Source organism: Macaca nemestrina, unplaced genomic scaffold (assembly GCF_043159975.1).
Source record: "Macaca nemestrina isolate mMacNem1 unplaced genomic scaffold, mMacNem.hap1 Scaffold_83, whole genome shotgun sequence".
Classification (NCBI taxonomy): Eukaryota; Metazoa; Chordata; class Mammalia; order Primates; family Cercopithecidae; genus Macaca; species Macaca nemestrina.
Window position 1 is genome coordinate 166359 of NW_027257874.1, and position 144179 is coordinate 310537.

General features: G+C 47.4%; 1 protein-coding gene and 1 long non-coding RNA gene across 3 annotated transcripts; one reads left to right on the forward strand and one right to left on the reverse strand.

The window, feature by feature from the left end:
* The first annotated feature begins 17432 nt into the window (after positions 1-17432).
* On the forward strand, positions 17433-31239 carry LOC139361651 (uncharacterized). Its single transcript, XR_011619229.1, has 5 exons — positions 17433-21475; positions 22625-24749; positions 25799-25924; positions 26185-26541; positions 30174-31239. It is a non-coding gene; the product is annotated as an uncharacterized lncRNA (long non-coding RNA).
* Positions 31240-32433: 1194 nt separating this feature from the next.
* LOC139361650 (disco-interacting protein 2 homolog C-like) lies at positions 32434-67819 on the reverse strand. Of its 2 annotated transcripts, XM_071090382.1 has the most exons (5): positions 66795-67819; positions 52114-52323; positions 49494-49628; positions 39225-39283; positions 37931-37947 (listed from the first exon to the last, which is right to left on the reverse strand). In XM_071090382.1, the coding sequence occupies exons 1-4, from the start codon at positions 66865-66867 to the stop codon at positions 39225-39227; spliced, it is 477 nt and encodes a 158-aa protein (XP_070946483.1). In that variant the 5' UTR covers positions 66868-67819; the 3' UTR covers positions 37931-37947. The 2 variants fall into 2 exon arrangements, with proteins under 2 accessions (XP_070946482.1, XP_070946483.1); XM_071090381.1 differs by having other exon boundaries at positions 32434-39283.
* Between the last annotated feature and the right edge of the window lie 76360 nt (positions 67820-144179).

The following is a 144179-nucleotide window of genomic DNA, read 5'->3' on the forward strand; positions in this document are numbered from 1 at the left end:
TGCCGAGGTACAGAGGCCTTTGTACAGGGGCCTTTGTGAGCTGAGTTAAAAATCGAAATTGAGAGAGTGCAATGCATTCTTAGTTTTTAAAATAAAATGCTAATAGAGAACGTTTTGTTTGTAAGAATGTAAAATGTTACATCTTTGTTTAGAATTTAAGAATAATAATTTGCTTCTGAGATCTTTGTGACTGAGATTTGAAATCTTAAGTATGGTTTTTTCTTCCATGTTTTATACATATGCACGTATACACATATATGTAAGGTATATAAAAGGAAAATAAGCGTGTCTGTATTCACATTTATATACACTTCCATAATGTGTATACTTCCAGTCACACTTAGGTCTAAGAGACTATGACTTGACTTGATAACCATGAGAGGGTAATCGCGCCTCCCGCGTTCCAGGCCTCACACAGACCGTGCCAGGTTTTGGAAGCAGGAGTTTGTCTGCAGCCACTTCGGGAAGCATGTGGTTGCCAGGATTGCCTAGAGCTCCAGGCTGTCTCCAGTTCCAGCCTCCCTGGGGTAGAAGCTGCCCTACCAGGGGCCTGGACATGGACGTTAGGGCCTGGAGCCAGGGACCGCTCCTGAAGCGGGGGGCTCCCCTCACGGCTGGGCATGAGAACCGAGGATAGGAGGCGGAACCAGCCTAGGGCCAGTGCACGGCTTCCCTGAAGTGCTTGCGGGAAGCCCCAGCTGCATTTTGCTGACCCCATAGACAGCACCTCACTCTGTGAGATCCCCCTGGCCCACCTGTCAGGTTCCTAAAATGATGAAGGTTTCCAAAGCTGTGAATTTTTAGGTCTAGGCTAAAAAGTCCTGGGACAGACTCACAGGGTTCTTTATGTAGAAATGATGAGTGTGCTGGTGACTCAGAGCAGGCACTGTACCCTCACTCCAGGGTCCTTCGTGCCAGGTGGAAACGAGCGTGTGGGTCACCCAGAGTCCCTGCATCCTCACTCCAGTCACTGCTCTTTGGTTTCTTAATTAAAAGCCTAAAAGCCTTGATAATGAAAATGTATTCTCCCCAGAGAGTCGAGTTTCCGGTTATGGAGGCTCACCTGTAAATGCCGTGCCAGGTCAAATATGCTGAGATCTGGGCCAGGTCCTGCTTCCTGCCCACGGCCAAAGCAGGTACTTCATTTGGGATGTGACCCAGGGGGATATCTGAGAGGCCTGCCGGTCCCCGAGGGATGAATCCGCTGGCCTTCACACTCTGCTCCGGCCTCCATCAGCTCCTTTCTACCTGCAAACGGCCTGCTTTGACGTTGCCATCATTGGAGATATGTTAGGGACTCAGTATGGGTTGACACCCATAGGACCAGCAGATGGTGGAAAGGTGGGAACCAGGGCTGGGAGGGTGGTGACCACGGCCAAACTGAGAACAGTGGTGGGCTGGGAGGTCCATCTTCTGTCTAAAGTGTTTTTCAAACTAAAAAACATAGTGTCTCAGGAGCATGAGAGGGCAGGCCACAGACGGGGAGAACGCATCTGTAAAAGACTCATCTGAGAAAGGCTGTTATCCAAACCGTGCAAGGAACTCTCAAAACTCAACAAGAAAATGAACAACCTGATTAAAAATGGACCAAAGACCTGGACAGATACCCCAACAAAGAAGATACACAGATGGCAAATCTACACGTGGAAACATGGCCCGCGTCTTATGTCATAGGGCGAGGCGTTACTGTGCACCCATCGGCCTGGCCAAAACCCGAACTCCGACACCGCCGCGTGCTGGTGGGTGTGTAGGCATCAGGACCCTCACTCATCACTGGAGGAAGTGGGGCAGCTGCTGTAGGAGGCAGCGTGGCGGTTTTCCGTGGAACTAAGCTCTCCGACCACAGGAGCAATCACAGTCCTGGACGTTTACTCGGAGGAGCTGAAAGTTACTTCCATGCGGAAATGTGCACACAGACGTTGACAGCAGCTTTATAATTGCCAAAACTAGAAAGCAACCAAGATGCCCTTCAGCAGGTGAATGGATAAACTGTGGTATGTCAGATACTGGGATATTATTCAGCGCTAAAAAGAACTGGACCCCTAAGCCATGAAGACAAGGAAGGATCTTAAGCGCATGTTGCTAAGTGAGACTCCAATCTGGAAAGGCTGCCTGCTGTCTGAGTCCAACCACAGCACAGTCTGGAAAAGGCAAAGCTGTGGAGACAGTCAAACAATCAGTGGCTGCCAGGGGTTGGGGAAGGGAGAAATGAATGGTAGGAGCATAGGGGATATGGAAGGTGGGAAACAACTCCAGGTGGGGCTTTCATGGGGGATCCATGCCGTTCCACGTCTGTGAAACCCACAGAGTGAGCAGCAGCAGGCCGAGTCCTCGTGTGAGCTGTGGACTGTGGGTGGTGGTTCCGTGTTGATGCGGGTCTGTCGTCATACAGACATGCTGGTCTCATGAGGGCAGGAGAATGATGGAGGCTGTGCCTGTGCTGGGAAAGGAGATAGGTGAGGACTCTCTGTACTTTCCTCTTGATTTTGCTATGAACCAAAAACTGCTTTTAAAAACGTCTATTGAAAAGACAAAAGAGTGCTGGCCAGACAACATCTGTGTGAGGGTGTGGCCTGTGTTCTACATTCAGAATTTCCGTTAGAATACACACATCTAAATTTTTCAAAGTTAAACCTTTGCATTAAGTAACTCACTACAAAGTTACAGTATCAGCTTGAGAGCTGCCAGGATGGCCAGGATCCTGTATCCTGACAGGCTTCTCTCCTTACAGGTGCAGTTGACGTCCATGGCCACATCCCAGTAAGCGGCAGGGCTGGAATCAGGAGTCAGGCTTTGCGGGACAGAGAGGAAGTGAGATCTGCAAGCACGTGGCTGAGGGCCGGCAGGGGGGAGCCCATGGCAGGGGGCCGGCAGGGATGACTTTTTGATCAGTTTTCCTTATCGCTGAGGCCTTCCTAGACTTGGGGAGTTGGAGTCCCCACTCTCGGGTGCCTCAGAAACCAAAGGCTGCTCGTAATCCTCAAGTTCCAGATGCCTCAGGGGAGGTACCTGGGTTGTTGGGTACAGTTCCGTTATTTGCTGCTTGGTGGGATTTGCCCGCAGGATTTCTGGTTGTTTTTAAGAGCTGATGTTTGAGCTGCTTAAAATCACATATGGATGTCGATTTACCTATAAAAGTTAAGAATAGAATTTTAGTTCAAAGAGTTGTGAAAATGCTCAAGGTCATGTACTAATGTATACATTACATTTGTGGAAATATCTAAAAGTCCAGGATTTATATTAAACAATTCTCTTGATTTTTGTAATATCTACCTGTCATTTTTCCATTTGATTAATAGATGTCAGAGGGCTTAAATTTTGAGTGCCTGAATTCACTGAAATTAAAACTTCTTACATCAAATGTAATTGAACTGAATGTAGCCAACAGTGCATGCTTTTATAAGTACTGATTAAAATATATATAAAAACACATATCCATGAACATGCAGGTGTGGGCAACATATTAAACCATGGAAGTAGAATTAGTATTCTTTGTTTTCTGAGAAGACAAATTTTTAAAAAGCCAAGGGGTCTTATAACTTTCTAGTTTCCAACTTATTTGCCCTAAAGTGGAAGATTGACAGCAGCAGAAGAGGAGATCCTGGGCCAGTGCAGGCTCTGGGAGCAGCGGGGTGAGTGCTGGAAGGAGCTGGCTGGAGGCAGAGCCAGGGAGGTGCTCAGACAGGCCAGGACGGCCTCAGGGCACGCGGCTCAGTGAGTGAGAAAAGGTTCACATTTCTTGGAGAGCCCTTGACTCTGCCCACGGAAAACCCAAACTCCTTCCAACGGGGATGTGCATCTCCTGTAAAAGTTGTTACTCCCAGAAAGAAAGCCAGTGGATGTAGAAATTTTACGTATGCAGAAATTATTTCAAATTTGTTTCTAACCTTATCCTTCTCTTCCCCCATCTTAATGTGTGGTGACTTTCTGCAGGTGACGCACACATCTTAGGAGAGCGCTGTATTTCAGTTGTTGTTGGCTCTGTTGTGACTTTGTGGTGTCCGATGTTCTGGTTCTGAGGTTCTGCCCAGAACGGGGCTCCTCCCTGCTGAGCGTTGCTTGTTGAAGGCCCGTGTGGAAACTTTCCCTGTAAGCTCGTTGCTCGCAGCAGTCTTGGTTCAGAAATCTTTGGACCTCCTGAGACTCCACACAACCTTCTAAACTTTCTAGCGTGACCTTTTCATTTTACTGTTCCCCATTAACTCAGATGTTTTCCAGAATGTAAGTAATCTGCTGAATGCAGGGTGGGAAGTGCCCTCCGTTGGCTCTGGGGAGAAGCATGGCTGTTTCTCCGGGTGGAGCTTCCCGCCCACCATGGTGTGCTCCAAGACGCAGCAGGGTTCTTTGGCAGAAGTAACCGTCGAAGGCCCGTGTCTCCGTGGCAGGGTGGCTGTGGGTATGCGGCCTCGCGGCCATACCGGCCCCTCCCCATCAATGGCACCACGGAGAGGCGCAGGGGGAGGCCTGGGATCTGTCTCCAGAGTCACAGCTGTGCTTCCGAGACTGCGTCGTCGGTGTGTAACTAAACATGCAGAGAAAATGTTGGAGATAAGCAGGAGACGGTGTCTGTCCCTAATGAGCTCAGGCGTGCCCTTGAGAGGGTCAGATTTCTGTGCGGCTGATCTGGACTCAGCCTGGCTGTGGCAGTGCAGGTGACTGCTAGGCTTTGGCAAGGCTGCACCCACTGTCCGTCTGAAATGGCCCCCTTCCCTGGCTCGCGGTGCCAACTGGGCCCCCAGGTCTGATTTCCCGCTAGGACGGAGGCCCTGTGTATGTGTCGGGGGAGGGGAGAGGTGGGGGTCCTACTTTATTGCCGTATCCAATGCCACGCGGGGTCAGCACTCAGGAAACACGTGCTGTGTGGGTCAGCGATTGAGTTCAGAAACCTGGAAAATTCAGCAGTGTAGGCTTTGGGCATGACCCGTCCAGCCTTGGGGCTCTTTCTTTCTCTGAATTTCCTTCCATGGCATCCTCCTCATCCCAGGGGCCCCTGTTCCCATATGGCTGTTGGCAGCTTCACAGGTTCCTCTGCCTCCCCTCCCGGGCCCTGGTGTGGCTGGGGCAGCTAGTAGCTGTGCAGACCCCACAGCCAGTAGACCGTTGGTGCCAACGCCTTGGGCCTGGTTTACTTGAGTCAAGGACTGCGGTACATGGCTGAGCCCACCCTAAATGCCTGGATCGGAAGGCCTTGTGTTGCAGAGGGGTGGGGGTTGGATATTGAAGGACAACCTGCAAAGCAGAAGGGGAAATGGCTGTGCTGGATGGGCAGCTAGAGGAGTCTGTGCAGAGCCTGGGACCCATTGCAGACACAGAGCTGACATGGGCAATGCAGTGACACGGCCACCGTGGAAGTGGGCAAAGTTACAGGCTTCAGACCGATATGGAGGGGCTGGTCTAAAACGATCCTTATTTTCCTTTAATCCTAGCAATTGCTGGCTTACAGGGTGGGGGAGTGAGATCTGTGGTGGCCGCGAGGAGAGACAGGGATTTTAATTAAACCCCTCTTTCTGGGAGAGGGGAGTAGCTGTTTCTGTAGGGCGGTAAGCATCGTCATCTCAGGCAGCTCAGGCTGCTGTAACGAAACACCATTGACTGAGTGGCTTATGAAAAACAGGAATTTGTTTCTCACAGTTCTAGCGGCTGGAAGGCAGGATCAGGGTGCCGCACGGGTGGATTCTGGTGTGGGCTCCTTCCTGGTTGGCACACACCTTCTCTCTGGCCCTGACACAATGGGAGGGTGAGGGATTTGCTGGGCCCCTTTCTGAGGCACATATCCCGTTCAAGGGTCTCCAGCCTCGGGAACTCATCACCTCCCAAAGACCACCTGACAGCATCACATTGAGGCTGAGGATTTCAACCTGTGTTTTGAGGGGCAGGCAGGCAGTTCGTAACCTTCACCCTCTTTGTGTATTTCTGACTCAACATTGAGTCTGCGTTCGGCTCTCCAGGGGACAGAGCCTGTGTGGACACTGAGCAAGGTCAGAGCTGCAAGCATGTACACATCGGGGGCAAGGGAGCTGCCAGGGGTGTGAGAACGGGGTTTCAGCGTCAATCGGAGCTGCTTTCCTGGCAAATGTACTCATAAGCTATCCTGGCAACATTTGCTTTTCATGAAGAGTCGATGACGTAGTGGGGGCAGCAGGCGGTGTTGCCAGAAGCTTGGAACTGATGAGCAGCAGAGAAGGGGCAGAGGCCATGACCTTGGGGTGGTCAGCAGTGCCAGGTGTCTGCCCTCCAGGCCTCACGTCTGTGACTGTGCAGAGACCGAGCCGACCGGGGCTTGCCGGCCGGTGTGGCTCTCATGCAGGTGATTATCGCGGTGTTCTTTCTATGTAATGTTTCCTCAACCCTATGCCCACCCCACCAATTTCTGTGCCTAGCAGAAATCATGCTGCGTTTCCTTGATGAAGCCTTGAGTTTCCTGTGGAGATGTAGGAATAGCATGATTTGGCTCACGTCAAAATACTTTGCAGTGAAGCTGCACGGAAGAGGATTCTAGGCTTCCATTTGACGTTTTCAACAATGCCTGAGTGTTACAGGACCGTCTTGCTTGTTAAAAAGCACCAGATGAAAAAGGCTACTGGTTAATAAAGGAGACTTTTTACATTAGCACAGAGAGGGTGGCTTGAGATAAATTCAGCGTAACGTAGGTGTGTTTGTAAGCCATCAAAAGGACCATCTCTCTGCTGGCGACACGTTTTCCGGTATTGGTTTTGTTCTGTAAAAGGATGACTGGCATTCGGTAGAGTCATTCCAGAAGTCACCTGGAAGGCGTCCACGTGGTGCCTTGTTTTCTCCTGACATTCTGGGCACCACGAGGGATTATTCCTGTCTTCAGCACTAGCAGGAGACTTTTCCTGAACACCTGCTCCTCTTTGGCGTTGTGGGTGTGAAGGGGTCAGAGTGACCCTGTCTTCATGGAGTTTTCAGACACCATGGGGATAGTGTGGCTCGAGTGTCGGGCTCGGGTGGGAGGGAGACTTTCCCCAGAAAACAGCTGCTGATTCCAGGACGGCCCTCGAGCCCTCCTCCCTCTGTTCCTCTGCGTCATGTCTGAATTAAGGCTGTTCTATCGTAGCGGGGGTTTCATGTTAACTGGAAGTGTGCTTTTTTACTGGGCAGTAAGTAAATTAATGGTACATTTGCCAAGGACAGCGAGGTTTGATTTGATGAATCCAGTGGGGGAAAGGAGAAGGGGCTTGGCTGTGTGGGGATGTATGTGATGGGAGCAGAATGGAGTAGCCATGCAGGCTGTTGGGATGGAGGGGCCACGCCCGCATTTCCATGGGATCCGTCGCTGTTTGTGCCACTAGACCTGAACCTCTGTCTCTACTTCTAACACCCGCATAGTGAGGAAGCCCCTGATGGGCCTGGGTTGTTACTTCCCATGGCCATTGCTGGGAAATGCCCCGGACGCCTCTCCTGGCTGGTGACGGCCCTGGGCCTGGACACTGGCTTTGTCCTGAGTTGTTTCTTCTTGTGGCTATCGCTGGGAAGTGCTCCGGACACCTCTCCTGGCTGGTGATGGCCCCAGGCCTGGACACTGGGTTCGTCCTGAGCTCTGAGAGGGGCTTTGGCTCCACGTGCAGCAGGCATCTGTGCATCCCTTTGGATGTGAGATGTTGGCGCTCGGCTTGGAGGCCAGCGCAATCTGGGTGTGGTCAGGATCCAGTTCATCCTTTGGAGAGAGAGCACCTGCCCGGGGACCCCTCCGAGGTACATAGTCATGCAGTGCCCTCACAGGATGCCCGGTCCTCCGAGAACTTCCCGCCATTCCCCTGGACTCTCAGGTATGGGAGTCAAGTTTGGTGTGTGTGTCACAGGCGGGGGTACTGAGGACACCACGTGCCTGCTCGTGCGAAGACCTGAAGTGCTGCGTGAGCTCGTTCCCAAGGGGCCGTTGGCATCTGGGGGCCTGTGGGTGTCTTTCCACTGGCAGGAAATAATGGGTGGCCCATGTTACCTTTTGTGTCTTTTTTTTTTTTCTTTGCCGAAAAGCCCTAATGCCAACGTCGCTGTCCTGCTATTGGAACCGCCCACCTCAGGCTCAGTGGCCCTCCTGTTTCTGGGCTGCTGCAGTGTTGTGTTGGGGTAACTGTGTTAACTTCGTTTGAATTTTCTTCCTGTTCTTTTGGAATAAGTGTTGATAGTTTGTGCTGCTTGTTCACCCCAGAGGCGAGGATGTCCTTTAGGCCTGGAGGAGCACAGCCCCTAGAGGGAGGTGCCGGGCCTCTACCTCTCATGTCATCCGCAGCCCTCTCCACATGTCTGCTCTTCCCTCTTCGTGCCCATGGCTGGGGTCACGGGCCGCTCGCTCTGCTGTTTGAGATCCTCGGAAAAGGTGTTTGCCCTGAAGGGAGATTGGGGGTGTGCGGCTGATTTTAAGTAGGAGGAAATGATCGTAACAGAATGAGCAATGCCTAGCACTTAGTCTCAGGCTTGAGAAATTGTGTTTTAGAAGCAAGGTATCCCCAACTCCGGTTTCCTTCAAATTAAATCTTTTAAAGAGTCCACAAATATAAATAGTTAAAGCCTAAAACTATGCAACAGAGGGCCTAGAGCCGAAGCCACTGCCAACTCTGACTCCAAGACACCTCAGAAACTTGGTCCTCCTCCTCCTCAGAGAACCCCCCCTTCTGCTCCTCCTTCCACACTGCTCCTTCCACACTGCTCCCTCCACACTGCTCCCTCCACACTGCTCCCTCCACACTGCTCACTCCACACTCCTCCCTCCACACTCCTCCCTCCACACTCCTCCCTCCACATTCCTCTTCCGCCCCTCCCCTTCTTCCTTCCTTCCTCCCCTTCTTCCTTCCTTCCTCCCCTTCTTCCTTCCTTCCTCCCTTTCCTCCTCCCTCCTCTTCCTTCTCCCTCCTCTTCCTCATCTTCCCCCTCTTCCTCATCTTCCCCCTCTTCCCCCTCTTCCCCCTCCTCCACCTCCTCCCCCTCCCTGTCCTTGGGCAACCTCCATGGAACTCTGGTTCAAAGTCACTGGTCTGTGGGGCCGCCCATTTGATAGACGAGTACGCTGGGGACCAGACACAAGTGACTGACTCAGACCAGCTCGCATGTCGTCTCCTGCCTCCTGTAACACCGGGTTGTCCCTAATGGAAGAGAGTCAATGATGCTGCTTCACTGGTCTCCAGGGAAAACAGGTTGATAACAGGTTATAAACATGGGAACGTTTTGGAAAAAGCGTCGTTCACTTGTCAGCTCCATCTCTCCTGCCCGGAAGATGTAGGGGAAACCTGCCTTCAGCCCACCCTCATCCCATAACAGGACAGAGGACAAAGGGGCAGAGACCCAGGTCCTGTCGGTGCCCTCAGGAAACCCCCCATTTCCTCCTCATGGTGGAAGTGGAAACCATCCCACTGGACTAGATTTTCCCGGGAAGCCCCTTCACCCCGAAAGCAAGGAATCTGGTTTGAGCACACACCATTCTCGGTGCCATGACTTTCTGCTGCTGAACCCTGCATACGTGGCCCATTGATCTTGCTAGTCCAGTGTTACTGGGTCCTGGGAGTTTCTGTGGGCTGATGGCAGGTGTTTACCATTGTGTTCAGAGGGGAGAACAGAACTTTATTTGTCGAAATCAGATGATAACCATTGCCATGTGATTCCTTGGGTTGGTTTGGGTGGGGGGTGCTCAATGCTTTTCCTGAGGGCTAAGTTCTAGTTTGAGACCGTCTGTCTTTGTCGCCCAAGCTGGAGTGCAGTGGTGCGATCTTGGCTCACTGCAACCTCTGCCTCCTGGCTTCAAGCAGTTCTCCCTGCCTCAGCCTCCCAAGTAGCTGGGATTATAGGTGTGTGCCACCACGCTTGGCTAATTACAAAAATGTTTAATATGGCCTGGGTTTTGCCATATTGGTCAGGCTGGTCTCGAACTCCTTGCCTTAAATGATCGGCCCACCTTGCCCTCCTAAAATACTGGGATTACAGGCTTCAGCCACTGTGCCCGGCCTGATCCTGACATCTTTTAAAGCTGCCTTCATGTACCAAAAGCCAGTCTATGTTTGAAAATCAGTCTTGAAGAGCCTAGGAGGAGAGGGATAAGCTTCAACTAGGTAAATAACTGTGCATATGTTAAAAATATGGGCCAAAATCTACCCCAAATGTTAACTCTTCTGCTTTGCGTATTATATCCATTTATAGTTATTTCAGTACTAAGATTTTTAAAGACTCTTTTGATAATTATGGAGAAATTACTATTAAAACTCAGCTGCATTTGTAACACTTCAAAGAACTAATTGGATGACATTTTTCCCAGAGGCATTTTGGATTGTTACATAATTAATGTTTATCTCTTTGCCAGAAATCTTTTTTTTCTTTTCCAGAACAGATACATGAAAAGAAACTTACCTTTGCATTAAGTGTTATTTCACTGTGTGACAATCAATTTTTGAACGTGAGAACAAGATCATCATGTATTTTTGGGATAAATCTTGCTTAATAGTGATAATGCTAAGTGTTAAAATTATGCAACAATTTGTTTCTTTGAAAATTACTATTTGCCTTCTCCCCAGGTGGGAGCTGATGAGAACATGGATGTAAAAATTAAATTGTATTTAGCTTGTATAAAATAAGTTTTAAAAAAAGCTTTTTTTTTTGTTTTGTTTTGTGCTACTACTGAAGTTGCTTCGTTGTGGAAATGAGGTTATTGCAGGCACCTAGAATTTTATCTCCTTCACTTGTACAATGGGAAGAAATTCTCCAACAAGCACAGGAATCTGACTTTCTGATATTGAGACTCCTAGGCGTCAAGCCCCGTGGAAAGGTTGGTGGTTACGTGAGCGTTGGCGTTGATGTGGGCACCCTCCAAGTTGGGTGCAGGGAGCAGGGAAGGGCAGAACAGGCCCCTCAGAAGCCATGAGAAAATCAAGTGTTGGCAGCAGCGGTGAGGGTTGATGTCAGGGGCCAGGAGGAGGTGGTGAAGGGAGCATGTGCCTCAAGGCAGCCCTGGAACCCGCGGTCCCTGCAGTGAGGTCTGATCTGCAGGGGACGTGGACGGCCACGTGGCGAGGCCCACGGACAGCCTGGACTTGGCTGCCTCAGAACTCTGGTGGACGTTGCAAACGGCCCCACAGGGTTGCAGTGCACATTCCTCGGACAGAGAGAAGACGCTTGGAACTGTTTTCGGCACGAAGCCAGCGCCCTGTGAACAGTGGCCACTGCTGTCGTGACTGAGTGCCGTCCAACTGGAGGCATTTGCTCTGCTCAGTTCACTTAATTGGGCTTAAGTGAACTTAATGGGGTTGCCCTGCCTTTAACAAGCTTGATGCATTGAACGAGGACTCAGTCAGTAAAGTACTCTGTAAATATGTTCTCCTGGCTAGAGTGAGCAAAGCCCAGGGAGAGAGTGGTTCCTCAGTATTAGACAGGTGTTTGTGGTGGGGCCAGCTGTGCGGCTGCCAGAGCGAATGTGACTAGGAAGCCTCTGTCCCCCCGGAGGTGGCCAGCGTAACTGTTACACGTGCCGTAGGTAGAAAGTGGGCACTGCTGGGAAACTTGCTCATGTTGCTGTTTTCTGATTGGAAATTCAAGGTTTCTGAGCATCCTACATCGAATTTGTACATTGCTGAGACTGTACACCTTTCAACACTTGTTTTTTCCTGCTTTTCGGATCCATACAACCTGGCATTTGGCCGTGGCTTCCAGGACAGGCTGGATGCAGAGTGAAGTCCTCTCCTCACTGTCAATCTTTGCAGATGTCTTTCTTGAGAGTCTCAGTTAGGTTTTTACTTAACTAGACTTTTAAAGTTGCCATGCACATAACTCTACCAGTTACAATCGTGAGCTAACGTGGGTTTTTGGTTTTACTTTGATGAATGTTTAACATTTGCATGCTGGATGTGGGGGTGGAGGTCATTTATCTGCTTTTCATTTCCTTCTTGGTTATACTTAGTGACTTTTCAGGTAAGGTGTGGAAAGCCTGGTACAGGGTGAATTGCAGGCTGCAGTGTGGCGCGGTGGACGAGAGGCGCGGGCTGCAGTGTGCACAGTGGATGAGAGTGAAGCTATTTCCATCATCGAGGGAAACACACAAGAAACAATTTAAAAAACTGATCATCTAGCTTGAATGAGGTCCAACAAATTCAGTTTGCAAAGTTTAACTTCCAAGTTAACTTAGTAACTTTTCCCCTAAGTCATTAATTTAGTAGCTTATGTTTATTGCCTAAAGCAAGTCATAAATTCTAAAATGAATGACTAAACATGTAATAATTTAGGCATACAGCACCTGAAGGGAAAACTGCCAGTATGCTAAAATATTGGATACAGATGCTCAAAAAATATAATGTAACATTCTTACAATGCATGTGCTTTTAGCATGTAACTTGGTGAGTAGTTTTGAGCTATATTTGTAGGAATGTGTATCTTGAATACCTTAGGACACCACTGGAGATGTGTGCTTGAGAGGTATAAATACTCAATGTTCTTCTCCCTTCCCTTAAATAAAAAACATTAGCTCCCTTCATTTTTATTTTTATTTTTTGAAGTGGACTCTCGCTCTTGTTGCCCAGGCTGGAGTGCAGTGACGCAATCTCGGCCCGCTGCAACTTCCGCCTCCGGGGTTGAAATGATTCTCCTGCCTCAGCCTCCCCAGTAGTTGGGATTACAGGTACCCACCACCATGCCCCGCTAATTTTTGTATTTTTATTAGAGATGGGGTTTTGCCATAGTGTCCAGGCTGGTCTCAAACTCCTGACCTCAGGTGATCTGCCCACCTCGACCTCCCAAATTGCTGGGATTACAGGCGTGAGCCACTGCGCCTGGCCAGCTCCCTTCTATAATGATTTATACAGTTGTTTTTGCTTTTTGTATTTTTGAGACGGTGTCTCACTCTGTCGCCCAAGCTGGAGTGCAGTGATGCAAATCTTGGCTGACTGCAGCCTTCACCTCCTGGGCTCAGGTGATCCTCCCACCTCAGCTTCCTGAGTTGCTGTGACTAGACACACGTCACCACGCCCAGCTTTATTATTATTATTATTATTATTTTTATTTTTGGTATTTTTAAAGAGACAGGGTTTTGCCATGTTTTCCAGGCTGGTCTCGAGCTCCTGGGCTCAAGCAATCTCCTGGCCTCAACCTCCGAAACTGCTGGGATTACAGGCGTGAGCACCACATTTGGCCCATTTTTTTTTTTTCTTCCAGGATTAGGAGTCGACTTTCAGAAAATCCTTCAACCTTGCAAGCTTAATTTTCCATAAAAGTATTCCTCTAGGATAAAAACAAGACACAAAGAAGTACGTGTGGACTGCAGTTAAAAATTTTCAACACAACTTAGCTTAGGAAAGTTGACATTTACAAAGAGCAGGAGGCCCGTTCAGTGCCTTCTGGGCACTGGGAATGGCGGTCTGTGGGCGACCCTAACATGTGCGGCGTCCTGAGACGTGATCGTGGTGTTCACGCTTTTACCGAGGGCTTCCCGGGAGTACCAGAGGCTGTTCTTCTGCGGTCGGCCAGCCAGGCAGCAGCTGCTGGAGAAGGAACAAATAGCAAAAGACAGATGTACACGGTGTTATTGTGGCAGAGAGGTTAAAACCAGGGTCACTTTGTTCTTACAGTTTTAAAAAACTAATAATGAAGTCCTTAAATATGTTCAGGATTTCAAAGCAGTTGTTGGTGTGTCTGTGTCTCTAGCTCCCGTTCGGGTGCTTCCTGAGAAGAGAGCTCAGAGACGCCACCTTTCCTTGATGAGGTGACAGTGTCTGGAGAGGTGTGAACCCTGTGGTAGGGGGGGTGAGTGACCTGGGGGGAGGCTGGGTCAGCGTGGGGATCCACCTCCACTCCACGTTCCTGTAGGGAATCCACAGTTCTAAGTCTTTATGATAGGGGTAAAATGAACCTGGAAGAGGTGTTATTTTTTAAGAAGTAAGTGCCATGCTCTTTTTTCCTCATACTTTTCCGTGTTTAAGCAGCATTGAAGGATAAGGCACTAGTAGCATGTTGTTTTGGAAACAATGTTGTTGGTTATTTTACATTGAATATGGTACTAAGGTTGCCTGGTAACAGAAGTTTTTCTTTAACAACATGGGACTCTGTTGAATCTGTTGCCCCATTGGCTGAGCCGTCTGAAATCAGTGCAGTAGCAGCTGAAGAGGCCTCTTCCCCTTGGAGGAAGCCGCTGGATTGGCAGGAGGCACCGCCCTTGATTGAGGGAGTGAGGCTGGTTTGCACGGACCCCACGTGGCCCCTGCGGCTCTCTCCTGCCCCCTGCTGGTTGGCCAAGCAGCTTCGCGACAGTGTGCTCAGTGTGAATGTTCACTGGGACAGGCCAAGGCTTTTGTTCCAGAAACACTGACTTCAGAAATGGCCGGCCGTGTGTGTTGAGTATGGCAAGAAAGACTTAAGTGTGGCTTAAACCTCTTGAACAAAGCAAGTTGATGTTTCAAATGCATCTCGAAGGCTAATGACTTTGCTATGGTCAATATTCAGGAGAAAAGAGGGTTTGATGAAATAGAAAGACAGGAGTGGCAAGGGACGTGCTTGTGCCCCGTATGGCTAAGCGATGTCCTGGCCGTTCCACACCACGGCCTCTGAGCAGCCAGCCTGCAGATAGTGGCTCAATTTAGATATCCCTGATCTCTGCAGAGCTTTGATCAGGTAGCCCAGGAGCAGATAGACACAAACGCTGACTGGAAACCCTGGCACACGGAGGCACTGGAAACAGCAAGCTGCTATTAACATCATAGTGAGAGGCAATCGCCTGATCTCTTAGAGGTTCAGCTTCTTTTGCTTCTAGACGTTCATCTGCGTTACAATACAGTTTTGCTCAGTTTATCCCCATTACTCCGCTGTCTTCGCTGTTAAAGTCTCAGCCAGCACTTAGCTCTGACACTCCAGGAATTTGACTGTGCGGCTGACCAGGGCTACCTGGCATGGCTGTAAAGCAGGCGAGAGCTTTCCGGAAGGCAGTGACGAGAACCCGAGGCAGGAAAGAGCATTGCTGGTCCACATACGGCAGTGCACCTGCAGCAGAGCATGTACGTGCACGTTCAGGCTAAACCGGTGTAGGAGAGAAGAAAACCACCTATGATTAGTCACTTAAAATGCCACACACCCAACCCTTGAGACCCTAGCACATAGAGCAGTAGTGGTATTGGAGACTTCAGGTGTGCTGAAGTCTGATTTTCTCACTTAACTTTTCCAGCAGCGTTTTCCTCATCTCTAAGCTGGGGCTAACAACTGCCCTGCATAGATTTGTGCATGGAACCGTGCGTGTAAATTGGAGTAGCCCCCAGGACCTAGGAAGGACTCGTGGTCAGTGTCGGTGGTCATGCGTGCTGTACGGGTCCCCCAGGAGGACCATTGCTACAGATAACTCCCTCCGTTCAATGTCACTGAATGTAAAAGGTGGGAGCTTGGCTTCTGATGTGTCTGGTTTGCTGCAGGCCGCGCTGCACCCCGTGGTTTCTGAGCCCTGGGCTGAAGTACGCCCTGCTGCATCGCCTGTGCCGCTTTTGCTGTGCAACGAGAGCTCCTGCCCCGGGAAACTTCCTCGCGCCTGACGAGCACCACAGGCTGCAGCAAGACCTGTCGGAAGCGTGGGCTGGGAGGAGCCCGCCGTGGCCCTGTCCTCTCCAGGCTAGGAGCGACTTTGTGGGGTTTGTCGGCCCTTCTCTCAGGTGTCCTGTATCTCATGGATTAGCTGGCGAGCCCTGTCAGATGCCTCTCTCCTGTCTGGTGGCGCACTCTCTAAAACGCTGCCTGCCACCCGGATCTCCTGGCGCAGAGTGAGGCCACATCTGCAGACCTTACCGCACAGAGTCCGAAGGCATTCGGCAAGAAGGGGAGTGGGCTGCATGTGAGTTCTCACTGGAGAAACCGGTTCTGCTCCCTACTCTGCTTTTGGGGTGCCAGATGTTCAGACCTGCTGTGTCTATCGGGCGCCATGGCAGGGTGGTGGGAGTGGGGGCGGGGAGAAGCGCGGATGGATCCAGGAAAGGACTTAGTTGAATGCCAGCTGTCCACATATTTGTTGCTGGTCTTGGGCAAGCTCCATAGTTTCTCTGGGCTTCCGTTTGATTGTGAGACTAGGACGCCGCCCGAGTCTGAAGATGTCGGTGTGTGCGGGAATGCCTGGCGCAGTCACCATGGGTTTTCCTTCAGCCTCCTCCGTGCCCCTCCCTGGGTCAATCAGTATCCATGCGTGCCACAAGTAAATTACAGTCCCTCCGAAAAACCAGTTGACCCGAGTTTTATGGTCAAGCATGGTGAGTGTCCTTGCCAGGAAATGCCACTAGATGTCTCGGGCCTGCTCCTCTATGTCCACAGCAATCCCCGGAACAGGCTGGTTCAGGACGTGGGAGGTGGGAGTTGGTGTTGCACCTAGGACAGGCTGAAGTCAAAGGCTCATTTCCTCTGTGAGGGGTGATCAGGATGACACATCAAGAGGAGCCCCATGGCTGACCCTGGAGGTGGACGGTCGGGTCGGATTGGCCGCCTTCCAGCAGGTATTTCGAGTGATGCCTTCCCTGGGTCACGCAGCCCTGATCTGTAGGGCACAACTTCCCAGCTCCAGCCAATCTGGTCTTGCCGTCTCCTTCCAAGAAGGTAGGTGTGGCGCAGTTGCCTTTAAGCGGCTCCTTCTGGACGCCGCAGGGCGGCAGCAAGCAAGCATGGGCTCCTTTTTTATTAGGTTGACCAAAATACGCGGGGCCAGCTTTGCACGATCCCATTCAGCATCACACGTGTGCATCGGCCACTCACCTGTCCATCTGCCACAGACAGGCTTGGACAGGACCATTGAGTGGCCTTTACGGCAAAGAGCCTAAAGGGCTCACAGGAAACCTGGACCCAGCGCAATGGTAACAGCGCAGCAATACCTGTCATTGATCAAGGGGTATTCTGGGCCGGTCGCGGTGTTAAGTGATCGAGTTCGGTTAGCACTCTTAGAATTAACCCTCTTTTGCCTATCAGGAAATAGAGGATGGAGGGCATTAACGCCAGGGAGCAGGGAGTAAGGGGACACACAGAGGGGCTGAGGGGCTGGGTGCTCTGAGCCCACGGATCCGCCCCCAGGCCCCGGCTGCACGGGCACCAGGGCTGCTGCTCTGGAGGGGGTGAGGAGCTCTGGGGAAAAGATGGAGCCTGACGTGGGTAAGATTTGGATATTTTCAGAAGAGATTTTCAGCCTGGAATGAGGGTGTAAGTGACTGAATCGGAGTGATGAGCCAGATAGCCCGGCTGCGGGAGCTCCCCTGTGAGGTGAGGGAGGAAGGTCTTGGGGGCGCCTGGCTGAGCAGAGGCGCTGGGTCGCCAGGAGCCGCCGCGGGTTTGGAAAGGGGGAGAAACGCAGCGCCCTGCACTGCAAGGGCACCGAGACGTGGTTGTGGTTCTTCCTGACTGTGACAGGCACAAATGGTGCTGATGGTGGAATGCACGGAGTCTGCCTTCAGAGAACTCCTTGTGTCTTTTAAAACCTGGGCCTCTCATTTAAACTTGGTGGCCTCAGGTGAATGATCAGAAACAGTTTCTGTTGAGGTTGCAGAGATTGTGCGTGGCGTCTGCTTGTGCACAGCCTCTGACTGTGTATAGTCTCTGATTGTGGCCTCTGGCCTCTTTGTGGCCTCTGATTGTGTGGGTCTCTGTGTGTGGTCTCTGTGTGTGGTCTCAGTGCAGCCTCTGATTGTGTGTGGTCTCTGATTGTGCGCGACCTCTGATTGTGAACGGCCTCTGATTGTGGGTTGTGTGTTTCCCGGGATTAAGTAGATGAGCCTCGTGCTGGGGCAGATGTACCTTGTGTTGGGCATGTGGAGGAGGAAGAAGTTTAACCCATCCCCTCTTTGAGAATGGCAGGGCAGTAACAAAGGTGGTTGATTTATACATGGCCATCCTCGTGAGGTGAGGACCTGAAAGGTTTACTGCTTTCCTGGAAAACTGCTCTGGGCATCACCATCACTGATCATGGACAGCAGCTCAGAAGCCCGTTTAAGGTGCAGGGAGGGACTGGCGCTGGTCCTGTCTGTGCCCAGGCTGCTGGTCACACCGACGGCCAGGGGATGGCTGCCTTTGCACGAAGTTGGGGTCAGAGTTAATTTGGGCAGTGTCGGCTTTGATTTAGGTCAAGATTGGTCAGTCGTCCTAAAATACTAGCCATGAAAGCTTTCATAGATTGTAGTTCTTTGGGAGGTTTCTATGCGGTTTTTAAAGCATAGGGCCCATGGCCAGTGTTGAATTACATTTTGTTCAGTGTAACTGACAGGACACTGGACCTTGAGTCCCAGGCCTGCCACCGGGTTCAGGGAGCTTCAGAGAGGGAGATGTTTGTGCTCAAGTTTTCACCGATGGGATGGGACATGGGCATGGGGCTGGAATGCTCTAACCTTCAATCTTCAGTCATCGGTATCACCTGTGCACACGCATATCGTTTTCAAAGATGGACAAGCTTTTGGGAAATATCTGAAGACTTTTCCAGTTTTGAAAGAAGCCGGGATGACACTGGAAACGTCAGGTGTCTTGGCTGCTGATCAGGTCTATCACTACGCACATGGTCCCTAACCTGGCACACCTCTGATCCCACACAGTGGGTGACCAGGTCCGTAACCTCAAAAGCTTCTGATTGGGCGCAGGTGGTGACTAGGTCTGTAACCTTGCCTGGCTCTGATTGGACACAGCAGGTAACCAGGTCCCTAACCCTCGCACACCTCTGATCATGCACAGCGGGTGACGAGGTCCATAACCTCACACTTCTGTGCACAGCAGGTGACCAGGTCCCTAATCTCAAAAGCTTCTGATTGGGTGCAGCTGGTGACTAGGTCTGTAACCTCGCGTGGCTCTGATTGTGCAGAGCTGGTGACCAGGTCACTAACCACACACACCTCTATTCGTACACAGCGGGTGACCGGGTCCATCACCTCACACCTCTGATTGTGCATAGTGGGTGACCAGGTCTGGAACCTTGCATACCTCTGATCGTGCACAACGGATGACCAGGTCCATGACCTGACGCCTCTCTGCACAGTTGGTGACCAGGTCCGTAACCTCACACCTCTGATCGTGCACAGCTGGTGGGCACAGGACCCACTTCAGTGAGGGGCTGACTTCCCAGGTGTGAAGGGGGAATGCTGTGTGGCTCGCTAAGCTCCTCCATGCTTTGGGGTCTCCAGGCTGTGGGCAGCAAGTAGGAGGTTGTCCCAGGAGGCTGCTGTGTGTTGGGGATGGGAGGCAGCTGCAGGGTGGAAGTAGGATGATGTTGTAGGGGGCCACTGTGGGGGGGTGGCACGGGAGGCAACTGCAAGTTGGAAGTAGGATGTTGTCCCAGGAGGCTGCTGTGTGTGGGGGAGGGAGGAGGCAACTGCAGGGTGGTGTGGTGGTCCCCGTGCCACTGATTTCAGGTTAAAATAGAATGTGGACCTCTTTTTACAATAGTTAATTACTCCGCTAGTTTGTGTTGCTGTCTCTTGCTGTGCAGTCCACAGTCTGACAACTCTGTGGTCCCCATGTTTCCCTCCTGCTCGTGTTACCCAATCCTGTGGGTCAGATGTGAGGAAACCACTCTCCACTCCTCATCTGGAGTGGTCTCGAGCTGGGTGTGCTGGTCTCCTTGTGGGCTAAAGTGTTCTTCTGTTACTGTTTTCTCTGTTTTTTGACTAAATTTAGCAGACTTGTGTATGGTGCAAACATTTTTAAGAATGTCTTTTGCCTTTATGGAAAAAACGCCTGCATTGCTTTAAAATGAACCTTTCCTGTGTCTCTATCCTTCCTCAGATTGCTCTGTGTTAGAAACTCGGTGGTGTGTGTGCTTCATGGCCTCATTCCATCAAGCACTGTAACCTCTGATGGCAAAAGTGACTGCACTCAAGGCAAAAAACTTTGCAAATGTTGAAAAGAATGAGCAAAAACAATATATTGTTCTCTTGTCATCCTGAAATGGCTACTCTTAATATTTTGATGTAGTTCTTTCCATTCTTTTTAAGTAAAGTTGCTTCTAACACAAGCACTTTGATTATATTGATCAAATTATATTCAGGAAATAAGGAGAAAGTAAAAAGAATATCCAGTTTGGGGCAAAAAGGAAGACGACATGGAAAGAGGCTGTAAAACTCCCTGCAACTTGAAAAGCTGGGTTGTGGTGGATGTGGTTTTGTTTTTACTGTGAGAGACCACAGGATTCTTCTTGGCACTGAAGGGCAATAAGATAATACCCTGTGTGTGTTCTGGTGGCTGTATAAACCGAGCCACATGTCCTCTTTCGAAGCAGAGAAAGCATGAGGTTTGAGGTAGTGGTTTGGTAACTTTTGGAAAGTCTGTTTGTAGGACTGCACTGCAGAGATTAGGTCAGTCTGAATTAGATTCGAATGATCTGTTCAGGCCTTGGGAGCTTTCTGCACAGGGTGTACGCCTGTTCTGGATGTGGTGTAGAAGGAACAGGACTGGGAGGGTTTCTTGCTTCTCAGTCATAGAAATGCCTGCAATTATCACTGTTTGTTGTGTTTCGGGAAGCTATTTCAGGAGGGAAGTGTCCGTTCCAAGGCTGCTGGTTGGCCTTTCATCACCCTGGGGGTCTTGGTGTGGGTCACTGGAGCCGTGACTGCTCACGAGTGCAGCTCTGTCTCTCTCGCTGCCGCGCCGGTAGACAGCTAGTCACCAACACAGTGTGTGTCCCAGTGGCCTTTGAGAAGAATTCTCTACATCATTTTTATACAAGGTCCTTTTTCCTTTCAATGTCAACATCGTGTCTTCTAGCCAAGCGATATGTTCTTGCAGAAACAGGAAGTGTGGCCCAAGTGAGAAATGAGGGAATTGATCCATAACTGCTATCAGTTTTTATAGAGTTGAGCCATTGTAATTTATACACAAACATGTTAAATCTGTAGAAGTGAGTCACGGTGCCAGACCCTCACAAATGCCGAATGTCTACGTGGGACCTCTCTTCTATCGGGTCCACATCACAAGAAGAAAAGTCGCTCAAATGCAGGACGGAGTGGACGTGAATCTCTGAAAACTCCATGAATCAGAGTGACTGCTTTCCCAATTGCTGGTCTCCCCATTTGAGGTTGTGAGATTCCCGTTCTGAAGCTCCTTCAATTTCCCAGCATCCATTTCACGCCTTCATGGAGATAACAGACTCACACTGATACCTTGTTCTCAGATTTTCTAATTAGAAAAAGCACATATTTCACAAGAATTGTCCAACTAACTCACTCCTTAGCCTGGGGTAAGCCACATACCTCTTTTCTCTTTAAAATACTCACGTTTCAGAACTCTTGGTAAATTATTTAAGAATAGGAAGGTACCATGACTTTGGCCACAAGCAGTATTATGTATAATGTGCAAGTGAGTGCCTTGAGAGCCATGGTTGCTAAAAACAAATTTTCTCAGAAGAGAAAAATGTAAGCAGTTCTTTACATGATCGTTAATTTTGTTTTGCCTAAATAACATCTTGTCGTTGTACAGGGATACAGGACGTTGCTGAGTGTTGACGGGGGCGAGTGGGTCCCGCTGCCCCATTGTGTGATCCTGAATATCGACAGGGGTGAGTGGGTCCTGCTGCCCCACTGTGTGTGACAAGCCCTTTGTTTCTGGCCCGGAAATGTGCCGGCTCCGTCAGTGCATTGGGCTGGTGTTGGCTCCCTTTGTTAGTTTGCATGCGAGGCAAAATCTCACACCTTTCACTCTTATTGACATACAGATGCCAAAGCTTTGAACAAATTCTTACTAAATCAAACCCAGAAATATGTAAAAGGGATAAGAATACCATGAACACTTAGAGTTTGTTCTCATGATCTGTAGTTTTGCATTGCACATTTGGCTCATCATTCAAAAATCAATGTAATTCACCACATTAACAAAAAATAAAGCAGAAAACCCATTTATTTTATCCTCTCGGTAGACACTGGAAAACATCTGTTGAAATTTAATAGTCCTTATACGAATTTCCTTTCACATCAGGAACAGAAGGGAACTTTCTCCGTTTGATAAAGGCCACTCTTGAGAAACAAGAGCTGAACCCCCTCCTCGGTGGTGGCAGCCGGGAAGCTCTGCCCACAGTCAGGGGTGTCGGGAGCATGGCCATTCTCCGTGCTTCAGGTTCGCATGGTGCGCACGGGGTCCCTCGTCTGTGAAGTGGTCAGGAGAACTAAGAGGCATAAAGACTTGGAAGCAGGGAGATGCTTGATGTACAGAAGATACAGGGCCTTATTTAGAACATTTTAGGAAATGTACAACCAACCAGAAATGATGTGAATTTTGCAAGCATGCAAGATGGACTCTTCGCAACAGATGTATACAGATGCCCAGTGGCCCATGAGAGGTGCTCACCCAGGGAGTCATTGGGTAAGTACAACTTAAACCCACGAGGTTCCCCTTCACAAGAGTGGAGAAGGGAGGACAGTAGCAGGTGTTGGTGAAGATATGACAGACTGGATCTCAGACAGAAGGAGACTTAAAACGGCACAGCCACTTCAGCAAACTGTGGCAGTTTCTTTAAAATGTGTACACTTACCATATGGCCCAGCAGGTATGCTGTAGACGTTCACCAAGGAGAGCAGAAAATGTGTGTCCTTGTAAAAGAATGCACATTATCTCCAGAGTAAATTGTCATAGCCAAGAACGGGAAACAACATAAATCTCTCTCATCTGGAGAAACATGAGCAAATTCTGATATATTCATACATTGTCCTAGTTCCCATCAGGAAAAACGTACAAAATGCTGAAACCAAAACAGACAACGGGGATGAGTTCCAGGAGCCTTGAACTGAGCAGAGAGTGAACACCACGCCGTGGAGTCCATGTGACAATGGAGAATCTATGCGAGTCTCGGGTGACGGAAGAGCGCCAAGAACACTCCTCGAGAATGAACAGTGGCTGTCTCTTGAGGGCTGGGATTGACTGGGAGGGGACTTGTGGGAACTTTGATGCAAAAGATTTGATTAGGGTAATAGATTTCCATTTATCGAAATGCGCCAAGTGTACTCAAGATCTGAACATTTCACTGTGTATACTTTGTACTCCCTACCTTCCAAAAAAACAATGAAAAAATAATTACAAATGAGCACTGAACTCGATAGATTTTTCACCGTGGTATTAGATAGCAATTCTGAAAGCATTTCTTTATCTCCAGGCTTAAGCAAATAAGCTTAATAAATCAGTGAATATATTGAGTGCTGCAGGTGCCAGGTTTCTTTCTTGGTAAGAGGTAGAAATAAGAAAAGGCCAAAGCCTGGAATGGATCACGTGGGATTAGGTTGCAGCAGGGGGTGCAAGTATAAGCTGGTGGCTCCCGACAGATGTAGACAGGGACAGAAGTGCCTGTGGATGGGTGTGGGTGCACATGCGTGTACATGCGTGTGTGTGTTCTACTTGCCGGCAATGCCCAGCAGCACCCGGTGCCCACTCTTAGCTTCTAAACGCCGTTCTTCACTAGAAGGAGTCCTGGCCTAAGGGCTGGGGAATCCGGTGTCAAATCTGGGACCAGTTGAGCAACAGAACAAACCATTGTAACTATGAATCATAACCCACGAAGCCAGACTCCATGAGTACATATGGACATATGTAAATCAATGCTGAAAGATAAAATAATTATTTTTCAGTGAATATGGAAGATCTAATGATTTAGAAGGAATGACAGGAAATCTGTGGCTGCTAAAACTAGTAGTGAAGAATTCATGGAAAACAGAATATGCACATAGTGTCAGGGTGTCTCCTCCCAAATCTTAATTTCAACGCGAGAAGTAGCATCTTTGCTTTGGAGGCACTTAGGCACCACCTTCACTGAGTTGCCGATGTTAACATTGTCACACAGGACAGACTTCTGCGGTGTCCCGGCTAAAATGCATACTCCTGAGTCTAGTCCGGAAGATACCAAAATAAAGGACAAGCTGTAAAATAACTGACCTGTATTCTTTCACATTTCCAATTTCAAGAAACACAAAACCTGAGAAACTTGGATGCTGGACGGGTAAAAATCACATGACAAATCAATTCATGATCCTGGATTGGATCGTAAAAGAGGAAGACAAAGTAAGAAAATTATGGAGACAGTTGACAGCATTTGAAAGTGAACTTTGTATATGACAGTTAAATTTCCGGATCTTGAGGAAAGTGAATGTGAGAGCATATCCTTGTGTTTAGGAAATACATTGAAACATTTAGGTATGGAGGGACATAGTATCTGAAATTTATTTTCATTTGACTTAGAAAATTCATGGGGGAGGGGGGAAAGCAGTGATGTAAGATAGGAGCAGTTGGGCCTAAGTTGAGCCTGGTAAGTTATGTGGGAATTCACTACGCTGGTCTTGCAGATTTTCTGTGTCTTTGAAATTACATCCAAAAAGTTTAAAACGGAGAATATGCAAAACAAAAAGCGATTTGTGCAAGTGAGTGGACTGTCACCTCACTGATCCCTTCAGTTTTCGGCCATGAGCCAAGTCAGTCACATAGTGGTTTTTGACCTGGGAATTAGAAATAGTGGCCAGATGACCAGGCTCTTTATCTAGTTAGGGAGAGAAGTGTGCACAAAGGCTGACCAAGACCAAGCAGTGTGATGAGTTGCTCGTGGGCATGATGCTGAGGGTCTGGGTCCTGTCTCAGGTGGCAGCTTGGGGGGTTTAAGCCAGAAAGCCACGTCCGATTCCCTTTCAGTGGGATCATTCTCGCAGCTTCAGAGAAAACTGCCCCAACCCGTCTTCACTCACGCTGGCCATTTTTGGTGGTGGTGGTTTTATTCTGCTAACACCGTTCTCACTGACAGTTTAGGGCCTTTGAGCGGATTTTTGCCTGTGTCTCGAAGATTCTCGTCTTGACAGCTGGTATGTTTCATTCCTGTTGTTCTGATTCTGTGTTAAGAGGGTTCTTCCCTGGCTTCACAGTTTGGAGTTGCTGCTGCATCTGTCTCTGCTTTAATTCTCTAGTCCATCTATCCACTTGTCTCATCCCTTAACAAGTGGCCTGCGTGAGATGCCATGAGACTGTCTGCCTTATCACCGCTGCGACCCCAACCCGTAGGGACTTACAGAGAAGGCATTCAGTGAATGTGTGGAATTAATGTAATGGGTTAATAGCCACAAAAATGTCTTAATGGTTGTTTTAGTCCATTTCCATGCTGCTGATAAAGACATACCCGAAACTGGGAAGAAAAAGATTTAGTTGGCGTTGCAGTTCCGCATGGCTGGGGAGGCCTGAGAATCATGGTGGGAGGCGAAAGGCACTTCTTACATGTCAGCAGCAAGAGAAAACGAGGTAGAAGCAAAAGCGGAAACCCCGATAAGCCATCAGATCTCATGAGACTTATTCACTATCACGAGAATAGCACAGGAAAGACGGGACCCAGTGATTCAGTTACCTCTCCCTAAGTCCCTCCCACGACACATGGGGATTCTGGGATGTAGAATTCAAGTTGAGATTTGGGTGGGGACACAGCCAAACCATATCCATAGCCAACACAGTCCTGGCCCATGGCCGGTGTTGAGCTGAGCTGCGACCGTGGCTGTGTGAGTTGGGGTGCGAGGCGTGCACACGCCTCTCAGCGGTACAGTGAAAAGATTTGGAGGCTCAAACGTGTGACCTACAAAGAATCTCCAAAGATCAAGGTTCATTCACCCTAAAAAGAAAAATCTCAGTGCAGTTTACACCCAGTGTTTGCTTGCGGATATGGATTCTAAAGTATTAAAATGAAAAAAGTCTGTGAATAAATTTTAATGTCTTTACTGGAACTGTAAACACTGATTTTCTTTCCTCACCCACCCATCTGTTGGTGAGTTTCAGAAGGTGGATGAACCGTGCTGCGGGGACAGAGAGGAGGGTGCAGCTTGGCCTCTGGGACCTCAGCTGAGCACTGACTGAGCTCTCTGCGTTTCAGACGTCCACACGGAAGCTGTCCAGGCGGCTCTGGCCAGACACAAAGAGCAGAAGATGGCGGTGCCTATGCCTTCCAAACGCAGGTCCCTGGTCGTGCAGACCTCCATGGACGCATACACCCCTCCAGGTAAGGGACACGCTCCCCGACGCTGCCTCCTGAACATGCTGGGCACCTCAGAATTGACCACTAGCCCAGTAGTCGGGTTTCTGCCTTCAAAGTCATGGTGCAGAAATGCAGATTTTGTGAACCAGAAGTCCGAAAACAGTGTATGAAAAGTAACATTATGTATCTGTATAAATACACATTTTTAAGTTTTCATCAAGATTCATACATACGATACATACCAGTAAAATCTCACACAGTTTTATTCATTTAATTCCTTGTAGGGAAAAGGGAAGAGTTCGTAACCCTCCGGGTGGAATTGGACTTTTCTTCTGATTAGGCTGGTGCATGCGTGTTCTCAAATCTTCAGATAAGTGTGCTGTATTGTTGGATTGTTTTAGAACAAGCGAATTGGACAGTTTAGGCAGCTACCCGAATCAGGTCATAAACTTTGCCTGCAAGGTGCCAGCTAGTATTTTAGTTCCTGCAGGCCATAAGGTCTCTCACAACCACTCAACTCTGCCCTCTGCCATGGGCGATAGCAAATGCGTATGGCTGTGTACCCAGAAAACTTTATTTACAAGAACAACGGACCAGATTTGGTGCACGGACCTGCCAACCCCTGATCTAAATTACTGAAGGTAATAGCCAATTTATATTTCTGCTATATAATACTGCTTTTCTTTAATCTTGAATTTTACATAGCTACCCTAATTCTCCATTTTCTCTGCCCAAATAATTATAAACTACATTACATGATCTTCACACCCAAGTAAAGCAGAAAGTTTAGTTATCCAGATACTTGTTAGACACGGATTGAACCTATGCTATTTGGTGTTTAGTTTCTATGATTTTGATTCCAACATTATTCATGCCGTTGTTGCAAGCTTGTCTTCTCAAAGGACCTGAATCGCCTTACATCCCACGTTGAAGCTACATATACAACATTTGGGGGAGTATTTTTACTTCTGAAGTTTAGCTTAGTCTTGGCAAGCAGTGAGACAGAAGAACGTGCCTCAGATTGGAGCTGAGGTCAAGTGTACGTCCACATGACTGCAAGCAGCTCCTGAGTTTCACCTTTACATACCTTTACAAACGAAAGTACTGGAATTTAAAGGACAGAACTTAGAGTGCATCACTTTGGGTTTTCGTTGCTTTTTGTTTTGAGACAAGGTCTTGCTCTGTCACCAAGGTTGGAATTCAGCATCATGATGGCAGCTCTTGGCTCACTGCAGCTGTGACCACCTGGGCTCATGCGGTCCTTCCACTTCAACCTCAGGCAGCTGGGACCCCAGGTGCTCGCCACCACACCCAACTAATTTTTAAGTGTTTGTAGAGACAGGGTGTTCCTATGTTGTTTTTGTTTTTCATTGACACATGACGTGTTCTTCATGTAAAGAACGCAGTGCCAGCCAGGCAAGGGAGTGAATGCCGTGCTAGCAAGTTGTTGACAAGGGAGCCCTTTCTGCCAACGTGCTCCCTTGGGCTCCTCCCTTTCCTTATTTTAATATTAAGCCACAGCACATAATGAAGGGCTGGGCACGATAGCTCATGCCTATAACTCCAGTAATTTGGGAACCCAGGGCAGGTGTATGGCTTGAGCCCAAGGGTTCAAGGTCAGCCTGGACAACATGGCAAAATGTACAGAAATGCCTTTTGTACATCTTGTCTTCACCAAAAGTACAAAAAATTAGCTGAGCCTGGTGGTGTGCACCTGTAGTCCCAGCTACTTGGGAGGCTGAGGTGGGAGAATCACTTGAGCCCAGGAGACAGAGGTTGCTGTCAGCTGAGATGGCACCACTGCACTCCAGCTGGGGCAACAGAACAAGACCCCCATCTCGATAATAAATACAGACTCTTTAGAAATGATTAGGCCAGGCATGGTGGCTCATGCCTCTAACCTCAGCAGTTTGGGAAGCCAAGGCAGGCAGATTGCTTGAGTTCCCAGCATTTGAGACTAGCCTGGGCAACATTCCAAAGCCCATCCCTACAAAACATACAGAAATCAGCCAGGAATGGTGGTGTGTGCCTGTGGTCCCAGCTGCTTGGGAGGCTGGGATGGGAGAATCACCTGGGCTGGGGGAGGTTGAGGCTGCAGGGAGCCATGATCGTGCCACTGCACTCCAGCCTGGGCAACAGAGCTAGACCCTATCTCAAAAAATAAAATGCTTAATCCTGTTTCTTTAGTTTATAATTTGCAAAAACTTATGGAAAAAAATTGCATTTGTATGTGTTCTTTGTGTAACTAACAACATGGACGTAAAAGGATAACCCACTTGAAATATTTTAAACCAAATTTTTGGCATTAACCAGTATGTAAGGCAACAGGCATTTTTCTTGACCACTTGTTATAAGAGAAATGACTTTGAAATGAAAGAAGCATTGCGGTTATTTGCTTATTTCTCGTATTGAATCTAACCGCTGAGAAATGTTACTGGGTCATGCATGATGGATAACTTAATTGTCTGCAAAATATAAAAGAATATTTGAAATGTTATTATTGTGAAATGTTTGGATTTATTTGACTAACATTTTTATATAAACCATAAAGCATCCTTTGTAAATTTTCATCAGGAGTCCTCTTGGTATCACATGGGGCAGTTTTGTAAAATCATAAATGTCAATATCATAAAATTTTTTTACTCCCAGCCTATTTTGTGCTTAGCGATAGTTTGCATGTTTATTACCGTAGTTACTAGGTCCAAATCTTAGCTGCATTTTCTTACCTAGTTTTCTTGGTTGCTGGTAACAGTGTTTAGATCTTACTCAGTTTCATTGCCCTTCAGAGAATGTTCTTGAAGTTTATCTTCTATGAAATGACTGGCTGCTGACCTGGCTCGTAGTTTCTGGAGAAACTCTCATTAGGATTGTGGCAACACTAATATTCTATGGCTGAAACTTTCCTTTAGTTTTCACATGTAAAGATATAGGAATAATTTGCCAAAACTTGTTCTAGCCATGATGAGGGAACAGGGACTGAAGTCACACATCTGCCACAAACAACTGTAAAGCTGCACAAAACGAATGAGGTGGCTGTTTTTAGTCTGTGACCACAGCTGTGCCAGCCAGAACCTGAGGGCAAGGGCAGGAGAATGAATGAGACGCACCCACAGTACACTTGTCCTCTGGAGTTCACCTGCAGATCGTGGCACCGAGAGCTCAGGTGTGGGCGGAGCATGGCCCTCCTACCAGGTCCAGGAGGGGGAGATTGGAGTGGGTGCAGGATTGGAGCTCTCCACAGATTCACACCAACAGCGAATCCAACCAAGCCTGCCCATGTCACGATGACCCAGCAGTGCCTGTGCTAGCTGCTAAAACAGGAGCTGCAAAGCTTCAGAGGAAGGTTAGGGATCCTGAGTGTGCTCAACAAGTTACCCACAATGTGTAATATTCAGCAAATCATCACTGCATACACAGAGAAACAGGAGGTAGAATCTGTGGTCAAGAAAAAGGCAGTAAAATAGCGCACACACATGCAGGGTGGTCTCTGTCACTCACCACATGCGGCAGCTGAGCACATGAAGTGCGCCCGGTCTGAAGTGGATTTGCTGCGTGAAAGACATGCTAGTTACTATAGAAAATACTGTATTTGTGTATATATGTATATTTTATATATATATATATATATATATATATATATTTTTTTTTTTTTTTTGAGACAGAGTCTTGCTCTGTCGCCCAGGCTGGAGTGCAGTGGCGTGATCTTGGCTCACTGCAAACTCCGCCTCCCGCGTTCATGTTATTCTCCTGCCTCAGCTTCCCAAGTAGCTGGGATTACATGCACCCGCCACAACGCCTGGCTAACTTTTTGTATTTTTAGTAGAGATGGGGTTTCACCGTGTTACCCAGGATGGTCTCGATCTCCTGATCTCGTGATCCACCCGCCTCGGCCTCCCAAAGTGCTGGGATTACAGACTTGAGCCACCGCATCTGGCCTATTTGTATTTCTTATTGAAAGTATAGTATGAGCATTTTGAGTTAAAAATATACTAGTTTATATATTTATATGAGGCTACAAGGAAGGTTTCAAGTTCTATAACAGGACTCTCAATTCTGTTGGAAAGTGCCAGTCTAGATGTCTGATACAGCAGAAAACTGAGTTTTTAAATCTATAATTATAAATATTTAGGGAATCAAAGTACAACGTGTCAGAGAATGAAAACGTTTTAATTCTTGAGCCAGAGGAAGGGCAAACACTTTTCACTATAATGGAGTTGGGGAATTTCAGGTTCCGTACATGATAATCTTGAGAATTGTCACTCCTTCCTCACAGGTAAAAATCTGAGCAACCTGAAAAATCAGCAGTTCTTAAACCTGCAAGAGAAGTGAGGTTACCGGCAAGCCACTGTCTGTAGATTGGCTGGACAGGTAAAGCAGATGAATCACCATACACTGGAGCACAATGCTCCAAGGAACCAAAGCTGGGATTGGAAAGCCTGAACTGGAATTGACAAATTGCTGCAGTGAGCTGTGGCCACGTCTGAGAGTTAAAACCTCCAGGAGGCCTGTGCCTATGGGTCTCATGCTTTTTGTGAATTGTATCATCAGAAGCTCAACCAGGTTCTCGAAGTGTAAATATGAGAGAAAAATCCCCTCATACATACTACAGGGGAAAGAGAATAAGAATCATTTTTCAATATGTGGGTGCACTCTTCACTAGGTCTACCTTCCAGAGAAGCTAGTTAAGTGGAGACTCACCTGGTGGGATTTTATCAGAGCCTTCTGACCTGGGGGAAAGGGAAATACTCAACTCCAACCTCCAGAACTGAAAAGCAAAAAAGAACAGAGTATCCAAGCACTATGGGACTTCCACAGAGGCATAAAATATGCATAACGGTAATACAAGGGGGAAGAAAGAGGAACAGAAGAACTATTTGTAACAGTAATAGCTGAATTTCCTCAGATTAATGCCAGACACCAAACCAGAGATCCAGGAAGCTCAAACACCTAGATTCTCTTAAATATTGTAATATGTAATATTTAAAATAGTTATAATTACAATGTAATAATACATTTGTGATATTAAATATTACAATTACTTAAAATGCAAACTAGAAACAAATTGTTTCTAAAAACCAAGAAGTGTGGATTCTATAAAGCTGATTTCTTTTATTCTATTCTTAATTCTAAGCCTTTCAAAGAATAAAGTACTCTCACATTAATAAACGACAGGCGAAACAAATACAAATGAGGCCGCCCTCTGTGACACGGAAGGCCCTATGACCTATTCCACCTCTTCTAACACCAAGTGTGCGGTTTCTCTCACCCTCTCTGGACACCAACTGTGTATTCTACAACTGAATTCAGGTCTGAAATTAGGGCAGACCGCACAGGTCAAGGTCTCAGACCCATGAGACAGCCCCCACTTCACTAATGGCAAGTTTCAGGTCTCCCTTGTTTCTGACCGACCACCTAAAAATCAGGCTTGCCATGTCCTCCTACTTAAGGTCAATAACTTGCCAGACTGGCTCATGGCACCCAGGGCAACACCTTTACCTACTGTCACCAGTTCACTATGAAGGACCTGTGAACAGCCAGATGAAGAGGTGCATTGCTCCAGGCCTGGGGGGCGGGGGCGGGTTGCAAGTGCAAGTGCTTCTGTCCCTGGGGAGTGGGAATACTGCCCTCCCAGAATGTCAAGGTTTTCCCCAACCTGCAAGCTCTCCAACCCCCACCATTTAGGGTTTTCTAGAGGGGTCACTATAGACATGGTTGATGACATCTTTGGCTATTGGGGATTGACTCAGCTCCAGCCCTCTCCCTCCAGGTGAGAGATTGGGTTGGAGACTGACAGATCCAGCCCTCTAGTCTGAACCCCAGACCCACCCTGAGGCTGCCTAAGGGTCCCCCGCTCGCAGGCCTGTCCTGAGTAAACAAAGGCACTCTGACACTCTGAAGATTCCAAGGGTCTTAGACCCTCTGTGCCCAGAACCAGCTGAAGACCAAATAGCTACGTCTCCTTGGATGGTACAATCACAAGCTCTCATCAGCTGACGGTCCGGGACAGGTGTGCTGAGAGAGCTTTGCTGTGGCCCTGTTGCTGGGAATCTTTGTTTTCAATCCTTGCTGGGGCAACAGACGCTTTCTGGTCATTCCCCAAGCTGGCTGAATTTACAGTCTTTTCCGTTTGATTCCGCTGTTCTGGCCCAGTTCTTCTGAAGCCTCTTTCAACATCGTTGCCTCCCCTGGGTGCTGAGATCCTGTGGCCCTCACCCAGCAGGAGACATGGATGCCGGGATCCGGCTACCCTACTTCCAGTTGGATTGTGAAGAAGCCGGCCCTAAGCCTGCCCTTCCTAGGTCTCTTTCATGCCAGAAATGAGACGTTTTATTTGTATTTCATTTTAGGTCGATACGATGACACACACATTGGAGTTGGCCAGTTCACTGGCCAGGCACCTGACTCTTCTGGATAAGAAACAGGCCCCACACTGCCAGGACACAGAAGGGCAGCCTCGGTCCCCACGGGGTCTTGACAGAAAACCACAGCTCCCGCAACTGCAGGAATTCTACAGATTTTCACTTGGAAGAAAATGCCACCCAGGAGTACCCACCCCGATTACTTTTCTCAAAAGTGGTTTTGCAAAGGCTCAGAAGAAAAGTCAGGACACAGGGCGCCAGCCAGCCCCACCTTCCCAAAATCACTGGCCCCGGGGCCACCCACCTGCAATCAAACTGTTAGAGATGGGCTTTTCTTCTCAGCTGTTACCAGAGCAAATATACCTGGAGAAGCATGCATTCGAGTAGGGTGCCTCTCTCCAGAGGTCCTGGAGAGTGAGGCTTCAGCAAGTCACTGGCCAGGGACCCCGGGAACTTCACAGTTGGGGGGCTGGAGGGTAGAGGGGGCAGAACCCTAACGGTGGGTGAGTTGAAAATGGAAGAGCATTCTTCACCTCAGAGTCTCCTGGGGCCTTTCCCTTCAGGAACTGAAGGGGTGAGGAGGGCTGTGCAGTCTCAGACAGGTGATACCTGGGCTTTGAGAGCCGACGCATCTGTCCCCAGAGCTGGGCAGCCGCCTGCCCAACCCACCCTGTAATAACTGGAGTCCTTTGTCCCCACCCAGCGCCAGTCTGGGGGTCTGGTGCACACTGTACTTGATCGACCCATCCCATACATGAAGTGCTGATGTCACTTTCGTACTTCAACTGCCCCCCCCAAAGTATACCTTCCGGACACTGGAAAAAAGACAGCCCTTGATGTAGCCCCAAGTCCTCTGCTCTCCATGAAGCTCCTGAGGGCGACTGCAGCATGGCGAGCAGGGAGCCCCGGGCTTCTTGATAAAAGTGTAAAATGAAGCTCTGTCTGAAAGGACCCCCATCTGTTAGATTTGGAAAACATCTAAAGGCCGTTTGCTTTTCACAATGACTAGACTCTTAGGAATGTATTCTAAGGAAAGGCAGAAGATATGGAGAAACAAATTCAAGAATATTCTTTGCAGCAATAGCCAGGGAGGAAGGGAGGGAGGGAGAAAGAAAGAAAGAGAGGAAAAGGGGAACAGAGAAACAGGCAGACGAGACAGACAAGAGAAACAGAGACAGAGAGCGCATCTAGCTCGTTTTCAACTTCACCTCCTGGGAGAATCTAGCAGGATAATAGAATCCTCAGCACACTCTTGTACTGGGGCAGCAAAGTTTCCCAAACTACAAGGTAACAAATGCTAAGACTGGAGAAGCTGTGCACGTTCTTTTCCAGCTCCTTTTTGCAGCATCAGCAGAATGGGGCAGGTTGCTGCGTTCATTCTAAAAATCAAAACTGCAAAGGAACCAGCTGCAGAGATGGGGGTGGGAAGGCAGATGTTCTCTTGCTGACTGAGCTCACGCCCCGGAGAGCGCCAGCGCCTAACGCCCCCTCCACAGGTTCCACGGAGGACACAGGAGAGAGTGCGGCCATGTGAAGAGCAGCCTCACATTTCTAAGGCTCCCTCTCTCTATGAGCTGTATCCCATGAGTCCTGCTCGCTCCCCTCGGTCCCGATGCCCTAGCCGTCAGCATCTCTGCCAATCTTCATGAAAGAGCCTGTTGCACCGCAGTCCAGCAGGGCCACAATATTCAGAATGAAAATTGTAATGATCACTCTTCTGACTGCAAAATCCCAAGAGTCAGAGAACTTCTCTCACTAAAGGAAAGGGGCAGGGCGGGGCGGGGCGGGGCGGGGCGAGCTGGACAGAGAGAAGCTGCCCTGGCTGTTGGGTGCTGAAAACTGTGACACCGCCTGGCACCAGCGATGAGGGACTCACGCTCGACCCCAGAGGCGGCTCGTCCACGAATAACAAGGGGCCACCGTGGGTCTCCCTCAAGCTTCCAGCTGTCGGGAAATCTTATCTAATCACCCACCTTGCCATGCTACCTGCTCACCTGCATTCTGTAGAAGTAGTAACGCATCATTCACGTCCCAGCAGGCCAAGTGCGCAGGAAAATGAGGCCAACAAGTAGAAAACCATGACCGTAGAAGGCAATGGCACGTGAACTGAGCTTTCTGGGTTGTGTGTCCTTGTGGTGATAAACACAGTCCTAACTGAGCTGAACACCAGAATGAAAACGAACCGTCCTCCGTGCTGAAGGCGGAAGAGGTGTGCTTGGCTATCCGCAGTGCCTGCCTGTTTGGGCGGTGATTACTGCAGGTCACACGTGCTGTACAGGAGGAGGGCAGTGAACTCTGGAGCCAGGCTGGCCGGGTGCAAGTCCCAGCTCCATGGCCAGCTCTGTGATCTGGGACAATTCACCTATGTCCTCTGCCTCTCGGTTTCCTCCTCTGTAAAAGGGGGGTAATAGTCGCATCTATCTGAAAGGGCTTTGTGAGAATTAAACGACCTTGTAAATGTAAGGGGCTGAGAACAGTATCTGTTCTTGGTGAGCAGAAGGATGACCAGGAGGTGACCAGCAAAATACCCCTTTCGAAGCCTCAATACTGTTCCGTAGTGAGCAAAGACACAGCTCCTCTACGGACGAAGCCATTAATAGTCGATCCTGGCAGGCAGAGTGCAGATTCCTTCGAATCAGAAATTTGAACTCTGGCCAACGACTGCTGTACTGCTTGAGTAAATCTTAGGATTTGTTAATGGTAAAGTAGTCTACAAAAACAAACAGTCTGAAGGAGTTTGAGAGGGTGTGGGCTCAGCTGCAACCTCTCCTCCCAAGGCTGTTGGTCAACAACATCTCCAGCCCTGTGGAAAGACAGCGGCAGTGAAGAAAATGTCGGACAAACATTTGGTGTGTTTGTACACTTCTGCCAGAAATCCTAAATGCTTTGCATGTTTCAGCTAATAATTCATTAAAATGGATTATGCTGACCATTTTATAACCTACTTCACTGCTCTCCTGTCTAAATCCATCCCTTTGTGACACATTTTTTACACTTGGCTCATTTTTTCAATTGTGTTTGCTGTCTTACCCCCATGTAAAGGATAAACGTGCATGTTTATGTTGATTTGACTGAGACAGCTAATGCTACATATGTCTCTGTTCCTTGAAAGTTGACTTGTGATGGTGTCATTTAAGTCTCTTCTTTTTCCCCTTGAGTCAGCAAAATATTCCATGTTCCTTTGAGCAAAACTTGCTCACTAGTGTTATGGAGGGTATAAAAGCAAATGGAATAAGTTTCCTGCCTTCAGGAGGATTGAAATCTCAAAGTCGGTATGACAGCATGGATGGGAGTCAGCTCAGTTTGCAGCTTTTAAAACATGTTGGAATCTTTCCTGACATGGAAGTAAAAATAGCAATCTTGACAAAATTGTGATGACTACAGACGTGTACCTAACCTCTTATTTACCGCCTCCCGATAGAAGATATTGTAACTCATCCCATTTGAGAGCAGGTGGTGATCACCCCATCCTGTGAGATTCAAGTATAATAATTATCTGGAATCCCCCATCTGCAGGCGAGGAAGACCCAGCAGCCCTCACAATGTCTTCTGGAAACTGGATTTTGTTTGAAGGGTGAACTGACTCCAAGTTTCTTCTGTTTTCACGTATTGTCCTTCCTACGTGTCTCCTGGGGTTTTTCCCTACCTCCCAATCTACATTAACCTGATGGTAACAGCCAGCTATGTTTTCTAGAATTCCCCTAAATGGACTCATGCCAAATACTGAATACAGTAGATTGGGAGGGTTCATTAAATCACGATAGAGCATCCTAAAGAAGGAAAGTAGACACCTTTGTTCTTAAAGGGTCTTCAGCCATCCCACCCTGGAAAAGGTTGCTGATTGTCTCTTCTCCTCAGGCAGTCTTGTTACTATGCATCTTTTTTTTTTTTTTTTTTTTTTTTTTTTTTTTTTTTTTTGAGATGAAGTCTCGCTCTGTCACTCAGGCTGGAGTGCAGTGTCATGATCTTGGCTCACTGCAAACTCCATCTCCCAGGTTCAAGTGATTCTCCTGCCTCAGCCTCCCGAGTAGCTGGACTACAGGTATGTGCCACCACACCCAGCTAATTTTTGTATTTTTGGTAGAGACAGGGGTTCACAATATTGGTCAGACTGGTCTTGAACTCTTGACCTCGTGATTCATCCACGTTGGCTTCCCAATGTGCTGGGATTACAGGCGTGAGTCACCGCACCCGGCCTCCATCACTTTTTATGCCTCGTCTTCATCCTTACAGCTTCTCCTTCCTAGGGGCCTCAACTCCCAACCCCGGAGTACGGGTCACAACTGTCCATCTTCATGTAACACAGCTTAATTCCCCTTCTCCTCCCCACCGTGCCCTATGGGCTGCTTTTCTACAACCAGAATGGAGACCCAGGGAGAGCTGCTAAACTAAGACAGTTCTCACCCCTGGGAGAAAAATCTACTTCCCAGTTCTCAGTCCTGCTAAACTATTGTTGAGATAAAGAAGGACCATGATAAATCCTATTGGCTAAGAGAAGAACGTTCTCCAGGTTGCCGTAGGATAAGATAGGAGGTGACAGAATCTGCAGCCATTTGGTCGAATATGTGATATGTGAGTCATTCTGAGGAATACGTTAAAATTCTGTAGTCAGATCTTTCAAAATGGTATTTCCAGTAGAGGGAATAATGTAACAAAAAACCCAGGCAGAAAACAAATAAGTGTGTGTGGAGAAGAACAATAATGTGATGTGAACGAAGGGTTCGGTGTCATGAGTGAGAAATGGCTGACCGAAAGTAGGGAGATGCAGAGAGGAAAATACCACGGGAAAGCTGAACATCACATTAAGTGATTTCGGTGATTCTGCCTGCAGTGCAAATATTTTGGGCTCTGAAGTGAAGTCATCAAAAGGTTTACGTCTGTAATGGAGGATTGGTCTAGATAGCCTTTCAGATCCCACTCGGCTTTGAGATCCTTGATTCCGGGTCACACCTGCGGGTCTGGAGGGCAGTTCTGCAGGGTCATGAAGGAAGGATTCCAGGAGGCTGGAACACGAAGGACATTCAGGTGACCACATCAAGAGATCAAGTGGGGTAACAAGAGCCTGAACTAAAAGGAATGCAGTGTAAATATGAAGAAGAAAGAGGAAATGGGAAACTGATTAGAAACGATAAGTAGAGAAAAAGGGGAACGTGTGATTCCAAGGTTTAGAACAGTATTTGTAAGTTACAGTCCCACAACTTCTTGCATAAACAGGATCTAAGAGAGTCATTTTAAGAAGAATAGCAAACTTCCAAGTTCCACTGAAAGACACCAGCATCTCTGTGGAGTGAATTGGGGAAAGAGAATGAAGAAGTCTGTTCAACTTTTAGACCCACAAAATGTGAATTGAATTGCATGAGTGACAACAATGTGAAGATATTTAACAGGAGCTCTTTTTTCTCTTTTTGGCCTACGGTATTTAATCCTTCTATCATCATTATCGTCCTGTCTCTAATTTAATGTCTCTGAACCTTTATTCAAAAATCCACTATGTATATGTAACGTGTTTGTGAGATTATTACTAGACCCTCTAGGAGGTTTCATTAACCCAGTTTTCTCTTATTATAGCAATACCACACTATCTTTATAGTTCAGGTAAGTCCTCCACCGTTTTTTTCCAAGTTGCCTTAGCTCTTTTGGGTTCTTTAAATTTCCGGACATATTTTGGAATCCGCTAGTTCATTTCTACTGAAAATAAAAATAAAAATAAAATCATGCTGGGATTTTGATTGGAATTGCATTAAACCTCTGATCCACAAGCGCAGAACTGACATCTTAACAATATTGAGCCTGCTGATCCATGAACAGAGTATATCACTTCATTTATTTAGTTCTTTAATTTATCTCAGCATCACTGCCTGCTTTTCAGTGTATAGATCTTACACATCTTTTGTCAGATTTAGTCTGAAGGATTTCATGTTTTGATGTGCTATAAATAAGATTGCTTTGTAAATTTCCATTTCCAATTATTTCTTTGCCAGTGTATGAAGAAATAAATATTGCTTATGTGTTTAGCTTGTATCTTGCAAACTTTCCAAACTCACTTATTAGTAAGTAATTTATTATTATTAGTTTTAGTGGCTTTTTGTGATTTCAGCAGATTTTCCACACAGGTGATCATGTCACCTGCAGATACAGATAGTTTTAAATCTTATTTTCTAATAAGGGTGCATTTTATATATTTCAACTTGCCTTATTGCACTGACTAGACTCCAAAAATAATGCTGAAAAGCAGTGAGAAAAAAGTCATCAGGTGGGATGGTAAATACAGCCCTTGTTCTTCCATTTTGACCTGAAGCACCCAGTGTGATCATTTTCTCCTTTGATTTTTCTGAGGACTTTTTGTTTCCTTTTTTTCCTTTATTTTTTAAAAACACACTTTATCTTTTAGGCAGTTTCACGTTCACAGAAAAATTGAGGGAAAGGTGCAGAGAGTCCTTCTATATGCCTTCCCTTCCCCCACGTGCACAGCCTCCCCCACTAACAACACTCCTGCCCAGAAGGAGCATTTGTAATAATGGAAGGACCTACATTGACATATTGTCACCCAGAGTCCACAGGTTACATGAGGGCTCTGTCTTGGTGCTGGTTCTATGGGTTTGAACAAATATGTCATGACATGTGTCCACCGTGATAGCATCGTACAGAGCAGTTGCACTAAAATCCTAAAAATCTCCGTGTTCACCTTATCATCTCTCCCTCTTCCCAACACCTGAGAACCACGAATATTTTCACTCCATAGTCTGGCCTTTTTCGGAATGTCCTTTAGTTGGAAGCTTACAGTATTTCAGAATGTCCTTTAGTTGGAAGCTTACGGTATTTAGTCTTTTCCGATGGGCCTCTTTTGTGTAGCCGTGCATGTTTAAAGTTCCTACGTGTCTTTTCATGGCTTGACAGCTCACTTCCTTTCAGTGCTAAAGAATATTCCATTGTTTGGATATATCACAGGTTATTTATCCACTCACCTAGTGAAGAACATTTTGGTTTCTTCGTTGCCTCCAAGTTTGAGCAATTATGAATAAAGCTGGAATAAAATTAGCAATTATGATTAAAGCTTCTATAAATGTCCACGTGCAGGTTTTTCTGTGAACACAAGTTTTCAACTCCTTTGGATAAATACCGAAGAGTGCAATTGCTGGATCACATGTTAAGAGGATATCTCGTGCCCATCAATGATACACTGGATATACAAAATGTGGCACGTATATACCACGGAATACTATGCAACCATAAAAAAGAATGGGTTCCTGTCCTTTACAGGGACATGGATGAAGCTGGAAGCCATCATTCTCAGCAAACTAAAAGAGGAACAGAAAACCAACCACCACATGTTCTCATAAGTGGGAGTTGTACAATGAGATCACATGGACACAGGGAGGGGAACGACACACACGGGGGCCTCTTGGGGGGTGGGGGCAAGAGGAGGGAGAGCATTAGGACAAATACTTCATGCATGCAGGGCTTAAAACTTAGATGGGTTGACAGGTGCAGCAAACCACCATGGCACATGTATACCTATGTAACAGACCTGCACATGTATCCAAGAACTTAAAGTAAAATTTAAAAATAAAAAATAGGGAGTATAGTTTGGTAAGACAATGTGATAATTTTACAAACACAAAACATGTCATACCCACTTCCCCACCTCCCTCAAGTGCTTTCAACAGCATCCTATTGCTGTTATTAAAAGAATAAAGCATCTACCATCATCTCCCAGCCCCTGCCTGCCTGCCTTCATTCTTGTCTTGTGCCACTTTCTCCCGTGTTTACTTCCTTGAACGTGCCTGATTCCTGCTGCAAGAGGCATTCTGCACGCACCCCCATCTCTGTTCAGACCGTGGTGTCCCTACACTCCACCCCCCTCAACAATCAACCTCTACTTCTCTCCAGACTGCAAGGGGATCATACTTTCCAGAATGCATCGGTTTTCTACCTCTCATCCCAAGATACGCCAGATTCTTTTACAGCATAAATTTAGAGAATCCCGCTTCCCTTTCTTTGGTGCGCTTTCCTCAATTCTTCATCAGAAACCCATTAGAGTGATTGTCATATTAGTGCCCATTCTCCCCATCAGGCCGCAGGTTCGTGAGAGCAGGGGCCACGGCCATGTTGGTGAACCACGGTATTCTCAGTGACTATCCATGTGTTTAGAAAGTATTTGCTGAATGAGTAAATGGGTCTGCAGTTCCAACCAAAGCTAGAAGCTTGACTTTGGAAGAATGAAAGTAGATAACATTTCCAAAGCAGACCCCATAGCATGAGAAAAGAAGGGAAGAATGGAGGCAGAGCTGAAGGATGAATATCGGCACAGGAGTAGGTGAGAGTTCCAGAAATGCTGGGTTTTCACGTGTTTTTATTTACCTCATATCTGTGTTTCCATCTCTGTGTAGCGTGACTGTCACATCCCTCTCTATTACTACATTTCTTTACTGACAAGGACAGAGGTGGTGCATTGGACACACTACTAACCAGCATACTCTCTCGGACTTGCAAGGAAATGTAGAGAAAACAATCTAGAAATGGTATCTCAGAAGAAAAAAATATCAAAAATATGAGAATAAATGTGGGAAAAAAATCAATGTTTAAAGACAACTTCTCAACATATTTAGGTATCTCTGGGACTTAAAATTTCATCAGGACTCCCCACACTTCTTTCTTTTTACATTGCTCTGTGTGTGTGTGTGTGTGTGTGTGTGTATTCAACAGAAATCTACAAAAAAAAAAAAAAGAATGCTATTGCTAGAATAATGCTACTACAGCGGAGAAAAATGTAATCTTTTCTTCCACCCATCTTAGCTTCATTGGTTGGGGTTCCTATAACAAAAGACAGATGAACCCCCCAAAAAGCAAACGGAGGCTTATTAGCATGTATATTTCATATACACATGGGAGATACACAGGGAATGAGGGAATCTCAGAGAGACAGCTCAGACCTTTCTTTTATGTAACATCTTCAACAAGGATAATCAATGTTTCTAGAAGTGCCAAGACAAAGTAAAAGGACTTTGGGTCATTGGGGGCAACAAATTGTGGGAAGGCCAATAAATGATAGATTTTTGTGTAAATTCCTCTGGTGCTGTTTCCTGAATAAGGGTCTGAAGTTGTCTACAGAGATTGACCTGCGTCCTTTCTGGCAGAGAGGGGAGAAAGGGCACTTTTGTCTTTGTATAATATGATTATGTTGTGTGCTTTTCAGAAAATGGAGGGAAGGCCAGAGCGCTTCTTAATTGCCTTCAGCTCAAAATATTTTAGCATAGCGTGTTTTATTCTCTGGACTGTTCCTGCTGCAGCTATCTCTAAAGGCATCAGTCGCACCAACAGCACTACTTGTGGGGAAATATTGAGCAGAACTGGAATCAAATGTATAATTCAGCCCCACAGTCTCTCTGAGCCACAGGACAGAGAACTGCCCGGGAGTCAAAGCAGACACTGAGCAGTTGACATTCTAAGAGTCTCCTTCCAGTAGATCGGCACATAAACTCAAGTTCTTTTCACAGATTTGTCTGTGTTTCTTTTGTGGAAAAAAACATAACCCTGTAGCTAAAATGTCTACTTCACAGTGCACGAAAACATCTGGAGCCTTAGCCAGAAGCAGCACAGACGCAGGCAGCCTGGTGATGTCCGACGGGGACAGCCCACAAGATCCATCAGCATGTGGCCCTGCGAGCCGCCACCAGTAACATATGTTTACATGCTAATGAATGTCAGGCTCATTTAGAACAAATTTGCATCCATCAAAGCCAAACAGCGAGCAGAGCAGCACATTTTCCTGTGTGTCAGTGGCCCCTGAGATACTGGGGAGAACTTGAATTGCCTGACCCCTTCAACTTCCAAGCATCCCAGAGGGAAAATGCAGACCCCAGGAAAGGACTGTGCTGGAAACCATTTGTTCTTACAGATGTCCGGAGTAGTCTTCTGACTGACCCAAAGACTCCCCTCTGAGGGTGGGGGAGACCTAGGTTAGGGGAAGGTGAACCGTGCTGCCTTCTAAGACCTTCCTTCTAAGGGAGGGTGGGGGAAACCCAGAGTAGGTGGAGGTGAGCCATGCTGGCAGGACCTTCCTTCTAAGGGAGGGTGGGGAGACCTAGGGTACGTGGAGGTGAGCCATGCCAGCAAGACCTTCCTGCTAAGGAAAGGTGGGGGAGACCTAGGGTAGGTGGAGGTGAGCCATACTGGCAGGACCTTCCTTCTAAGGGAGGGTGGGGGAGACCTAGAGTAGGTGGAGGTGAGCCACGCTGGCAGGAGCTTCCCTCTAAGGGAGGGTGGGGGAGACCTAGGGTAGGTGGAGGTGAGCCGTGCGGGCAGGATCTTCCTTCTAAGGGAGGACGAAGTGTGCTTTGCTAGACTCCGCGATTGAGTCTCAGCGTGGCCGACGCAGATGGGAGCAAGTCACTTCTATCCTATGATTCTGGGTGTACTCATCTGTCATGGAAGGTTTGGTTAGATGAGCTTAAAGTCACTCCAGTTGCAAAGCTGTGTGACTTGTAGATACATGTCAGTGTGAATGACTCACTTCACTTTTACAAGTTGCACAGATAGCCAGGCTTCCCCTTGTATCAGTCAGGAGGTCCCAGAAGACTTTGTCACAGGCAAAGAGGTGATTAAAAGGAGTCACTGACGGGATTCTTTGGAGATCGGTGGGCAGGGCCCAAGGGAAGTGAGAATAGCACTCCCCAGATCATGGGCAAGGGATGCCTGGGGAGGGGCTGCTAACGTGGACAGGCATGAGTAAGAGAGGAGTGAGGACAGCTCCTCTCCCTCCTCCACCTTCCACTTGCTGCCAGCAATGAATCCAACCAGCAGCCCTAGGCCAGGCCAGGCTCCCAGAGTCAGAGCCAGGAAGAAGCCAGGCACATGGAGAAGCCACTGGTCCCCACCAACACCAAGGGTGCAGTAAGAATTTTGATGGAAATATTTAAAAACTCATTCGACAACTTCCTATCTCCCCAACCAGCCTCTACATATGATTCCACCTTTTCCGACTCCTGAGCCATCGTCAGGGGTGTCACAGGGGTGGGGCTGCCTGCTCTGCCCAGGGCCTGGGACCCTCCAAACTTCGGAGGTCTGGGGTCCCCTCTCTCCTCCCTGGGAGCAATTGTCTTCTCTGCTGTCAAATTGTCACTTCCATCCTCCCACAACACACGAGAATGTAAGACAGGATTTTGTTGGGGACACAGCTAAACCATATCAAAGGGGGGACCTGGGGCTACCTCATGGGGCTCTGGCATGAGCTTGGGTGACACAGGTTATAAGACCCCATCTGCTTCAGGTTTAATTGCATACACCAAGATTCCCAGGTTGTAGTCCTAATCAAGGACCTCAGAATGTGTCTGTATGTGGAGATAGGCCTTTTAAAGAGGTGATTAAGGTAACGAAGTCATTAGAACTGATGCCCTTGTAAGAAGAGATCAGGACACAGACATCTATAGAGGGACAACCGCACGAGAACACAAGAGAAGATGCCATCTGACAGTCAAGGAGAGATGCCTTAGGAGGAGCCAGTCCTGAACTCACCTTGACCTTGGACCTCCAGACTCCAGGACTATGAGAAATACATCTGTCTTTTCACAAAACTGCCTGTGGCAGCCCAACCAGAGCCATGTACCATCTTTGGTTCTCAGAAATTCCACTTGGTTTTATGCTCCTGGATTTTAGGAGGCCCCTGGATGACCAGCATGTGGCTAAAGTTAGAGAAGGAGTTACCTGTGTAAGAGAGCCCCACACATCTCTGAGCGGACACTGTACAGCCCATGAAATATTGGGTGTAGTATCATCGTCTCTTCCCTAGGATATTAAGAACAATGTCACAGGAGGGGTGTACAGCCACAGCCCCTGCGTTACTGGGAGCAATAGCATCTTCTCCCTCTCTCAATACAAGGAACAATATCCCAGGGTGGGTGTACATCCCCTGTGATATTGGGCGTAATGTCATCGTCTCCCAATGTGGATATTGGGCATAGTGTCACAGGGGAGTGTATACCTTCTTCGTTATCGGGAATAATATCCTCTCCCCTCGGGATTGTAGGCAAAATATCGAAGGGGTTTTACAACTCGTGAGATATGGGCAGTAATATCATCCTCTCCCCACCTAGATGTTAGGAACTCTATCACAGGCAGCTGTACATTTCTTGCGATATTGGGAGTCATATCATCCTCTCCCATCACGGATATTAAGAACAATATTACAAAAGAAGTATACACCCCTTGCCATATTGAGAGTAATATGCTCTCCCCTTCAGGATATTAGGAACAATATCGCAGGAGGTGTGTACAACCCCTGTGATATTGGGAGTAATATCATCCTCTCTCCCTGAATGTAAGAAACAATATCACAGGAGGATGTACACCCCCTGTGATATTGGGAGTCATATCATTTTCTCTGCCTCTGGATATTCGAAACAGTATCACAGTGGGTGTGTACACCCTCTGCGATATTGCCACTAGTATCATCGTCTCCCTCCCAGGATATAGGGAACCTGCGATATTGGGAGTGATATCATCCTCTCCCTCCCTGGATATTAGGAACAATATCACTAGGGAGTGTACACCTCCTGCAATATGGAGACTAATATCATCCTCTCACCCCCTGGATATTAGGAACCATATCATAGGGGTGGTGTACACCCCCTGTGAAATCAGAAGAAATATCATCCTCTCCACCTTTGGATGTTAGGGACAATATCACGGGGGAGGTCTATGCCCCCTGCCATATTGGGAGTCGTATCATCCTCTCCCACCCAGGATATAAGGAACAAGACGACCGAAGGGATGTACACCCACTGCCATAGTTTCAATAATGTCATCCTCTACCCCCTGGCTGTTAGGAATAACATCATAGTGGGGTGTACACTTTCTTCGATATTGGGAGTGATATCATCCTCTCCCCGCCGGATATCACGAACAAGTCTATTAATTATTAATAAGTATAAGAAAAATTAAGAGTAATCATCAATATTAATAATCACAATAAAGATAGTAATATACTAGTTAAAAATGTTAATGATTAGCATTAATAATCAATAGTAATATCACCATTAATAAAATAATGATATCAGCAATTAATGTTACTTAATACTAAGTGATGGTAATAAAACAATATTAACAATTATTTTAAGCATGCATAATCATATATTTAAAATAATTATCCATAATAACGGTATCCTATTAATAGTATCATTGATAATTGTTAATATCAATCATGGATGTTCAATAATCATATTATTACTCCTAATACCACAGGGGGTGTACACCTACCTGTGATGTTGTTCCTAATATCCAGGGACAGAGAGCATGGGATGTTGTTCCTAATTATCAAGGAGGGGAGAGTGTAATATTACTCCCAATATGACAGGGTGTGTACATCCCCCCCAAGGCATTGTTCTTGCCATTCAAGACAAGAGAGGATGACATGACTCCAGATATCGAAGAAAGTGCAAACCCACGTGTGATCTTCTTTCTAATATCCAGAAAGGAAGAAGAGGATAGTAATCCTTATATGGCAGGAGGGGTACACTCACTCTGATATTTTTCCAAATATGCCGGGAAAAGGATAATTGCATTCCCAATATCGCACCAAGGGTTGTACACCCCGTGTGAGATGGTCCTTCATAATGTTTCAAGGTGGGAGGGATGATATTATGACCTATATGGCAGAAAGTGTACACCCCCCAGGATATTGTTCCCATGATCCTGGAGGGAAGGGGATGATATTACTTTAAATGTTACAGAAGGTGTACACGCCCCCAGTGATATTGTTTCTCATTTCCACGTGGGAGAGGAGGATATGACACCCAATAATGCAGGGAGTAGAAACAATCCTGGGATATTCTTCTTAACATTCAGGGAGGAAGAGGATGATATTACTCCCAATACAGACGGGTGTACACCCTCTGACGGTGTACACACAGAGTATACACCCATCTGTGAAAGAGTTCATAATTTCCAGAGGGGGAGATGATATTACTCACAATATCAAACAGGCTGTGAGTCCACCATGGCCCCTAATAGCCAGCGGGAGGAGAAGGGGTGGCTATTAGTCCCCACCTTGTGGGGGGTGCCTCACCCCCCTGCGAGGTGACTTCTAATAGCCAGAGGGGGAGAGGGGGTGGCGATTAGTCCCCACCTCGCGGGGGGTGCCTCACTGCCCTGCGATGTGGCTCTTAATATCCGGGGGGGGAGAGGGAGTGGCTATTAGTCTTCACATCATGGGGGAGGTCCTAAAATAAAATATATGTTAACTATTTAAAGGTGTGAATTTTATTACATATAGAAAAATATGTGTTTAGTGTACGAATGTGTGCATTTATGTCAAATACATGAAAACACATAATCCAGGTGTTTCAGTTCATACCACTGTAGAGACTTTTCGGTTTCTTTTCATACAACTGCCCAACTGGGGCCCAGAACCAACACCCACCAGCTGTGTCACTGCATCTATTGTTTTACTGTCACACACCGGCCCTACCCCACCAAAAAAAAAAAAAAAAAAAAAGCCATGGCACTTAATAAAAAATTAATTTTACAACATTATTAGAGATGACTTGTAGTCCTCTTTGAAGAGACTGCAGCATGTGAAGGATTTCAAATACAACTGTGTTCTGAGTCTCCTGATCTAAGGACCTGTCCGCACTGGTGGCTTTAGCAGTGCTTCATGCAAACTTCCAGAAGGCATGTGTGTCATGTCTAAGAGCAAACTAGAGTTCACGCCTCAGCACTGTGTGCCTCTTCTTTCTTCCGTCCCACAGGCACCGTCTTCGCCCAGGGAGCTGGTGCTGTGCTCTGAGGCTCTGTCCCACCAGTCCCTGCCAAGTCCCTGGTGCCACTGTGGAGAACCAGCCTCCGTCTGTCAAAGTGTGTTGTGCAGAAAACAACTCATCCAAATCTGTTTAAAAACCACACATTTGCGACGCCTATAGGACTCAGAAGGTGGAGGCAGACAGGTAGAGGCAGCTGCCATGGGGGCTGAAGATCAAGCCGGTCTGTCTGGTGACTGATGGGCACTGTCTGCAGTGACCCACTGCACATTTAGCGAGGCTGTCTGGCCCCTCACCTCTGCCAAGCCTCCACCCATCGAGTCTGGCCTGGATTCTCACACGCCTGCACAGCCTTCATCTGGTTCATAACTCAGCTCACAAAGGGCCCCATACAAAGGGCCCCATACAAAGGCCCCCGGACCGCGGCAAGGACGGCGGTGGTCACACCTGTGGCCATTTATCCTCTCTACATCTAGCTCCTCTTCCTGAGGCAACAGCACCTCCGAAGTCACAGCCTGGCCTTCCAACTCTCCCCCGTGCCGGGCTTCTTGGCATGTTGCTCTGCTGCACACACCTCAGCAAATACTGCTGATCAGCCAGAATCACCCAGAAATCTCTTAACCTTGATTCTGACTGCTTTTATAATTTGTAGTATCTGTACTTCTGGTGTGATTTGAGGAACAACAAATTTTAAAATTAGAGAAGATGTGGTTTTTATTCCCTCCTTTCTACTTGCAACCTTGAAAATTCAAGTAGCAGCAAGGTTTGTTGAGAGTAACTTCCACCAAATAGAACCTATTACAAAGGTACTACAGAGTGTCAAATAACCACATAGATGTAAAATAGACATGCAGACACAGATATAAAATCCAATGATTAAACCAAACTGAGAAATGCTTGCCAGTTTGATAGGACTTCTGAAACTTGACAAAAATGTTGGCTAAGGGATACAAGATGCTACGAGATGAGTGAAATGTTTGGCCTAGAACCACAGGCTCTCTCCTCTTTACAGCAGAAAATCCATAAGGAAGCCAAATCTGAAAGAACCAGGTACCATTGAATGGCATAATCAGTCGTCCTTCCCATCCCTGGGGCCATCTGCGGTGAGTGCAGCCAGCCCGTTCACCAACATCCATCATCCATCCTCCAGGCCATGGCTACACTTTACTCCCAGGCTCCCTGTCATTATGTAGATTAGGTAAATCATGGCCACTCTCGCCTTAACCCTCCCCCGCCAGCATGGCAATCACCCAGTCCCAACCACAGCAAGGACAGCCGTGTCCGTGGGAACACAGAGCAGGAGTCTGAAAGGAACCTGGATCTCTGAATACCTCATGGAGCAGTCACCAGCCTGGAACATCCTCCCTGACAGGTTTGCAAGACAGAAAAACTCCTTGGTTCCTCAAGCTACAATACTGCAGAGTCTCAGGTCACAGCATCCTTACCTACCCTCGTCAGGAACCGTTCATGCTCATCAAGACATGAGAACAAAACTGCAGTGGCACAGTCACACATACCCAGAAAGCAGACCACCTGCTGCTCACATTCATCGTATTAACACTAAAAAGCCACCTCGGTGGATATCCTGGATGTGGACACTCGGCGGCTTTTTGCTGGAGATGTGCTTTGTGCATTTATCGCACGACCATCTTGGCATCAGGAGCTGCTGCGCAGATGGCAGCTGTGCACGTCACAGGGAGTCTTACTCGCTGGAATCTCAGCCTGCTCCCAGCATCAGCTCCCACAGGGTCCTCTCCTCTGGGAGCGCGTGCTTGGACGCCACAGTGTCCTGTGGATCCACACAACCACGCTGTCCTCCCTGGCCACTGTGCCTGTCCACTGTGTCCACACAGGCCTCCCTGTCCACTGTGCTTGTCGCGGCTCCGATAGTCCTCCCTGTCTACCTGTTGGGGTTCGGAGAGGCCTCCTTGTCCGCCTGCGAGTCCCGTGCACTGCAAGAGTATGCCATTCCAAGGCTGCTCGATGAGGCTTCACACGGGGGCATTGTATTTCATTCACTGCTAGGTTCTACACTGACTTTTATGACTCCGGGGAAGGACTAAGACTTAAATAGAACAGCGGCTAGGTGATACAAACCGCCGCTGTAATCAGAACATAACAAGACCAGGCCACAGGAAGGAAGAAGCAGCCCTCGGCCACAGCCTGTTACCAAGTCGCTGACATCTCTGTCCAACATGGATAAAAAGACCCTCTTTCCTCCGAAGTCTAAAGCAACATACCGGCCCATCTGACAGTAATTCTGTTGTACATTTAACTTCTTCTTGCTTTTCTAAGTGACTGTTCACGGTCTTAACACCTGTGCAAGAATTTCTCAGCTGCTGAACCACTGTTAGTTATTCAGCAGATAAAATGGCAGCAGATTGTACCCCAGGAAGAAACACACCCAGTCACGGGCACAGAACGGGACATCAGCACAAACCGTTTCCCAGAAAAAAAACACATCTCTGCTTTGGGACGTACCATTCCCGGTCTCCATGAGCTCGGCGTTGCAGTACTTGGGCGCTGTCCGGGACCCCGTGGAACCCTGTGGTCGCTCCATCTGTATGGAGTGCTCTGAGGTGTACGTGGTTACATCAGGAGGTGCAGAATGATTATCTGTAAAGAAGCACATCATGAGTGTTTCTGGTGGTTGTGGCGTTTGTTCTGCAGGTTGAGCAAGCCATAGCTCAGGAAGAGACCGGAGCGCGGTCTGGGGGTGCCGTGAGAAGCCAAAGCCGATCTCAGCCACGTCTGCCACACACATCCGGCACAAAGGGGGACCCCAGCATAACTCATGTTGCCGAAAATGGAGCAGAGTTTAGTGAAACCTCAATTTCCTAATAGGAGCCACGTCAGCGGCGTTTTAACTAGAATAACGTTAGACCGGCAATGGCAGGGTGCCAGGAAGCGTGTGTGTGTTCATGGAAGGGTCCCGTTTCCTGTCGGCCACCGTCCACACAGCCCAGGGCTTTACTCGCGCTTTGGAGCCCAGGGCCTGGAAATGGAAACCCAGCTCTGGAAACTTCTGGGGATTTGGGGATGTCCCTTAAGCTCTCCATGCCTCAGTTTCTTCATCAAATGGGAATAGTAATGGCTATGACCATGTAGGGTCTGGGGGGGGGGGTTGGCCAGTGTGACTATGTTGTGACTGGACTCCTTAGAACACTCACACGCACACGTGGTCACAGATGCTAAGTTCTCATTCACAGGCTTCTGATTATCTCAGAAGGTCAAATGCACATCTGACTTTTTACTTCTCTTCTTTTGCCACACAAAATATTTCTCCTCTTCAAGTTTCATTATTTTGTCACGGCTTTTCCAAAAAATTCCCAAACTTATAGAAAATTTCCAGATAGTCTAGGAGGATTATCTTTGTGCCCAATTAGAAATTACCGGAACGCGATCACCCTAGAGTTACATTTGGGTCACACTGAGCCCTGATGTACGTGAGTTAGGAGCCCCTCATAGTTTGGATACATTAATTCTTTGTACTAAAACTTCCTCCAGTATTGAAAGGGTAAACCCACAAAGGGAGGCCCAAGTGCAGTGATTCATTTATTCAAAAATATGTGTTTTCCTTGGTAAGATTCTGTGCATTTTCTTAAAATTGAATAAGATCTGAGGATACAAATGCTTCCACCAAGTGGCAGAGGTGGTGTCTGGCCTCCCCGTTCTCGTCTGGCAGAGCCTCGGCCACTATCCTGCGATCCAATATACACATGGAATTTTATTATGGAAAAATATGTAACAGTCACACATTTCTGTTCAATGTTTAGCCTACTGTGATTTCAAGTAGGGCTATTAATTCACATAAACGAGTGTACATGTTCCTGAAACTGTGTCAAACTGAAGTTTAATACTGCTTTTCATTTGAGTACTACTTCGCAAACTTTTAAAGAGTATTTCTGTTTTCTCCTTTATACTCACAACAGTTGAGAGAGAAAAATTATTTTTTTCAATTTTTTTCCCCTCACTCAAAGCCTAAAGCAGGAGAAGGGACTTCAAGATCCCAGCAGCAGTTATTGGGAAAAGTGAGACAGACCCAGCTCTCCTGACAGCAAACTCCTGTTCCAGACAGAAAACAGCTGACGCTTTCAGTGTCAGTGAGCACCGAAGGGGCTGGGACCCAAGTCAATCCTAAACGCCTCTGGGTGTCAAGGAGTCAGTGATCTAGAAGTGAACATTCTGGGGTTCTGGGGTGTCTGTGGGCTATCTGATCACACATGACGTCCACCTGCTTCCCACTGAGGGTTTTGCAGAGATCAGGCTTTCCTGTGGTAGCTGGTGCCGGGAGGGTCTGAGCCTGTGGCTCGTGCTCCGTTATCGGCGACGTGGTACACAGTCGTCTCCGGTTACTGCTTTAATAGAGACACACACCAAATCCTATTCAACCCAAGTCCCATACTTGATGGAAAACATTTACTCCTGAACCATTCAAAGGCAGAGCGACGCGAGGCTCATCGTGGCTCCCCCACGCGTCGACTCTACCTCTATTAATTCTCACTTCACTCCTTTTCCACGACATCTTCAAACGTTGTGGGGCAGTGATCCTAACTTCGTTCTTTTTCTAATACAGAGGATCTCCCTTGTCATAGAACCTACACAAAACAGTGCGCCACGCCCAAGAAATCTGAACACCTGTGGCAGACAGCAGCGTAAAGCGGCCGTGCTTAAAGCCCTCATTTCCTTAAATGACTCCCGTGGTCAGGAGAAGCACACTTTAAAACCCTGTCCTGTTGACTGGGACTGTTAAGGTTTCACGCAGAAGCATAAGTGAGAAGAAAAGTTGGAAGCGGATATGGCTGCAGGATTCCCCAGGAACACAAAAGGACTTATAAGCAGAAGGCCCCTGGAATTCGGATATGGCTGCGGGATTCCCCAGTAATAAGGCCCCTGGAATTCCAGCTGTGGGAGGGACCTGGGCATGAGAAGCAGTAAAGCATCTTCCGGAAACAATCCAACCAAAGCACCCCAGGGGCCAGAGGGGCTCTGCGCTCTTTCCACTAAGGGATTCCACAGCCACGATGCAAACAGAGAAAAACGTGCACACGCAAAGGCATTTAGACAACAGGCACAGAAAGACACTGTGAAGCGTGCTCACCCATGTGGGTCTGGGCCATGACATCCGCCACCCTGTTGGCAGCTCTGCTGTCCCCGCTCTGCGTAGAGGACGAGGAGGTGGTGGACGTGGTGGAGCCGTGGATGGCCTGACTGATCCAGTGCTCCATGTTGATGCTGCCCTGGCTGGAGGTCGGGGTGCCCTGGGAGTCCCCCTGCAATGAGCCTTCATCTTCGGAGCCAGAAGAGGTATCTGTGTAAGAAGAAAGGCGATTTGCTGCATATTGCAGCAAAAACATGCACCACAATCTCAGTCCCTCCAACACAGATCTACTTCACCCAAGTCTGAACAGTTGTTTAATGACTTTTTGCCGTAGACACTCTTGAGAATTTAAACCACTTTTCAGATAATGAGCCATTTATTTTAGCATAATGAATTTTTCTTCTAAAGCACCTTATACAAACATGCTATAAGATGTTTGATACTGTCATCTCAAAGATGCACTGACACATTTCCTCTACACAGCAGTTTGGGAAGAAACCAAGTGTTTTCTTGTGTCAGTCAGAAAGAGAGAGGGCAAGGGGAGGCGGAGGGCCTGTGCGGCTCTCAGGAGTCTCAGTGTGACTATGTTTAGCCCTGGTTAGTCCTGAGATGCTCTTCTGGGCTCTGATTTATTTCTACGTTGGTGTTTGTGTTATATACCCTTGCAGGTGATTTTTGCATCTGTGTGTTAGTTACCCATACCGCTGATTTATTTCTACATCGGTGTATTAGATACCCATGCAGGTGATTTCTGCGTCTGTGTGTTAGTTACCCATACAACTGATTTCTTTCTATGTCAGTGTGTTAGATACCCATACAGCTGATTTATTTCTACGTTGGTGTGTTAGATACCCATGCAGCTGATTTATTTCTACATCAGTGTGTCAGATACCCATGCAGGTGATTTCTGTGTCGGTGTGTTCGATACCCATGAGGGTGATGGATTTCTACCTCGGTGTGTTCGATACCCATGCAGCTCTCTAAGGATCAAGACGCTGGTGATGGTAACAGGAGAGAAAGCAGAATGTGCCTCACATGGAGCGGCCTCTCCACCTCCCCGTTTTCCTCCGGGACACACGACAAACCCTCATGTCACATTTTGCACACAAATCTAATCACCTTTACAGTATTCGTTTCTTATACATTCTCATTATTGATTTTTCTATCTGTACAAATTGGATATCTTGGATTATGATAAAATACATCCATTTTTTCACTATAATTCAGGAGAACATTTTTCATTTAATAACTTTTCATGCAGTACCAAGGTTTTTGAGAATACATTGCTGGTGTATTTGTTAAACTTCAACGTAAGAATGACACTCAGAATCCTACCTACAGGTGAGTGATGGGAGGCGCCGGCTCAGGTGAGCAGCTCCAGATCATTGGGTGAGAGGAGGAGTCACAGCAAATAATCTTAAGACACAGGATTGCTTCTTAAAAGACAATAATAGCAAACAATATTCACACTTATTACCACTGTCACACGACTTATGCTGTCTGGGAATTTTTTTAAAAGTTTACTTGTTAGACAAGCAACAATATTAGGAGCCTGAAAATTCTCTATCATCTTGCTTTTTTTTTCTTTTGAGACAGAGTCTTGCTCTGTTGCCCAGGGTGGGGTGCAGTGGCATGATCTCAGCTCACAGTAACCTCTCACTCCCAAGCTCAAGCGATTCTCCTGCCTCAGCCTCCCAAATAGCTGAGATTACAGGCACGTGCCACCATGCCTGGCTCATTTTTGTGTTTTTAGGAGAAATGGGGTTTCAGCATGTTGGCCAGGCTGGTCTCGATCTCCTGACCTTGTGACCTCATGATCGGCCTGCCTCGCCCTCCCAAAGTGCTGGGATTACAGGCGTGAGCCACTGCGCCTGGCCCACCCTGCCTTTTAAGAAAACTTACACAATTTATATAAAAGAAAAAGTAAAACTGACACAGCCTTGAGACTTTTGAGAAAGGTACACAACCAGGTGTCCATATGCAGCACAACCATCTCCCCAGAACGTCTTCTCACAACCCTTTCCAATCTTTCATTCCTCACTCCCACCTACCTTTTCCAAGAAACCTGCAGAATAATGTGATATAGACACTCGACAGAATAGCAGCAAACCAAGCAAGCAGCATATGAAATGGATGATACAGCATGACCAGTGGTGACTAGAATTACACACCATGGGGACAGGAAGTCAGGTTGATTTAACATTCAAAACTGAATTAATGTCATACACCATATAGAATTACGGAGTAGAACCGCATGTTAACCTTAGGAGACATAGAGAAGTACTGACAAATTCAAGAGAATGAAACTGAACAAACCAGGAATAGAAGGCAATTTCCTCAACCTGCTAAAGTACATTCGTGAAAAGCCACAGCTAACATTGTATTTAATGGTAAACACTAGAATGCGTTTTCCCTAAGATGGAGAACAAGACAAAGATGTCCCCTCTTGCCACTTTTATTCAACGTTATCTGGCAGGTTCTAGCTGGTGAAATAAATTAACAAGTTTAGTAATGAAGACATCCAGATTAGAAAGGAAGGAATAAAAGTGTCTTTATTCATAGATGACATCACCTTGGGATGTAGAAAATGGCAAGAAGTACACCAAACATGTTTTGCATTACTAAAACAAAGTTTGATGGGATCATAGGACACAAGATAAAGATATACATATACTAGAAATAACCTGAAAATAAAGAAAATCGTTCCATTCACAATAGCCTCAAAAGCAGAAGACACTCAGCTGAACTTCTAACAAAAAGGTGCAGAATGTGTACAATGGCAACTATAAAACATTACTGAGAGACATTAAGGATCCAAATAAATGGAAACTAAATAAATGGAGATAGATTCAAGATCGTGAATTGGAAAACTCAGCATTATCAAGACAATTCTTCCCAAACTGTTCCATTAATTCAAGGCACTGCCTAATAAAATCCCAGAAGGCTGTGTGTGAAATGGAAAGCTTATTCTCAATTTTATCTGGAAATACAAAGGACCTACAATAGCCAAAATAAATTTAAAAAAGGGAAACAATGTTGGAAGACTTCACTATCTGATTTCAAAACTTTACATAAAGTCATAGTTTTTAAGGCAGTGGTATTAGCACAAAAATAGACACATACATCAAAGGAACAGAATTAAATTGAGAAATAAAGCCTTGTATTTATGGTTAATTTATTTTTGACAAAGGTCTCAAGACAATTCAGTAAGAGAAAGGTAGTTTGTTTTTTCAACAAATGTTGCTGCGGCAACTGAGTACCCACACACCAAAAAGAAAAACCGTGGGGGAAAAAGTCCCCCAAACCAAACCAAAACAAACAAAAATCCCACTTAGATCCCTACTGCACACACAAAAATTAACTCCAAATGAGTCACAGACCAAAATGAAAGAACAGTAAGACCATGAGACTACTAAAACTTCCAAAAACACAATCCATAGAAATTAGTGAAATAGACTTCATTAAAATAGAAAACTAGTAAGTTTTAAAAGATGATTATCTCCCTATAGCTAATGTAACAAATTACTTTGATCTTAGTGGCTTATAACAAGACACGAATCTATTATCCTATTGATGGAGAAGTCAGAAGTGTAAAATCTAAGTGTCAGCAGAACTACATTCCTTCTGGAGGCTTCAAATGAGAATCCATTTCTTTACCTTTCCCAACTTCTAGAGGCCACATGTGTCCCTGACTCCTGGCCCCTCTTCATCTTTAAAGTGCATCACTCCAGTCTCCAGTTCTTTTCTCTTGTAAGGACCTTCTTGATTACAGTGGGTCTACCTACTTAAACCAGGATAAAGGTCCCATCTCAAGATCTTAAATTAATCGAATTAATCAGCTGCAAAATCCCTTTTAACCACTTCAGACAACAGGTTCATAAGTTCTGAGGAATAGGACCTGGGTATCTTGGGGGAAGGGCTTTGTTCTGTCTGCTACATAATAGATTGTTCTTTCACTGAGAAACGTTACATCTGTAAAACTCTTATATTCAGATTACATAAGGCACCTGTAACCCATAAGACGACAACCAACACATTTAAAACCTGAGCAAAAAATCTGAACATTTTGCCAACATATACAAATGGCTATGAATAGGAATTAGCACATTAAAAGCTAATAAGCACGTTAAAAATGCTTAGCATCATTCATTGTTGCAAAGTAAATACACAATGATATACCATTTCACATCAATTAGAATGGCAGAAATAAAAATAACAGTAACTATTGCTGGTGATGATGTGGAGAAACTGGAATGCACATATGCTGCTGGTGGAAGTGTGAAATGGTGCAGTTATTTTGTAAATAATTTGGCAGTTTTTAAAAAGCTAAACCTAAACTTACAATAAGAGTCAATCATGCTACTTGGCATCCACTTAAGATAAAGGAAATTATATGCATACACAAAGATATATACATAAATGTCGACGACAGCTTAATACTGGAAACAACCAACTGGTAAATGAATAAACAGAATGTGTCATATCTATCAAATAGAATATAAATAAATAATAAGGAATAAACTACTGGTACATGGTACAGCAAGGACTTCAAAACAGGTAAAGGAGGCATAGAGAATTGTGTACATTGTATGATTTTATATCATAAAATTATAAGATCATAAAAAAACCAAAAACCATAAAATCATAGACTAAAATATTCTATGATATTTTCTAGAAAATTTAGAGTGCACTGTTATGATTTCTAGGGTTCTTTTTCGTAGAGCTAACCTTTCATCTGATATCCTTTGCAATCAGCCAAGTACATTCTTTAGCACGTTTATAGTGTATTTCTGCTGATAACACATTCTCTCAGCTTTCATATTTGGGAATGTGTTGTTTCACCCCTGTTTATAAAGGAGATTTTCCCTGGATATGAGTTGACAGGCCTTTCTCCTGCTTTTAGTGCTTTAAAAAATGTCTTTCCATGGTCTTCTGGTCTCCACTGTATCTTCACAGAAGTCACGCGTTGTTCAAATGCTTCTCTGGTGTGTAACTTCTCTTTTTCTTCTGAGTCCTTTCAGGATCTCCTCTTAATCTTGGGATTTCAGTACTTTGGCTATCATGAACTTGGATGTGATTCTTGTCATACTTGTTCTGCTTGGAATTCACTGAACTTCTCGGGGCCGGACACAGGTGTTGGACATCAATCTGAGAAAACTCTGACTCCTTTTTTCAAAGGTCCCTGCTCTTCTCTCTCTTTTCCTTCTTGTATTACAAGTATATTGACATATCACAGGATCTTGAGGTTCTGTTGGCTTTCCTTTCATTTTGTTTCTCTGGGCTTTACTTTGGTTAATTCCTTTTCATCTGCCTTCGAGCCCACAGACTTCCTCTTCCTTCTCCAACCTGTTAAGCCTATCAGCGCAACTTCATCTCAGTGTCATATTTTCCAGCTTTATAGTGATGTCTCATGTATTCCCTATATATGCACAGCATCTCCTGTCATCGATATTGCCTACCAGACTGGTACATTTGTCACAACTGATACTTCTACAGCAAAACATCATTACCACTCCAACTCCATCATTCACATCAGGGTTCATTCTTGGTGTTGTACAATATATGGCTCTGGACAAATGTATAACATGTATCCACCATTACAGTATCATACAGAGATCACATGATACTAAAAATTCTCCTGCTCTGCCTATTCATCCCTGCCTCCCCCCGGCCCCTGGCAACCACTGATCTTCTTTACAGTCTCCATAGTCTTGCCTTTTCTAGGATGTTGTAAAGCTGGAATCATACAACAACCTTTTCAGATTGCTTCTTTCACTTAGCAATATGCCCTTTAAGTTTCCTCCGTGTCTTTTTATGGATAGCTCATTCATTTTCAGCCTCATATAATATCCCATTGTCTGGATGTACCACAGCTCACTTATACATTCACCTACTGAGGGGCATTTTGGTTGCTTCCAAGTTTTGACAACTATGAATAAGGCTGCTCTAAATATCTACTTGCAGGCTTTTTGTGTAGACATAAGTTTTCAACTCCTTTGAGCAAATGCCAAGGAGTGTAATTGCTTTATCATATGGTAAGAGTATATTTAGTTTTGTAAGAAACCACCAATCTGTCTTCCTAAAGGCTGTTCTATTTTGCATTAAGACCCGCAATGAATGAGAGAGAATTCCCACAGCTCCACATCTTCACAGGCTTTGGTGTTGATAGTGTTCTGGATTCTGGTGTAGTGATATCTTACTGTTGCTTTCATCTGCATTTCTCTATGACACATGATGTGAAGCATGATTTCATACATCGATGCCATCTCTATATCTTCTTAGATGAGGCATCTGTTAGTCTTTGACCCATTAATGTGATGAATTACGTTAATTGGCTTTTCAATGTTAAACCAGCTTTGGATATGTGAAATTCCATGTGGTTTTAGTGCACAATTTTTGTTAGATTTAATTTGCTAATATTTTATTGAAGATTACTGCATCTATGTTCATGAGAGATGTTCTGTAGTTTTCTTGTAATATTTTGTTATTAAAATGGTATTTGGTATTAAAATGATGCTGACTCTATAGAATGAGTTAAGAAGTATTCCTCAGCCTCTATGTTCTGAAAGAGATTGTAGATAATTGGTATAATTTCTTCTTAGATGTTTGGTAGAATTCACCAGTGAACCCACCTGGGCCTGGCACTTCCTGTTTTGAAAAGTTATTAACCACTGATTCAATTTAACAGATACAGGTCCATACAGATCGTTTCTTCTTGTTCAAATTTTGGCAGATTCTGTCTTTAAAGAAATTGGTTCATTTCATCCACGTTATCAAATTTGTGGCCATAGAGTTGTTCATAATATTTATTATCCTTTTAATGTCCATGGGATCTGTAGTTATGTTCCTTATTTCATTTCTGATATTGGTAATTTATCTGCTGTATTTCTTTTTCTTGTTAGAGGCTGACAGATTTTCTCTCAAAGAACCAGGTTTTGGTTTCATTGATTTTTCTCTACTGATATTCTGTTTTCAACGTATTGATTTCTGCTCTTTCATTATTTGTCTCCTGCTTAGAATTTAATTTGATGTTGTTTTTCTCGTTTTCGAAGGTGGAAGCTGATTAATTTTAGATCTTGTTTTTTTTAACGTATGCATTTAAATCTATAAATTTCCCTATAAACATTACTGTCATTGCAGCTCACAAATTTTAAGAAGTTTTCATTTTCATTTACTTCAAAAATTCGAAGAAATCTTCAGATTTTTTCCTTGAACAATGTGTTATGTATAAGTGTATTGTTTAATATCCTAATATATTTTCCAGTCATCTATTATTGATTTCTACTTTACTGTGGTTGAGAACACACTTGTTTGATTCCTATTCTTTTAAATTTGTTAAGGTGTTTTTTATGGACCACAACATGGTATGTCTTGGTGAATGTTCTGTATTCTGTTGTTGTTGGAGGAAATAGTCTATAAACGTCAGTTATATACAGTTGACTGAGGATGCCGATTTCAATTTTGTCCTGATTTTCTGGCTACTGAATTGGTCCATTTCTGATAAAGGGGTGTTAACCTCTCCAACTATACTAGTGGGTTAATTACTTCTCCTTGAAGTGTATCGGTTTTTGCTTTGGCATTCTGATGCTTTGTTAGCAAAAATACATTTCAGGATTGTTACATCTTCTTGGAGAATTGACCCCTTTATTACGTAATAATCATCTCTGGTAACTTTCCTTGATGTAAAGCCAACTCTGTCTGAAATTAATATCACCACTTCCATTTTTCAAAATGAGTGTTGGCCGGGTACGGTGGCTCATGCCTGTAATCCCAGCACTTTAGGAGGCCAAGGCGGGATGATCACCTGAGGTCAGGAGTTCAAGACCGGCCTGGCCAACATGGTGAAATCCCGTCTGTACCAAAATAGAAAAAAAAAAAAAAAATTACCCGGGCATGACGACAAATGCCTGTAATCCCAGCTACTCGGGAGGCTGAGGGAGAATCACTTGAACCTGGGAGGCAGAGGTTGCAGTGAGATGAGATCAGGCCATTGCACACCAAAAAATTAGTGTTAACATTTATATCTTTTTCCATCCCTTTACTGTTGATCTATATGTAGGTCTTTATATCTAAAGTGGATTTCTTATAGACAATATATAGTTCGGCGCATTTGGACTGACATTGAAAGTAATGATATACAGTTGAATTAACATCTACCATATTTGTTACTATTTTCTATTTGTTGCCCTTGTTCTTTGTTTTTGTCTTTCACTCTTTTTTTTTTCCTTGTGGTCTTAATTGAGCATTTTCTATTATTTATTTTCTTAGCATATCAGTTCTTTTTTTTTTTTTTTTAAATGGCTGCCTTGGAATTTGCAATATAAATTTACAAGTAACCCAAGTCCACTTTCAAACGACACTACACTGGTTTCTTGATAATGCAAGCACACTATAATAACAAAATAATCCTAATTCCTAATTGCTCTGTCCCATCCCTTGGGTATCACTGCTCTCATTCATTTCACTTATATTTAAGTGTGTGTATATGACATATTTACTGTCACTATTATGAATGAACTGTTATGTTAGATCTATTAAGAAAAATGAAAGATTTTCTTCTACCTTCACTATTTCTTCTTTAATGCTTTTTGTTTTTCTATTTATTTTTTTAAACAGACAAGGTCTTTCTCTGTTGCCCAGGCTGGAGTGGAGCAGCATCATTATAGCTCACCACAGCCTTGAACGGGATCCTGGGCTCAAGAAGTGACCCATCTCAGCCTCTCAAAGTAGCTGGCACTATAGGTGTTGGCCACCACGTTTGGCTTTTTTTTAATGAGACAGAGTCTCACTACGTTGCCCAGGCTGGTCTCAACTAAGCGGCCTCCAGCTGTACTCCCATCTTTGCCTCCCAGAGTGTTAGGATGACAGGTGTGAGCCCTGTAAACAGACTGTGCTCTTCCTTTCTTTGTGCACAGCTGAGTTACTGACCTCTACTATTTTCTCTAAAGAACTTTGAACATTTTTTGCAAGGCAGGTCTACTGGCAACAAATTTTGCAATTTTTGTCGGAGAAGGTCTTTACTTTTTCTTCACTTTTGAAAGATAATTTCACAGAGTATAGACTTCTAGGTTAATGGAATTTTTTTCCTCTCAATAGTTTAAATACTTCACTCCACTTCTTGCTTTCATGGTGTTTGAGGGGAAGTTGAATATAATTCTTATCTTTGATCTTCCATAGGGAAGGAGATTACTCCGGTTTGCTTTTTAATCTTTGATTCACCATAGTTTGAATATTTTATGCCCAAGTAGAGTTTATTTTTGTTTTGTTTTTGTCGTCGTCGTTTTTACATTTATCCTTCTTGGTGTTTCTTGAGCTTCCTGGATCTATGGTTTGGTGTCTGGCATTAATCTGAGGAAATTCAGCTATTACTGTTACAAATAGTTCTTCTGTTCCTCTTTCTTCCCCCTTGTATTACCGTTATGCATATTTTATGCCTCTGTGGAAGTCCCATAGTGCTTGGATACTCTGTTCTTTTTTGCTTTTCAGTTCTGGAGGTTGGAGTTGGGTATTTCCCTTTCCACCAGGTCAGAAGGCTCTGATAAAATCCCACCTGGTTAGTCTCTAGTTAACAAGCTTCTCTGGAAGGTAGACCTAGTGAAGAGTGCACCTACATATTGAAAAATGATTCCTATTCTCTTTCCCCTGTAGTAAGTATGAGGTGATTTTTCTCTGATGTTTACTTCAAGAACCTGGTTGAGCTTCTGATGATACAACTCACAAAAGCATGAGACCCATATGCACAGGCCTCCCGGAGGTTTTAACTCTCAGATGTGGCCACACCTCACTGTAGCAATTTGTCAATTCCAGTTCAGGTTTTCCAATCCCAGCGTGGGTTCCTTGGAGCATTGTGCTCCAGTGTATGGTAATTCTCCGCTTTACCTGTCCAGCCAATCTGGGGACAGTGGCTTGCCTGTGACCTCACGTCTCTTGCACGTTTAAGAAGAACTGCTGATTTTTCAGTTTGCTCAGCTTTTTACCTGTGAGGAGGGAGTGACAATTCTCAAGATTATCGTGTACGGAACCTGAAATTCCCCAACTCCATTATAGTAAAAAGTGTCTTCCCTTCCTCTGGCCCAAGAATTAAAATATTTTCGTTCTTTGACACATTGTAATTTGATTCCCTAAATATTTATAATTGTAGATTTAAAAACTCGGTCTTCTGCTGGATCAGACATCTAGACAGGCACTTTCCAACAGAATTATGAGAGTCCTGTTATAGAACTTGAAACCTTCCTTGTAGCCTCATATAAATATATAAACAGGTACAATTAATTTTACTAGTATATTTTTAACTCAAAATGCTCATACTATACTTTCAATAAGAAATACAAATAGGCCGGGTGAGGTGGCTCACATCTGTAATCCCAGCACTTTGGGAGGCTGAGGCGGGTGGATCACGAGATCAGGAGATCGAGACCATCCTGGCTAACACGGTGAAACCCCGTCTCTACTAAAAATACAAAAAATTAGCCAGACGTGGCAGCGGGCAGCTACTTGGGAGGCTGAGGCAGGAGAATGGCATGAACCCGGGAGGCAGAGATTGCAGTGAGCCGAGATCGCGCCACTGCACTCTAGCCTGGGCAACAGAGCGAGACTCCATCTCAAAAAAAAAAAAATACAAATACAATATTTTCTATTTTTTATATTAACTGGCATGTCTTTCACGCAGCAAATCCACTTCAGACCGGGCGCACTTCATGTGCTCAGCCGCCGCATGTGGTGAGTGACAGAGACCATCCTGCATGGGTGTGCACTTTTTACTGCCTCTTTCTTGACCACAGATTCTACCTCCTGTTTCTCTGTGTATGCAGTGATTATTTGCTGAGTATTACACATTGTAGGTAACATGTTGAGCACACTCAGGATCCCTAACCTTCACTCTGAAGGTTTCCAGCTCTTGTTTTAGTAGGTAGCACAGGCACTGCTGGGTCATTGTGACATGGGCAGGCTTGGATTGATTCGCTGCTGGTGTGGATCTGTGGAGAGCTCCAATCCTGCACCCACTCCGATCTCCCCCTCCTGGATGTGGTAGGGTGGCCATGATCCGCTCACACCTGAGCTCCTTCCGAGCTCTGCATTCTGGACTTGATAGGATGGCCCTGCTCCACCCACACCTGAGCTCTCGGCGCCACAGTCTGCAGGTGTTCTCCAGAGGGCAAGTGTACTGTGGGTGCGTCTCATTCATTCTCCTGCCCTCGCCCTCAGGTTCTGGCTGGCACAGCTCTTGTCACAGACTAAAAACAGCCACCTCATTCGGTTTGTGCAGTTTTACAGTTGTTTACGGCAGATGTGTGATTTGGGTCCCTGTTCTCTGATCATGGCTAGAAATTTTGGCAAATGATTCTTATATCTTTACATTTGAAAACTAAAGGCAAGTTTCACCCAAAGAATATTAGTGTTGCGACAATCCTAATGAGTGTTTCTCCAGAAACTATAATCCAGGTCAGCAGTCCGTCATTTCATAGAAGATAAACTTCAAGAACATTCTCTGAAGGGCAATGAAACTCAGTAAGATCTTACCACTGTTACCAACAACTAAGAAAAGTAGGTAGGAAATGCAGCTAAGATTTTGATCGAGTAAGTACGGCAATAAACATGCAAACTATCGCTAAGCACAATATAGGGTGGGAGTAAAAAATTTTTATGATATTGACTTTTATGATTTTACAAAACTGCCCCATGTGATAACAAGAGGACTCCTGATGGAAATTTACAAAGGATGCTTTATGGTTTATATAAAAATGTTAGTCAAATCCAAATATTTCACAAAAATAACATTTCAAATAGTATTCTTTTATATTTTGTAGACATCTGTACAGTGAGGTTATTCATCACGCATGACCCAGTAACATTTCTTAGCGGTTGGATTCAATACGAGAAATAAGCAAATAACCGCACTGCTTCTTCCATTTCAAAGTAATTTATCTTATAAAAAGTGGTGAAGAAAAATGCCCGTTGCCTTACATACTGGTTAGTGCCAAAAATTTGGTTTAAAATATTTCAAGTGGTTTATCCTTTTACGTCCATGTTGTTAGTTACACAAAGAACACATACAAATGCAATTTTTTTACCATAAGTTTTTGCAAATTATAACCATAAACTAAAGAAACAGGATTAAGCATATTATTTTTTGAGATAGGGTCTAGCTCTGTTGCCCAGGCTGGAGTGCAGTGGCATGATCACGGCTCACCGCAGCCTCAACCTCCCCTGGCCCAGGTGATTCTCCCACCCCAGCCTCCTGAGCAGCTGGGACCACAGGCACACACCACCATGCCCGGCTGATTTCTGTATTTTTTGTAGGGAAGAGCTTTGGAATGTTGCCCAGGCTAGTCTCAAACGCCAGGACTCAAGCAATCTGCCTGCCTTGGCTTCCCAAAGTGCTGAGGTTACAGGCATGAGCCACCACGCCTGGCCTAATCCTTTCTAAAGACTCTCTATTTATTTTTCTTTTCTTTTTTTTTTTTTTTGAGACGGAGTCTTTCTCTGTTGCTCAGGTTGGAGTGCAGTGGCCAGATCTCAGCTCACTGCAAGCTCCGCCTCCCGGGTTTACGCCATTCTCCTGCCTCAGCCTCCTGTGTAGCTGAGACTACAGGCGCCCGCCACCTCGTCCAGCTAGTTTTTTGTATTTTTTAGTAGAGACGGGGTTTTACCGTGTTAGCCAGGATGGTCTCGATCTCCTGACCTCGTGATCCACCCGTCTCGGCCTCCCAAAGTGCTAGGATTACAGGCTTGAGCCACTGCGCCCGACCTTATTGTTATATTTTTCTAATTGAGATGGGAGTCTTGCTCTGTTGCCCCGGCTGGAGTGCAGTGGTGGCATCTCAGCTGACAGCAACCTCTGCCTCCCGGGCTCAAGTGATTCTCCCACCTCAGCCTCCCAAGTAGCTGGGACTACAGGTGCACACCACCAGGCTCAGCTAATTTTTTGTGCTTTTGGTGGAGACAAGATGTACAAAAGGCATTTCTGTACATTTTGCCATGTTTTTCAGGCTGGCCTTGAACCCTTGGGCTCAAGCCATACACCTGCACTGGACTCCCACAGTGCTGGAGTTATAGGCATGAGCTACCGTGCCCAGCCCTTAATCATGTGCTGTGACTTAATATTAAAATAAAGAAAGGGAGGAGTCCAAGGGAGCACGTAGGCAGAAAGGGCTCCTTTGCCAACAACCTTGCTAGCATGGCATTCACTCCCTTGCCTGCTGGCATTGCGCTCTTTAGATGAAGAACACTTTATGTGTAAATGAAAAACAAGAACAACATAGGAACACCCTGTCTCTACAAAAACTTAAAACTTAGCTGGGTGTGGTGGTGAGCACCTGTGGTCCCAGCTGCTTGAGGCTGAAGTCGGAGGACCGCTTGAGCCCAGGTGGTCACAGCTGCAGTGAGCCAAGAGCTGCCATTATGATGCTGAATTCCAACCTTGGTGACAGAGCAAGACCTTGTCTCAAAACAAAAAGCAACGAAAACCCAAAATGATGCACTCTAAGTTCTGTCCTATAAATTCCACTACCTTCATTTGTAAAGGTACATAAAGGTGAAACTCAGGAGCTGCTTGTTGTAATGTGGACATACGCTTGATCTCAGCTCTGATCTGAAGCACATCCTTCTGTCTCACTGCTTCCCAAGTCTAAGCTAAACTTCAAAAGTAAAAATACTCCCCAAAATGTTGTACATTTTCAACTATTCATATTGTACCTTAAGTTTCTCTTGTATTGGAGGAAAAACACGGTGTCATTTAAAGTGATATGTAGCTTCAACGTGGGATGTAAGGTGATTCAAGTCCTTTGAGAAGACAAGCTTGTAACAATGACATGAATAATGTTGGAATCAAAATCACAGAAACTAAACACCAAATAACGTAGGTTCAATCTGTGTCTCTAACAAGTATCCGGATAACTAAACTTTCTGCTTTCCTTGGGTGTGAAGATCATGAAATGTAGTTTATAATTATTTGGGTAGAGAAAATAGAGAATTTGGGTAGTTATGTAAAATTCAAGATTAAAGAAAAGCAGTATTATATAGCAGAAATATAAATTGGCTATTACCTTCAGTAATTTAGATAAGGGGTTGGCAGGTCTGTGCATCAAATCTGGTTCACTGTGCTTGTAAATATAGTTTTATTGGTACTCAGCCATAGGCACTTGCTATCACCCATGGCTGAGGGCAGAGTTCAGTGGTTGTGAGAGACCTTATGGCCTGCAGGAACTAAAATACCAGCTGGCACCTTGCAGGCAAAGTTTATGACCTGATTCGGGTAGCTGCCTAAACTGTCCAATTCGCTTGTTCTAAAACAATCCAACAATACAGCACACGTATCTGAAGATTTGAGAACACGCATGCACCAGCCTAATCAGAAGAAAAGTCCAATTCCACCCAGAGGGCTACAACAAACTCTTCCCTTTTCCATACAAGGAATTAAATGAATAAAACTGTGTGAGATTTTACTGGTATGTATCATATGCACGAGTCTTGATGAAAAGTTAAAAACGTGTATTTATACGGATACATAATGTTACTTTTCCTTCCACGTTTAACTCATACACTGTTTTTGGAATTCTGGTTCACAAAATCTGCATTTCTGCACCATGATTTTGAAGGCAAAAACCCGAATGCTGAGCCAGTGGTCAATTCTGAGGCGCCCAGCATGTTCAGGAGGCAGTGTCAGGTAGCGTGTCCCTTACCTGGAGGGGTGTAGGCATCCATGGAGGTCTGCACAACCAGGGACCTGCGTTTGGAAGGCATAGGCACCGCCATCTTCCACTCTTTGTGTTTGGCCAGAGCTGCCTGGACAGCTTCCGTGTGGACGTCTGAAACGGAGAGAGCTCAGTCACTCAGGGCTCAGCTGAGGTCCCAGAGGCCAAGCTGTACCCTCCTCTCTGTCCCCGCAGCACGGTTCATCCACCTTCTCAAACTCACCAACAGATGGGTAGGTGAGGAAAGAAAATCAGTGTTTACAATTCCAGTAAAGACATTAAAATTTATTCACAGATTTTAATTATTCATTTTATTACTGCAGAATCCATGTCCACAAGCAAACACTGGCTGTAAACTGCGCTGAGATTTTTCTTTTTAGGGTGAATGGACCTTGATCTTTGGAGATTCTTTGTAGGTCACACGTTTGAGCCTCCAAATCCCTTTCACTGTACCACGGAGAGGCGTGCACACGCCTCGCACCCCAACTCACACAGCCACAGTCACAGCTCAGCTCAATACCAGCCATGGGCCAGGACTGTGTTGGCTATGGATAAGGTATGGCTGTGTCCCCACCCAAATTTCAACTTGAATTGTACCTCCCAGAATTCCCATGTGTTGTGGGAGCGACCTAGGGAGAGGTAATTGAATCACTGAGGCCCATCTTTCCTGTGCTATTCTTGTGATAGTGAATAAATCTCATGAGATCTCATGGTTTATCAGGGGTTTCCGCTTTTGCTTCTACCTCGTTTTCTCTTGCTGCTGACATGTAAGAAGTGCCTTTCGCTTCCCACCATGATTCTGAGGCCTCCCCACCATGTGGAACTGCAAGGCCAACTAAATCTTTTTCTTCCCTGTCCCGGGCATGTCTTTATCAGCAGCGTGAAAAGAGACTAAAACAACCATTAACACATTTTGTGGCTATTAACCCATTACATTAATTCCACACATTCACTGAATGCCTTCTCTGTAAGTCCCTACGGGCTGGGGACGCAGTGGTGATAAGGCAGACAGTCTCATGGCATCTAACGCAGGCCACTTCTTAAGGGATGAGACAAGTGATAGATGGGCTAGAGAATTAAAGCAGAGACAGATGCAGCGGCAACTCCAAACTGTGAAGCCAGGGAAGAACCCTCTTAACACAGAATCAGAACAACGGGAATGAAACATACCGGCTGTCAAGACGAGAATCTTTGAGACACAGGCAAAAACCCACTGAAAAGCCCTAAACTGTCAGTGAGAACGGTGTTAGCAGAATAAAAACACCACCAAAAATGGCCAGCGTGAGTGAAGACAGGTTGGGGCAGTTTTCTCTGAAGCTGCGAGAATAATCCCATGAAAGGGAATCGGACGTTGTTGGGGTCCGTGCCGGGGGTGGTGGAGAATGAAAGAACACACAAAAGACAGAGACACACAGAGAACATGGCAGCCGCACTCAGAGCCTCCGCCTCACTTTATTTATACTCCATAAACCCCACGTCAGCAGAAAGAATGCAATGCAAAACAAACTTTTTTTTCCCACATGTAACCTTCTACTCAGTTCCTTGTTTCTATGCTCTTCCTTATCTGCCTGCCTTCTTGGCGTCTACGGGAGTTCATTAAAAATTCAATTGGAGATACTGTCCTTGAGCCCTATCTATTCTCAGCATACTGTTTTCAAAGGCCCCTGCAGGACGTGGCTTTCTGGCTTAAACCCCCCAAGCTGCCACCTGAGACAGGACCAAGACCCTCAGCATCACGCCCACAAGCAGCTCATCACACTGCTTGGTCTTGGTCAGCCTTTGTGCACACTTCTCTCCCTAACTAAAGAGCCTGGTCATCTGGCCACTACTTCTAATTCCCAGGTCAAAAACCACTATGTGACTGACTTGGCTCATGGCCAAAAACTGAAGGGATCAATGAGGTGACAGTCCACTCACTTCCACAAATCGCTTTTTGTTTTGCATATTCTCCGTTTTAAACTTTTTGGATGTAATTTCAAACACACAGAAAATCTGCAAGACCAGCGTAGCGAATTCCCACATAACTTACCAGGCTCAACTTAGGCCCAACTGCTCCTATCTTACATCACTGCTTTCCACCCTCCCCCATGAATTTTCTAAGTCAAATGGAAATAAATTTCAGATACTATGTCCTTCCATACCTAAATGTTTCAATGTATTTCCTCAACACAAGGATATGCTCTCACATTCATTTTCCTCAAGATCGGGAAATTTAACTGTCATATACAAAGTTCACTTTCAAATGGTGTCAACTGTCTCCATAATTTTTTTACTTTGTCTTCCTCTTTTACGATCCAATCCAGGATCATGAATTGATTTGTCGTGTGATTTTTACCCGTCCAGAATCCAAGTTTCTCAGCTTTTGTGTTTCTTGAAATTGGAAATGTTAAAGAATACAGGTCAGTTATTTCACAGCTTGTCCTTTATTTTGGTATCTTCCGGACTAGACTCAAGAGTATGCATTTTAGCAGGGACACCGCAGAAGTCTGTCCTGTGTGACAATGTTAACATCGGCAACTCAGTGAAGGTGGTGCTTACGTGCCTCCAAAGCAAAGATGCTACTTCTCGCGTTGAAATTAAGATTTGGGAGGAGACACCCTGATACTATGTACATATTCTGTTTTCCATCAATTCTTCACTACTAGTTTTAGCATCCACTGATTTCCTGTCATTCCTTCTAAATCATTAGATCTTCCATATTCACTGAAAAATAATTACTCTATCTTTCAGCATTCATTTACCTATGTCCATATGTACTCATGGAGTCTGGCTTTTTGGGTTATGATTCATAGTTACAATTGTTTGTTCTGTTGCTCAACTGGTCCCAGATTTGACACCGGATTCCCCAGCCCTTAGACCAGGGCTCCTTCTAGTGAAGAACCGTGTTTGGAAGCTAAGAGTGGGCACCGGGTGCTGCTGGGCATTGCCAGCAAGTAGAACACACAACACGCATGTACACGCATGTGCACGCACACCCATCCACAGGCACTTCTATCCCTGTCTACATCTGTCGGGAGCCACCAGCTTATACTGGTACCTCCTGCTGCAACCGAATCCCACGTGATCCATTCCAGGCTTTGGCCTTTTCTTATTTCTACCTCTCTTACCAAGAAAGAAACCTGGCTCCTGTAACACTCAACATATTCACTGATTTATTAAGCTTATTTGCTTAAGCCTGGAGATACAGAAATGCTTTCAGAATTGCTATCTAATACCACTGTGAAAAATCTATCGAGTTCAGTGCTCATTTGTAATTATTTTTTCATTGTTTTTTTGGAAGGGAGAGAGTACAAAGTATACACAGTGAAATGTTCAGATCTTGAGTTCACTTGGCGCATTATGATAAATGGAAATTTATTACCCTAATCAAATCTTTTGCGTCAAAGTTCCCACAAGTCCCCTCCCAGCCCTCAAGAGACAGCCACCGTTCATTCTCGAGGAGTGTTCTTGGCGCTCTTCCGTCACCCGAGACTCGCATAGATTCTCCATCGTCACATGGACTCCACGGCGTGGTGTTCACTTTTTGCTCAATTCAAGGCTCCTGGAACTCATCCCCGTTGTCTGTTTTGGTTTCAGTATTTTGTACGTTTTTCCTGATGGGAACTAGGACAATGTATGAATATATCAGAATTTGCTCATGTTTCTCCAGATGAGAGAGATTTATGTTGTTTCCAGTTCTTGGCTATGACAATTTACTCTGGAGATAATGTGCATTCTTTTACAAGGACACACATTTTCAGCTCTCCTTGGTGAACGTCTACGGCGTACCTGCTGGGCCATATGGTAAGTGTACACATTTTAAAGAAACTGCCACAGTTTGCTGAAGTGGCTGTGCCATTTTAAGTCTCCATCAGTCTGAGATCCAGTCTGTCATATCTTCACCAGCACCTGCTACTGTCCTCCCTTCTCCAGTCTTGTGAAGGGGAACCTTGTGGGTTTAAGTTGTACTTACCCAATGACTCCCTGGTGAGCACCTTTCACGGGCCACTGGGCATCTGTATACATCTGTTGCGAAGTGTCCATCTTGCATGCTTGCAAAATTCACACCGTTTCTGGTTGTTTGTACATTTCCTAAAATATTCTAAATAAGGCCCTGTGTCTTCTGTACATCAAGCATCTCCCTGCTTCCAAGTCTTTATGCCTTTTAGTTCTCCTGACTCACTTCATGGACGAGGGCCCCAGTGCGCACCATGCAAACCTGAACCACGGAGAATGGCCATGCTCCCGACACCCCGACTATGGGCAGAGCTCCCCGGCTGCCACCACCGAGGAGGGGGGTCAGCTCTTGTTTTTCAGGAGTGGCCTTTATCAAATGGAGAAAGTTCCCTACTGTTCCTGATGTGGTAGGAAATTCGTATAAGGACTATTAAATTTCAACAGATGTTTTTCAGTGTCCACTGAGAGGATAAAATAAATGGGTTTTCTGCTTTATTTTTTGTTAATGTGGTGAATTACATTGATTTTTGAATGATGAGCCAAATGTGCAATGCAAAACTACAGATCATGAGAACAAACTCTAAGTGTTCATGGTATTCTTATCCCTTTTACATATTTCTGGGTTTGATTTAGTAAGAATTTGTTCAAAGCTTTGGCATCTGTATGTCAACAAGAGTGAAAGGCGTGAGATTTTGCCTCGCATGCAAACTAACAAAGGGAGCCAGCACCAGCCCAATGCACTGACGGAGCCGGCACATTTCCGGGCCAGAAACAAAGGGCTTGTCACACACAGTGGGGCAGCAGGACCCACTCACCCCTGTCAATATTCAGGATCACACTGTGGGGCAGTGGGACCCACTCGCCCCCGTCAATACTCAGCAACGTCCTGTATCCCTGTACAAAGACAAGATGTTATTTAGGCAAAACAAAATTAATGATCATGTAAAGAACCGCTTACATTTTTCTCTTCTGAGAAAATTTGTCTTTAGCACCCATGGCTGTCAAGGCACTGACTTGCACATTATACATAATACTGCTTGTGGCCAAAGTCATGGTACCTTCCTATTCTTAAATAATTTACCAAGAGTTCTGAAAGGTGAGTATTTTAAAGAGAAAAGTGGTATGTGGGTTACCCAGGCTAAGGAGTGAGTTAGCCGGACAATTCTTGTGAAATATGTGCTTTTTCTAATAAGAAAATCTGAGAACAAGGTATCAGTGTGAGTCTGTTATCTCCACGAAGGAGTGAAATGGGTGCTGGGAAACTGAAGGAGCTTCAGAACGGGAATCTCACAACCTCAAATGGGGAGACCGGCAATTGGGAAAGCAGTCGCTCTGATTCATGGAGTTTTCGGAGATTCACGTCCACTCCGTGCTGCATTTGAGCGACTTTTCTTCTTGTGATGTGGACCCGACAGAAGAGAGGTCCCACGTAGACATTCGGCATTTGTGAGGGTCTGGCACCATGACTCACTTCCATAGATTTAACATGTTTATGTATAAATTACAATGGCTCAACTGTATAAAAACTGATAGCAGTTATGGATCAATTCCCTCATTTCTCACTTAAGCCACACTTCCTGTTTCTGCAAGAACATATCGCTTAGCTAGAAGACACGATGTTGACATTGAAAGGAAAAAGGACCTTGTATAAAAATGATGCAGATAATTCTTCTCAAAGGCCACTGGGACACACACTGTGTTGGTGACCAGCTATCTACCGGCACGGCAGCGAGACAGACAGAGCTCCACGCGTGAGCAGTCACAGCTCCCGTGACCCACACCAAGACCCCCAGGGTGACGACAGGCCAACCTACAGCCTTGGAACGTACACTTCCTTCCCGAAATAGCTTCCCGAGAGACAACAAACAGTGATAATTGCAGGCATTTCTATGACTGGGAAGCAAGAAACCCTCCCAGTCCTGTTCCTTCTACACCACATCCAGAACAGGCGTACACCCGGTGTAGAAAGCTCCCAAGGCCTGAACAGATCATTCGATTCTAATTCAGACTGACCTAATCTCTGCAGTGCAGTCCTACAAACAGACTTTCAAAGAGTTACCAAACCACTACCTCAAACCTCATGCTTTCTCTGCTTCGAAAGAGGACATGCGGCTCGGTTTATACAGCCACCAGAACACACACAGGGTATTATCTTATTGCCCTTCAGTGCCAAGAAGAATCCTGTGGTCTCTCACAGTAAAAACAAAACCACAGCCACCACAACCCAGCTTTTCAAGTTGCAGGGAGTTTTATAGCCTCTTTCTATGTCGTCTTCCTTTTTGCCCCAAACTGGATATTCTTTTTACTTTCTCCTTATTTCCTGAATATAATTTGATCAATATAATCAAAGTGCTTGTGTTAGAAGCAACTTTACTTAAAAAGAATTGAAAGAATTACATCAAAATATTAAGAGTAGCCATTTCAGGGTCACAAGAGAACAATATATTGTTTTTGTTCATTATTTCCAACATTTGCAAAGTTTTTTGCCTTGAGTGTAGTCACTTTTGCGATCAGAGGTTACAGTGCTTGATGGAATGAGGCCATGAAGCACACACACCACTGAGTTTCTAACACAGAGCAATCTATGGGGAAGGATGGAGACACAGGAAAGGTTCATTTTAAAGCAATGCAGGCGTTTTTTTCATAAAGGCAAAAGACATTTTTTAAAGTGTTTGCATCATACACAAGTCTGCTAAATTTGGTCAAAACACAGAGAAAACAGTAACAGAAGAACACTTTAGCCCACAAGGAGACCAGCACACCCAGCTTGAGACCACTCCAGATGAGGAGTGGAGAGTGGTTTCCTCACAGCTGACCCACAGGATCGGGTAACACAAGCAGAAGGGAAACATGGGGACCACAGAGACATCAGACTATGGACTTCATAGCAAGAGACAGCAACACAAACTAGCGGAGTAATTAAAAACTATGGTAAAAAGAGGTCCACATTCTATTTTAACCTGAAATCAGTGGCACGGGGACCACCACACCACCCTGCAGTTGCCTCCTCCCTCCCCCACACACAGCAGCCTCCTGGGACAACATCCTACTTCCAACTTGCAGTTGCCTCCCGTCCCACCCCCCCACAGTGGCCCCCTACATCATCATCCTACTTCCACCCTGCAGCTGCCTCCCATCCCCAACACACAGCAGCCTCCTGGGACCACCTCCTACTTGCCGGCCACAGCCTGGAGCCCCCAAAGCATGGAGGGGCTTAGCGAGCCACACAGCATTCCCTCTTCACACCTGGGAAGTCAGCCCCTCACTGAAGTGGGTCCTGCGCCCACCAGCTGTGCACGATCAGAGGTGTGAGGTTACGGACCTGGTCACCAACTATGCAGAGAGGCATGAGGTCATGGAATTAGTCGCCCGTTGTGCACGATCAGAGGTGTGCAAGGTTCCAGACCTGGTCACCTGCTATGCACAATCAGAGGTGTGAGGTGATGGACCCGGTCACCCGCTGGGTATGAATAGAGGTGTGGGTGGTTAGTGACCTGGTCACCAGCTCTGCACAATCAGAGCCATGCGAAGTTACAGACCTGGTCACCAGCTGCACCCAATCAGAAGCTTTTGAGGTTAGGGACCTGGTCACCTGCTGTGCACAGAAGTGTGAGGTTATGGACCTCGTCACCCGCTGTGCATGATCAGAGGTGGGCCAGGTTAGGGACCATGTGCGTGGTGATGGACCTGATCAGCAGCCAAGACACCTGACGTTTCCAGTGTCATCCCGGCTTCTTTCAAAACTGGAAAAGTCTTCAGATATTTCCCAAAAGCTTGTCCATCTTTGAAAACGATATGCGTGTGCACAGGTGATACTGATGACTGAAGATTGAAGGTTAGAGCATTCCAGCCCCATGCCCATGTCCCATCCCATCTGCGAAAACTTGAGCACAAACATCTCCCTCTCTGAAGCTCCCTGAACCCTGTGGCAGGCCTGAGACTCAGGTCCAGTGTCCTGTCAGTTACACTGAACAAAATGTAATTCAACACTGGCCATGGGCCCTGTGCTTTAAAAACCACATATAAATCTCCCAAAGAACTACAATCTATGAAAGCTTTCATGGCTAGTATTTTAGGAAGACTGATCAGTCTTGACCTAAATCAAAGCCGACACTGCCCAAATTCACTCTGACCCGAGCTTCGTGCACAGGCAGCCATCGCCTGGCCGTCAGGGTGACCAGCAGCCTGGGCACAGACAGGACCAGCGCCGGTCCCTCCCTGCACCTTAAGGGGGCTTCTGAGCTGCTGTCCATGATCAGTGATGGTGATGCCCAGAGCAGCTTTCCGGGAAAGCAGTAAACCTTTCAGGTCCTCACCTCACGAGGATGGCCATGTATAAATCAACCGCCTTTGTTACTGCCCTGCCATTCTCAAAGAGGGGATGGGTTAAACTTCTTTATCCACATGCCCAACACAAGGCACACCTGCTCCAGCACGAGGCTCATCTACTTAATCCTGGGAAACTCACACAACCCACAATCAGAGGCCGCGCACAATCCGAGACTGAGCACAATCAGAGACCACACACAATCAGAGGCTGCACAGAGACCACACACAGAGACCCACACAATCAGAGGCCACAAAGAGGCCAGAGGCCACAATCAGAGACTATACACAATCACAGGATGTGCACAATCAGAGGCCATGCACAGTCTCTGCAACCTCATCAGAAACTGTTTCTGACCATTCACCTGAGGCCACCAAGTTTAAATGAGAGGCCCAGGTTTTAAAAGACAGCAGGAGTTCTCTGAAGGCAAACTCCGTGCATTCCACCATCAGCACCATTTGTGCCTGTCACGGTCAGGAAGAACCACAACCACGTCTCGGTGCCCTTGCAGTGCAGGGCGCTGCGTTTCTCCCCCTTTCCAAACCCGCGGCGGCTCCTGGCGACCCAGCGCCTCTGCTCAGCCACACGCCCCCAAGGCCTTCCTCCCTCACCCCACAGGGGAGCTCCCGCAGCCGGGCTATCTGGCTCATCACTCCGATTTAGTCACTTACACCCTCATTCCAGGCTGAAAATCTCTTCTGAAAATATCCAAATCTTACCCACGTCAGGCTCCATCTTTTCCCCAGAGCTCCTCATCCCCTCCAGAGCAGCAGCCCTGGTGCCCGTGCAGCCGGGGCCTGTGGGCAGATCCGTGGGCTCAGAATGCCCAGCCCCTCAGCCCCTCTGTGTGTCCCCTTACTCCCTGCTCCCTGGCGTTAATGCCCTCCGTCTTCGATTTCCTGATAGGCAAAAGGGGGTTAATTCTAAGAGTGCTAACCGAACTGGATCACTTAACACCATGTCGGGCCCAGAATACCCCTTGATCAATGACAGGTATTGCTGCGCTGTTACCATTGCGCTGGGTCCAGGTTTCCTGTGAGCCCTTTAGGCTCTTTGCCGTAAAGGCCACTCAATGGTCCTGTCCAAGCCTGTCTGTGGCAGATGGACAGGTGAGTGGCCGATGCACACGTGTGATGCTGAATGGGATCGTGCAAAGCTGGCCCCGCGTATTGTGGTCAACGTAAGAAAAAAGTCGCCCATGCTTGCTTGCTGCTGCCCTGCGGTGTCCAGAAGGAGCCGCTTAAAGGCAACTGCGCCGCACCTACCTTCTTGGAAGGAGACGGCAAGACCAGATTGGCTGGAGCTGGGAAGTTGTGCCCTACAGATCAGGGCTGCGTAACCCAGGGAAGGCATCACTCGAAACACGTGCTGGAGGGCAGCCAATCCGACCCAACCGTCCACCTCCAGGGTCAGCCATGGGGCTCCACTTGATGTGTCATCCTGATCACCCCTCACAGAGCAAATGAGCCTTGGACTTCAGCCTGTCCTAGGTACAACACCGACTCCCACCTCCCACGTCCTGAACCAGCCTGTTCCGGGGATTGCTGTGGAGGTAGAGGAGCAGGCCCAAGACATCTAGTGGCATTTCCTGGCAAGGACACTCACCATGCTCGACCATAAAACTCGGGTCAACTGGTTATCGGAGGGACTGTAATTTACTTGTGGCACGCATGGATACTGATTGACCCAGGGAGGGGCACGGAGGAGGCTGAAGGAAAACCCATGGTGACTGCGCCAGGCATTCCCGCACACACCGACATCTTCAGACTAGGGCGGCGTCCTAGTCTTACAATCAAACCGAAAGCCCAGAGAAACTAGGGACCTTGTCCAAGACCAGCAACAGGTATGTGGGCAGCTGGGATTCAACTAAGTCCTTTCCTGGATCCATCCACGCTGCTCCCTGCCCCCACTCCCACCACCCCGCCATGGCCCCCGATAGACACAGCAGGTCTGAACATCAGGCACCCCGCACGCAGAGTACGGAGCAGAACCGGCTTCCGCAGTGGGATCTCACACACATCCCACTCCCCTTCTTGCCGAATGCCTCGGGACTCTGTGCGGTCAAGTCTGCAGATGTGGCCTCACTCTGCGCTAGGAGATCTGGGTGGCCGGCAGCGTTTTGCAGAGTGCTCCTCCAGACGGGGCTCGTCGGCTGATCCATGAGACACAGGACACCTGAGAGAAGGGCCGACAAACCCCACAAAGTCGCTCCCAACATGGAGAGGAGAGGACCACAGCGGGGCTCTCGCAGTCCACGCTTTGGACAGGTCTTGCTGCAAACTGTGGTGCTCGTCAGGCGCGAGGAAGTTTCCCAGGGCAGGAGCTCTAAGTGACACAGCAAAAGTGACACAGGCGATGCAGCAGGATGTACTTCAGCTCAGGGCTCAGGAACCACGGGGTGCAGCGTGGCCTACAGCAAACCAGACACATCAGAAGCCAATGTCCCACCTTTTACATTCAGTGACATTGAACGGAGGGAGTTATCTGTAGCAATCATCTTCCTGGGGGACCCGTACAGCACGCATGACCACCGACACTGACCACGAGTCCTTCCTAGGTCCTGGGGGCTACCCCACTTTACACGCACGGTTCCATGCACAAATCTACGCGTGGCAGTTGTTAGCCCCAGCTTAGAGATGAGGAAAACGCTGCTGGAAAAGCTAAGTGAGAAAATCAGACTTCAGCACACCTGCCATCTCCAAGACCACTACTGCTCTATGTGCTAGGGTCTCAAGGGTTGGGTGTGTGGCATTTTAAGTGACTAATTGTAGGTGATTTTCTTCTCTCCTACACCTGTTTAGCCTGAACGTGCACTGCCCTATGTAGACCAGCAATGCTCTTTCCTGCCTCGGGTTCTCGTTACTGCCTTCCGGAAAATCTCACCTGCTTTACAGCCAAGCCAGGTAGGCCTGGTCAGCCGCACAGTGAAACTCCTGCAGTGTCAGAGCTAAGTGCTGGCTGAGACTTTAACAGCGAAGACAGTGGAGTAATGGGGATAAACTGAGCAAAACTGTATTGTAACGCAGATGAACGTCTAGAAGCAAAAGAAACTGACAGCCCTGAGAGCAGGCGACTGTCTCTTACTATGATGTTAATAGCAGCTTGCTGTTTCCAGTGTCTCCGTGTGCCAGGGTTTCCAGTCAGCGTTTGTGTTTATCTGCTCTTGGGCTACCCGATCAAACCTCTGCAGAGATCAGGGATATCTAAATTGACCCAGTATCTGCAGGCTGGCTGCTCAGAGGCTGTGGTGTGGAACGGCCAGGACATCGCTTAGTCATACGGGGCACAAGCACGTCCCTTGCCACTCCTGTCTTTCTGTTTCATCAAACCCTCTTTTCTCCTGAATATTGACCATAGCAAAGTCATTAGCCTTCGAGATGCATTTGAAACATCAACTTGCTTTGTTCAAGAGGTTTAAGACACACGTAAGTCTTTCTTGCCATGCTCAACACACACAGCCGGCCATTTCTGAAGTCAGTGTTTCTGGAACAAAAGCCTTGGCCTGCCCCAGTGAACATTCACACTGAGCACACTGTCGCAAGGCTGCTTGGCCAACCAGCAGGGGGCAGGAGAGAGCTGCAGGGGCCACGTGGGGTCCCTGCAAAGGCGCCTCACTCCCTCAGTCAAGCGCGGTGCCTCCTGCCAATCCAGCGGCTTCCTCCAAGGGGAAGAGGCCTCTTCAGCTGCTACTGCACTGATTTCAGACGGCTCAGCCAATGGGGCAACAGATTCAACAGAGTTCTATGTTGTTTAAGGAAAACTTCTGTTACCAGGCAACCTTAGTACCATATTCAACGTAAAATAACCAACAACATTGTTTTCAAAACAACATGCTACTAGTGCCTTATCCTTCAATGCTGCTTAAACACGGAAAAGTATGAGGAAAAAAGAGCATGGCACTTACTTCTTAAAAAATAACACCTCTTCCAGGTTATTTTTACCCCTATCATAAAGACTTAGAACTATGGATTCCCTACAGGAATGTGGAGTGGGGTTGGATCCCCACACTGACCCAGACTCACCCCAGGTCAGTCATCCCCCCACCACGGGGTTCACACCTCTCCAGGCCCTGTCACCTCATCAAGGAAAGGTGGCGTCTCTGAGCTCTCTTCGCAGGAAGCACCCGAACGGGAGCTAGAGACACAGACACACCCACAACTACTTTGAAATCCTAAACATATTTAAGGACTTCATTATTAGCTTTTTAAAACTGTAAGAACAAAGTGACCCTGGTTTTAACCTCTCTGCCACAATAACACCGTGTACATCTGTCTTTTGCTATTTGTTCCTTCTCCAGCAGCTGCTGCCTGGCTGGCCGACCGCAGAAGAACAGCCTCTGGTACTCCCGGGAAGCCCTCGGTAAAAGCGTGAACACCACGATCACGTCTCAGGACGCCGCACATGTTAGGGTCGCCCACAGACCGCCATTCCCAGTGCCTAGAAGGCACTGAACGGGCCTCCTGCTCTTTGTAAATGTCAACTTTCCTAAGCTAAGTTGTGTTGAAAATTTTTAACTGCAGTCCACACGTACTTCTTTGTGTCTTGTTTTTATCCTAGAGGAATACTTTTATGGAAAATTAAGCTTGCAAGGTTGAAGGATTTTCTGAAAGTCGACTCCTAATCCTGGAAGAAAAAAAAAAATGGGCCAAATGTGGTGCTCACGCCTGTAATCCCAGCAGTTTCGGAGGTTGAGGCCAGGAGATTGCTTGAGCCCAGGAGCTCGAGACCAGCCTGGAAAACATGGCAAAACCCTGTCTCTACTAAAAATACCAATAATAATAATAATAAAGCTGGGCGTGGTGACGTGTGTCTAGTCACAGCAACTCAGGAAGCTGAGGTGGGACGATCACCTGAGCCCAGGAGGTGAAGGCTGCAGTCAGCCAAGATTTGCATCACTGCACTCCAGCTTGGGCGACAGAGTGAGACACCGTCTCGAAAAAACGAAAAGCAAAAACAACTGTATAAATCATTATAGAAGGGAGCTGGCCAGGCGCAGTGGCTCACGCCTGTAATCCCAGCAATTTGGGAGGTCGAGGTGGGCAGATCACCTGAGGTCAGGAGTTTGAGACCAGCCTGGACACTATGGCAAAACCCCATCTCTAATAAAAATACAAAAATTAGCGGGGCATGGTGGTGGGTACCTGTAATCCCAACTACTGGGGAGGCTGAGGCAGGAGAATCACTTCAACCCTGGAGGCGGAAGTTGCAGCGGGCCGAGACTGCGTCACTGCACTCCAGCCTGGGCAACAAGAGTGAGAGTCCACTTCAAAAAATAAAAATAAAAATCAAGGGAGCTAATGTTTTTCATTTAAAGGAAGGGAGAAGAACATTCAGTATTTATACCTCTCAAGCACACATCTCCAGTGGTGTCCTAAAGTATTCAAGATACACATTCCTACAAATATAGCTCAAAACTACTCACCAAGTTACATGCTAAAAGCACAAGCATTGTAAGAATGCTACGTTATATTTTTTGAGCATCTGTATCCAATATTTTAGCATACTGGCAGTTTTCCCTTCAGGTGCTGTATGCCTAAATTATTACGTGTTTAGTCCTTCATTTTAGAATTTATGACTATTATGCTTTAGGCAATAAACATAAGCTACTAAATTAATGACTTAGGGGAAAAGTTACTAAGTTAACTTGGAAGTTAAACTTTGCAAACTGAATTTGTTGGACCTCATTCAAGCTAGATGATCAGTTTTTTAAATTGTTTCCTGTGTGTTTCCCTCCAGGATGGAAATAGCTTCACTCTCATCCACTGTGCACACTGCAGCCCACGCCTCTCGTCCACCGCACCACACTGCAGCCTGCAATTCACCCTGTACCAGGCTTTCCACACCGTATCTGAAAGTCACTAAGTATAACCAAGAAGGAAATGAAAAGCAGATAAATGACCTCCACCCCTACATCCAGCATGCAAATGTTAAACATTCATCAAAGTAAAACCAAAATCCCATGTTAGCTCACGATTGTAACTGGTAATGTGCATGGCAATTTAAAAAGTCTAGTTAAGTAAAAACCTAATTGAGACTCTCAAGAAAGACATCTGCAAAGATTGACAGTGAGGAGAGGACTTCACTCTGCATCCAGCCTGTTCTGGAAGCCACGGCCAAATATCAGGTTGTATAGATCCGAAAAGCAGGAAAAAACAAGTGTTGAAAGGTGTACAGTCTCAGCAATGTACAAATTCGATGTAGGATGCTCAGAAACCTTGAATTTCCAATCAGGAAACAGCAGCATGAGCAAGTTTCCCAGCAGTGCCCACTTTCTACCTACGGCACGTGTAACAGTTACGCTGGCCACCTCCAGGGGAACAGAGGCTTCCTGGTCACATTCGCTCTGGCAGCCACACAGCTGGCCCCGCCAAACACCTGTCTAATACTGAGGAACCACTCTCTCCCTGGGCTTTGCTCACTCTAGCCAGGAGAGCATATTTACAGAGTACTTTACTGAGTCCTCGTTCAATGCGTCAAGCTTGTTGAAGGCAGGGCAACCCCATTCCTGGCCCAATTAAGTGAACTGAGCAGAGCAAATGCCTCCAGTTGCACGGCACTCAGTCACGACAGCAGTGGCCACTGTTCACAGGGCGCTGGCTTCGTGCCGAGAACAGTTACAAGCGTCTTCTCTCTGTCCGAGGAATGTGCACTGCAACCCTGTGGGGCCGTTTGCAACGTCCACCAGAGTTCTGAGGCAGCCAAGTCCAGGCTGTCCGTGGGCCTCGCCACATGGCCGTCCACATCCCCTGCAGATCAGACCTCACTGCAGGGACCACGGGTTCCAGGGCTGCCTTGAGGCACATGCTCCCTTCACCACCTCCTCCTGGCCCCTGACATCAACCCTCACCACTGCTGCCAACACTTGATTTTCTCATGGCTTCTGAGGGGCCTGTTCTGCCCTTCCCTGCTCCCTGCGTCCGGCTTGGAGGGTGCCCACATCAACGCCAACGCTCACGTAAATCACCAACCTTTCCACGGGGCTTGATGCCTAGGAGTCTCAATATCAGAAAGTCAGATTCCTGTGCTTGTTGGAGAATTTCTTCCCATTGTACAAGGAGATAAAATTCTAGGTGCCTGCAATAACCTCATTTCCACAACGAAGCAACTTCAGTAGTAGCACAAAACAAAACAAAAAAAAAAAGCTTTTTTTTTTTAAAACTTCTTTTATACAAGCTAAATACAATTTAATTTTTACATCCACGTTCTCATCAGCTCCCACCTGGTGAGCAGGCAAATAGTAATTTTCAAAGAAACAAATTGTTGCATAATTTTAACACTTAGCATTATCACTATTAAGCAAGATTTATCCCAAAAATACATGATGATCTTGTTCTCACGTTCAAAAATTGATTGTCACACAGTGAAATAACACTTAATGCAAAGGAAATTTTCTTTTCAGGTATCTGTTCTGGAAAAGAAAAAAAAAAGATTTCTGGCAAAGAGATAAACATTAATTATATAACAATCCAAAATGCCTCTGGGAAAAATGATGTCATCCAATTAGTTCTTTGAAGTGTTACAAATGCAGCTGAGTTTTAATAGTAATTTCTCCATAATTATCAAAAGAGTCTTTAAAAATCTTAGTGCTGAAATAACTATAAATGGATATAATACGCAAAGCAGAAGAGTTAACATTTGGGGTAGGATTTTGGCCCATATTTTTAACATATGCATAGTTATTCACCTAGTTGAAGCTTATCCCTCTCCTCCTAGGCTCTTCAAGACTGATTTTCAAACATAGACTGGCTTTTGGTACATGAAGGCAGCTTTAAAAGATGTCAGGATCAGGCCGGGCACAGTGGCTGAAGCCTGTAATCCCAGTATTTTAGGAGGGCAAGGTGGGCCGATCATTTAAGGCAAGGAGTTCGAGACCAGCCTGACCAATATGGCAAAACCCAGCCTATATTAAATATTTTTGTAATTAGCCAAGCGTGGTGGCACACACCTATAATCCCAGCTACTTGGGAGGCTGAGGCAGGGAGAACTGCTTGAAACCAGGAGGCAGAGGTTGCAGTGAGCCAAGATCGCACCACTGCACTCCAGCTTGGGCGACAAAGAGAGACGGTCTCAAACTAGAACTTAGCCCTCAGGAAAAGCATTGAGCACCCCCCACCCAAACCAACCCAAGGAATCACATGGCAATGGTTATCATCTGATTTCGACAAATAAAGTTCTGTTCTCCCCTCTGAACACAATGGTAAACACCTGCCATCAGCCCACAGAAACTCCCAGGACCCAGTAACACTGGACTAGCAAGATCAATGGGCCACGTATGCAGGGTTCAGCAGCAGAAAGTCATGGCACCGAGAATGGTGTGTGCTCAAACCAGATTCCTTGCTTTCGGGGTGAAGGGGCTTCCCGGGAAAATCTAGTCCAGTGGGATGGTTTCCACTTCCACCATGAGGAGGAAATGGGGGGTTTCCTGAGGGCACCGACAGGACCTGGGTCTCTGCCCCTTTGTCCTCTGTCCTGTTATGGGATGAGGGTGGGCTGAAGGCAGGTTTCCCCTACATCTTCCGGGCAGGAGAGATGGAGCTGACAAGTGGACGACGCTTTTTCCAAAACATTCCCATGTTTATAACCTGTTATCAACCTGTTTTCCCTGGAGATCAGTGAAGCAGCATCATTGATTCTCTTCCATTAGGGACAACCCGGTGTTACGGGAGGCAGGAGACGACATGCGAGCTGGTCTGAGTCAGTCACTTGTGTCTGATCCCCAGCGTGGTCGTCTATCAAATGGGCGGCCCCACAGACCAGTGACTTTGAACCAGAGTTCCATGGAGGTTGCCCAAGGACAGGGAGGGGGAAGAGGGGGAAGAGGGGGAAGAGGGGGAAGAGGGGGAAGAGGGGGAAGAGGAGGGAGGAGGGAGGAGGTAGAGGAGGGAGGGGGAAAGGGAGGAAGGAAGGAAGAAGGGGAGGAAGGAAGGAAGAAGGGGAGAGGAAGGAAGGAAGAAGGGAAAGGGAAGGAAGAAGGGGAGGGGGCGGAAGAGGAGTGTGGAGGGAGGGGTGTGGAGGGAGGAGTGTGGAGGGAGCAGTGTGGAAGGAGGAGCAGAAGGGGGGTTCTCTGAGGAGGAGGGCCAAGTTTTTGAGGTGTCTTGGAGTCAGAGGTGGCAGTGGCTTGGGCTCTAGGCCCTCTGTTGCATAGTTTTAGGCTTTAACTATTTATATTTGTGGACTCTTTAAAAGATTTAATTTGAAGGAAACCGGAGTTGGGGATACCTTGCTTCTAAAACACAATTTCTCAAGCCTGAGACTAAGTGCTAGGCATTGCTCATTCTGTTACAATCATTTCCTCCTATTTAAAATCAGCCACACACCCCCAATCTCTCTTCAGGGCAAACATCTTTTCCGAGGATCTCAAACAGCAGAGCGAGCGGCCCGTGACCCCAGCCGTGGGCACGAGGAGTGAAGAGGAGACGTGTGGAGAGGGCTGCTGATGACATGAGAGGTAGAGGCCCGGCACCTCCCTCTAGGGGCTGTGCTCCTCCAGGCCTAAAGGACATCCTCGCCTCTGGGGTGAACAAGCAGCACAAACTATCAACACTTATTCCAAAAGAACAGGAAGAAAATTCAAACGAAGTTAATACAGTTACCCCAACACAACACTGCAGCAGCCCAGAAACAGGAGGGCCAGTGAGCCTGAGGTGGGCGGTTCCAATAGCAGGACAGCGACGTTGGCATTAGGGCTTTTCGGCAAAGAAAAAAAAAGACACAAAAGGTAACATGGGCCACCCATTATTTCCTGCCAGTGGAAAGACACCCACAGGCCCCCAGATGCCAACGGCCCCTTGGGAACGAGCTCAAGCAGCACTTCAGGTCTTCGCACGAGCAGGCACGTGGTGTCCTCAGTACCCCCGCCTGTGACACACACACCACACTTGACTCCCATACCTGAGGGTCCAGGGGAATGGCGGGAAGTTCTCGGGGGACCGGGCATCCTGTGAGGGCACTGCATGACTATGTACCTCAGAGGGGTCCCTGGGCAGGTGCTCTCTCTCCAAAGGATGAACTGGATCCTGACCACACCCAGATTGCGCTGGCCTCCAAGCCGAGCGCCAACATCTCACATCCAAAGGGATGCACAGATGCCTGCTGCACGTGGAGCCAAAGCCCCTCGCAGAGCTCAGGACGAACCCAGTGTCCAGGCCTGGGGCCGTCACCAGCCAGGAGAGGTGTCCGGGGCACTTCCCAGCGATGGCCACAAGAAGAAACAACTCAGGACAAAGCCCGTGTCCAGCCCCAGGGCCGTCACCAGCCTGGAGAGGCGTCTGGGGCATTTCTCAGCGATGGCCATGGGAAGTAACAACTCAGGCGCATCAGGGGCTTCCTCACTATATGGGTGTTAGAAGTAGAGACAGAGGTTCAGGTCTAGTGGCACAAACAGCGACGGATCCCATGGAAAAGTGGGCGTGGCCCCTCCATCCCAACAGCCTGCATGGCTACTCCATTCTGCTCCCATCACATACATCCCCACACAGCCAAGCCCCTTCTCCTTTCCCCCACTGGATTCATCAAATCAAACCTCGCTGTCCTTGGCAAATGTACCATTAATTTACTTACTGCCCAGTAAAAAAGCACACTTCCAGTTAACATGACACCCCCGCTACGATAGAACAGCCTTAATTCAGACATGACGCAGAGGAACAGAGGGAGGAGGGCTCGAGGGCCGTCCTGGAAACGGCAGCTGTTTTCTGGGGAAAGTCTCCCTCCCACCCGAGCCCGACACTCGAGCCACACTATCCCCATGGTGTCTGAAAACTCCATGAAGACAGGCTCACTCTGACCCCTTCACACCCACAACGCCAAAGAGGAGCAGGTGTTCAGGAAAAGTCTCCTGCTAGTGCTGAAGACAGGAATAATCCCTCGTGGTGCCCAGAATGTCAGGAGAAAACAAGGCACCATGTGGACGCCTTCCAGGTGAATTCTGGAATGACTCTGCCGAATGCCAGTCATCCTTTTACAGAACAAAACCAATACCGGAAAACATGTGTCACCAGCAGAGAGATGGTCCTTTTGATGGCTTACCAACACACCTACGTTACGCTGAATTTATCTCAAGCCACCCTCTCTGTGCTAATGTAAAAAGTCTCCTTTATTAACCAGTAGCCTTTTTCATCTGGTGCTTTTTAACAAGCAAGACGGTCCTGTAACACTCAGGCATTGTTGAAAACGTCAAATGGAAGCCTAGAAACCTCTTCCGTGCAGCTTCACTGCAAAGTATTTTGACGTGAGCCAAATCGTGCTATTCCTACATCTCCACAGGAAACTCAAGGCTTCATCAAGGAAACGCAGCATCATTTCTGCTAGGCACAGAAATTGGTGGGGTGGGCATGGGGTTGAGGGAACATTACATAGAAAGCACAACGCGATAATCACCTGTATGAGAGCCACACTGGCCGGCAAGCCCCGGTCGGCTCGGTCTCTACACAGTCACAGACGTGAGGCCTGGAGGGCAGACACCTGGCACTGCTAACTACCCCAAGGTCGTGGCCTCTGCCCCTTCTCTGCTGCTCATCAGTTCCAAGCTTCTGGCAACACCGCCTGCTGCCCCCACTGCCTCATCGACTCTTCGTGAAAAGCAAATGTTGCCAGGATAGCTTATGAGTACATTTGCCAGGAAAGCAGCTCCGATTGATGCTGAAACCCCGTTCTCACACCCCTGGCAGCTCCCTTGCCCCCGATGTGTACATGCTTGCAGCTCTGACCTTGCTCAGTGTCCACACAGGCTCTGTCCACTGGAGAGCCAAAGGCAGACTCAATGTTGAGTCAGAAATACACAAAGAGGGTGACGGTTACAAACTGCCTGCCTGCCCCTCAAAACACAGGTTGAAATCCTCAGCCTCAATGTGATGCTGTCAGGAGGCCTTTGGGAGGTAATGAGTTCCCGAGGCTGGAGACCCTTGAATGGGATTTGTGCCTCAGAAAGGGGCCCAGCAAATCCCTCACCCTCCCATTGTGTCAGGGCCAGAGAGGTGTGAGCCAACCAGGAAAGAGCCCACACCAGAATTCACCCGTGCGGCACCCTGATCCTGCCTTCCAGCCGCTAGAACTGTGAGAAACAAATTCCTGTTGTTCATAAGCCGCTCAGTCAATGGTGTTTCGTTACAGCAGCCTGAGCTGCCTGAGATGACGATGCTCACCGCCCTACAGAAACGGCTACTCCCCTCTCCCAGAAAGAGGGGTTTAATTAAAATCCCTGTCTCTCCTCGCGACCACCACAGATCTCACTCCCCCACCCTGTAAGCCAGCAATTGTTAGGATTAAAGGAAAATGAGGATCGTTTTAGACCAGCCCCTCCATATCGGTCTGAAGCCTGTAACTTTGCCCACTTCCACGGTGGCCGTGTCACTGCATTGCCCATGTCAGCTCTGTGTCTGCACTGGGTCCCAGGCTCTGCACAGACTCCTCTAGCTGCCCATCAGCACAGCCATTTCCCCTTCTGCTTTGCAGGTTGTCCTTCAATATCCAACCCCCACCCCTCTGCAACCCAAGGCCTTCCGATCCAGGCATTCGGGGTGGGCTCAGCCATGTACTGCCGTCCTTGACTCAAGTAAACCAGGCCCAAGGCGTTGGCACCAACGATCTACTGGCTGTGGGGTCTGCACAGCTACTAGCTGCCCCAGCCACACCAGGGCCCGGGAGGGGAGGCAGAGGAACCTGTGAAGTTGCCAACAGCCATATGGGAACAGGGGCCCCTGGGATGAGGAGGATGCCATGGAAGGAAATTCAGAGAAAGAAAGAGCCCCAAGGCTGGACGGGTCATGCCCAAAGCCTACACTGCTGAATTTTCCAGGTTTCTGAACTCAATCGCTGACCCACACAGCACATGTTTCCTGAGTGCTGACCCCGCGTGGCATTGGATACGGCAATAAAGTAGGACCCCCACCTCCCCCATCCCCGACACATACACAGGGCCTCCGTCCTGGCGGGAAATCAGGCCTGGGGGCCCAGTTGGCACCGCGAGCCAGGGAAGGGGGACATTTCAGACGGATAGTGGGTGCAGCCTTGCCAAAGCCCAGCAGTCACCTGCACTGCCACAGCCAGGCTGAGTCCAGATCAGCCGCACAGAAACCTGACCCTCTCAAGGGCACGCCTGAGCTCATTAGGGACAGACACCGTCTCCTGCTGATCTCCAACACTTTCTCTGCATGTCTAGTTACAAACGGACGACGCAGTCTCGGAAGCACATCTGTGACTCTGGAGACAGATCCCAGGCCTCCCCCTGCTCCTCTCCGTGGTGCCATTGATGGGGAGGGGCCGGTATGGCTGCGAGGTCCCATACCCACAGCCACCCTGCCACGGAGACGCAGGCCTTCGACGATTATTTCTGCCAAAGAACCCTGCTGCGTCTTGGAGCACACCATGGTGGGCGGGAAGCTCCACCCGGAGAAACAGCGATGCTTCTCCCCAGAGCCAACGGAGGGCACCCCCCACCGTGCATTCAGCAATTACTTACATTCTAGAAAACATCTGGGTTAATGGGGAACAGTAAAATGAAAAGGACACACTAGAAAGGTTAGAAGGCTGTGTGAAGTCTCAGGAGGTCCAAAGGTTTCTTAACCAAGACTGCTGCGGTCAACGAGCTTACAGGGAAAGTTTCCACACGGGCCTTCAACAAGCAACGCTCAGCAGGGAGGAGCCACGTTCTGGGCAGAACCTCAGAACAAGAACATCGGACACCACAAAGTCACATCAGAGCCAACAGCAACTGAAATACAGCGCTCTCCTAAGATGTGTGCGTCACCTGCAGAAAGTCACCACACATTAAGATGGGGGAAGAAAAGGATAAGGTTAGAAACAAATTTGAAATTATTTCTGCATACATAAAATTTCTACATCCACTGGCTTTCTTTCTGGGAGTAACAACTTTTACATGAGATGCACATCCCCGTTGGAAGGAGTTTGGGTTTTCCGTGGGCAGAGTCAAGGGCTCTCCAAGAAATGTGAACCTTTTCTCACTCACTGAGCCGCGTGCCCTGAGGCCGTCCTGGCCTGTCTGAGCACCTCCCTGGCTCTGCCTCCAGCCAGCTCCTTCCAGCACTCACCCCGCTGCTCCCAGAGCCTGCACTGGCCCAGGATCTCCTCTTCTGCTGCTGTCAATCTTCCACTTTAGGGCAAATAAGTTGGAAACTAGAAAGTTATAAGACCCCTTAGCTTTTTAAAAATTTGTCTTCTCAGAAAACAATACTAATTCTACTTCCATGGTTTAATATGTTGCCCCCATCTGCATGTTCATGGATATGTGTTTTTATATATTTTTTAATCAGTACTTATAAAAGCACGCACTGTTGCTACATTCAGTTTAATTACATTTGATGTAAGAAGTTTTAATTTCAGTGAATTCAGGCACTCAAAATTTAAGCCCTCTGACATCTATTAATCAAATGGGAAAATGACAGGTAGATATTACAAAAATCAAGAGAAGTGTTTAATGTAAATCCTGCACTTTCAAATATTTCCACAAATGTAATGTATACATTAGTACATAACCTTGAGCATTTTCACAACTCTTTGCACTCAAATTCCATTCTTAACTTTTATAGATAAATCGACATCCATATGTGATTTTAAGCAGCTCAAACATCAGCTCTTAAAAACAATCAGAAATGTTGCGGGCAAATCCCACCGAGCAGCAAATAACGGAACTGTACCCAACAACCCAGGTACCTCCCCCTGAGGCATCTGGAACTTGAGCATTACAAGCAGCCTTTGGTTTCTGAGGCACCCGAGAGTGGGGACTCCCAACTCCCCAAGTCTAAGAAGGCCTCAGCGATAAGGAAAACTGGTCAAAAAGTCATCCCTGCCGGCTCCCTGCGCCACGGGCTCCTCCCTGCCCGCCCTCAGCCACGTGCTTACAAGATCTCACTTCCTCTCTGTCCCGCAAAGCCTGACTCCTGATTCCAGCCCTGCCGCTTACTGGGATGTGGCCATGGACGTCAACTGCACCTGTAAGGGGAGAAGCCTGTCAGGATACAGGATCCTGGCCATCCTGGCAGTGCTCAAGCTGATACTGTAACTTGGTAGTGAGTTACTTAATGCAAAGGTTTAACTTTGAAAAATTTAGATACGTGTATTCTAAAAGGGAAATTCTGAACGTAGAACACAGGCCACACCCTCACACTGATGTTGTCTGGCCAGCACTTTTTTGTTTGCCTTTTCAATGACGTTTTTAAAAGCAGTTTTCGGTTCATAGCAAAATCAAGAGGAAAGTACAGAGAGTCCTCACATATCCTTTCCCAGCACAGGCACAGCCTCCATCATTCTCCCGCCCTCACCAGACCAGCATGTCTCTACGACCGACAGACCCGCATCAACACGGCACCACCACCCACAGTCCACAGCTCACACGAGGACTCGGCCTGCTGCTGCTCACTCTGTGGGTTTCACAGACGTGGAACGGCATGGATCCCCCATGAAAGCCCCACCTGGAGTTGCTGCCCCACCCTACACACCCCCTATGCTCCTCCCATTCATCTCTCCCCTCCCCAATCCCTGACAGCCGCTGATTGTTTTACTGTTTCCACAGCTTTGCCTTTTCCAGACTGTGCTGTGGTTGGACTCAGACAGCAGGCAGCCTTTCCAGATTGGAGTCTCACTTAGCAACATGCGTTTATGATCCTTCTGTGTATTTTCATGGCTTAGGGGTCCAGTTCTTTTTAGTGCTGAATAATATCCCAGTATCTGACATACCACAGTTTGTCCATTCACCTGCTGAAGGGCATCTTGGTTGCTTTCTAGTTTTGGCAATTATAAAGCTGCTGTCAATGTCTGTGTGCACATTTCCGCATGGAAGTAAACTTTCAGCTCCTCCGAGTAAACGGCCAGGACTGTGATTGCTTCTGTGGTCAGAGAGCTTAGTTCCACGGAAAACCGCCATGCTGCCTCCCACAGGAGCTGCCCCACTTCCTCCAGCGATGAGTGAGGGTCCTGATGCCCACACACCCACCAGCACGTGGTGGTGTCGGAGTTCAGGTTTTGGCCAGGCCGATGGGTGCACAGTGACGCCTCGCCCTATGACATAAGACGCGGGCCATCTTTCCACGTGTAGATTTGCCATCTGTGTATCTTCTTTGTTAGGGTATCTGTCCAGGTCTTTGGTCCATTTTTAATCAGGTTGTTCATTTTCTTGTTGAGTTTTGAGAGTTCCTTGCACGGTTTGGATAACAGCCTTTCTCAGATGAGTCTTTTACAGATGCGTTCTCCCCGTCTGTGGCCTGCCCTCTCATGCTCCTGAGACAATGTTTTTTATTTTAAAAAACACTTCAGACAGAAGATGGACCTCCCAGCCCACCACGGTTCTCAGTTTGGCCGTGGTCACCACCCTCCCAGCCCTGGTTCCCACCTTTCCACCATCTGCTGGTCCTATGGGCATCAACCCATACCAAGTCCCTAACATATCTCCAATGATGGCAACGTCAAAGCTGGCAGTTTGCAGGTAGGAAGGAGCTGATGGAGGCCGGAGCAGAATGTGAATGCCAGCGGATTCATCCCTCGGGGACCGGCAGGCCTCTTAGATATCCCCCTGGGTCACCTCCCAAATGAAGTACCTGCTTTGGCCGTGAGCAGGAAGCAGGACCTGGCCCAGATCTCAGCATATTTGACCTGGCACGGCATTTACAGGTGAGCCTCCATAACCGGAAACTCGACTCTCTGGGGAGAATGCATTTTCATTATCAAGGCTTTTAGGCTTTTAATTAAGAAACCAAAGAGCAGTGACTGGAGTGAGGATGCAGGGACTCTGGGTGACCCACACGCTCGTTTCCACCTGGCACAAAGGACCCTGGAGTGAGGGTACAGTGCCTGCTCTGAGTCACCAGCACACTCATCATTTCTACATAAAGAACCCTGTGAGCCTGTCCCAGGACTTTTTAGCCTAGACCTAAAAATTCAGAGCTCAGGAAACCTTCATCATTTTAGGAACCTGAGGGGTGGGCCAGGGGGATCTCACAGAGTGTGGTGCTGTCTATGGGGTCAGCAAAGTACAGCTGGGGCTTCCCGCAAGCACTTCAGGGAGGCCGTGCACTGGCCCGAGGCTGGTTCCGCCTCCTATCCTCGGTTCTCATGCCCAACCGTGAGGGGAGCCCCCCGCTTCAGGAGCGCTCCCTGGCTCCAGGCCCTAACGTCCATGTCCAGGCCCCTGGTAGGGCAGCTTCTACCCCAGGGAGGCTGGGACTGGAGACAGCCTGGAGCTCTAGGCAATCCTGGCAACCACATGTTTCCCGAAGTGGCTGCAGACTAACTCCTGCTTCCAAAACCTGGCACGGGCTGTGTGAGGCCTGGAACGCGGGAGGCGCGTTTCGCAGGGTCCCTGCTCACATACAAAAGCAAGGCTAAGAGCAGATAAATTATTTAATTACCCTCTCATGGTTATCAAGTCAAGTCATAGTCTCTTAGACTTATGTGTGACTAGAAGTATACACATTATGGAAGTGTATATAAATGTGAATACAGATATGCTTATTTTCCTTTTATATACCTTACATGTATGTGTATACGTGCATATGTATAAAACATGGAAGAAAAAACCATACTTAAGATTTCAAATCTCAGTCACAAAGATCTCAGAAGCAAATTATTATTCTTTAACAAAGATGTAACATTTTACATTCTTACAAACAAAATGTTCTCTATTAGCATTTTATTTTAAAAACTAAGAATGCATTGCACTCTCTGTTTCAATTTTTAACTCAGCTCACAAAGGTCCCTGTACAAAGACCTCCGTGCCACGGCAAGGATGGCGGTGGTCACACCTGTGTCCATTTATCCTCTCTACATCTAGCTCCTCTCCCTGAGTCAACAGCACCTCCGAAGTCACAGCCTGGCCTCCCATCTCTCCCCCGTCCCGGGCTTTTTGGCATGTTGGTCTGCTGCACACACCTCAGCAAATACTGCTGATTAGCCAGAATCGCCCAGAAATCTCTTAACCTTGATTCTGGTTGCTTTTGTAATTTGTAATATCTGTACTTCTGGTGTGATTTGAGAAACAACAAATTTTAAAATTAGAGAAGATGTGGTTTTTATTCTCTCCTTTCTACTTGCAACCTTGAAAATTCAAGTAGCAGCAAGGGTTTGTTGAAAGTAACTTCCACCAAAGAGAACCTATTACAAAGGTACTACAGAGTGTCAAATAACCACATAGATGTAAAATAGAGATGCAGACACAGATATAAAATCCAATGGTTAAACCAAATTGAGAAATGCTTGCCAGTTTGATAGGACTTCTAAAACTTGACATAAATGTTGGCTGAGGGATACAAGATGTTATGAGATGAGTGAGATGCTTGGCCTAGAACCACAGGCTCTCTCCTCTTTACAGCAGAAAATCCATAAGGAAGTCAAATCTGAAAGAACCAGGTACCATTGAATGGCATACTCAGCCATCCTTCCCCATTCCTGGGCCAGGTGCGGTGAGTGCAGCCAGTCGTTCACCAACATCCATCATCCATCCTCCAGGCTACGGCTACACTTTACTCCCAGGCTCCCTGCCATTATGTAACTTAGGTAAATCACGGCCACTCTCACCTTAAGCCTCCCCTGCCAGCATGGCAATCACCCAGTCCCAACCACAGCAAGGACAGCCATGTCCCTGGGAATGCAGAGCAGGGGTCGGGAAGAAACCTGGATCTCTGAATACCTCATGGAGCAGTCACCAGCCTGGAACATCCTCCCTGACGGCTTTGCAAGAGAGAAGAACTCCTTGGTTCCTCAAGCTACAATACTGCAGAGTCTCAGGTCACAGCATCCTTACCTACCCTCGTCAGGAACCGTTCATGCTCATCAAGACATGAGAACAAAACTGCAGTGGCACAGTCACACTCAATGCAGACCACCTGCCGCTCACATTCATCGGATTAACACCAAAAGGCCACCGTGGTGGATATCCTGGATGTGGACACTTGGCGGCTTTTTGCTGGAGACGCGCTTTGTACATTTATCGCATGACCATCTTGGCGTCAGGAGGGGCTGTGCAGATGGCAGCTGTGCACGTCACAGGGAGTCTCACTTGCTGGACTCTCAGCCAGCTCCCACTATCAGTGCCCGCAGAGTCCTCTCCTCCGGGAGCACGTGCTTGGACGCCACAGTGGCCTGTGGATCCACACAACAGCACTGTGTGCCCCAGGAGCTTAGAAAGTACCACTGCATCAATGCCTCCACAGGTGAGGCCGGGGGCAGAAGCCAACCTCAAGCAGTTACGGTCCTCCGTGGGGCTGGCGTCCAGGCAGGAAGGCGGCTCAGCGGCTCTCCTCTCACTGTGAAAAATTCCTAGGTCCCCACATGAACAGAACCCTAAATAACACGCAACAAACAACAGGAACGAGAACACGACCAGCAGCTTCTGAGAAGAGCAAGCTGGACTGATCATGAGACACCTGACGGGGACGGTGCCAGAGCCCCTCCCGGTAACCTGTGAGGGCAGCGCTGCCAGCATCTCCCTAAAACCAGCCCAAGTCAAGTTAGACTTGAGGCTTTCCAGGAGTGGGTAGATCCATTCAATCCCACAGTCTGAACCTTCCAGGCCGTGTCTCATGGCCCTCATCTCACATATGGGAACCCGGACGCTGCACCATAAACACAGCCCCAAGCCCTCGTTCCTTCTTCAACACCACACCCCAGTACAGTAAACACTTAGGATCTGGGCATTCACGTAAAATACTGCTTAACTAAAACTTCTGATTTAGAACATGTTTAATTCCTACTCACAGAGCTCAAAGTGTTTTGTCCTAGAAGGCGGTAGCTGTAACTTAGCATGAGAGAAGAAGGGTTCAGAGTGGTGCCAAGTATTAAATATTCCTCTAAATCTATTCACCAGATCGCCATGCTATTGTCACCTGCTTCATTTTCTGTCCTTAAAAGACATAATAGTTACTTTTCAAAATAGACAACCTGTTTTACTGATGCTTAGCTATAAAGTAGCGAGCTATGTATCCAAAAGGGAGATATGGGGAAACAGAAAATGTCCACAAGCAATCGGGTGGGGAGGGGGGCAGTTGCAGCAGCACCTGGCTCTGTTGCGTTGTGAGCCAGCCACGTGGGATGGACAGCTCACTTAGCCACTGAAATTATATCATCTAAGATTTTGTTGCAGTTACTTTGACAAATTCTCCCTCCTGCTATGAAGAGTAAGGTTTGAGGGGTTTTTTTGTATTTTTTTTTTTTTTGACTTGGAGTCTCGCTATGTCACCCAGGCCGGAGTACAGTATTACAATCATGGCTCATCGCGGCCTTGACTTTCTGGCTCAAGCAATCCTCCCGCCTCAGCCTTCCAAGCAGCTGGGACCCATAGGCGAGTTTGATTTCTTTGCTAACGAATTCCTAATTCATCTCGCAGTGGGCCTATCAAGGCCATATGCCCGGACGTCCACCTTACCGACCGTCCGTGTGGTCTCTAAAGTGGATGCACTCCGGTTGCCCGGGCTCTGCACGCGATGCTGAGTCTCCAAGTCTGCCGCTGTATAAGGGACTGACAGCCCCGAGCGTCTCGACCTGCCACCATGAGCCGGGCTTTATTCCACAGGGCAACTCTGCTTCCCGTGATGAGATGCAGCACGTGAGCACAGATCAAAGGGCATCAGCAACTAACCCATTCCCCTGGTACTAAGTAGAGGACCAAGAGTTTAGTTCCTTACTTATTTACTACGGGCTTGATTCAAAACAGCTTTCTGGGATCCTGGGAACAAACATCTCCAACTGGTGAGAATTCTGGCTTTAGTAACGGAAGAATCACCTAATGCCCATTTTGTAACTGCTGTTCTCATCAGAACTTGAGGCCAAAGAGAAAAATAAAAGGGGGAGGCTAAGATCGTGACACCCCAGTTTGCACAAGGCCAACCAGCCTGCTTGAGGGGGTGAAAGGAGTAGGATTTTTAAACAGCTGAGTTTTAAAAACATGGCTGTAGGCTGGGCGCACTGGCTCACGTCTATAAGCCCAGCACTTTGGGAGGCCGAGGTGGGAGGATTGCTTGAGGCCAGGAGTTCAAGACTGGCTTGAGTAACACAGCAATACCCTATCTCTTTAAAAAGAAAAAAAAAAGGTTATTAAAATAGTAATAAAAAGTTTAATACAATAAATTACTATATCAACATGGCACCCCCAGCTGTCAGAGGAGGTACAATCTCTGTGGCTATGATGAGATCTGGAGAGAAATGTAACTGGCATCATAGGGAAGGTCAACCCCAAAGCCCCACGGCAGTACTCCTGTAAAGTGTGTTAACCAGCATGAAGTCTCCTCCACAATCAGAAGCCTGGTTTAGAGGAACGCTGTCCACGGGACCTGGGTGGACTCCAGACGCTGGCTGACCAGACAACCCCCCCCGGGACCCTGCCGGCAGCCCCAACTGGACAGAATGACCTCGTGAGTGTCCTTTCCCGCCACAAGCTGCAGACCTTGAGCCAGTCCTGTCTGTGACTGAGGCTGCGCATAAACATCTGCACCCAACAGCTCACCTTTGTATATGACACGCCCAGTCCACCTCATTTCAAATGTTACGCTCGCCCCAAGGCGAACATGGATGTTACAGGTTAACTCACTGCATGTGTGCTAGACTTTCCCTGTAAGTGTTCAGACATTGCACGAACCGGATGAACAAACCCCACTTTCCCTGTAAACGTTCAGACATTCCTTGAGCCCGATGAACACACACAGCCAACAAACCCCGGAACGTGTAACGCCGCGGCCTCCTCTCCTCCTGAGGGGCGTGTGCTTACAGCTCCCCCAAGACCACATTTCCCAAAGCACAGAGTGTTACTCTGAAAATAAAACCTCCTTTTTCCTTCCTCTGTACATCTCGTGGTCGTGTTAACAACTATTGCTACAAATGCAGAGAAATGGGGTATCATCCGTGCTGGTCACCGAATTCCTAGCACCAAAGCTTCAGGGCCCCCCAGTCTGAAGGAAGCTTCTATCGCCATAAAGCCAACTCTGGAGACGAAGGCCGAGCTGGGGAAAGGCTGTGTCACCGCAAATCCACACCACGGGGCCCTCTGCAGTTGTGTGTAACGAACTCTTGGCCTGTCCTGGGGTTTGGGGAAATCAGGATGCAAACAGATACCGTACGCTCTGCCATGGGACCGTGAAGTCTGCGGAACCTCAGAGGAACACGGAGACAAACGGTGGCACGATTCTCACAGGCCGAGCCTCGATGGGCGCCCGTGTCAAGAACACAGACACGCCGGGAGGGACAGCAGATGCAGTCAACGCCTGCAGCCCCAGCACTCGGCAGCGTCCAAGTGTGGGGGTCTCTGGCCAGGCTCCACCACAATTGCCATATTCTGTGGCAAAATTTTAAAAATAGGTTTTAACTAGTTATAACTCTAACTTGTTTTACACATAAACAGAACACAGGGTACCAACAGGCTCCAAAATACTTCACCTAGAACCAAGTCTAGAATGCAGATGGATGCTGCTCCGAGTGTGACGAGTCCCCTTGTAGTGCCATAAATCCTAGATCTAGGTGACTAAGTGCTCTTCCTAAACCAGACAGCACCCTGAGGCTCTGAGGGCACCCTCTGTCCCCAGGCCAGTCCATCAGCCCCGGCAGAAGCTGCTAGAGTAAGAGCCTGTGGATTTGTATTGGACGGATGCAAACCAGGCAAAGTCACAGGGGCTCGTTCTGGAAGCCCATCCGTTTACCCACTCATGCCATGGAGAGCCGTTCCCCCAACTCCACACCCGCAGTCATGCTGAACCACAGCAACTGGCTTTTAGGCCTTCAAGCAACGCCTTCTCACCGCTGGACAGACCCTTCTCACACCGTGAGGCCCAGAGTAGCCTTAACAGGTGGTCCCAGCAGAACTGGCCACTGCATGAATTGATACTTTGTGTGTGTGTGGGGGTGGTTGTTCTTCTGTCACTCAGGCACAGTGCACCATAAGTACAGTGGTGCTATCATGGTTCACTGCAGCCTCAACCTGCCAGGCTTGGGTGAACCTCCAGCCTCAGCTTCCGAGTAGCTGGGCCCACAGGTGTACATCACCACTCCTATTTAATTTTTTGTAGAGTCAGGGTCTTGCTATGTTCCCCAGGCTGGTCTCGAATTCCTGGGCTCAAAAGTGAACTGCCCACCTCAGTCTCCCAAGGTGCTGGGATGACAGGTGTGAGTCACTATGCCCAGCCTAGAATTGGTTTTTCTTAAACCTGAGTTTGACACATGAACCCCACTTACATAGATATCAGCACACTCTCACAGCTCGAGAGTTTTTCTGAATCTCGATTCTGTCCGTTCAAGGTCAATATCTAAGAAAGGGTCAGAACTGACCCTCCCTCCGTGAAGCCTAAGGGCAAATGCAGCAGCATCTCAGTGTATGAGGAGACAAAGTAAGAAGGTGGAAAATACACACTGAAATTCTAGTGCTAGAATCATAATCACCAACACTTTAAGAGGCAATCTGCTTTCCAAAACATGTAGCTGCTGGATTAACTTCAAAGTCACCAGATTCCACAGGCAGTAGCTCAGAGGGGCACAGCTTTCTAAGGCCGCACAGCCTGGGGCAGCGTAACAGCCTCGGGGCAAAGCAAACTAAACAAAGGCTTGGTTCTCTCAAGGAGGAATGTGCTCAAGTCCTTCCAAATAGATTCTTCTTCTAAGTAAGTTAGATGCCTCCTACAATACTGTTTCCAGTGCCAGTGTGTTCAGAAACATGAAGTTGAAACTACATCTCAGGACCCCAAAATCACTACGATAAAGGGACGTCAAGGTGAGGAAGAGCTTAGAGCAAACCTGCCTCCCATGCTCTTCCGAAGAGAGACAGCTACTGGGGGGAGGAGGAAAAAAAGCCACGTACCTCCCTCACAACCGATCCACAAGGAAATTCCTCATGGACAGAGGAGAGAATTCAAAGTCCCCATCTGCACACGGAGATAAATGCGGATTTGGCTGCTTCCTCTAGAAAGGTACACCAGAAACACATTTGTCTGATCTACCTGTGACCTGGAAACCCATCCCCGCTTGGAGCCGAGCCTCCCTTCCTGGACCGAACCAACGTACATCTCATATATATTGATGTCTCACGTCTCCCTAAAATGTGTAAGACCAAGTTGTGTCCCAAACACCTTGGACACATGTCCAGGACTTCCTGAGGCTGTTGCAGTGTGTCCTCAACCCCGCCTGAGGCTGTGTCTTTAACCTTGGGAAAATGAACTCTCTATGGGCCGAGAACCGTCTCAGAGATCCTTCTGGTTTACAGGAAGCATTCTCTCCTGCGAGTATATCAATGAAATCATGTGGAATTACAAAATGCCACTTTAGTAAAGGCCAAAGGAATTAGGATTCGATGTGCTTAAAAAACAACAGAAAAATAACGTTCTATTTGTCAATGGACCATGAAGCCCACACCCCCTTTTGCAGTGAAGATGTCAAACGGGACGAGAGGCCCCTCCTGCGGATGCTACCCTCTGACCCCACTTCCCAGAGTCCAGTTTCCTGCTGCTCAGGGAACAGCAACCCCAGCTTCACGGGGCTCAGGCCTCCAAACCCAACTCCCACCCATGCTGGAGAATCACCCCAGGGACTAGCAAACTGGCAGGTGCAACTCTCACCTCATCCCCTTAAAGGGGAAAAGGCACCTTCCCCGCTCCTCTTCCTGCTGGTGGGAACAGGGGCAGGAGCTGGAGGGTCAGGAGTCGGGCGGCAGAACGGAAGCAGCCTGGGTCCCTGCTAGTCAGAGTTGGCCAATGCCAACCATCCCCGACATTCACTTTGCAAATAAATCCTTCTCTTTTGTCAGGTCCCTGGTTATAAGTTTGCACCCATAACTTAAAAAGAAAAAATAAAAACCTCAGGTAAAAAATCGGTGTTTGGCTGACGGTATTTCAATTATCTTGGGGCCTTGGGTCAAATGATGGCAAAACAGGAAACTGAACGCTGTTATTCAGGAAACTACCTTCCAGCGCCGTCTACCCTCCCAGGCTGTCACCTTATGGTTGTTTGTCTGCTAGATGATTAACAATAACTGCTCTGAAAACCTAGGTATACAGAACAGACAAGAAGTCAGCTCGGGTTGAGGGGAAGCAGGATAAGACCCCCTTCCCCGCAGGATGGTGGAAGAGGAGGAACCTTCAGCACCTGGGTTTTCAGGATGCTGGATCTCTGAGAGCATCTCTCACAGCTCAAGTACAGCCAGACCCTCCTCTGACACAGCCTGTTCAGGCGAAGGTGGGCACCAGCCCTAGAGACCCACAGCCCTGTGCGGGGCTCAGCTGGAGCTGAACTTGCCTCCCTTGGTAAGAGTCAGGGCCAGGGGTGGGGAGAGGAGAGCAGCAGCAGGCCTGAGGGGCACTGTGGAAACTCCATGCCACGCTAACTCTCGTCTGATGTGCTCCGGCCAAAGCCACGCTTCTCGGAGGGAGTTTCCCTTCACACATCCGGAAATCATCAACATCTAGTCTCCCCACAGAACAGATTCTTCCCCAGGAGGCAGATGCTTGGCTGTAACACGGGGTAATGAGGGGCGCGCCTTCGTGCCCATTCTGTAGTGTTTCCTGTTACCTATTTTACCTTAAGCTACAAATGATTCCCGTTTACACGGGACACAGTGACACAGACAGCAAAACACATGAGATTCAGTGTGATCCCACACCCGTCACTGCTGACCGTGCATGGTATAGCTGTTACGAGCAACCCTGACATGACTGTCTGCAGGAGGATGTGCATCTGTCATATGCAAACACGATGCCATTTTATTGCAGGGACTTGAGTGCCCACAGACCTTGGATTCCATAGGCAGTCCTGCAGCCCACCCCCATGGGCACTGTGGAATGGCTATAATAGAAAATATAGAGGTTTTAACCAGTTATATACTAAATCTAATTGTTTGTTAAGAAATTACCGTGTATCACTTGTATTATTTGGAAGTCTTTCCTGGCCCAGAGACTTGACATGTTCTTATCTTTTTGTCCACGGCTCTAGCCATTCCAGTAAGCTTATTGAACACAAATCAATTTTACAATTAAATTCTTACAGGAATCACACTCAATCTGTAAGCTGCTTTGGTTTTTAAAGTGAAATAACCAATAGTGTTGCAAACCAGCTATATCATAGAATAGGATAAAGCAGCCCCATGACATGCAAAAACATGGGGTTTCAAAGCTAACCAGTATAAAACACGTTACAAACCCCTAGATATGAAAACGTTTTACACCACAACAGATATTCCAGAAAAAAACAGGATGTTCAAAAAAGCCCTTTGCAGAAAAGCACTTTCCCCTTCATTTTTCACACGGTTTCCAGAAGCTTGTGTTTGGCGATGACCATGAACCAGAAGTAGCGTCCGCTGCAACTACTGCCACCACAAGACAGAATATTAAGGCATTAAAAAAAAGGACACAGCATATTTCCTATTGTTGAGAACAGGTAGAGTGTTATAAAAATGAGAGTGTTCTAAAGTCAACAATGTACGAATTCTAGGTCTCCCGCAGACATTAGACGGTAACCGCCAAAGCTTATGTACTTGGCAACGTTCAAGGAGATCAAGTTCAGAGCTGTCACAATGCAGCACCATCCTCACGCGATTATCTCAGGCGGGTTTGAGGGCAAGTTCCCCCGTCACAGTGGGAAAGCTGCCCAGCCCAGCACTTCCTGAGATCACAGACCTTCACCTTCCCACATCCGCAATAGTTCCTTTACACCGGGAACCAGACAGCAAAACCTAAAACACTTCCTCAAATCTCAAGACAGTCTTTAGAGCTCTTTTCCTTGCCCCTTCTCTTACTGAAAAAGCCTGTTTTGTAAGCAACCTGTAGTGCTTCCCAGAGCTGGGGCGGAAGGAGAGCTGGTGTTGGGTAGACCGAGTTTCAAGCGTGGGGAGACCAGGAAGTTCTGGAGATGGATGGCGGTGATCGTGGCACCACAGTGTGAACACACTTAATGCCTCCAAACCATACACTTAAAAATAGAGTGCTATGTAATTTTACCGCAATCAACACACTGAGAAAACTCATCTATAATTACTGTCATTTCCAATATCTTGCACCCTGTAAGTTGCATTTGCTTTTGGAAATCCTCAGAGCAATCTTGAAAGACTAATACCCTAATCATCTCTGAAACGCAGGCAAAGTCGTTCAAGGGTTTGGTTATGGGAAAGTAGCTGGAAAGCAAAGTGCCCGTTAGACATGGCAGCTGTGGTAGCACAAACACATGGTAGGAAGATGGTGGTCATGCTACACACAGATGGGAAGGGTGTGGGGAGCCACAGCACCGGATACTCGGGAGGCACCTGGGCAGGAGCTGAGAATGTACCAAACACGTTCGATCATGTAACATTCACGGACCGTGAGTCCAGCCACCGCCACTGACATCCACTGTGGCCGCGGTGTCCTCTGCCACAGAGATACACACCCTGCCAAGGATAGTGTACAGATTAAATGTCAAAGCACAGACATGCTCAGGTCCCGCTGTTCACATAGAAGCAAACACAACACATTTCCCAGACCCCAGCAGCATGACTCTCCACCTGACTGCAACCCGGTCCCATTTATTCTCGAACCCATCTCTCCCGGACCCCACAGCATGACTCTCCACCTGACTGCACCCCATCCTGTGCATCCTTGCATCTGTGTCTCGGCCCTCACTCACTCCCTCACTTCCTCGTTGGGTCAGGAACCAAAAGTCCACTGTGTCCCTGGTGCACTGAGCCTTGTCAGGGGCCTCTGGGCCGCATGCTGGGACACGCAACTAGGAACTCCCAGTGCACACGTTGGTCTCCTGCAAGACGCTTGGCTCTTATCTGCGGGAGCCAGCACCCACCCCTATAATTGACTGCACTCTTGGAAAAGTCACAGAAGGCCCCTCACCAACCCAGCAGCACCCTGAGGCCACATCCTACTTGCCTGCTGGCTCCTGAGCCTCCCACCCTGTGATGACTCACTCCTTCGGTTCCCTGCCTTGAATCCACTGGTTCCTGTCCTCATGGGCCTCTTTCCTGTCGTCTTCCTGTCATTTTCCTGCCAGCAAGCACATTTCCTGTCATTTCCCTGAAATGACATATTTCCTGTCATTTTCCTGTCAGCAAGCACATGTGTCCAGCCTGACCTTGCTGATGTGCTCCAGCTGGCCCTGGACTCGAACTGCGCTGCTGCGGCTTTCCATCAGTGTGACATCTGCGAGTTACCTCCTGGGAAATGCCAGGTGATGGTAACATCAACCAAGAGGCACCGCTGAGAAGCAGAACGCATGGTGCGGTGCCCAGAACGTCACGTCCTTGAACAGACGCTCCGTGTCTTCTCCTCTCCTGGCAGAGCTTCGCTGTAGGAAGGCGGCCATTCCTCCAGTGCTGCTACTTCCAACACCGGGGAAAGCAAGCTTCAGAAATGAACGATGTCAAAGAGGCAGGACCCACCAGCATGGCTGCCAGCGGCCGGACGACCACAGCCCCAGCATTCCCCAGCCACCATGACTGACAGCCCAGGCTCCAGAAATGCACAGCTTCAACCTTAGGAGTAAAAACCCTCCCAAGCCAACTATTATTTTCAACAATGGGATTGGGGAGTGGGGCGTTCTAACCCTGCCTCTCTCGACAGCACAGATTATCAGATCCCAGTTCTCATAGGATTGGGGAGTGTGGGGGGGTGGTTCTAATCCTGCCCCCCTTCAAAAAAAAAGAACTGGGATCTGATGATCTGTGTTAGGTCAGTACTTTACTTCCGCCACATGCAGTCATCCTCAGCACCAGGAAAAGTCAGAAGCGTTGAGTGATGACACCAATACCAACACGTGCGGTTCTGACAGCTCCGATAACTGGCTGCACAGATACAACACAACAGCGGTGAGATCCACGGACATCACCAGTCTTCCCAACGATTGTGTTCCTGAATCTTCTGCGATCGGAATAACGGTCTTCTTTGCCAGGGCTGAGCCATGCTTCCCTCTCGCCTGTCCTCTGCCTTCACCAGCTTCGTGCACGTTTCCGGGCAAGTGTTTGTGCAGGTGCTATCACTTATTTCCACAGCGAGAATATACACAGACACCAGACAGAAATGGGCAACCCCATTAGGAGCTGTGCAGAGAGATCTAACTCATCAGATGTGCCAAATTTCTGTTGCCATAGAAATTTAACTAAACTAACGTTGCTATGACCTCATCTCTTACTGTACCACTAAAGATCATCCGGGTAAGAGGAGTGTGCCTCTGCATAGCATTCAGCTCACGTTTACATGTCGGTTTTCCCTGAATATGGTTATGTGAGATAGAAATCAGTAAGATGGGGTGTAACATCTAGTGTAGGATCGTTGTGTCTCCTAGGCTCACACACTTCCTTTAAGATCCTCAGAAAATGAAGTTTAACTCTGGCGACATGAGTTACATAGTAACTTGTTTTGGATACTGTCTCTTTCACCATCTAAATATCAACACCAAAGAAGTTCTTGAGTTCCTTTTTAAATTGAAGGGAATTTAAAAACCATAAAAGCCCCAATATTAAAGGATACAATTCAGTCTTTTTAAGCACATTCTCAAAGCTGCACATCAACCACTAGTATGTAATTCTGGGACTTTTTCACCACGGGCCAAAGAAACTTTGAACCCATTAAGAGTCAGCACCTGCTCCTTCCTTGCGCCAGCACCTGGCAATCGCCAGCCGACTTCCGTTTTTCTGGATTTGCCCATTCTGGACATCTGCTGTGAGGAGAATCGTACAGTGCATGACCTTTGGCATGACCTTCGGTGCTGACATCTTTCACGTCCAAGGTGAGTGGAATCTCACAGTGAGTGACCTCTTGACAGACACCTGGACTGTTTCTACTACTACAAATAATGCTGCTATGAAGATTCTTGCATAAGATTTTTTTTTTGTAAAAATGTTTTCAATTTTCTTGGGCATATGCCTAGGAGTGAAATTCCTGGGTCGTATGGTGATTTCATGCTTAACTTTTCTGAGGAACTGCCAGACTTTTCTAAATCAACTGTACCATTTTACTTCCCTTCCCACTAGCAATATATCAAGATTTCAGTTTTCCCAAATTCACCACCAAGTCACTGTCCAATACTGGGATTTTACCCATCCCAGTGGTTGTGAAGTGGTATCTCACAGTGGTTTTGATTTCCATTTCTAAGATGACGAATTCAGCTAAACATCTCCTGTGCTTTTTAAGGCATTTACATGTCTTTCTTTGGAGAATGTCTATTCAAATCCTTTGTCCATTTTTAAATTGGATTTTTATTAAGAGTTTTAAAATATATTCTTGATATCAGGTCCTTATCCTGATAATGTATCCTGTTCTGTGGGTTGTCTTTTCACTTTAATAGTATCCTCTGAAATGAACATTTTTAATTTTGATACCATCTTTTTCCCTTCAGTTGCTTGTTATAGCTTTAGACGTCTCAGCCAAGGAAACATTGCCTAATCCAAGCTAACAGTTTCTCGAGGATTCTCCCCTAAAGGTGTCATGGGCTGAACTGTCCCATCCCCCACCCCCCGCCAAGATTCCCATGTTAAAGTCACAACCCCAGAAACTTAAAATGTCACTGTATTTAGATACAGGGCCTTAGCTTGGCAATTTAGGTCCCATAAGATCTTAAGAGTAGGCCCTGATCCAGTATTACTGGTGTTCTTTTAAGATAATTTAGACACAGTCCTTAGTGCTCCATGCACATAAGAGAAACCTGTGAAGACACAGAGAAGACGCCATCTACACAGCATGGGGTGAGGCCCCAGAGAATCCAACCCTGCCCGCACCTTGATCCCAGGCTTCCAGTCTCCAGGAAAAAGGAAACAAGATGCTATTGTCTAAGTCGCACGGTCTGTGGTGTCCGTTATGGTACCCAGCAGACTGACAGAATGGGTCTCACAGTCAGCTCCTTACGTTGGATCCATGTTGAGCTTTTCTTGTACGGTGAGGAAGGGTCCAGCCCATCCTTTTCCATGTGGATACCCCAGTTGTCCCGGCACCATTGAGTTGTGAAAGGCAAAAAGTAAAGCAACCCTTACCGTCCTTTCTCCATCAACAGATTAGAAGATACACTGAAGAATCGTGAACAATTTTGTCGGTTTAAGCCAGTGGTTTTCAAACTTTTTGGTCTCAGGAACCCTTATGCACTTTATTAAAGAGCACAAAAAAGCTTTCTCATCAGGCCGGGAGTGGTGGCTGCTCATGCCTGTAATCCCAGCACTTTGGGAGGCAGAGGCAGGTGGATCACTTGAGGTCAGGAGTTCGAGACCGGCCTGGCCAACATGGTAAAACCCCGTCTCTACTAAAATACAAAAATTAGCCTGGCATGGTGCCGAACACCTGTAGTACCAGCTACTAGGGAGGCTGAAGCAGGAGAATCGCTTGAACTCAGGAGGCAGAGGTTGAAGTGAGCTGAGGTCACACCACTGCACTCCAGCCCGGGTGGCAGAGCAAGACTCCATCTCAAAAAAAAAAAAAAAAAAAAAGTAACAATTTAGTTTCTTTTACAAGGATAAAGTCATTACATCTTAACACAGTCTTAAAGAAGAAACCATTTTCCAAAATAAGCAGCAGCGTGGCAACAGTTTGTGCTGCTGTGAAAACACCTAACATCTCTACACCTCAGACAGCAGGATTTTCATGCCTGCATCTGCGTTCAGTGGGCTGCAGAACCGTGACTGAAGTTTATGAAGAAAGTCCGACCCCGTGCTGATATACAATTAGGAAGCAGTATTTTCACTGTGTTTTCAGATCACTTTAGGTATTCTCTGCTGCCAAATATAACAAGTGGCACTTCCGTACAGACTATCGGCAACACAGTCTGTGCTCTGGTCGTTGGACCTTTCTGTCCCAATTCCTTCTAAGTCGACTGGTCCATCTTGCACTTGAATGGTTTTTACCAGCACACGATTTTGTAATCACACATTGGTTAGATAACACTGATTCAGAGTTATGAGCAGCTTCCACATTTCGTTATAGGTAAAAAAACAAAACAAAACAAAACAAAAACCGCAACAATATCATCATTAATCACATGAGAAAGTGGTAGACACAAGATTTTTATATTTTAATATTCTCTGGAAAGCTCAAATGTCTATCATTGGGAATAAGGTAAGGTACTTTCCTTGAGATGAAAGTCATTTTGTTCATTTTTCAGGCCACACCTGCAAATACCTCCATCTGAAGTGGCATCTTTTGTAAGTCATTCTTTATATAAAGGCGGCCGTTAGTGGAAGAAGTGGTTCTGCAGGTTCATAGCTCAGAGGCACCAGTGCTCTCCCAAGAGATAACCATAAAATCCGCAGAAGACGCACCTGTGCACACTTCCTGTTTCTCACTCAGAACATTCCAGAAGGAACCCTGAATCCCAATGCCACAGCGGTACTGAAGTTTGCTCTCACCCACACAATAAACCCAGGGAGCTCCCCCAGTCCCCACCCCGAGGCCACAGCCTTGGTCCTCTGTCTGGTCTAGGAGGGCTCCTGCAGCTCCAGCCTAACAGGGAACAGAAGGCACCCACATGTCAGAAAGCCCTCCCAAGGCCTGGCGAGCACTTTTGTTTATGTGCCAGCCAAGTGCGTTTGACAATTCTACAGCCAGCTGTACGGCAGGCAGCGAGGTACCCAGCAAATACTCAGGGCTCACGTTACTGAGGAAGGAAGGTGGACAGCGAGATACCCAGCAAGTACTCAAGGCTCACGTTATGGAGGAGGAAGCCAGGCAGATAGTGAGGTACCCAGCAGGGTTCACGTTACCGAGGAGGAAAGGAGGATAGAGACAAGGGGACTGGAACAGTCTGTCATAACCTTTAGCATTTACAAGGCTCGCTGAAGATTATCCGATTTGATCTTAACAGCTCACAAGATAGGCAGAGGCATGACTGTTTTCACTTCATAAAAAGAGATCCCGAGAACTGATGATGACCACGTGCTCTTCCCATAGGCTCCCAGAAATCATCCTCAGATCATCTCTCAGTTGTATACATGTGATAATATCTCAGTCACGTCCCCTCTCTTCCGGGGAATTTTACTGCCGCCCTGCTGTTCCCTCGCACCCCTGCCCTCTCCTGCATTTCAGCCATGCCCACCATCCATGGGGAGTCGGCGCCACCCCACCCCCGCTGCTGCTGATGGCTTGGGTCACCCTTATCTTTCATCTCCACCTACAGGGACCTGTTCTTCCTTCAAATGCAGCTCAAACTCACTCGTTGTGTGAAGCCTTTTCCAGCCATCACAACCGTCATGTGTAAAATCAGTGTGTGGAATGCTTCGTTTAAGAGGTGCTTATGTTGCCTCATTGGCTGTGAGCAGGGCCAAATTCTGAGCAAACCCAGTGGTCCCCTCTCCCCATCTCTGCTCCAGTGCACTTAAAACAAGGATTCCTGGAAGCACCTTTTTAGTCCAATTCACGCATGAGTCTGCCCCACACCCTGCAGAAAAGCCCTGGTGGTCGGCGGTCAGGGCTCGGGACCTCGAGGTGGGTAAGGAGAGCTTAGTGCCCTCTCTGGACTTGTCGCTCAGAGACCCGCGGCTGGAAGGGAAGAAACTTGCATCCTGTGAAACATCCAGGCCCTGAGACCCACTCAGGAGTGGAAAACGGGGAAGGAGCCTTGAACAGACCCACGGGAGGGTAGACAGCAGGAGTCACAGAGGCTACCAGGGAGAGAGGGAGGCAGGCAGTGAGGCCAGAGGTGATGTGGCCGGGAGGGAGTTGATGTGACCAGAGGTGACGTGGTGGGGGGATGACACGGCGTGGTGGGGGGAGGAGATGTGGCCAGGGGCAACGTGGCCAGAGAAGGAGACACGGCTGGAAGGAAGTGACAAGAGGGGTCTCCAGGCCTCAGACTGTGCCTCAATTATGGATGACATTTCAATTAAGATGTTGTATCTAACTTTAACGAAAAGTAGCAATTTAGAACCATTGTGTACATTTAAAGCACGGTACAAATAGAGCCCGTTTTCCAAACCAAAGAACAGTGCATTGAAGGAAAAAGTAATAGCTCACCAAAAACAAAACAAAACAAAACAAAACAAACAAAAAAACTAATTAAAGAAAAAATTCATTTAAGATCAGAAATAAAGAGATCCTACAGCTCTTCTAGTCCAGTCCCCACCCTAACGTGAATGGGGGGAAAAAGGAAGTAGATTCTAGTCAGTCAGAATTAAAGGCAAAACGGATCCACTTTACTTTCTACTTGACAGAAAACAAGAAGCTCATCAAGGAATCCCTACAAACAATAGCTTTAGTAGTTCCCAAAATGCAAAATTCACCTACAAATTAAACCAACTGCTAAGTGTGTATAGAGTAATTTCTTTCATTATTGCCTTCCTCATCCCCAGGGGATTTTTTAGACCTTGTTTCCCCCTAATTGCCTCCAACACCAAGGAAATTTAAACCCCACAAGTAAACCGTGTCTCGATTCATTCACAGCGTCCTTTGGAGCAGGCAGTCCCTTGCTCTAAGACGTTCTTGTCACCTAAGCACCAAGCACAGCCTGAGAACGCACAACACGCACTCACACAAACTCAGACAGACAACAGGTGAGATATGGCACGTGAGGAGGAAGACAAGATAAATGAGCTTCACCGTCACCCCAGATCCGACAAGAAGTGACACACGCAGCCTGTTCGGGTACAGGTGATTCCTAGAAAACAGCCAAGGGCAGAATTTGGAGAAGCAGCACCGCAGTCCAGCAAGGTCTGGGGGCTTTAGAAGGGAGGGGCGCCCCGACCAGGTACTGGGGGATTCAGAAGGGAGGGGCTCCCCGACCATGTGCTGGGGGATTCAGAAGGGAGGGGTGCCCCGACCAGGTACTGGGGCTTCAGAGGGGATTGGTGCCCCGATCACTTCCGGGGGGGTTCAGAGGGGAGGGGTACCCTGACCACGTGCTGGGACTTCAGACGAGAAGGCGCCCCGACCGGTTCCTGGGGATGGCAGGACAAGCCCAGGGTTCCGTCGTCACTTTTCACTCCCTACTCCCGAATCTCGCCCTGAAGTTGCAGCCAGTCCAGGTATTCATTTACCCATAAAATTAAGTATCTGTGAGTAACACAAGTCACTAATCCACACAGATCTGAGTCTACAAATACCTCCCAGAGACGCCACCATCCCTTCTGGTAGAAGAGCAGCCCAGCGGCCCACGCTGCTAGGAAGGGAGACTGTCTCCAGCCTGACGCTGCAGAGTCCTCAACACAAAGTCTACCTTCTGGAACCATGCCGTCTCCTATAGAAGCAACTAGGGGCATGTAGGGTTTTTTAAAATCTTTTTTTTTTTTCTTAAGACACAGTCTCCCTCTGTCACCCAGGCTGGAGTGCAGTGGCTCGATCTCGGCTTGCTGTAACCTCTGCCTCTCGAGTTCAAGTGATTCAGCTGCCTCGGCCTCCCGAGTAGCTGGGATTACAGGCGCCTGTCACCACGCCCAACTAATTTTTTATATATTTAAGTACAGATGGGATTTCACCTTGTTGGTCAGGCTGGTCTTGAACACCTGACTTCACATGATCCACCCTCCTCGACCTCCCAAACTGCTGGGAACACACGCATGAGCCACGGTGCCCGGCCCATAGAGCTATTTAAATTTGACTAAAATTAAATAAAATTAGAAGTTCTCATTTACACTTCAAGCATTCAGTTACCCCCAGGCGGCCACTGACCAGCGGCTGGTAGAGATGTCACACTCCACACTGCAGAAGGATCTAGGGACGAAATGGCTCTAAGATCATCTCGACATCTTTATGTTGAAGCTACTGAAGTTTTACTCTGATTATTATAGACATCAGCATTTTCCCACTTTAAAATGTCAGAGCTATTGCAATGATCAGCTCTGTGGCTTCCCAGCAGCTCTTCTATTCCTGGACAGAGAACTGTAGAGCATCTGCACTCTGCCTCCACAGTAAGGGATAGTAGAAGCCTCCGTATAAAATCAGGGGGAGAAAAAAAAATGAATCCCTAGTCCGCCTCTCCCCCTATGATTTTGTGAAACTCCTCTTAATATGCAGAATAACTGCCAGAGTTGCAATAAAGAAGCATCCCTTGACCAGGAAGCAGCAGGGAAGCAAGAGGAGGGAGATGCAAAGACCCTCCGTTCCCTCTGGGACCCCAGGCCCAGCCAGGACTGAGAAGGGCCGCACAGCCCGGCAGACCCGCACACCTGATGCGAACCATACACACGACTTCCCTGGGCCTCGGTCCCCTGCTCTGCCCTCACTGGCCACTGTGGCTCTGAGTAGAGGCAGCTCCCTGAGCCCTAACACCCACAGCCAGTCCCCTCCTTGCAAGTCTCAGCTGTGCTTTGACTGCCTCCCTGATGCTTCTCATCATCATCTGCGTACCGTGTCCCCTCTACCCCACAGCCCTTGCTACCGCCCACCCCACCAGGGAGCCTAGCACACAGCAGGTGCCCGAGACGCCCCAACGGGCGGGCATGCCAGGGTAGGGCTTGGAGTTCCAAGGGCCATGTCCCGCATACCACCACAAGTGCCGCGGAGGCTGTGGAAGGGGTCCAGGTTTCAGCCCTGCACTCAGCTTCTCCTGGCCCCCGAGGCCAAGAACCTAGCAAGGGAGCGCAGCGGGAAGCTGGGTCCCAAACCCACTTCCTGCTCCTCAAGAGGAAGGGGGCCTCGGGGCACAACCCCACGACACCTTTCCTCCTGCCAGGCTGCCTGTCACAGCTCCAACACCTTCACCGCAGGGAAACCCACCTCTGTGAGGAGAAAACCAAGTACCACAGGAGCCACGTCCCCCGCAGCGTCTGCTGAGCCCAATAGCGACAGCAGCAGCCGGGTCCCCACTCAGCACACACCGACTCCGAACCCGCCACGCACACCACAACACCGACCATCTTGAAGCTCAGCTTCGACTCATCAGGTCTCTCTTCCATGAAAGCTAGGCATGTCTATCTTCCCTGGGCTCACAGAAAGAAGAGTGACTCAGCCCCGAGTGTGAACAGAGTCAAGCTCCCACTAGCTGTACAGACAACCTCCCTTGCCCTGTCCTGGGGAGGAGCCAAGCGCAAATAGCCATCTTTTGCCCACATAGGTACGGAATTCAGTCAGTTCTCTCAATGGAGTTGTGACAGGTCAACTCCAGGCTCCTCAGTGCTCTGGGGTTCACCTCGGGCCACTGCACCTTTGAAACGTGACTGTGGACTCCTCTAGGGTGCACAGTGTCACGGCCATTTCATTCAGATACTGCAGGCCCCTGCCGTGGAGTCAGTACCCAGGACACCCCTGCCGGCATCCTCCGAGATGCTGCTGCAGCTGCTGTGATCTGAGAACAGCCATGCACAGGCATCAAAGGGAGGGCTTCTCAAATCTTTTCCAGGAGCAGTGGCTACAGCTTTGGAAGACGTTGCACTGAATCCTGGGTGATCGTGGCTTGGTCTGCAATCTAAACCTAGTTGCTGGGGAGACACACTCTGTTGTAATTGACAGAGGCTTTTGGTGGCAGCTCTACCAAGACCAAGAATGGCAACTAATCTGAGATTTACTATCCATACTTTCTATTTGATGTTTAAAAGGAAAGCATCGTGAAGTTCCAGTAGCAAGGAATTTTCTATAATCTATCACACATCAAGATATAGCAGAAATGTAGCTAAAATGTTCATAGGATCTATGCAGAGGAAGAGACGGGTCTATTTCAGGAAAAGTGCTTGCTGGCTTTTAAGAAACATAGTGAAATCCCTGCCAAGTAAAAGATTGTTTATACTTTTGCTTTGGAAACGGAGGGAAAGTTCTTTCTTATTATTTGAATACATTAACTGTATTTAAGTGTTCTGGTAGATTAAGTATTAAACATTCAAAAGGAAGTAATTCTGTTCAGTCTATTTCATTCTTTAAATGAAGCTTTCAAAAACCGACAAATACCTGGCCGGGTGTGGTGGCTCATGCCTGTAATCCCAGCACTTTGGCAGGCCAAGGCGGGTGGATCACGAGGTCAGGAGATCGAGACTATCCTGGCTAAAACGGTGAAGCCTCGTCTCTACTAAAAACGCAAAAGCCTAGCCTGGTGTGGTGGCAGACACCTGTGGTCCCAGCTACTCGAGAGGGTGAGGCAGGAGAATGGCGTGACCTGGGAGGCGGAGCTTGCACTGAGCCGAGATCACACCACTGTACTCCAGCCTGGGCAACAGAGCAAGACTCCGTCTCGAAAAAGAAAACAAAAAGTGGCAAACACCCCATTGTCTGCCCTGGCTGCGGCCATCTCCACGGAGTGGACAGAGCTTGGGAAAAGCTCACTGTGGAGGCCCAGAAGGCCGGGCCTGGCCTTTGCTCAGCAGATGAGCAAGAGGGTCAGCCACCCTAGGGAAGAAGCCCATATTTGCTATGTTACTGATGATATCCACATAAATTTCTATTTTGCCTCTCACACAGAACTGGGATCTATGTTTGAGCAAGCAGCTCATGCCAACAGTCCCTCCATGCCATCATTTCCCTGACCTCCCCCAGAAGAGCCAGGCCAGGCAGCGTCCCCACACGGGGACTGGGTCCCAGGAAGATCCTGGTCCTACCCCTCTTCTCTCTCATCCCTGCAACACCCTGGCTTGCTGTGGAAGCCCAGCAGTGCTGGCTAAACCCACGTTCACCTGGGGCATTCAGGAGAAGCCTCTGTGCAGAAATCAATTGGGAAGTAGGATTGTGTGTGCTGGCAGGTCACTGGAAAGGATTTGCAGAACTCAGTTTTCAACACAGGTGCCGCCACCAAGTCCCTGAAGACCTTTGTGGGCCTAGAGCCACAGAGCCATTTGAGGCACTCTCACAATCTCTAACAACCCTGCACAGAGGCCCTGTTTATCCAAAGGACCATAAAATTTTCCATGTAAACAAAGTTTGACATAATGAATTAAAAGTGAAGTCGCCACTTCTATTTTCCATTAATCCATTCATTCAAACAAGTATCTCTTGAGCGTGTTCATCAAATACTGTGGAATTAGGATTCAGTCCATGCCTTCAAGAAATATACAGCACAGAAGAAAAGGTATAGCTTGTAACTAACAGTGGTGAATAGGCAAGAAATACACATCGCAGAAGGAAAAGTATAGCTTTTAACTGTAACAGTGGTGAACAGGCAAGAAATAAACATCATAGAAGGAAAGGTAGAGCTTGTAACTAACGTCATAGAAGGAAAGGTGTAGCTTATAACTAACAGTGGCGAACAGGACAGAATCTCATAGGCTCGTCAGGAGCCACCGAGGAGGAAGCCATGATTCGCATCCACCTGCAGTAGATAAATGTTTCCCGGATAAAGTAACTTTTCTACAGTGATATCTGCTCCTTATTGTTTAATCCTCCTCGATAGGGTATTAAATTACCACTTTATGTGCTGCTTATATAAAATACATCATTGTCAGGGGAGGTTATAAAATAATACTTCACACAAGCTTGGGCTGTGAATGGTGCGAGGCAATGGGACGATGTGTTCCCGTGTTCTCGAGACGCAGAAGGGGCAAGACCCTGCTTCCCTTCTCCTCCCCACCGCCCTGTTCCCAGATGAGGGGCGGAGGCAAGGCCGCCGGGCAGTCCTAGAGCTGGCTCCAGGGCCACGACACCACGCCCAGACTCTCTGCGCCCCATGCAAGAAACACAGACTGTGGGGCAATCACCAATTTACCTAGCAGTGGGGAGAGTCCTTCATCAAAAGCCTGTGCTTCCAGGAGCCAGGACAAAGCAGGAGCCCCTAGGAAAACTGTTCCGGGTGCTCCTGAAACCTGGGCAGAGTCACAGTCTGGCAGGAAGCACCAGTGATGCAGGTGTGCCCAAGATTGGGAGGATGGCCAGATGCCTGGAGACCAGACCGGCCTGCAGGAGATGACCACCTCTCTCTGGTTCATTAGAGACAGACAGTCTGGGCTTCACTTTTGTATGTGGAGTCTCACAGTACAGAAATGTCACAAAGAGATTAGACTTCGTATACCCCATTTTTTTAAATTTAAAAAACACAATTATTTCAACTAATTCTAAATCCAGCAAAGAAAAATAAGTATATAAATGCATGCCTCCAAAATGTAAACCACAATCTCTTTACCCATAGGAGACCCAAAATTTAGTGTACTTTTTCTTCAGTATGATCTCATTTTTTTTTAAGCCATTACTGAGGTGTCTCCTCACTGCCCCATGAGGAGGTTCATGGGCTCTTCAGGGCTCTTTGCTGTTTCATCATTTTTTAGATTTAAGGGCAGGATCATTTTCCCACACTTGCTTGCTTCCCTGATCACCAATTTTTCACAAGGACATCATTGTGCCTCAGAAAACCTAGTAACTGAACTTCATTAAAAGTGAAAACGATAGGGACATGTTGGCTGCTATGACAGCATCCTCAGTCACCGAATCTCCCTGGGGGACCCGACACACCCCCAATCTCCTTGGAACCCCAGCATGCAGGTATCGCTGCGGCTGACAGGACTGACCCACCCTGGGGGAGGCATAAAAGCAAAGGGAAGAGAAGGCAGGTGACTCATTTAGGAAACTCAGGTGATCCTCTCGAGTCACATTTCTCAGGGTGTCAGGGTACCAGTTACATGTAGGGAACCTCCTTGGCCTGGCAGGTGGCAGACTCCTGGGACCCTCCTCAGACATGTTAATCAGAGAATCTAAAGACGGGCAAACTCTGAAAAGTATCTGTAAAGGAAGGACTTAGCTCTGCTGTGAGCCCACTACACGTGGGGTCACGCAGGATGCCGCTCCCAGCGTCCAGTCTCCATTTCACCCTCCTGGGAGGAACACCCGTCAAGTCACAGAGCACAGTCTTCAGCGAACACCTTCCTGCGCGACCTCCACTGTCTCCCAGCCCTGCAGGAGTAGCCGCCGAGTAGGGGAAACAAGTCTTTGCTCCTGACCCGGCCACCTTGACGCTGGGCATAAGACCAGCACTGCTACGTCTCTGGGGAAAGGAGCGGCCCTGGGCAGGAATGCACTTGGCAGCCCCAGGGAGGGACCAGGTGTGGAGGACCAGGCCTCTGCCCGCAGACACGTCAGCACAGCATCCTGGAGCAGAACCTCCAGCCCAGCTGAGCCTACAGATGGCTGTAGCCCTGGACAGCATCTTCACGGTGACCCGGGGGACTGGGCCAGAGCCGCTCAGCAAGGCTGCCCTGAATTTGCAACCTGAAGAAGCTGTACAGTCGTACGTGTACTTTGCCTTAAGCCCCTGGTTTTGTGGTCACTTGTCACACAGCGACAGACAGTGGATGTGCACGGACTCCCAGGCCACGATGGCCTCTGCCGGCCTCACCCGGGCTGTCTCATTGGTCCCCTTGACATCACGTTTCTCAGAGCCAAAGGCTGCCAGGATCCCCTCTTTTCTTCACGACGTCGTTACAAGCTCACGATACAAACTGAAAAAAAACAATCTGTAAAATACAACGTATGACGCAATACAAGGGGAATGCCCAGGCACACACACACGCGAAACAGGCACAAGTGTGAAACAGGCACATGCACAAACAGGTGTACATGCGTGAAACAGGTGCACGCGTGAAGGTGTACACTCGTCAAACAGGTGTACATACACACATGAAAGCACCAGACATGAAGGGCTGTCTTTGGGAGCCTAGTTTTTAGACATCTCCCTCACCCTTTTACATCTGCACGATCACAAACACAGCACACCACAGTACTGAGGGGAAGCCCCAGCTTCTCATGGGGGCACATGAGGCTTTTTATTTATGCCACAGGTTGCATCACTACATTCTAGAACTGCAAGGCCCCCCACTGCCAGGACTGGGTCAGGTCCACCCTGTGCTCCAAGGACCAGGCCGCCTGCCAGCCCACACGGACCTGCCCCTCGGATGGTGCGGCTGCTTCTAAAACAGAGGCTCAGGCCCACCCAGAGACCTGCAGTACCTGTTATTAAATCAAGACTTGGCTGTGGGTAAACGTGAAGATTTTTTATTAAACATGACTCTGCAACATTCAAAGGACCATAACTGAATGCTCCTTTCGCAGCCACGGCGTGTCCAGACACTCATAGAGAAGGCCAGGGCGTGGGAACCCACGGAGCCCCGACAAGGCAGACTTGGAGCTGTGTGGCGCAGTTAGCACCCTTTTTATGCTGATACTTGCCTTTCATATTCAGATTAAAATAAAAAATACGCAAAAGTAGTTCGCATTCTATTTCAATTCTCTATTTTTGTAGTAACTGGGCCCCTTTCCCTCTGGTTTCCCAGCCCAGTGATAAATAGGCCCAGCTGGGATTTGTCAAAGTCTGGACCTCTGTTGTAGAGTAAGTGAGGGGGGTAGGGAGGGGAGCAGAAGTGGAAAGGAGGAGTGGGGGATAGGGAGGGACAGAGGGAAGGAGAGAGAGAAACCGCCGAAGGCTGGAGGTAGGAGGGTTGCTCCCTGGCAGCCTCAGGCTCCCCCCGTTCCAAGGTAACTGAGCTGGCATCACGCATGCGGTGCCATCATATGACTTGGCTGACACACGCCAGAATTACAATAAAATGCTTCAGAAGACTAAGCACCAGCACCTTCAGATTAGGGTAGAGTCCCGGTTTCACGCTTGCCTTGTGTGACATTCTATAAATTGTAAAGATAACGCATTTTCTTACCAGCCATGCTGTTCCCCAAATACTAACTATAATAAAGACCAGACAGCATCTGAGTACTGAGCGTGTGTCAAGCCCCGTGAGGAAGGCATCATTTACTTTGCTAGAGAAAGAAACAGGCTCTGAGAGAAACTTCCTGAGGCCAGGCAGTTGTCTCCAAACCCACCCCGCGCCTCCTGACCCTGAACGTGGAGGACCCAAGTCATTTACGTGAATAATTTACCTACATGCATGTGAGATTGAGATTCAGCCCCCAGATCTAATCATCTCTATGCAGGAATGTGTCAGGAAGGTATACAATTCTATGAGTTCGACCTGGGGGAACAAAGGCAGGCACCCTCGACACACATGTGGTGCGGAGGTACGTGCCCAGCACAGGGGCGGACAGGAGCAGGTCCAGCCCTGCCCAGTCACACGCCCACCCTGCCATGCCAGTGCAGGGGCCGCCACCGCGTCTCGGGGAAAAGCAGCTTCTCCTGCACAGGAATCTACCCTTCAAAGTGTGTTGCTGAGAAGGTTTGGACCAACATCTCAGAAATCAGACACCGTGTAACACGCTTATCTATACAGGCTGCCTATGTCAGGGAATCACCAATAATTCCCATCTCGCCATCAATTATTTCTGGTAAATACTGATTATTCTAAGTTAACTGAGGCAACACAAGAACAATATAATGGAAATGTCAGAGTCAATCAGCTCCACCTGCTGAAGAGCTGGGACTAATGATGAAACCTAAGGAATCCTGGAGAACGCAGCAGGACCCCAGACGCCGCGGACCACCCCAGCCTCCTTCCACAGGAGAGTTAGTCATGGGGCAAAGGAACAGCTTTCAAGGAATCTCAGAGGTTCTCAAGGTCTTGAAAGTTGAACGGGAATTAAATATTTGCATCTGAGTCACACGAGCACATTAAAAGTAAAATTTCCTCTTTCCACTAGAATTATGAGCTTGCGGCGGCGACACTGGCTGTGTCTTATGCTCGTGAGATGTTTGGGGGCAGCCGTGCGTCTCTGGTGAATCATTTATAATCATGAAAGAAGTGCTTGGGCCCTCGATCCAGGACCACAGACCCCACCAACGAGGGTCTAAACAGGACAAGCCTCGGCCTGGAGAGGCTGGTGTCCGTGGGAGCTGGGAGGAGCACCAGGAAAACTCAGGGGCAAGCCCCACGCAAGCTCGGCATGTCCTACCCCACGCAGTCGACATCAGCCACAGGGATCTTTTGTTTTTTGTTCAGGAAGGAACATATTAAAAAGCCCGGGGCCCAGGGCCTGGACTCCTCAAAGCTCTCCACAGAGCCGGGTTAATTGGCACCTTCCGTCATGTTAAAATCAACTATATATGGCTGCTGAGGGCATCTCAGAGCAGGTGCAACGCTGAGCTTTCTTGCTGTCTGGGGAAAGCAGGAATTCCAGGCCTCTGCCTTCCTACCTCCCCAGAGGCTCTAGCCCAGATGAGCTCAACTTCTCCCAGGTGAGGAGCACAGAAAAGCTTCCCACATGCCCCTCAGGTCACACACGAGCGGTGCAGACCCTTGCACCTTGGCACGAGCCCTCCCAGAGGCAGCAGCCCAGCCCTGTGGCCCCGGCCTGGCAGGAGGCAGCTGCTGGGGCCCCTGCTCAGGGTTCAGCACAGCGAGGTCCAGCCACAGCAGGTGAGACATCCACCATCCGGCCATTCATCTTTAACCTAAAACAGACACAGGAATTTGGCAAGGGGTTCCTTCCCCTGACAAACCCATCCTTCCTGTTCTTATCTCTCCCTCCTGCCCCAGTACTGTGCCCAAGGCCACCCAGCACTGCGCCCAAGGCCTGACTCCCAGTTTCACAGGGAATCCAAGACAATTAAGAATTTGAGAAACTGGGAGCTACACAGAAAATGAGTCGGTAAAGCCAGTGTCCACTGACCCTCCCCTCCCAACAGCGGAGAACAGTCCTCGGGATAAAACCCACGGGGCAGGGAAGACGCGATCAAGGTGGGCAGGACAGAGGAGCCACAAAGCAGGTGGTTCGGAGAACAAGGCCACGTTAACACAAAGCTAAAGTGCTCAGCGGCTGGAAGACAAAACACAGGAGACAGAAACACTGACCATTTAAAAAGAAAAGAAAAAAAAAAGCCTCACTCTTAAGAGTCCATCAAGATTTAAGTTCTCAAGTCACAATGTATCAGCACAGACTTCTCGTAATGTCTGAAACTTGGCACAGTAAACACGTGAATCAGTTCTCCCAAGTCCATCGTTTTCTTTGATGAGCCTCTTGAGTCTCAGGCTGGTTTCAAAGTAAGCCCTTCTCTGTTTGTTGATGATTTAATAATTAACATACTTGAAAACACATTGACTTCCAAATTAATCTGCTAATAAAATAATTACCACACTGGCTGTCATCCACAGAAAAAAACACAATCACTTTCTGGTTTTAAAAACATTAGAATTCGAAGCCCCTTTGCCCATCTGAACAGCCCCTGCTTTTGACAAGGGCATTCCAAAGCTAATCTGAAAAACTAGTCCAGGCCATGATCGCTGGGGCGTCGGACTTGCCTCATCACCCTACCTCCCTTCTGGAATTAGACAGAACTTAGACGCTTAGTCTGATGGGAAACATTTACAATCTATTCTCTCCAAAGCTACCTGGAGGATTTCCTCCACATGACAAAGCCTTGGTCTCCACAACCCCTTATCTGACAACTCTCTTAACCAACTGTCAATCAGGAAATTTTCGAATCTACCTATGACCTGGACACCCCTGCTTCCAGTTGTCCCACCTTTCCAGACCAAACCCATGTACATCTTACATTTATTTGATTGATTGTCTTATGCCTCCCTAAAAGCTATAAAACCAGGCTGGGCTCTGACCACCTTGGGAATACGTTCTTAGGATCTCCTGAGGGCAGTATCAAGGGCCATGGTAACTCATTTGGCTCAGAATAAATCTCCGAATGCTTCACAGAGTTTGACTCTTTGCTGACACGGTACCTTTCATGGGTATTCATCTGGGGGACTCACAATCAACCGGAGGCATCAGTTGCCCACTGTGCAGAAGTCTCTGCAGGACTGAGCCTCTGGCACGGGGACTCGAACCCCTGAAGCAGCAGCTGTCTCACGTCGCATGGCCTGATAGACCTGCACCTCCAGGGCTTCTCATTTCAGAGTCTCAGCAACAAATCTACCAAATGTCATCAACATCACAGAATATTCCTCGGGGCTTTTGGCTGTTGTTTCTCCCCAAGTTTACTCTAGAACCAGAATGGCAACACTCGGAACAGGATGGTTCTCAGTCACCAACCCTCCTGGTAAATACACTGTCTCCAAGGCCCTTTCCCGCCAGTCACAACTTCCTTCATGTCAGGCTCGAAGACCACCTCCCCAAGAAGGAAACCTCTTCAATCCAGCAACCACAGCTCCTGTTCCCATCTAGAGCTTGTCTGCCAGGAAGGGAAGACTCCTCATTCCAGAGACAGCAGGTGCCACAAACTCAGGGTATTAGCCATTGCGAAGGCAAACACTCATGAAATTAATAGACTTTTTCCTCCTTGGATACTGACGTTTTCTCTTCTGGAGGTCAGCCAAGGCCATCTGCACGAGTCACGAGCGTGATGGCTCCAGCCCCTCCTTCAGTGTCAGGAGTGTGGCTCCGCTCTGAGACCCTCCTGCATCAGCCAGGCCATGCACCTGTTCCCAAGACTGCTGTCAGCGGACTACAGCGATTCTAAGATAGTCAGCAAGCTGACGTTCCGAAGGAAGCATTTTAAAGAAAAATGTGTAAGTTTTATTGCATGAAATCAGCTACATCTTTTGCTACTCCAGAGGCTTGTTTTGCTTTCCTCAAGGTTCTCTACAATGATCCTGACAGTCAAGCTTCCCAGTTACAGGCAGAGGGTTGGGCAGGCCGCGTCTGATGTGTAACACACACAGAGGATCCACGTCAAAGGATTTTCCCTGTTCACCAACATCATCAGGACAAACTTTAAACAGTAATAATCTGTCTGTCTGGAAAACTGAGCTCACTTGAGGACTAATGCAACAAATGTATTTGACAAAGTTGCAGGTGGACGTTTTAGTGAATGCATCACTATTTCAAGGAGGATAAAGGCTCACTATTCAAAGGCATGTTTTTGTCAAGTTTTCTAATTTCAGCTTCATGCATTTAAATCATGAAGTGAGACTTGTACCTGATACATTACAGAATCTCTACAAAATAGACAAAATTCCAATTCTGTACCTTCACTCTCATTCTTTTCCATATGTGTACAGATGGTCGTAATTTAAGTTGGCATTGCAACAGGATTTCTAAATTAAACTGTCTTCTACTTTAAACACTACGTGTTAAACATTACACGTGCCATTGTTCAACATTTATAGCAGGGTCTGTATGGCCCATTTTAAAGATTTCTTCCTCACTAAAAACAAGCGTTTAAACAATAAATGGTCTACTCTAAAATATTCTAGAGACAGAGATACATTTGGAGAGTGGACACACTTAACACAGAAGTCCGCAACATCAAACAGGCACAACCGGCAGTGAGGGTGGAAAGCGCGCCATGTGAGTGCCCCTAAAAACACACACAAGCCTGGCTGCTTAAAAGGAATGAATATAGCTCAACACTCCTATGTGAACATTGATGTGTCTACTGCCTTACAGAATCCTCCTAGCTGAGCTGCAGGAATCTTCTTTGGAACCTTTTCTCACCTACACTGCCTACAGGTGCCCACTGGGCTCCCTGGGCAGTATCATGTCTTTGTTTAGAATATCACACTATTTGGAGGCCTGTTTAATCCCAAGTCAGAGCCTTATCATAACTCAGACACCATCCCTCAGGGCTTGTGGGCCAACTTCGGTTAATGCAGGCTGCTCCACAGTGCCCTGCAGATGGGCTTGGTGCATCCACACGATTTTAAGATTTGGGGCTGCCGTTTTCTGCAGTCACAGATGCGGACTTACAGATTCATCATGACTGAAGGCAGCACGTATTTTTATGTGCCTTCTGTAATGGTAATAATCATGGCAACATTTCCTCGATCCTTAGAAAAGCCTCCTAACAGCAGTTGCATTCCACCCCCTTCCTTAAAATTAATAGAATTTACCAAACTAGGTGAAATCAGTCTTCATGAGAAAGTGAGAAATCAGTGTTCACACAATGGCATAGTAGCTGGGCATAGAGTGTACGTCAACATCCCAAACTAAGCACCCATCACAGTTATTCCCAACTCGCAGGAAAGCTAGAAAAATTTGAAGGCTTAAAACATAATTATAAATGAAAATAACAAGAAATCAAAGTTTTTGAGGAGCATTTGTTAGCCAAGCAAGGAAAGCCATTAACCAGTGCTGATTACATTGCATTTGATTACAGCAGCCAAAGACGTGTCAAGAGGAAGAGACTTTTAAAGATTAGTCTTTCGGTAAGAATGGTTGCTTAACAAGTTCAGACTACTGGGGTATACCAATTATCAATTAAAAAGCAAGGCAAACTAGTGAGAGTCATTTTCCTTAATCCTTAATGCGTCAAAAATTACCACATTGGCCAAGCTGGTCTCCAACTCCTGACCTCAGGTCATCTGCCCGCTCCGGCCTCCCAAAGTGCTGGGATTACAGGCGTGAGCCACCACGCCTGGCTGAGAACTGTTTGACAGAGGCTGAGGGGAGGCTCCTGTCCCTTCCTGGGACATCCACATCCCACCCAGTTTCCCATATCGACTATGACACTCGAAGCCTCACAGCAAGGGCAGCTGCATCCCCGCAGTTCTCTGCACTCATGCCACAGCTGCGTGAGCAGCCGCAGCCCTGGAGCTGCCACTCAGCCTTATCGTGCTGGCACAAGCACATCAGAGACTACCAAGCCCCCAAGAGGGAGGATTGGGGACCCAGGGGAGTGAACCAGGAGGGAGGAATGTGGCCCAGGAGAGTAGGGAGGAGTGGGGGCCCAGGGGAGTGAACTATGAGGGAGGCGTGGGGGCTCAGGGGAGTGAACCAGGAGGGAGGCGTGGGGGCCCAGGGCAGTGAACCAGGACGGAGGAGGGTGGAGTTCGGCCCAAGGAGTGAACCAGGAGGGAGAAGTGTGGTCCAGGGGAGTGAGTCAGGAGGGAGGTGGGAGGAAAGCGGTCCAGGGAATGAAGCAGAAGGCTCTGGGGGTAGCAAGTTCACACACCACAAATACCTCCCAATCCATCCGCGTGCAGGGAGGGGATGGAAACCACACAGGACCTGCAGCACTTTCTCCTCGCAGATGAGGAGTGAGGATACCGACTCACGCACAATATCAGAGCTAAATTTCTACCACGGTGGGGAGACGCTTCATAGACCCAAATGGGTACAAAAAGAAACCAATCATACAAGATCAGTGGATGGAACGGGATCAGAAATTTAAGCCTGTAACGAGTTTTCAGAAAAAACTTCACTTGATCTGCAAGATGACTGCAGCTCTGCTTGATCATTTCTGCAAATGTCTAACTCGCGATGAGCCATCTCAGAGCCGTTCAAGAGGAGTAACAAAATCAAAACGCCAAGGCATCCTCCGTATTTTAGATAGCCTGCAACAGTATGGAAATGAGCAGCGGTGCCAGAGCTTTCAAGTTTGTTTGAAGTAAATTCCAGCATCAGGGCAGCATCTTCCTGGCTGAAGCAATGAGGTGGGCTCCTGCTCACCGCATGGGAGACCAGCTTTCAGCTAAACTGCTGTTAAGGGTCTGCAAACCATGATCCCCAACCGAGCCTTGGCCAGGGATTTTTACACGTTGAAGTTTTCACAAAAGAAATATATGCAGAGACTTCTGTGGCCCTCAAAGCATCACACGTTGCCTACTCTGCCCTTTACAGGAGCTTCTAGCTTTGCTGTCAGTTACAAAGTGTTTCTATAAAATAATGTCACTGATTCTCAAGCATGCCAGGAAAAGTCACACTTCTCAACAATCCTCAATGGAGATGCACCATCCTGTGTTTCACAGATTTTAGATTTTTAAAAGCCAAAATAAGGGAGGTAATTCAGCTAAGTATTATAGTAACACAATTTGAGATACTTAATGATGTGTGACAACAGAATACTTGGCATTCCTGTGAGGCAATAAACTAGCTCAAACACAAAATAACAAATCAAAGCATGTTTTGGCCTCTCAATCAGTGAAATTGGAAATAACATTCAGTTAAATGACACTAAAAAAAAAAAAAAAAAAAAAAAAAGCACAAACAAAACAAATACTACTACACCATCACTCCTTAAATTTATTTAACTACTGCTGCCAAATAAAATGGAGAGACTTCTTACTGCAGGGTAATAATCGGCCATTGTCATCATGAAATAGACCGCTGTGCAGGCTCAGGCCCTCCAGCCCACAAAGGCAGGGGGAGGGAGGAGAAACGATGGCCAGAAACAAAGGGACAGGGCAACCATGACCTAGTCAGCAATTGTACCCTCCCACCTTTCTTCTGGACTTACAATTTTGGAGCCATCTGGGTTTACCTTCCTATGTCCATAAGTCAGCAAGTTCTCGAAGCCAGAAATCTACAATGCTTCTGGCAGCCAAGTCCTCTCGGCCTTCCCCCCATGTTTTAGGGCCCCATCAGCTCACCCCTGGATAGTATCAATGGCCCCGGAGCTCCAGTCAACCTTGCACTCCACAGACTCAAGTATGCCAGGAGCCACTCCAGGCTGCCACTGCCATGACCAAAGGCTTTCAGAGACAGTCGCCAGCACTGCACAAATCCATGTGGCTTCACCAGGCGCAAAGGGGCTCCAGCATTCCATCCAGTCTGTCGCTGCTACCATAGCTGTGAGTCTAGGATGTGTCAGGAAGGGAAGGAAGACACCATGTACATCATCTCATTTAAGCTTCAGTGTCACAAGGTGGATTTTGTCGTGCCCGTTTTATGGATCAGGAAAGTTTTAAGGAGGGCAAGCACAGGGCCCTGCTGACACAAGAGCAAGACCCGCAGAGGCCTGGGCATGACCCCCGCCCCACGCTCCCTGGGTCCTGATATCCACTCCTCCCCCGTGGGAGCCTGATCCTGGGTCTGCCTGAATTGCTACCATTCCTAAGACACGACTCACGTCTGTCCACCTCCTCCTTTATCTGTTTCCCGCAGCCCAGAGGCGTGTGTGCTCTTCCATCCAGACAGACATCACACTTCAGCTCCCGCATCTGACATCACACTTCAGCCAAAAGCTTCTCTCAAACCTCCCCCACACCTGCCGGTCACACAGGTCTGCACCCATCACCTTTCTCACACGAATTCTCACATATTCCTGTGTAGCACCATCCAACTGATGATAGTCTGGGAGGAGGAAGCTTTGTAGATAAGTCCACGTTCTACTTTGCTCCCAGCCCTCCGTCTTGCGTCTTGCATGAGGCAACCGATTAACAGCAATTTTATTTCAGCACAACATTTCCATTTGAAGAAACGCAGAGCATAGGGCTCTGGTCATAATTAAAAGCTTGTTTCATTTGTCATTTGAAATTCCATGTACTGCTGCAACAGCAGCACCCCCTCCTCGCCAGGCTCTGCCCTAAGGACATCTTTCTTCCAGCGCTCGATTCCCATCAGAACCCTGGCAGTGAGAGCCCCGCAGGTTTCCCAGCACCTCGGGCTGCGGCTTCCACGCTGGGCCGGCACTGACAGGACCGGAATGGTGCCCCCAACAACTACAGGATCGGAAGCTGGTCGACTGCTCTGTAGAATGGAGACATGTTAGTAATCCCCGACATTTCCACTGACAGGCTGCTCAGGTAAACTGGGAAAAATCCACAAACTAGAAAGAATCCATGGGGAGGAGCACTTCTGTCTCCAACCTGGCAGCAAATGGTGGCTGTGCAGACGATCTCTTCAGGAAAACTATCGACTGTATCTCAGGTCAACAACAGCCCCGCTGAGGGCCAAAAAATCAGCTCCCCCTGGCCCTCACTTCCTAAGGGTCAGCCCTCCCAGGCCACCTCTCCTGGAAGATCAGCTCTGACGCACCCACGACGGTCAGGAACCGGCTCTGGGACACATTTCCCAGGCTCCTGCCCACCGCCCTCTCTCTTCTTCCTCCTCCATCTCCCTCTTCACTCCCATCCGCCCTCCCCCTTTCGCTTCCCTTCTCTCCTTTCCTCTCCCTCCCTCATTTCCTTTCAGCCCTCACCTTCCTCACTGCACTTCCCTATGCAACTCAGCGGACGCATTCTCAGGTCAGTAGAGTTTTCTTTCACTCTGTTTTTATTGCAATGATCATTCTTAATGAACAGAAACCTGTTTCGGACCATGTGGATGCCACCTCCTGACCAACTGCTGCCCCGCGGCTCCGTGTCCACTCAGTGACCTCACGGCGCAGGTGCCCAGCAGTATGGCTGTGACCAGGGGTAGCAACATGGGACATGAGAGAGGTATCCCAGCCAAGAGGCCCTGCAAAGCCTCCCCAGCAAACCGGAGCAAGGCCCAGGGCGGTAGGGAGAGCGCCGTGCTCACGATGTAGGCAGTTCAGCTTCCGCAAACTGTCCATCGACTGCAACTTACTTTGTTTCCATGGTTACAAAAGAACCATAAGCATTCTGAAATATGTTCTTGGTTTCATGTTTGCGAAATCTAAGCAACATTATAAGAAAAATCACTGAATTCTGCCTGAGGCTCTAGGGGTGTTTTCCTCTCTGAAAGGAGCCCCCTTCCAGGACTTGGGATTGAGTGACAGCCTTCAAAAATCACGGTTATCCTGGTGGTAACAGGGAACTCCTCAGCCCGCCAGGAGCTGGGGCCCTCGACAGCCCCCATGGCTCCAGACGCCAGTGTTCTAAGGATCACACATGTGCAGATAGCAAAGCTTGCTGCACACACGCCAGGTGCTAACAAGCCCCAAACGTCTCACTCATACTTGCTAACCACATCGCTTCTCTCAGCCTCCACGGCGTTTCACACTCTGCCTTTATATAGAGATGAACCATGCGTCCTGAGCGCTACAAAGATTCAACTCCTTCCGGGAAGAGGGGTGCATCTTTCCATCACGGGGTCCTCACTCCAGCTGGCACAGGATTTGCAGAGTGGGCGAGTCTAATGTTGATGACACTTTCTCAATATTCCCTTCACACCCCTCCAAAAACAAGAGTGCTGCCAGCTTCTTACCGACGTTGTAATGAGCAAAATATTTCTCTCTTATTTGTCACTTTTTAACGTAATACTAGTGAAGAATGTGACTCTGCATGTACACTGTAAGCACCCACACCATGAACATTCTGCTCTCCTGTGACTGTATTCACAGGTCACAAGGACAAAACTTCTCCATAGTAGCCTATATATATATATATATATTTATATATATATATATTTTTTAACATGACTTCCACTCATCTGAAAGTCACAGATGTAGCTTTTCCTTCATAAAAAGATCCAAATGATACACAAACCAGGTTTAATAAACACATTGGTCCAGGTGGGAAAATGACCCCTCAGTCTCCCTCCCCTCAAAGACCAGGGCAGCCAGGAAACTGCGCTCTCCAGTAAATGACAGCCGGCAGGATTCCCTAAATAAGCAGCCGGAAGATTCCCATCTCGCAGAGCACACCTTTCAAGACTCAAGATGCCCCCGCTCCCTGAATATCCGACGAAGAACAGGGCTACCCAACGGAGGACTGAGGCAGTAAACAAACATGTATTTGGCCGGGGGCGGCGGTTTATGCTTGTAATCCCAGAACTTTGGAAGAAGGAGGCAGGCAGATCACAAGGTCAGGCGATCGAGACCATCCTGGCTAACACGATGAAACCCCCGTCTCTACCAAAAATACAAAAAATTAGCCAGGCGTGCTGGCGGGCACCTGTAGTCCCACGTACTCGGGAGGCTGAGGCAGGAGAATGGCGTGAAGCCAGGAGGCGGAGTTTGCAGAGAGCTAAGATCACACCACTGCACTCCAGCCTCGGCGACAGAGCAAGACTCCGTCTGAAAAAAATAAAATAAAATAAATAAAATTTTAAAAGTTTTCAGCAAATAGCATCATCGACCCACAAATGAGAGGTACCGTTTTCATTCTAGGAGGGAAACACTACAAAGCACGTATATTTTAGCCCTGTAAGTGAATTCTTCGGGCATTCCTGTGTCCGCTATCAAATGCAACACATCACCTCAAAAGGCAAAGTTCTATAAGTCACATCCAAGGAAGGGAAAAATCATTCTAAGTTTTAGCCATCCAGTAAGAACCTGATCCAGAGAAGCCTACTTGTTCCAGACTCTAAGCAGCAATATATTGCTACAATGTACTGAAAACAAAGGGATAATTAAGAAAATTTCAATGCTAATAAAAGGCAAAAACATAATTAGATTTATTCTACTCTAGACAGAGCAGCCGGGCAGTTCACCCATACGTTATGAACGTTGCTGTTTTTCAGACAGGGTCCCAACTCTGTCAAGGCTTGACAGCAGGGGCGTGATCTCCACTCACTGCAAGGTCCACCTCCCAGGCTCAAGCGATTCTCTTCAGCCTCTGGAGTAGCCGGGACTACAGGTGTGCAGCCATCATGCCCAGCTAATTTGTGTGTTTTCCGTAGAGATGGGATTTCACCAGGTTGCCCAGGCTGGTTCCCTGGGTCTCGAGTTCCGAGCCTCAAGCAATCCGCCCGCCTCGGCCTCCCAAAGCGCTGGGATTACAGGCGTGAGCCATCACGCCTGGCCCTTTTTTTTTTCTTTCCTTTTTAAGCGATTAATGTGCTTCAGAGTCTTGTAGGCATTTAAAAAAAAAAAAAAAAGAAGAACAAGCAAATTCTGTAAGGGAAAGAAACCATTAACATGTTTTACACACCTCAAAACTCAAAACAGAAATACTAAGAATAAAATGTATTTTATTCACAGAGGCATTCTTAAAGTTCTGTAAAAGTGATACCATGGACACCACCACATCACAGACGAGTGTGGCAGGACTGCTCAGATTCAGAACACATTCTAAACAGTCCTCCTGCCACTTTCCTCAGTGGGAACACTTTATTCTGTCTTTTATTCAAATTAAGTATCTTGCAAGGGAGTTGAAGAAAACTGCAGAGCAGATTTTAAAACTTCAATGCTTTTCTCAATTTTCGTCACATTCTGATACATTTTTACCTACTACACGGCCAATAAGTTTAAAGCTTTTTGCATCGATAAAGACAATGCTCCTTGTAGCAATAGGCTTTTTCTTTTCTATACAAAGATCTATAACTTAAGCTAGTAAACTGGGCATTTCACAAAGATTTTGCACAATTCCTAGCACAGATTTTAGCAAAATAAAACCATTATCTTTCTGCAATTAAATAACCAAACATAGGAAACTGCACAGTTAAAATAACCATTCCATTATTTTATATAAACACAAATGATAAAGGAGAGTATGCTTTGGAAAACAGTGTTTCCATAAGCTAATGATGAAGCAGAAGACAGTTCCTCAGCCTCATATGACATTTGACAACCGAAGTACTCTGGCCCAAGCCCAGCCCGGTTAAATGGAGGGGAAGTAAACATGTGACCGACCGTGGTGGGGCACTGTGATAGCCACAGTCCAGGAAAGAACAGCTGACATGTTTCTTCTTCATGGGAAAACTGAAACATACTCGAGACACCTTAATTCTTTAAAACACAGTCTGCCCCAGTACTAACCTTAAGCTCCCATTGATAAAGATTGCGATAACCACAGAGGTGTTTATCCAGGCCCTCGAAAATCACGGACATGGTACGTACACAACATTTTCAAACACTCAATGCTGCCAGTATGTTAAATGCGCTGTGATACCGGAGGTCTTGTGCAGGACCAGAAACATCGCAGCCTGGTTACCTTCCTGGTGTTCAATGCTTTGTATGTGCAAAGTCTGCTGTTACAATTTACTGGGCTTAATGTCATTCAGTTTGTCACAGAAGAGAGCTATGACATTTACTTAATTCCACACACAGATTCTCAAGTTCATCTTCCACCAATGACTGTTCTGTCCACAAGACAGCGGAGGGAAGACCCAGGAAAGGCCTGGGAGATGCCAGGTGCTCACAAACTGGTATCAGTCTGCTGGTTCTGGCTTAAAGGAAAACAGACATAGAAGAAACTAAAAGGACTCACTACATCTAATATCACAATGTTCTCAACTTTACCTTAGCGAAAAATAAAAGCGGAAAAGCAAAACTACTCCAGGGCATGATTCCAGGGCTAATCTGAAACATGAAATATTTAGAAGACAAAGCTTATTGTGAGTGCAATTAATATACACATAAAACGCTGGTTTCGCAAAACCCAGTCTTTGTGATTGCTTTTATAAAAAGTAAAATTCTCATGAGGATCACATACACTAACTGATTTTCAAATGAAGGGACTGGTAAACTTCAGGGCATATGATTTCTGCCACACACGAGGGGAGCAGTGAGAGAGAAGAGCTAGGATCAAGTGTGCTGAAGCTGTCCTAGGACTGAAATTCAGTTTCTGCCAAAACAAAAACACAGGAGGCTGTCAACTTCGATAGCAAGCTCTGCTTGAGAGCGTCAAGATGTTAAAATTGCAAAGGGGATTCTCCCTGCTATAAGCACGCATGATCCTTGCAAAAACATAGCTCAGCATCATCAAAAATCAGGAAAGAACACAAGCCTTCCAGACACGAAATCCAAGAGCAGAAGGGAGCAGAGTCCAAGCTTGCTCGGCAGAACTGTTCCCGGACAACAGCACAGAGGACGTCACAGGGAGGGCAGGGCAAGCAACAGCAGCTTCCGTGATGCCGCAAGCAGGGCCTGAGCCAGGGGAGCAGTCTCCTCCAACCTGACAAGGAGGCGCGAGGAGCCACAGAGAAGTCAATTCAGGGTCCTTTTCAGAAAGGGGCAACAATGAGAAAATCTGGTCTTACCCAACCACCCCCCACCCACGGTAACAGCTAAACTCGCACGTGCGTCTGTCACCTTCCCCACCCCCTCTTGCAGATGTTCTTCCTGCACCCGGGTGCCTGTCTCCGTGCTGCTCCTGAGGCCACACCTGTTGCCATCCAGTAGTGACCACGAATTCACCTTTGTCCGGGCGAAGCAAACGCAGAGTTCACACACTCTTGTACAGGTTTGCTGGCCGAGAATCTAACCGAGCTGTCCAATTCCAGATGTGCTGGTACCAAGGAGAACGCTCGATGTCCGGCATTTATAAACGGTATCAGTGGGTTCTCCTGGGACTCCCAGGCAGCCGCACGAGGGAGGGAGCTGTTGCCCTGTTACCCCGAGCCAAAGCAGCGCTGCGAGGCAAACACCACAGGCCACATCACACTCGAGCACCGACTCTTGACAGTTGCTCGTTTGTGTGTTCAGAGTTCAGGGTACAGGCGACAGACAGGCCTGATCTCAGCCATGGGACAGCAGTGATTGCCCACAAGTCCCGTATCTAAGCCCCGACTTGCCCATCGGCCTTCCTTCAGGAACAATGCCCACCTCACAGTGCTGCCATGAACGCTAAGTCAGCACGTATATACACAACCAGATTCATTGCAATTGTGCTTTCTACCCCAAGTTAATACAACCAGGTGCTATCATCGAGACTGAATAACCAATATTAGAACAGAAGGTCAGGCCAGCGATGGTGGCTCAGACCTGTAATCCCAGCACTTTGGGAAGCTGAGGTGGGTGGATCACTTGAGGTCAGGAGTTGCAGACCAGCCTGGCCAACATGGCAAAATCCCATCTCTACTAACAATAATTTATCCAGACATGGTGGCACACACCCTGTAACCCCAGCTACTAGGGAGGCTGAGGCATAAGAATCGCTTGAACCTGTGATGTAGAGGTTGCAGTGAATGGAGATCGTACTCCTGGGCTCCACCCTTCCAGCCTGGGTGACAGAGCAAGATTCTAATAAAACAATAAAAGGTCAAGATGAGAACTGATTGCCAAGGTCCACAGTCCATATACTTAAAACATAAAATTCATTAGCTAGTACTTGATCAAGTTGCTGCTTTCTTCATTACAATCTTGTATATCCTTCTAACACCGCTCAAAATGTTTACATTTGAACACACCTCGAGTATAACAAAAAATAAAGTGCCTGTATTTCACAAACGAGCAATTTCCAGTAAGGCTGCATCCTGTTCTAGTTAATCCTTTGACAATGTAAAACTGAGCCATCCTGACATAGCACTGACACATGGTACAAGAAGAATGACCTCCAATTAAATCGCTAGATTTAGAGAACACGTAAATATAGTTTATCACTAATTCACTAGCCATTAGCAAGATTTTAAAGGAAGAAAAATTATCAGGACTGTAACTAGGAATAAAGGCAAAAGTAAACATGAAGAAATTAGTCACGTTTAAATCAATACCCTTTCTGTGAGGCCATAACAAAGTATACACAGCAGGGGCACAAACTGTCATGCTAAAGTGTCACCAAGCTCTCTATGAAGGTGGTAAGAGCGTCCCAAGTCGCAGAGCCTCGTCTTCCTATTTAAACCCTAAACAGCCAACACCACTCAGCATGCAGTGAGAGCTCTGAAAGCTCAGAGGAACGCATGATGGGATGAAGGGCCCTAGCCCTGCCATCACCCTGCTGCTTATTAAAAATATAAAACAAACCCCTGCCTTCAAGGTGCCCAGATCTAACTAGTACAAGGTTTTGCTTTTAACAAGTTAACTACGAATGATGAAGACTCTGAACAGCTGTGTGAAAAGTTAGGCAACCTCATAAGAGGAACTTGGCTGAGACTAAACCCAGAGATGGTTTTTTAACCACAGAAGAGGAAAGAACTGAAGAACCTTACAGAAAGTTGACAGCAATTTCTATTTCTCTATGGTAGAACCTGGAATTTACCTTTGAGACAGACTGTCCTTCTATTCTGAAAAATCAGATTATTCTTGCAATCCTCCATCAGGACTGAAATTCCCAAAGGCATGGAACACCAAGTACTAATTTTAACCCCCCCCCCCCAAAAAAAACTACCTATGATCTTAGATGTGAGATTTAGTATTCTCAAATTCCAAATTTGGAAATATTTTGCACAAAGTCCTTATTTTCCCTCCTAAACATCTTCCTTCTCATCCTTCCAAACAATATCTGAAGATGAACTTACATATCGTTTTCAATGTTACAAAGAAGATACTACATTTGTCATGGACTGTTTATATTCACAACTCTAGGAGGGATTTTGCTACATCGTGAGGAATAACACGAGGCAGTTAATACGCCACGAATAAAGAACAGTAGAAAGTGGACACATTTCCTGATGAGTGCCGATTTCTCATTGAGCTGCTGACAAAGTTATAATACAGAAAGCTAGACAGCTGCTCTGTTAGTTCTACCTCACTTAAGTGACCGAGTCATTGTTGTTTCGGTTCCCTCTCTCGTCTGGGGATGAGACACACCTCACAGAGCTGTTTATGATTTCAGGAACACACACATCAATGAAGTGACTGTTCCTAAATCGTTGCAAAGGGTAGAGTAACCTGCCAAATTTCAACTAGGTTGTAACAAACAACTGTTTTCATCCTACACGCTCCGGTGCCAGCGAGATGGTGCGTTCTTGGATCCCTGCGGGAGCCCTATTCCTGGTGCCACAGAGCACACACACATTTACATCCACATAATGTACATATATGGCACACTGTAACACGTGTACCTGCATAGAGTGTACACACATCCGAATACGTAGAGTGTACATAAGTGCACTACGTGCGTACAGAGTGCACACACATCCAGATCCATGTAGGGTACATGCATAGAGTGTACACACATCCAAATATATATAGTGTACAAACAAGTTCACTACGTGTGTACAAGCATAGAGCATACACACATCCATATAGCAAATGTACATAGGTATGCTAACATGTATGTACATGCAGAGCATGTACACACGTCTATATGCATACAGTGTACACAGGTATACTATAACCTGTATGTACATGCATATGGCATACACAAGCACATCCGTATGTACACAGGTATGCTATTTGCTATATGTATACACATGCATATAACATTCTTATCCAATGTACGTAAGTGCACTACAGCATGCATACACATGCGCAGTGTACACATATGCACATGTATACAATGTACATCAGTACACTAACATATAAAACGTATACACATATGCAATAGTGTACATACATATGCAGCATGTATACGTATTGTGTACATATCCAGAAGTTTATTCAGTGTGCATAGTGTACATGCATGCTTGTGTGCACATATGTATATATACATCTGCAGAAATAATGTGCACATACCCACATGGTGCACGTACACAGGTAGGTATGTGGCATTAAATACATGCATGTATGTACACATGTAGAACAGATAGGTGTCCAACTAGTGTGCATATAATCATCCCCATACACACATATACACATGTACATGCATGCCTACAGCATGCACGTGTGTAGGACACAAATGTAGTGTACATACCTATACATTGTAAATACATGCACAGTGGAAATACACGTAGTATGTGTACACCACATACACACATGTACATTTATACAGTACACATATACCGAGACCCAGAACGGGTCATGAGTATTAACACGGCGCAAACGCTTCCAGTTCTACCTAAGTGAATTTTTTTCAAACTATAATAGAACTCATATAAAAAGGGTTTTAAGGAAATCAATACAGCTAGTGACAAAAACAGTGGGAAGGGCACAACCACTTTTCCCTCAGAGTTCTGGGCCTGACCGTGGAAGTTCAGAGGTTTCCTAATGCAGTACACGTCAGAACTGACTCACAATGAAGCACTCCTTAAAAATTAAAAATGTGTCCTCATATTTTGGCCTTTGAGACAAAGCCTCTTATTTAATCGAGTTCTGACTGAATTTGACTCACAGTACTCTGGCAGATTCTTCATTTTCTGGTGAGACAGACGAATGTCCCAGGGTGAGGACAATGCCAGCCGTTTCAGGGTCAGCTTTTCGAGGAGCGATATCTGGCAGAACACAATCCAACACCATAGGAGGATCCCCCACCCAGCCACTTAGACGCTTTCTGGTACTTACACTGTCTGCTTGTTTCCCTTTCTTGAATTCAGCTGGGGGGAGAAAAAAAACCAAAAAAATCAAAACCAAAAACAAACAGCCCATGTGTTTGTGTGTCTGAAAAGTGAATACATCCACATCCAACTTTCTAAATGATACACGGCAGGTGTGATGGTCACCAACCAGTGGCCACTGTTGACAAAATACAAAGTCATCTGCAAACATGAACGAGTTTCTAGGAATACAAAAGTCAAGGGAATTTACTTCACATATTAAAGCTCTCAAGGGTGCTCATCAAAAATATATTTAGAGGTTTTCCTTTAAAGATATTTTTGGGCCGGGCGCGGTGGCTCACGCCTGTAATCCCTGCACTTTGGGAGGCCGAGGCGGGCGGATCACAAGGTCAGGAGATCGAGACCACGGTGAAACCCCGTCTCTACTAAAAATACAAAAAATTAGCCGGGCGCGGTTGTGGGCGCCTGTAGTCCCAGCTACTCGGGAGGCTGAGGCAGGAGAATGGCGGGAACCCGGGAGGCGGAGCTTGCAGTGAGCCGAGATCGCGCCACTGCACTCCAGCCTGGGCGACAGAGCGAGACTCCGTCTCAAAAAAAAAAAAAAAAAAAAAAAAAAAAGATATTTTTGAAGATTTTTAAGTTGCAATACTTAAAAGCCTCTGGGAAAAGAAAGGATACAGGTATCTGGAAGATTTATACTAAATGATTTTCATGTCTTTTTGATAAAGTTAAATAAGGTCAGCCTTGAAGTAATGGGTTCCACTACTCTGAGGCTGTGGATGGAATCCACACCACCACCAGACAATTGAATGAACAGCAAGGCTGCACACACAGGACACAGGCAGTGAGCCAGCCTGACTAGTTGTCAGCTTCTGGGTCAGTTCTACCCAGTTCTGGCCAGGCCCCACTGGAGATGAAAACCTGCCCTTTAGAAGCCTTCAAACCCCACCTTTCAAAATCTAATCCTCTTCAACTGAGGCCCGAGTCCAAAAATCTACTGACATCTTAGCCCGCGTTAGGCCAGCTGTCCCCCAGCCTTTTTGGCACCAGGGATGGGTTTCATGGAAGACAGTTTTTCTGGGGGGTGGTTTTGAATTGCAACTGTTCCACCTCAGGTCAGGCAGCGGATCCTCATAAGGAGCACCTCCGAGATCTCTCACAAGCAGTTTACGATAGGGTCCCAGCGCCTAGCAGAACACACAGCTAATGATAGGGTCACAACACCTAGGAGAACATGCGGCTTATGATAGGGCTCCAGCACCTAGGAGAACAGGCGGCTTAGGAGAGGGTCCCAGCACCTAGGAGAACAGGCGGCTTAGGAGAGGGTCCCAGCACCTAGGAGAACAGGTATTAAAATGAGTTGTCAAAGCCAAAATCCACCGGATCTACCACTCCAAAGCAAACATACACCACTGCCCAATATTGATGTGAGCCAAAAACAGGGAAGTCCTGAGGGCCCACACTGACCACAGCCAGACACCACTTCTGCAAGAAGCAAGCACGCACCTAGAGATCACCAGTGATGACCCAGGAGAGCAGCTTTGAGCAGAGACAAAGGTGAAGGAGAGGCACATGGGCCAGGGTGCTGGGTGTGCCCGTCTTTGTGACCTCACTGAGATTGCTGACCTCTGGCCCTTGGTGTCCTTCCTGTGGAGGAGGTAGCCCCCAAATCCCTGCCTCCCTTCAGCACTGACTGAGGCGGCCATGAAGTCTCCCCAGGGCTGAGACTGCTTCTAAATCCTGTTAACTGCACACCCACATGAAAAACAAAAAACACAATATCAAGTATGCAGACAGGAAAATAAAAATACGTGAATCCTCCCTTATTCAACAGGCATTTAAAAAGTAACAGGAAAATTGTGATAGTCTTTAAACAACCACCAGCTATCACGTCCTCTTGAAATGTTTTAGCTAATCAGGAACATCTTTACCAAGCACTTGCGTGTTCAGGAAATCAGTTGACAGGTCCCAAATAACCTCGGAGCCTGCGACCTGACCCCCACTCACGCACATCACCTCTCCAGAGAAACGTGTCCTGGACACCTTTCAAATGGTGAGGAACAGGAACAAGGGTAGCTTTCCCTCAACACCACAAAACAAGCTCGACCCCGAGGAGCCCGGAGAACAGCGACGTTTGTTTAGATGCTTTCCCACTGTCCTTGTCAGAGCAAACATTCCCATCCCACACCGCCCAGTGTTTAACTCTCCCTGGGATACCAGCAGCCGTCAACCCTCAACAAGCTGGAAACAGAGGCCAAGCTGGTAGGAGGCCTCTCTCCATTCCTTACTGAATTCGCTCAGGACACGGATGTTCCCAAACACATATGGCCCCGAGTATTCCACACCTGGGGAACATTCAAACAGCAGACTCTGCAAAGACGTTCCCCTCAAGAGAAACTCAGTTTCTAACTTCCCTTAGGGAAAAACAGGAGACCCAGAACTTTCCAGAAAATCAAGTGTGAGAGGAAGCCACTCACCTCTGGCACTTCCTAAACCTGCCTTCCCGCGGGTGCTCAGGGATGTCCCCGCGACAGCCCCGTCCACCCAGGACGGCAGCAGGTCTCAGGCAGCCAGCACCTGGGCAGCTGGCGAAGCAACCCCAGGGTGAAAACGCCATCCCAGGCACCACTTCCCGGAGCCCCTCAGCAAGAAAAACAGAGGTGGGACAGAACCGAGGGCTGACTCGAGGCTGGGGAGCCACAGACCCGCACAGCTCAATCATCGGACATGCTCTTCTGTGGACAGAGCCCAGGGAGAGGCCAGCACAGAGACCCTCGTGCCGGCTCCACAGGCCAGCGTCCTCCAGGGCTGCAAGTTTGTGATCACAGCTTCAGAATTTGGTTCCAGAATCTTCCAGAATCAAAGACGCACCAAACTGTAAAGCTGCCAGGACAGCAGGGCCCAGGAGCAGGCTCAGGGGAGGACCACTTAGAAACCCCACACACAGCATACACGTGTGCATGCTTACTCCACACATGCCACCGCTTCACCCAATAGTATACACGCAAACGCATGTATGTACTCCATACACACCCTCAAATACACTCACCAAATATGATTCGTGTACACACTCCACACACACCCTCAAATACATACGACACACATGAACATGCTCACTCCACCCACACCTGCTAAATACACTCAACCACACATGCACAAACGTGACACACGTGCACACTCATTCCGGACGTCACACCCCTCACCAAGTACACAGGTGCACACACCTCCAAGTTCAGAACCTGTAGACTCCACAAGCTTTGGTTTCCCCCACTGTTTCTCTCATCACATGAGATCCACACACAGGTGTCATTTACTGACATCTAACACCCGGGGAGGCCCTTAGACAGAACTGCAGTCACAAGTCGGCTTCATTCAGGCACTCATCACCAGCCTCCTGAAGCCACCTCCTGTCCCCACGGGGAGCGGGGGCCGAGACCGGAGACGTCACTGGGCTCACAGATCCCCAGGCTGGCAACCCAGCGAAATGAGGAGGGCTGGGCCACGGCCCTGGAGGGAGACGGGTACTGGCTCAAGTATGCGGAACATGAGTCCTCATTTCCAGACAGTGTCACCTACGACAGCGTCAGGTGAAAGCCAGTGGTTTGGCATTCCTGGGATAGACAGTTCTGGAAATACAAGGGAAGCTTTTTACTCCTCCCCTCTGAACACATGAGGTCCATGGTCCCCTCACATCTAACACTGGGAATCCGAATCGGTGACTCCTTGTCCACCTGAGGACCACCCAAGAGGATCCACACACCTGCTACAACAGCAGCACCGCACCTGGTCTGCAGGGGAGCAAAGCAAATCCCACCTTTATGACTAAAACTGGATTACCCTGACACTGGCAGCCTGCAGTGTGTGTATCGTCAAGCCCCCACGTCTGTGCCACCTGCAAGAGGAACACAAGCCCTTAGTCCCAGGTTCTCAGGACGGCCTGTGAGGTGGATGCTGGCACCTTCCCATCTCCCAGGGGAGAGGAGAGAAGGCCACGGTCAGGGCTTGCATATCAGGAGGGTCGGGATTCAAACCCCATCTGCCTCACAAAGCAGCCCTTACCATTCAAGTGACTTCTATCATCAGCCTTAAAATGTACCACAGTTACCAGCAATTCTGAGTGCTGTTCCTTGGGACATCATAAGCAAACATTTTGTTAGAAAGGTTTTGCCAAATCTGCTTTCAAAATCCTATGGTATGAAATGACTAATGAAAATTTGAGCTATGAAATAAAGCACATAGTTAAATGAATCCCAAAATGACTATCGCGAAGGAAGTTTTAACTTGAAGTGAAAAATATCCTCCAAATGACATCAGCCAGAATTATCTTCAATCATTACTGATCCCATACGCTTCAGGAATTATACAGCATCATCTCAGATATGAACTTAAAACCATTAGCTGAATGCACATTTCAGCACAACCAAAGTTCTGCTATAATAAGCAGCACAGGCGTCTCTGGAGAGGATTTTAATTGGGACTACAAACGATGTGCACGATCGTGGTAAGAGGTTTCATGCTGGCTGTTCGCCAAGGTGCGACACAGAGAAACACCACTAACCTCAAAGACACCTGCTGCTTTGTAATGAGATGAGAGACGATGTGGACGGACTACTGTAGATATTCGAAAAGGAGAAACAATGCAAGGAAAGAATCGTATCAGTTACCCTTTACATTCTTAGAAAAAAACGATTTTTCTTTTGGGATGATTTTAAAAGAAAATGACATTTCTGGATTTTTTTTAACTTTTCTTTCTGAGACAGGGTCTTGGCTCTGTCGCCAAGATTGGAGTACAGTGGAGCAATAGCAGCTCACTGTAGCCTTAAGTGATCTTCCCACCTCAGCCTCCAGAGTACCAGGGACCACAGGCACGCACCACCACACTCAGCTAACTTCTGTTATACAGATGGGGTCTTGCTATGATGTCCAGGCTGGTCTTCAACCCCTTGGCCTCAAGTGATCCTCCTGTCTTGACCTCACAAAGATTTAGCCTAAGCGACCATGTCTTATCGGAAAACAGACATTAGAGCAAATGCATTTCTGTAAGATTTTCTACCTCTTTTCACTGGGGATAAAGGTAACTTGCCTCCAAGGGTCGGAGACAAAGACGTTACTGCAGACAAGAGCGCTGTGCATCCCGGGAACCGCTACACCACGAGGCACGGCCGTGCACACTGGACGCAGGAGTAACAAACGAGGCTAGCACAGGCCGATGCTGGCCCTCTCCAGAAGCTGGCCTATCCTTCCTCCTCTCATCAGCCCCCTCTCCCTTCAGGCCTCAGTGGCTGCTGACAGCGGAGAGGCCACAACTAGAGGAGGCTCTCAACTCCACCAGGGACAGGAGTCCCGGACGCTGGGGACTCAACTGCTGTCCTCCGCATCCACCTCCTTCTGGTCCAGCCTTCTCAGGAGCCAGGCGTGGCCACTTTGACCCTCTTTTCCCTTCTGTGGCTCCTACAAAAAACCAGTTCAGAGAGCCCAGGCTGCCTCACACTCCAGGGACACCCGGCACAGGCCCCCTCCATGTCCTTATCCAAGCTCCTGGGGCCAGAAGGGTCTTGCAATATTTCACTTTCCAGTTGACCATCCCCAGCCTGAAATCCAAAGTGCTCTAAAGAGCATTTCCTTCGAGTGTCATGAGGAAGCTCAGAATGTTTCAGGTTTTGGAGCATTTTGGAGTAGGGACTCTCAGCCTTAATTTGAACCTCTTCAAGGAAGCCACACACTGAAGCCCCCGATGTCCACCCTACACAATCCCAGCACACCATCTGAAGTCCTCAGCAACAGATTTTCTTTCTTCAAAAATAACCACAAGTCACAAACTCACATGCAATCACAGAAGGGGGTTGTGGACACCCACACAGATGATGAAATTTAACTGTCACATTTTTACCTAGGTAATTTAAAGTCATTCCGCAAAACACACCTGTTTTACTGAGTTGCATTTTAAGGTGAACACACACAAATCATTTCAGGGAAACAAACGTCACTTTGGGCTGCGTGTGGTTTCTTGACTCCCGTGAATAACTCAGCGTTCACCCTCACTTCTGGATAAGGGAGATGATGCAAAGAAAACTGTTAAAACAAAGACATGAAAACAAGTTTAAGAAGGGTTTGAAAGGTTCCTCCTGTCCTCCTGGAGGGGAGACAAGGATGCCTGGAAAGCTCACGGGGGACAGGAGCACAGCCTCCTCGGTGTGTCATGGACGCTGCCTCACCAAGGGGAGAGGATGACGCCTGGAAGGCTCACAGGGGTGGGAGCACAGCCTCCTCAGTGCTTTCTACACTCAGCAGCTTCAGAAATTCCTGCAGAAGCAGAACACATCATGAGAACTGAGACTGGAACACCCCAAAGAAAGGGATGAGGGGTCAAAAAAAGCATTCGATCATTACCAAGGAGCGCGGGCATGAAGCCGCTTCAAAGACCGTGTGAGAAGTCACTCATAGGCGTTTCAGAAAATAAGGGTAGTGCGAGATTGCTCGATCAGCTCAAACAGGCTGCCGTCCCTCAGGCCATGAAGTCCCTGAGATGAGCCTCTCACTGAGCAGAAGTCACTCGCATCTCTGCCAGAGAAAGTACTACAAGCTGACACATAACCTCATGAAACCTAGGCTTCAGCCGGTCAACAGTGAGTCTGACATGGTACATCCCTCCAGATAGTTAAAGACCCCAGGGGTTCATCAGACAACCTCGAAGGGCTGTGTCTGTCCAGCTCCTTTTCCAAGTTCTGGATGATTTTTCCTAATGCACTATAAGCAGCATGTTCCAATAGAGATGTAATTAACTGGATGGGTGTCCTCTTAATTTTGAAATTAGAAACACACTTGGCCAGGCACGGTGGCTCATGCCTGTGATCTCAGTACTTTGGGTGGCTGAGACAGCTGGACTGCTTAAGTCCAGGAGTTCAAGTCCAGCCTGGGCAACATTGCAAAACTCCATCTCTACAAAAAATACAAAACTAAGTCAGGCATGGGGACACATGGAACATGTGCCTGTGGGTCCTGGCTACTCAGGAGACTGAGGCAGGAAGATCACTTGAGCCTGGGAGGTTGAGGCTGTAGTAAGCTGTGCTCACACCACTGCCTGGGCAACAAAAAGGTTTTTTTGCCTGTCTCAAAAAAACCAAAGAGAAAAAGAATTTTATACCTGACTAGGCCAAAATAAAAGAGGCCTTCGCTGCCTACATAAAGGGCTTTCAGAATTCACTTCCATCCTTAGGAAAGGCGGCCAACACCAGGCTGTGTCCCTTAAGATGCCCTGTCTCATATGGGAAAAAAAATCAAGAGAAATCAAATAAAGGCCATAAAATACATCAGTTTCAACACTAAAATTTAATAGTATGCTTTAAATTGAAGATGAGTTAAGTCACATTTCCAAACCTCTGAAAGCACGGTTACTGGGAGGGAATGGTTTGCAACACACAAACGCAGCTCTGTAAAAGTGCCCAGGCTGGATGAAGGCTCAAACGTCAGTGCAAGGAGAAAGTCTGAACAAACTCTCTCCTGCCCTGCTGCTGTCCTCTTCCAAAACACACTGTTTATCTGTCAGTTTAGAACAAGGCCTAGGGAGGTGGGAGGCAGGCCTGGGAGGGTCACCTAGCATCCAAGCTCCTCAGCCACACAACTGCACGAGGCTGAGCTGAGCAGTACACACAAACACAACTAATTCTCCCCAAAAAGAAGACGGAAGGCAGCACACTGCCATGCCAGGCACCCTGCAGATGAGAAGATTGAGGGGAGCCAGAGGTACCTTTAATCTTGCTTGCATGGTGGAGGGAGAGGAATAACGCCACTCACTTGAGTGTTGCACAATTCTTTCTAGCACTGAGTGGCAGAAAACAAAAATTATAGATGCTTCCTCAGATAAATGTTTCTGAAGAACTGAACATAAATTACGTTCAGGAAATAGCATTATGAATGCCTCAAGTGCTTCTGTTTTCAATAATCCCAGAGTAATTCTATAAACCCGGGAATCAGTCTCACCCAACTCCAGGATCACGGCCCAGGTGACGTGGGCACACATATCCTGAAGCTCCAATACTCAACTAAAGTGGCGCGAGTGAAAATGATCCTGGGTATAATTTACACGGACACAGGAAGGTGGCTGAGCCCCAAACCCCTAAACCAGGAAGACCAGTGTCCTTCAGGGGCCTCACCTCTGTCCTTTCGCAGCCTCTGGGAACCACCACTCTGCTCTCTACTGACACAAACGCCCCTCCCAAGGTACAACACCAGGAAGATCATCATTCAAAACTGAGGAACGTGGCAGAACAAAGCTGTCAGGAGATTTTAATCACCAACACCACTTGTTACATGACCCAAAGATGATTAAAATCCCAGGCCCTTCAAGACTGAATGCTATCTATACTTAAATGCATTTCATCACCATATTGGGGGGTTATTCCTTTGTTTTGCTGCAAATATATCCAACTGCTGTAAAAGGAAAAGGCAATTTGTTAACGAAGCTTCTTGGAGTGTCTCAACAGGCCTCGAGGTAGGATAAAAGGCAGGACTTCCTGGCAGAAACGCTCAGCTCTGAGGTCAGGTGGAGTTCTTGAGCACCAACCAAGGCAAAATAAGGTCGAAGACCACACCACACTTTCCTCAATCACATCTTCATTCCACCTTTCCTTCTATTTCTCACGACTTCACTGGGAGAAATTGTGCTGAAAGAAAATGGAAACACACACATACATAGGAGACCCTACAGATGCTGAGAATGGGTGCAGCCATCACAGTCCGAATGTCCTTTCAGGGCCATCTGACCTGGCTGGGATCCAAGTA

Coding starts and splice junctions, on each gene's coding strand:
- LOC139361650 (XM_071090381.1), bottom strand. CDS start 66,867: ATGGCGGTGCCTATGCCTTCCAAACGCAGGTCCCTGGTTGTGCAGACC. Junction 52,324..66,794: donor GGATGCCTACACCCCTCCAG/GTAAGGGACACG, acceptor CTTCTTACACAG/ATACCTCTTCTGGCTCCGAA. Junction 49,629..52,113: donor CATGGCCCAGACCCACATGG/GTGAGCACGCTT, acceptor GCTTCTTTACAG/ATAATCATTCTGCACCTCCT.